The sequence below is a fragment of the Myodes glareolus genome, chromosome 22 (assembly GCF_982192425.1).
Source record: "Myodes glareolus chromosome 22, mMyoGla1.1, whole genome shotgun sequence".
Lineage (NCBI taxonomy): Eukaryota > Metazoa > Chordata > Mammalia > Rodentia > Cricetidae > Myodes > Myodes glareolus.
Genome location: NC_142047.1, coordinates 5,828,243 through 5,944,397, shown reverse-complemented (window position 1 = coordinate 5,944,397; position 116,155 = coordinate 5,828,243). Strand labels below are relative to the sequence as shown.

General features: G+C 45.7%; 1 protein-coding gene and 1 long non-coding RNA gene across 2 annotated transcripts; both read right to left on the bottom strand.

The window, feature by feature from the left end:
- Positions 1–7,237: 7,237 nt before the first annotated feature.
- LOC146890320 (uncharacterized) lies at positions 7,238–15,065 on the bottom strand. Its single transcript, XR_014999185.2, has 3 exons — positions 14,118–15,065; positions 11,508–11,963; positions 7,238–10,510 (listed from the first exon to the last, which is right to left on the bottom strand). It is a non-coding gene; the product is annotated as an uncharacterized LOC146890320 (long non-coding RNA).
- Positions 15,066–31,087: 16,022 nt separating this feature from the next.
- Smad1 (SMAD family member 1) lies at positions 31,088–92,688 on the bottom strand. The gene is made up of 7 exons (XM_048450255.3): positions 92,518–92,688; positions 65,698–66,250; positions 50,193–50,450; positions 47,608–47,724; positions 43,735–43,956; positions 37,890–38,146; positions 31,088–32,457 (listed from the first exon to the last, which is right to left on the bottom strand). Exons 2-7 carry the CDS (start codon positions 66,095–66,097, stop codon positions 32,314–32,316), a joined length of 1,398 nt encoding a protein of 465 aa, XP_048306212.1. The 5' UTR covers positions 66,098–66,250; positions 92,518–92,688; the 3' UTR covers positions 31,088–32,313.
- Positions 92,689–116,155: the final 23,467 nt, after the last annotated feature.

Here is a 116,155-nt window from a genome sequence, read left to right as displayed (position 1 = left end):
AACAAATACAGGTGGAAATTAGCATTTCAAAGCAATAGCAGGGTGGGTATGAGATGTCTCAGTAGGTAGGGGCACTGCCACCCAGCCTGATGATGGAATTCCAGTCCTGGGACTCCAACGGTAGTAGAAAAGGACTAACTCTTAGAATCTGTACTCTGATCTCCATATGCAAATAAATATATGCAACAATAATTAAAATCAATACAAAGACATTGGCGGCATCTTGTTTGTTACTGGTCCTGCTGAGGACAGTTGTGAAGCTTGATTCAGAGTCAAGAAGGAACCAACCCAAGACAAAGACTGAGCATGGGAATTGTGAAAGAACCGATTTCAGGTCCCAGGATACGCCAACACCTTCATCCAGTCCTAACAGCCCGTGTTTCTAAGGGCATTGAAAAAATAGCAAGCAAGCTTTATATCTAAGGATTTTTGAGTAAAAAAACAGAACCTAAATTAGGAGTTTCTGATACTACACAGATATTAGCTGTCAATGCAATATTTGGGACATATCTACACTACAAACGTATTGGATTCTATATGAAATAAACGTACCTAAGCATCTTGTATTTATTGGCGACATAATCTTAAATGCATTTTGAATATCTAGTACTCTGTCGATTACATTGACACAGTTATTTTAGGATAGTGATTTATAACCTTGAAGTAGGGAGAGAGAACATAAAGTAGAAGTGGGTATCAGTATCTTTTTAATTGTTACATTTATGAACATTTGTATCAGGGTTGGGAGGTGAGAGGGCAGCCCCTGGAAGCTACTTGTCTCTGTTTACCATGGGTGGGCCTCAGGGATTCAGCTCAGAGAACACCCAGAGCGGTGTGAGTTTAGATCCTTAGTATCCAAGTAAAAGCTGTGTATGACTGTACATGCCAGACTGGCACTGGGCAACAGATAAGTGGATCCCGGGTACTTGCTGGATGAGCAACCTAGCCAGAACAGTGAGCTCTGGTTCTCAAAAATAGGATGGCAATTGACTGAAGAAGCTAGCCATCACCTGCCCCTGCCTCCTCCAGATGCTGGTGGGCAAAATACCAGCCACAGTCTAACTGGTCGGAACCGGTTTGATCTGGTATGAACCGGTTGGAACCGGTCGAAGCTGGTTTGAACCTGTCTGAGCCAGTTTGAACTGGCCCAAACCAGTCGGAGATGGCTTGATCCGGTATGAACCGGTTTAATCTGGTACCAACCAGTTGGAACTGGTCGAAGCTGGTTTGAACCTGTCTGAGCCGGTTTGAACCAGCTCAAACCGTTTGGAACCGGTTTGATCCGGTACGAACCGGTTGGAACCGGTCGAAGCTGGTTTGAACCTGTCTGAGCAGTTTGAACTGGCCCAAACCGGTCGGAACCGGTTTGATCCGGTACGAACTGGTCGAAGCTGATTTGAACCTGATAAATGCAGGGTCTCGGGGCACACTCAGGCCCTACTGGTAGGCCCAGCTCAGGATATACAACCTCTAGGGAAGAGCCCTGCCAGGCCCAAGGAGAGACTCGTAGGTGTGGTCAGGAATCCCATGCACAGCCATGGTAGTCATTCTACAGGCGCATTACCATTAAGGCCAAATGTCAGGAGAAGAGCAAGGAGGCATGAGTGGCCGGAGTCTCCATCTGTGACACCCACTGACTAGCCTATTCTATATTGCCAATGAAACTTCTCATGACTATAACCGTTTAAGCATGTGATTAAACAGTCAAGTGATATTGGGTAAGGGTATGTTTATTTTTCTAAAGATTCATGTCATTATTTGTGTGTGTGTGTATGCCACATGTGTGTGAGGGCCTAAAAAGGGTAAAATAGGGTGTTGTGATCCAGCTGCCCTCACTCCCCGTGACTGGCAGGGGAACTTCCTTGTGGTCTGTAATTGACAAGGATGTTTGTCTTCTTTCTGGCAGGTGGGTCTCCACAGAAGGAGTAGAGGTATAAAAGGTTACTGGGCAAAATAAAGGTTGCTGTTCTTCCACCTGAGAAGAAGCCTCCGTGTATCAATCCCGGCACCCCCCCGCCAGTCTTGGCTATCCAGGCTGCGCTGGCCGCAGCAATAGGGAAGCAGATCCCCTGGAGCTGGAGTTAAAGTCAGTTGTGAGCCTCCCAATAGTCCTAGGATTCAAACTTGGGTCATCTAGAAAGCCGACAAGTACTCTTTTTTGTTTGTTTGTCTATTTGTTTTTTCAGGACAGGGTAGTCCTGGCTGTCCTGGAACTTGCTCTGTAGACCAGGATGACCTTGAACTTGCTGAGATCCACCTGCCCCCACTCAGAACTATGATGTTCTTTACAAGCGATGTTTAATGATCCAGGGTCTAGTTATATTTTCCTCTCTTGTGTTCTGGGAAAGAAATCTCACCTCCAGAATAAAAACATGGGAACAAAATTCCTGCATGCTTGACTCACCACTGAACACCCAGGGTCTAGAACTTTGTCCGTAACAGAGTAGAAACAAAATACAGACAAAACTTTCAGAGAAGGAGGAGGAGGAGAGGAAGAGGAAGAAGAAAACAAGCTATGCCCAGGTCTTGGGACACTGTCTGCCTATCGTCAGGAGTTCGGGGCAGACCACACCATTCGCCCGCAAGTCTTTGACCTGCAGGTTTAAGTGCGCACTCTTTGTTATCTTCCAAGGCACTTCTTTTCCTTAGCTCTTACTCAGCTGATAACAGTTGGTGACCTGTTGGTGCTTCTGAAGTTCCATCATATGCCCCAGAAGGCAGGAGCTATATCTGGTTTGTATTGACTCTGTATCAGCAGCATCGTCCATATTGTGACCTTCGTAACAAACATTAGCTTGAGGTCTGTGGGTGATGGAGTACTTCAGAAGATAGGCAGCCACTCTGACCCCCCAAGCACTTCCCTCGAGGGTGGGTGTGCATTGCTGTTGCTCCAGGCTGGAGCAGGGTGAAAGGGACAGTTGTGATTCCATACCTCCATACTCTGTACATTTGAAGGTTAAGATGAACTTCTGTTTTGTAAGAACGCAGTCACCTACTTAATAATTAATTACCATGTTCCCAAAAGATGCTCAACTCAGCTAAGAGTTAATGGTGTACTTCGCCTTAACTATTAAATCTTCTGTATTTAAATGCTATTGACATCTAATCTTATGTTTTTGCATTGTGTGGTATGACAGCCAAATCACCCCAATAAATGAGGGACTGAAAAGTTTGCAAGCCATGATGGAACTGAGAGTGTAAATAAGAAAACAGAGTGAATGCGAGCAGAGGACAAAACCTGAGCTAATTTGGAATACCTGGCTGCATTCACTGGAAAGAACACGTGAACACTGAATTGTACCAGATACCGGGCCATCAAAAGGCATTGATGAAACTTAGTTAAAGTGTGGCAAGAAGCCATGGATGTTCTTGTTGTTTCTAGAGCACCCAGGCCTTTCTGACAAGACAACTGATTTTTTTCCTGAACAATCACAAGATAAGGCTTTACACAGGAAATTGACAAGTTGTGTCATTTAAAGGAAGAGAAGGACACAGAGATGAAAGCAAGACGATTCAAAATGGGGCACCCCGAAACGAATGCAGAAGTCACATGTGCCCACTGATGCTGAGGAGAGACACTGATTAGCTCCCGGGTGCTCCTTGATCTAGACAGACTGCTTGCTGTGTGTACCTTCGGCAGTATTGATGGCATGGAGCACAGGGTGCAGGACTGTGCATGGGAAAGAGTCAGAGACGTGCGTTCTCCATCAACCCTGTGCAGAAAGGTACAAAGCATTGTGGAAGATGGTCAATGCCAGTTGTCCCTTCCAAATTCCTCTCCTGCCTCCTCTCTCTTCACACTTCACCCCCAGCCTATGAAAGAGAACACTGACCCGGGGGAGCAATTTCTCCTCCCATCACGATCTTTCTAGTCAAAGGTCTCATCCTTAGAGAAACTGAAATTTTCACATACACATTCCCCACAAAAGGCTAAGAAATGTGTAAAAGAGAAGTGTTCCGGGACCCACTGACTAGTGTGCTACCCCAGCTCCACACAGAGGAGCTTTTCCACGTAGATAGCCACGATGGGGCTTGCGTGGATGCGAGGCACCGACAGCCGCAGTAATGGGGGAAGGAGCAGCTGCCTTTAGCTGAGCAGGAACCAGTTCCCCCGTCATCCATGTTTTTATCCCCAAGGAATAGCTTGAGAAAGAGCCCTGTGCTCTCAAGCTGCCATGGGCAAGGATGCGTCTCTTCTAAGTGCTTGCTGAAGAGAGTGGTAGCAGGCACTTCCTTCCTTCCTTCCTTCCTCCCTCCCTCCCTCCTTCCCTCCCTGCCTCCCCCCTTTCTGCCTTTCTTTCAGAAAGGTGGTTTTATCAAGCAGGACATCACTTGCCTCGCTCTCTCAGGTCGAAGAGGTAGCTTTGTCAATTTTCTGACTGCAGTTATTGGAACTCCATATGACAACAAAAGTGCGGTATAATTATCTTGAGTTTGATTTGTTTGTTTACTGTTTTTCATTCACCAGAGAAATCAATGAAAGATGAGATGCGGGGGTATTCACAGTATAAAAGAGCACACCAGTAAAAGGAAATCCAGACGACGCTCGCTCACACTAGAGAGACACTTTTCAAAGCCACGTCGAGACTGGGGGAAGCAGGACTCTGCTGACCACCATCTCTGAGGAAAACACATAGCATCCCATGTCTTTCCATCTATCTATCTATCTATCTATCTATCTATCTATCTATCTATCTATCTACCTACCTACCTACCTACCTACCTATCTATCATCTATCTATCTATCTATCATCTATCTATCTATCTATCTATCTATCTATCTATCTACCTACCTACCTATTGTGCAGGCATGCACACCTGTACATCACAGAGGTCAGAAGAAAGCATTGCATCTCCCACTCTATCCCTCTCTATCTTACTCCTTGGAGTCAGAGTTTGTCAACCTGAGGCTCTTGTGTTCTTGGTTAGGCTGGAAGCCAGTAAACTCCAACAAACTTCCTGTCCCTTGATGCTGGGGGTGTAAGTGTATACAGGAGCGAGACAGGGGTTCTCATAATAGTGCAACAAGTTCTCTTAACTGCTGTGCCATCTTTCCAGCTAGCCCATAACACTACAGGAAAAAAATCTTACCATATACTCTGAGGTCATGTTGAGACCATGTGAAAGAAAGGACTCATGTGAGAGCTGGGCTGTACCTCAGCCACTTTGACATTGCTACAAAAACACTGGTGAAAGGTTGCATGTCGAATTCTGCTTTTCCTGTAAGAAATCTTAAAACTTAGGACTGTGATCATATTTATTACAATTATTGTGAATAAAAATGTCACATTTTAAATGAACACTGGGGAAACTATGACAAATGAATTAAGCCAGGAACAAAAGGACAAACACATGCTGCCTGACTCATTTTATATGAGGTACTTAAACAGTACATTCATGGAGAAAGAAAGAAAATAGAAGCTACTAGAGTTAGTGGGTCAACGGTATCTTTTGGAATACCGTGAAAGTTACCGATGTGGATGCCGGTGGTGACAATACGAGCCTACACGCCACCGAAGCAGATCCCTAGAAGTGGCTAAAATCCTAAACTTCATTATGCATATTTTGGCACAGTAAAACTGTCTTGTTACTAGTTTAAAATTATAACACAACTGCATTTACTAATGCTCTAAATTGTTCCTCTCAGGAGGGCCACACCACCAGGGCCTAGTCTGTAGAGGCCCGAGGCAGCTCTGGGCAGTCTCTGCTCTAGAAAGCATTATTTCTGCAGAATGGAGGAAGTGGGAGCAGATGAGAGAGAAGGGAGGGACAGATGACCCTGAGGTAGATGCTGAGACTGAAGCTCCTCGATGCTGGCCGGGATGCTTCTGAGATATCTGCTAGCCTCTTTGTGTGCTTGCTTACACTTGGCCTTGCTGCACGCTGCTTCTGTCTGCAAAGCCAGTGACAGCGCCAGACACAGGGCTAGTTCCCTCCTCACTGAGGAGAGTCCCAGGACAGATGTGCCTGTGGAGAGAAGCACATTGGTTGCTGCTCTTTGGGGCATTGCATTTATGTTGCGCTGTACCTCGGTGAGGAACTTGATGTGAGAATCTGGTTGCAGAGTTCCTTGTTTAGGGAAGGTGGCCAAAAAGACGCCTTTGCAACTAATCGCCAAGGTGGAGGGTCTTCGTGGGCCTTACATGAAGATCGCATTCCCTAAGGTTTCGTGAAAATGGGGTCTGTGGTTAAGTAACTGCTGCAACGCAATTCTCCACTACGGAACTTTCCAGAATACATTTTAGATTGGCCAAGGGGTTTAGAATCCTTTCTATCAATGTGTCTGGAAGGAGGATACTAGGGATCAAAACCAGACCTTTGACCATGACAGTAAGACCTCCGCCCAGGCCACCAGGGCCTTGGACAGTAAGACCTCCACTTAGATCACTTCCCAATCTCATTCCATAAGTGTGAACTGTGTAGTTTTCGCTGTGAGCTTGTTTTGGGGGAACACATTTTGAAAAAGATTGACTTGTAAAAACTGACCAGTTATATTGTTACTCACTAGCTTTTCTGTGACCTCTGCATGACCTCTGCAAATGCTGGTGGCTCTGCTACAGTCAGGTGATCTGCCACAGTGAGACGGATACTTTTTGTATTATTCTGAAAGCAATGAGATCTCGAAGAACACAGGCGAGGAAGATCAGCGAGGAGTAGAACAATTTACCCATGAATTACTCCCTACCTAGAGGCAGTTGTTGTTAGCCACAATAGCTACCAATTCATCTCTCCTTTGGCTAAAACATCTGTATACACCAGCATCATCACTCAGCACATAGTGTGTCAGCCTGATCTGTCTCCATAAACTTCTCCTGATATTAACAGTGCAATATGTTTGTTTCCTTTAAGCCAAAGTCTTGCTGGGTAGCCCTGGCTGTGTGGTCTAGAACCGACTGTGCAGCCCAGACTAGCTTTGAACTTGCAACAATCCTATTACCTCCACTTCCCAGGAGCTAGGTTTGTAGGTCTGTGACACCTTGCCTGGCCAGAGTATTTCTAGTGTTACAGTCTGTATCCTTCTAAGAAAACATAATTTTAACATGCAGGTCTGATTGTCTGCTCATATTCACAGGTTCAGGAAATGCAGGAATGTCTATCCACCTTCGTCCATGTTGCTCCTGAATGCATGTTTCATGTGAGAATCTCATCAGCCCTTCCAATCCCTTCACAGCTGTATCTTAGCTAATTAGATGTGGCTGTAGTGAATGGATGCTATATGAGATGAGAACACATTGGCTTGATTTTTCAGTAAGATTTATTTATTTTTATTTTATGCGTATGGGAATTTTGCCTTCATGTATGTCTGTGCATCCCGTATGTGCGTGGGGCATCAGATCCCCTGGAACTGGAACTGGGACTGTATGCTTGTGAGCCACCATGTGGGCGCTGGGAACTGAAACCAGGTCCTCCAGAAGTTATCTCTCTAGTCCCACACTTTGGCGTTACAAAACCACTCTTTGAGAAATATTTGGAAAAGACTCACTTATGAGACACCTCCTAGAAGTTTCATGGCTCCATTCAAGCAGACGGTTGTCTCATTGTGTACTGAGCTGTCGATGGGAATCAGCAGCTGCCTTCGTCAGGGTTTCCATTACTGAGGAGAGGCTCCATGACACCACTTACAGTTTCAGAGGTTCTGTCCATCATTATCAAGTCAGGGAGCACAGCAGCCTGCAGGCAGACGTGGTGCTGGAGGAGCAGCTGAGAGTCCTACATCTTACAGGCAACAGGAAGTCAACTGAGACACTGGGTAGTATCCTTAGCGTAGGAAGTGTCTAAGCCTACCCCTACAGTGGCACAGTCCTCCAACAAGGCCACACCCACTCCAGCAAAGTCACACCTCCTAACTGTGTCACTCCCCATGAGATTATGGGGACTAATTGTACCCAAACTACCATATCAGCTGCTGTGCAAAGTTCAAGACAAGGACTGGGGAAAACCCCAAAGACACACATTACAGTGGTCGGAATAAGAATGCCCCGCATAGGCTCAGACGTTTGAACACTTGGTATCCAGTCGGTGGTGCTGTTTGGGGAGGCTTCAGCGTGCCTCGCTGGAGGAAGTACGTCACCGGATGGACTTTGAGGTGAAAAGCCTGGAGGCATTTCCGGTTTGCTCTCTGGCCAGTGCTTGCGGTGGAGGCTGTAGACTCCAGGTTCCTGCTGTTGCCACCACTCCAAGCCTTGCTTCTCTGTCATGATGGGCTCATCCCTCTAGAACCAGAAGCTCAAATAAACCCTCCCTTCTGTTGCTGCGTGGTCATGGTGCTGGTCACAGCAGCAACGTGACTGAGACACACACCAAGGAACAGGGCCTCTAGGCTGAGACCTGCAGAGAACGCCGTGTTCTGAGAACTGTCTAAATACCTCCATGTACACTTCAAACTCCATTTGCAATTCTGTTCACACGGCAAAAGACCCTGAGAGAGCCAAAGAGATAGAGAACCTCCCACTACTGAGGAGGCCCTTGCTTCCTGGGCAGCAAGGAATGTGGGTCATAAGAGATGGAGCATCTGGACTTTGCTTTCATTCCATAGCTTGTCCCTGCCACCCCTCAGTGGTGTTTCATCTTTGCTCTCTGCTTCGAAGCTGCTCAAAGGAGCCAGCAGAGTCACATCGTCTGTGACGTCAGCTGAAGCACAGCTGGATCCTGACAGGTCAGTCTTCACCACCTTAAGCAGAGGACTCACAGGTCAGTTGGCCTCCCTGCCAGTGAAACAAGGGACTCACTTAAAATTCAGAGCCAAGTGAGTCACTAACTTGAAACTCCTGAAGACAGAGGGTTTAGTCCCGGTAAGGAATTACAATTCTGAAGGACTAGGAGCACAGTGCTGTGGCAGAGTGCTGGCCTTCTATGCAAGAGCCCCGGGCTTGATCCTAGCACCTCAAATAAAATATTAAAAAAGGAACCAAAAGCATGGATATAACTAAAGATATCTTGAGAACAGCTTCAAATACAAAAGCGCATATCTCCACTCAAAAATACATGGACAATTAATCCATTCAGAGCTTTGTCTCCAACCTGCGGAAATTGCTAATGAAGGACAAGGAAAACCCACTGAAGGGCAGAGTACTAAAGATCACACCGGTCAAGAAGCACAGCTGACCCAACTCTAAAAGCAGATTTTAGATGTTGATTTTGCAACCCTAGGGTTCGAACCCAGAGTCTGGTGCACACTAGGCAAGGGTTCTCCCCGAGTCCTTGTTGCAGCCTATTGATCATGTACAAGTTTCTTTCTTCAGTTCCCCAGATTGTGTGGACAGTTACCATTCCTGAGGCCTGAACAGAGAATCGGCTCACAGTGCCCCACGAGTCTCTTGTTCCATAAGCAGCATGTGCAAACAGACTCGTCCTCTGCTCCCATAGACCGTGTTTCCACAGCATCAGCCAGTGCAGAATAAACCCAGGAGCTAAAGTCCTCTGGGAATATTTCATGCCCAAAAACTCATCAAAATGCCTTCCTTTAGTCCACGTGGCTCCCAGAAAGAATGGAACATGTGTTTGCTCATGTCAAGTCGTTCTAAGTGAAAAGGGCAATCGTTTTTATTTTATATGGACATGCTTAACTGTTCTCTTCCCATGTGTGTAAAAGGAAATGCACATACCTATGATTAAATAATGGTCAGAATGCTTTTCAAAGAAGCTATTTCAGAACAGTGTATATGGGTACATAAATATATATAATGCATATTTGACTTTTAATGCACACATACATATTTCAAGAGGTAGCTTTAAATCTAGAAATTACCTAATAGATCGCTCACCCAGCTTCTTTATTTTATAGAATAAAATAAAATAAAATACACCCACTAAGAACCTGAGTGGAGCTGCCTGGGGTCACATGGGCCTGCTGTTCAGACTGAAAAGACCATTAACCTTCCGGCTTCCTGATTGTGCCTCTGGTGTGCTCTTGATCAGGTTTACCTGTACAATAATGGTTGCAAGCGTGGGTGCAGAGAATCTGTCTCACTTTTACTCCCCGTTTCTTCAGCACAGGAATAGTTGGTATAAAGCAGATGTTTAATGTGTATTAAATGAATGACAACCATTGTTCTGAGCAGTTGTAAAAGATTCATGCTTCATTATGAATTCCCATCATTTAAGGGAAAACATCCTTTACCCATATTTTTGGAAATGTGGGTAACTTGCCCTGTGCTGGCTATGGGGTACACCCTCATACTGGGGGTGCTTCCAATAGCTGACTAGAGACTATTCAGATTCCCTCTGTGTGGGTGTCTCTTTCTCTCTTTGGTGCTGAGATTGAAGCAGGGTCCTCAGAACTGCTGAACTCATGTTCTATTCACTGAGCCACTCCCAGGCCTAAACGGAACTAACAATTATTCTATATCTGATGATAAGGGTTTCACGCTTTGCCTGTGGCGGCATGCCCTGTCCTACAAGGCACAGATGTGTTGGGCTTTGTGGATTTCCTGTTGCCCACATCATTGCCTGGTGTCTGGTACATTGAAGTCCACGGTAGCTTTTCCACAAGACAAGGGCGGTGCGTAATCTGTATAGAGAGTGGGGATCCCATTAATATCATAATCTAGAACAATAAACTCCTCCCAACAAAGACTGGTGTCACCTCAAAGGAATGAGAAGTGAAGCAGAGAATCTCAGCCACTGTCTGTGCTTTTGCCTATTTTGGGGGTCACTTGCATTCCTCGCCCCACCCTCCAGTTTCAAAGTCAACAGCCTAGCAGCTCCCTCCCATCTTGCTTTTCTCTCTCCTCTCTGCTTCTGTTATCAGATGTCCTATTCTGACACCAGCTCTGCTTTCTTCTGTTCCCCAAAGACCTCGTGGCTACCCGGGACACCTCTGGATGCTCTCTCCCTCTTCGGGTCTTCAGTGTAGTCAGTGGTGCAAGCCATGCACATCTCCTTTTGCTGATAAGGAGCTGGGGATTCCCAGAACCACCGTAGTTGTGATTCCAGTGTGTGAGACCTAACGCAAGGAGCCGTTAAGTTTTCTGTGTGAAACTGTGCCAGCTGGGGCTGGAAGGACGTTCGGTGCTCAAGAGCAGGTTCTGCTCTTCCAGAGTACTGGAGGTCAGTTCCCAGAACTCACATAAGATGGCTCACAGCTCCAGGGACATCGCATGCCTCAGGCCTCCCAGGCACCTATTCTCACATGCACATACTCTTTGGCCCCACAAATAAATGGATCTTTAAAAATAGGTCATATGCTGAGTTTGGTGCCACACACCTGTGATCCCAGTGTTCGGGAGGCAGAGGCAAGCAGATCTATGTCAGAATGGTTTTACATATGGAGTTCCAGGTCAGTCATGACTGCCTTGGGAGACCATTACTCACACAGAAGAAAAAAAATAGATCACATAAAAGAGACTTGTCACAAGACTAGAACTGGTGTCTCCCCAGCAATCCTGGATAATAAGGAAAAGCTCTGCCGATGCTTTGGAGTCCTCAGAGGGAAGATATTTCCAAAATTCTGCAGCTGTCAATCAAGGAGCGAGCAAAACGTAATAAAACATTGTTTAAAATCTTACCTTCATGTTTGTTGTTGTTGTCTGTTTGCTTTGGAAAATAACATAAGTGGGTTCCAGAGAATATGTCTAGAAGGCCCAAAAGCATCAGGAGGCTGGAAAAACCAAAGGTGCTCTCCGGGGGTAGACGGAAAATGTATCAGTCATGGTCCACAGAGAAAGAAAGGAACCAACAGGAGATGAGGAAAGACTGAGATGGCAGAAGATAAGTAGAGAGATGACTGAGAGACAGACGGATGATAGAGGATAGACACACAGGGTTAGGTAGCAGACCAATGACTGAGAGGTGGTAGACAGACAGATAGACAGGTCTAAGGCAAGGAAGTAGCTAATGTGATGGTGGCCACCCTCAGGCTGGTTGTCAAGAATGGAAACTTATGGCCAGTGAGAAATGATGGCACAAGTCAGAGTTGTTGTTCACAGATGCAATGTCCCCTGTCTCTTAGAGAAGCTTTTATTCTAAAAAAAAAAAAAATTAAGTCAACTTACTTTATTTAGAATCAGCTGACTAGAGACTTTACACCCTTCGTGTCTGAACACCTGAGGACTCTACATTAGCCAAGTTGATAAATCAAAGGAGCTATCATTTGAGAGAGAGAAAGAAAGGGAATGAGAAACTGCATATAGTGATATTCCCTTATAATGCCAGCATTGCAGAAACTGAAGCAGGAGGATTGTGAGTTTGAGGTCAGCCTGGATTACCTAGTAAGACTGTCTGAATCAAATAAAGGAATGAATTTAAAACAGGATCTAGAACTGCATGGGGGAATCCCATCATCACTAAATTACAGTTTATTGCTGTTTCAGTAATTTTACTACATTTATTTGTGTCTGTGTGTGCAAACATGTGCATATGTGCACACATGCATGCTACAGTATACATGTGAAGGTACAGTATACATGTGAAGGTCACAGGGGTCAGTCCCCCCTTTCCACTTTGTGGGTCTTTAGGAATTAGAATCAGGTTGTCAGGCTTGGTAGCAAGCACTCTTACCGGGCCGTCTCGCCAACAGGTTGTGTTTGAGGCTGGGTCTTATGGAGCCCAGGCCAACTTCCAACTCACTGCACAGCCGAAACTGACCTTGAACTCTTGCTCCTCTTGCCTCCACTTCTGAAGTGCTGGGGTTACAGGTGTGTCCCTGTCCATTGTGGTCTGAATACAAACTAAGCTGAAGTGACAATACGTGAAAATGCATTTGAACTTGGCTTTGGAAACATTTTCCATTGAAGGGTTCAGTGGGTGGATCAGCAGGCCAGAGAGGAGAAGGGGGAGTGACGGATGCTCCCTGCGTGGCCCCAGATGGGCCTTTAACGGAGCTAGGATAACAGAATGCCGCATATGGCCTTGGGGTCTTAGCGTCCACCTGTGGACAAATAACTGCAACTTGGCTTAATTAAAGGAAGGTGGGGAAAAGAATGCTGTCAGCCTTGATGCCGCTTAGGTAGGAATCTCTGGTACCCAGGCCAGGGGGATCTCTGCATCTTTGTCTCACAGTGGAGCCAGGTAAAATGAGCCACATGCAGTGGGTGGCAGGAGAAAGGGTGAAGTACAGTTTGAAGACACGCAGGCCAGGAAGGAAATAAGAACCATGACATTGCTATGCTAGGAGAGGCAGGAAGAGGATGTGGGGGCCATGGAAGTCAGCTAAGTCCTCTGCCACAGGCGGAAATCAGTAAGTAAGGTCTGGAGTTAATAAACCAGAAATAGATGGGGAAGCTTGTCATCTAGAGCTGAGGAACTAGCAACCAGAGGAAAACAATAACAAATGCTGGCAATGGCTCACCCCAGGGAAGCAAAATTTAAAGCCGGGCGGGAGGTTGAGGGGAGGCGGGAGGAGAAGGTCGGGATGGGGTTGGACAGGGTTGTACAGAATGATGTCTTTCTGTAATATTTAGTGTCTAATTAGTCAAATAAATTCATTCCAATAAAATTTTAAACAAATGTATTTTAAAAACTAAAAAGTACTAAACAAAGCCAGAGTCACACATGATGCTTAAAAGATGAAATGAGGCATATGAACACATGGAATGGTTATCTGATTAACAAAGGAGTCCATGGTGGTCACCTCACTATGTCCAGTGGAGCAGGTCAGTCCACAGGCAGTCGGGCATGACACAGCAGGTCTGGCCCTGGGAAGGACAGTAGCCAGCTTTCCAGGGACCCGGTGATAACAAAAACATTTGACCCCTTATCAGGGCCCAGTTGTGCCTTTCACCACCACCCTACAGTGGGAAAGATGTGTCAGGAACCCCGAATGAGGCGGATCATTTTACCAGGGACCCCGGCTCTATCTGAATATGGCCGCATGCTGCAGGTGATCAAGGCTCTTCCTGGACTGCTTCCAGTCTTCACTTCCTCCTCGCAATTTCCCGGCAGCCCTGCTCTAACATTAAACGAAATCTTTCCTCTTGGCAGAGGGTCTCCAAATAGCTGCACCAAAGAAACTCTTCTACATCCAAGTGATAACAAGAAATGGCCTCTTCTCCTCCTCATCTGTCCAGGCTTCCCGCATCATCCCTCCCCCACCCCCATCTTCTTTCTCCCTCATTTCTTCTGGATTGGGGTTTTGCCTGGTCACCCCTGGCCAGTCTGCTGCCCTCTTCTGCACTTACAATTTGCATGCATTCGTCCCTTGTGTGTATGAATGAACACGTCTAAAGCTGATGCTTTCCTTTGCCACATCTACAGAATGCTCAGATCCGTCTTTCTTCGGGCTTTTGTTTCTTCATAATCTTTCATGTAAAGAAGTCTTGAGGAAGAGGAATGAATGCCTCTCCCCCCTGCCCCGGCGGCTTTTTCATATTAACAGAACTCTTCAGAAGTTGGGCGCTTTCTCTTCCCTTGCCCCATCCGAGCAAGCTTTCAACAACAGTAAAGCAGCTGTGGGAAGAACTGAGGCAGGCTGAACACGATCACTCAAACACCGAAAGTCAGGCGACCTCGGGCAGCGGGGACCAGCACGCCCCACCAGGATGACTCACAGTGAGATGCTCTCTGCTTCACTGCCATGGCATCTCCACGCTGTCAGCCTCACAGAACTGGCCGTCTCCCTCGTGCTCTGGGGCCGTGACGCCACAAACCCCACACAAGGACAGAAAGAGTTCTGGATAAACTTGACTCTTCCCAGATTTCCTCCCCCTCCCCCAACTTAGCTCATAAATAATGCTCCCGTCATAAAGATTGCCCGTGAGATAGATGGTCCATTTCCTGGTGAGGATGGCAGCTTTCGCCATCAGCAGACAGATGGTTCCATGGTCTCATAGAAGAAGGAATTGAAGAATGGACGCTGAGAGGAACTGAAGGGCTTCCCTGGGGGCTGGGGAGAGAAAACAGCAGCACCGGCCAGCGAGAGATCCCACAGCTGTCTGGATAAGAGAGATGGCAAGAAGAGAAAAAGAAAACTCTCTGAGCTGGAGGTCAATAAAGCTGGCAGCTACGTTAAGGCACGTCTGTGCACGCCATTGCATGGTGAGAGAGCTTTCGGGGAGCGTGAGAATGCCCAGCATGCCAGGAAGCCTCTCAGGCAAGCAGGCACAGGATGTTGGCTAGTATGAGGAGAAGGGAACAAAGAGGAGGAGAAACACTTTCTAAGCTAGAACTCAGAATTTAAAGTTTTCCAGCCAATTTGCATGTAACTGCAAGGGGAGGGGGAGGGGGCGCTTCTGGAGTGTGTAAGCACATATCTTATTTAAGGGGTTAGTTAATGCATCCTGTTTTCTTGTCATGTACGCAGGTGCGTCATGTTTCTTTCCAAATTCTGGCTTTAAGCTGGTCATAGGTTGTAAAACAGGATTTGTTTCTCACCAAAGGTCTGGCCAAGGGAAGCACCTGCTGCCCACATCAAAAGGGTATTCTCGGGCCACTAACCAAGCCATTTGGAAAGGGGTTTTCTGATCGTCCACTTGGCTATTCAGGCCAGAGGATGTTGATATTCCACTATCCCCAAGGGGCCCCACTATGGGAGGCACCTGCTGCCTACATCAGGAAGGATGTTAATAACCATGGTCCACGCTGTTTGTACCAGAGGGAGCTGACGTAGATACTCATGTGCCCCAAGTGGTACTGGGAAACAGCTGCCTGCAAATGGCCCTTCTCGTGCTCTTCCCTGCTGCCTAGCATCCCCTGCTGCACTTCCACTCTGGAATAAAACTTCCTCCCAATTTCCTACTTTGTCTCTGAATTCTTTCTTTGGCAAGAGTCTAAAACACTATGCAGAGATCTTAATCTGAATGCCCCACTATGCGTATTCTTTCCCCAGCTTTCAAAACAGGCCACAGCGTCCCTGTAGAGGTGCATAACCTGGGAGGAGCTTCCTATTCCCCTACAGTGTTATTCAAAAGCCAAGAAAGTAGGGTTGGGGGATGGTTCAGTCAGGAGAGAGCTTGCTGCACAGCCGGAGGACCTGAGTTCAGATCCCTGGACCCACGTAAGAAGTCAGGTGCTACATTCTTGATCGCAGTCCAAGCCCTGAAGAGATGAGCAAGGAAGCCCTGTGGGACTCAGTGGCCAACTGGTCCTACCGAATCAGTAATCAATGAGTGCAGGTTGTGTGAGAAACCCTGCAGTTCGTGGAGGACTCCAAAAGTCAAGGAGTAACTGAGAAAGGCATGCAGTGTCAACCTCTAGGCTCCACACACATGCATGCACACCTTCACACACTCACGCAAGCACACCTCCATACACACATGCGTGCACACCTTCACACACTCACGCAAGCACACCTCCACACACACATGCATGCACACCTTCACACACTCATGCATGCACACCTCCACACACACATGCATGTGCACTTCCACACACACATGCATGTACACACTAGCACATAGACACATAGATAAATGACACGAAGACAGCTAGTGTACCAAGTCATGGCACTAAGGAGACCTTAGTCACGAGCCACAGAAACATACAGTTTCCTCTTCTTCTGTATCATAAAGCACGGGACACTTCTATTCCCAAACATAAACAAGTGGAACTGAAAGAATTCCAAGAACTTTGGATTGTTGCTTCCTACAGAGCAAACCAATAATAAAATGCACAGACCTGTTAGGAGTTAAAATAGCTTGGCTGGCGCATAAATAAAACAAGTCATATTTATTTCAGAAACTAAGAGCCTATGCAACTACGATTTTAAAAGCTCAAACACAGCCCAGTAATTTCATTACACATTTTGCATTTTGACAATGTAAGTGGAATTAGAAAGAATACCCACAGCATTGCGGGGGGAGAAAAATCAAAGTATTATAGCGTACTTACATTATCTGGTGTGAAATGGACATCAAATGTAATAAGCATATTGTTCACCCCTGTTTTAAATATTATATTTAATTTAGGATACATAGAACACTGCCAACAGTTTACAAAGTACTTCTGCTCTGGACGTGAGCTGTCCTCCACAGATTCACGTATTTAATGGCTTCTCTCCAGCTAGTGGCACTGTTTTCAGAAGTTGTGGAATCGTTGGGAGGCAGGGACCTGCCTGAGGAAGTGAGTCTCTGGGGATGGGGTTTTAAGATTCAAAGTCCCACTCTCCCTGTTGAGATAAATAAATGCAGCCAAGCTCCTGCCATCTCAACGCAAGCTGCATCTGCCACCACGGCACTTGCCCCTCCATGATAAATGCACGCTCAGAGCATGAACCAATGGAACCCTTTCTACTGGAAGCACTTCTTGTTTTTTTGTTTGTTTGTTGTTTGTTTGTTTGTTTTTAAGACAGGGTTTTTCTGTCGCTTTGGAGCCTTTCCTGGAACTAGCTCTTGTAGACCAGGCTGGCCTCGAACTCACGGAAATCCACCTGCCTGCCTCCTGAGTGCTGGGATTAAAGGCGTGCTCCACCACCGCCTGGCTAACTTCTTGACGGGTGCTTGGTTGCAATGATAGGAAAGTAGCAAACTCGGACTATTGGTACCAAGAAACAGAGCTGTTTCTATGATATGCTGACCATGTTGGTCTCTAGGAGGAATGTGGAACAGTCAGAGGTGTTGTCTAAAGAAGTCCTACCATGCTGCAAGAACTGAACCGTCAAACAGTGGGAATGTGACAAACCAGACTGCCTACGGAAATGCGGATAGTAAGCAGGGAACCCATGAGGCTCCAGAGTAGACATTAAACCAGCCATTTTGTTACCTCCCAGTCATATCTCACTATTGTCCTGAATTCTAGTGAGGTTGAATCAACAACAACGGACGAATTTGTTTAGCGGAGTAAATTTCCAGCCAGCACAGCAAGCAGGCTATGGCGTGGTTATTCTTCACAGGCTTTAGTCAGTTTTACATATGGATTCCAAGCACAAAGTGGAGCAGGGAAATGGCACAAAAAGATAAACATGCGGTTAGTGAGGCCAGGAGCAGGAGCAGCATAAGGCTGCAGAGAAGGTGCTGCTCTCAGAGCACCTGTGGCTGAAGCTCACCCACTCACCCAAATGCTGAGGCGCTATGGGGCTGGGCAAACACCCTGATTGGCAAGGACTACTGTGAGGATGGGTGTGAGCTTTTGTCAGCCATAGATGGTTTTGAGGATCCAATGAAAGCAATGGGCCTATCTGCCCCACATTTTCTGGGAAAACACACATTGGTACTTACAGGAAGCATTGTATAACCCACATCATCCTTGGAGTCTAACCCTGCCTGTAGACCGTCCAAGGGCACACATGCCTGGTCCCTTGGTCTCCTGTGCCCAAAGCTAGGCTGTCTCCATTTAATAGTGATCCAGATGGGGCTCCGTTCTCCGCTGTTTTGGAAACCCCATTACAATGGTATGTTCACAGTTGTCTTCAACCACGTCTTGCTGTCTCTAAGGTGCATACCCTTCACCTGCCTTCACACTGGCATGGTTTTATCAAACAGCACTCTGAAGAGGTAGAGCCTGATAATCCAAGGGGAGGTTAAAGCTGTATGTTCAAGCTGCACAAGCCCTGCCTGTGGAAGAAGAAGTAAGGTTCGTCTTTAAAACAGACCAGAAGAAGGCTCTGGATCCCTGGGAGCTGGACATGCAAGTGCTAACGAGCTTCCTGGCCTTCGCTGGTGCTGGGACTAAACTTGGTTCCCCTGGAAGAGCAGCGACACACCCTTAGCCCTGAGCCATCTCTGTAGCCATGGCCAACTTCTGAAAGGTAAAAGACCAGACTCAAGGTAGGACCATGCATTTGTCCTAGATAGTTTCTTCAACACTGTGACCAAATTCCAGATAGGGTCAACGTAGAGTCATCTGGGCTCAGGGTTTAGAGGGGCATGCTCACTGTGGCCGGGAAGCAGGGCAGCAGTAGGGAGCAAGGTGGCTGCTCCCCTGCTCACAGTTAGGAGGAAGAGTGATGGATGCTGGTGCCCAGTCCCTCTTTTTGCTTTTTTTTCTTCAGCTGTCTAGGACCCAGGCCATAGTTTGGTGCTATTCATATTCGGGGAAGGACTTCCTTTCTCAGTTGAACCTCTCTAGACCACCCATTCAAACTCATCTAGAGTTGGGTTTTATAGTTGATTCCAAATCCAGGCAAGCTGACACAAAGATTAACCACCATAGTGAGTTCCTCTGTGGAAGTGCTGTCAAGCATTGGCTGGTTCAGTTGTCTGTTTACACACGCATTTATTGAGAGGATTGGTCAACTTCAAGCTCAGGAACCCTGAGGGGAGATATGGTCCTTCATCCAAATTAATGAGTTGAGTTTGGGGCTGGCACTAGGAAATCGCACTGCAGATATTTATTGCCTGAGACAGTGTTATTCTCTGTAATGATTAATTTTGGTTGTGACTTGATTGGATCAACTTAGAGATGCACCTCTTCTCCAGAGAAGCTGATACCTTCCAATGGAGGCACAGATATAAGGAGGTTCAAGGCAAGCGCTATTGGCTTTGCTTGCCTGCCCTTCCTCCTTGCTGGTGGGTGCATCTACTCTGATGCTGTCGCTTCTGCTGTCACCCTTAACTGACATCAAAACCCTAGTTTCTCTGGCCTTCCTACAAGCACTAAAGACCCACAGTTCTCCAGAAATCCCCCTAGGCTTCATCACCAGGTTGAGAATGATAAGCCATCTGGCCTTGGACTGAACACGTAACAAATTCTCCATCTCACTGCAGCATATGATTGGCTACTTAGGGAGCTGCAGTGTGTGTGTGTGTGTGTGTGTGTGTGAGAGAGAGAGAGAGAGAGAGAGAGAGAGAGAGAGAGAGAGAGAGAGAGAGAGACAGTTTGTGGCTTCTGTAAGGGGGAATGATTTCCTGAAACGCTAACTATGTCTACATAAAGTTTGGAACAAAACTGACTTTATCTATTTATACATGGACACAGTAGTTGAATCTCTGAAGATCGTATGCTCCTGGCTTTGCCATAAAACACTGAACAGGGCCCCGGCTTTCCCAGTGATCAGCAGGCAGAATGGAGGATCATCCCACAAGTGTGGAACAACACTCAACATTCTTTGCTCTACCTGCTAAATGCTAGAAGCACACCTATCCCTCCCCATTCCACCCCACCCCATTCCATCCCACCCACCCCAGTCCCCCTATCCCACCTCAGTCCCCACTCCACCCCAATCCCCCCATCACACCAATCATGACCCTACTAGGAAATGCTCCCATAAGATTTCACGTTCTCCTGGGAGTGAGAAGCTCTGAGGGAAGACTCTGTGCACCTTAGGAAAGAGTTTGGAATTTTGTTCTAAGTGCCCTGGAAAGTCACAGGAAGCTTTAATTCTGGGAAGAAAAAAATAAACGATTCACTTCCCTTTTCTTCATTTTCATGTGTGTGCGTGTGTGGTGTATATGGTGTGTATGTGTGTGTGTATGGTGTGTGAGTTTATGAGTGCGTGTGTATGGTGTGTATGTGGTGTGTATGGTGTGTGTATGTGTCTGTGTGTGTTGTGTATGGTGTGTGAGTATATGTGTATGGTATGTGTGTAGTGTATATGGTGTGTATGTGTGTATTGTGTGTGTGTGGTATGTATAGTGTGTGAGTGTGTATGGTATGTGTTTATGTGTCTCTGTGTGTATGTGTGGTACGTATGGTGTGTGAGTATGTGTGTATTGTGTGTGGTGTGTATACTGTGTGAGAGTGTGTGGTGTGTATACTGTGTGAGAGTGTGTGGTGTGTATAGTATATGAGTGTGTGTGTGTTTGTGTGTGGTATGTATGGTGTGTGAGTGTGTGTATAGTGTGTGGGATGTGCCTGTATATATGTGTGTGTTTATGTGTGTATATATGTATGTATGTACCTCAGGCTTTTTCTTTGGGGCCACCAACAATTCCCAAATCATGACATGGAAACTTATTATTTTTTTATACATGCTCAGCCTTAACTTAGGCTTGTTTCTTGCTAGCTCTTACAACTTTACCCGTTTTTCATTACCTACATTTTTTGCCTTGGGGCTTTTTACCTACCTTTCTCTTTTTCTTTCCTTCCTTCTTTCCTTTCTTCCTTCCTTCCTTCCTTCTTTCCTTCATTTCCTTTCCCTTTCTTTCTTTCCTTTCTCTCTCTCTTCTCTCTTTCTTTCTACCTTACTTTCACCATTTCTCATGTCTGGCTAGCAGCTGCCTGGCTTCTGGCCCAAGCATGTCCCTCTTTTTCTCCTTCCTCCTTCTTTATCAAGTCTAGATTGTCTAGATTTCTCCTCCTATTTATTCTCTCTGCCCACCAGCCTGGCCTATCCCTCTCCTGCCTACCTATTGGCCATTCAGCTTATTATTAGACCAATCAGGTGCCTTAGGCAGGTAAGGTGAAACAAATGCAATGCATCTTTATATAATTAAATAAATGCAGCAAAACGAATGTAACACAGCTGTACACAGTTAAATATTCTGCAGTATAAACAAATGTAACACATCTTTGCCTGATTAAAGTAATATTCCACCTGTGTGTGTGTGTGTGTGTGTGTGTGTGTGTGTGTGTATACATGTGTGCGTGCTCAGTGGCCAGAAGTTGACATTCACTCTGAATCACCAAAATGGCTAACCTCACTAGCCAGTTTGTTTTGGGGAGCACTTGTCTCTCCCTTCCTATTCTGAAATTTCTGGCCAGCTGCCACATGCACCAAGCACTGTTGTGGGACTGGAGGGTGAGAACGCCCACCGACACTTTGGAGCTGTAATCACTTTAACTGCTGAGCCTTCCCCAAGCCCTGGAGACCACGTGAGGAGTTTGTTTGTTTGTTTGCTTTTGAGGCAGGGTCTCACTGTGTAGCTCTGGCTGTCCAGGAACTCACTCTGTAGCCCAGGCTGGCCTGCCTCTGCCTCTGGAGTGCTGAATTAGAGGTGTGCACCACACAGTGACTTCCCGTGAAGATTTCAGTGAAGTTGAGGGAAGTGCACAGGGAAGCAGCACAGATTCCAGTGAGGGTTCAGATCAGGGTTTCCACTTTTCTCTTCACATCCTTTGTACCAGAGAAATTTCATGGTCCCCTAGGTAAATAGATATACGAAATAAGGCCGACAAATTAAATATTCACTGAAAAAAGAAATTTGTGTTAAAGCCATTCTTTACTGTGGTATGTTTTTACTGTTTATTAATGACAAAACAAATTTGCATACTGATGAGAAATTTGGTTATTTTTACCTAAAAAATTAAATGTGGCAGAATATTTGATATTGCTGGATGTGGGATATCTCCAAAGGATTTCAAAGTTGATCAATATTTTGCTTTTATAACAGCAAAGTCTGAGGACCATTTTGTATCAATACATAGTACAAGATGGAGGAATATATTTAGAGTATTCTGGAAGTTGTACATCCCATCATAATCTCAGGCCAAAATTTATTAAACAATTATTTATATGGGACTTAGTCAGCATCTCAAACAGCAATTTTAGAATCAAATATTCTTATACAATACATCCCAAAGATACTTAGATTTAATGAAAGAGTAAAATTATTTAGTGTTTGTTTTCTGTAATTAAAGCACTATGTTTCTGTAAGAGCAGGAAGCTGTAGAGTAAAAGCAAGGCAATTAAATACCGCACAGTCGCTTTGACAGGAGCTTAGGTGTTGCAGCACGTGGCCTGTACTATGTAAAGTGTGAATGTTTTGTGGTCTGAACCAAGGATGCGGTGAAGTGAAGTCACGTGATGCCTTGATGCCTTAAGCATTCGACTTTGAATTAATTTTTGATCACTGCACATTTACAAACCCTTTACTGATGCCAATTTCTTGTAACCCGCACATTCGTTGTGTGACCACCTATATATGGTTGATACCTACGATTTAAGAAGCCATGGTGGGGGCAAGAGATGATGCCACCTCAGCTAAGGTGGGAGAAGTAGATCTGAAAGGAAATGGATGTACTGCTGAGGATGGGTGCAGGGTGGAGGCAGAGGGACTTTCGGTGGTTTGGAGGTCGGATTGCAAAGCCCAGCATCTGCTCTATGTGCTATGGTACAGCCGTGAGCCTGAAAAGAGGCCTGGAGATTTAAACACACACACAGACAGAGACACGGGGGACACGGGTCATCCTTGAAACAAGAATGCCAAGAATGCCCACTTTATTGTACTCAGGGGCAGCTCATATAGTGCTCTGGCCACGCCCCAGCTCTCGGGATCTTTCAGCTCCTGTCTCACGCTCAGCGCAGCTGCAAACACAGGAAAACAATTTGTTTTGCTGGGGGCAGTTGCAAGCAAGTTGTTTACAGGAAATTCAGGGTCTGGGAGTCCCCAGCCCCCAACATGGAAAGAGTGTCTTTATCAGTTGGTATATGACACTGGCTTGTAGTGACCAGGAAAGGGAAGATCACGCGGGGGTGAGAGCAAGGTGGGAGTTCAGCTGATGACACAGGTCAGGAGAGAAATGTGAACACGGATCCACAGGTTCCTGAAAGGTGCGGCTGGAGACCCATCCAGGGACCAGCAGTGCACAGGAGGCATTCTGAGCCCTGGGACTGAAGATTGCAGGTCACATTGGAAGGGTGAGAGGATGGAGAGAAGGGCGGGCAGGACAGAGCCTTGGGGACCCTGTCCTATTAAACAAAGCACTTCTCTATTAATTATTCCATTAAGAGGAGCACTGACATTTCACACATTAATTTTAATGGGAATATTTAATGATTGATGACACTAGTTTTGGCTTATGGGTAAAAATTTTGAAACTAATTATACTCATTTATCAAAGCATGAGGATGTATTCCTTTATGTATTTCAAACTATTTCCCAATGCAGAGTATGGATATAATAATAATAGTGTGCTATAAAGTAGTAATTAATGTTTGCATTAAGGACAGCCTCAGACAGAAGGTCTGGGCTCGCGTTCTCATGAAAAGTGGCAGTTGAGGTTCAGTAGTCAACATTTATTTATCACTTACAGCACAAGACTGGGGCTTCTCAGTTTAAAAGACACTTTCATATTTTCTAAGGAATTTGATGAATACCATTTTCTAAGTCAAAGAAAATTCACAAACTTAAACCTAGGCATAACTGCCACGCTGTATGCACAACCTTAATATTTGAACTCGAAAGTGACTACAGGAAATTTTCAGAGGGGCGGAGGGGGAGAGAGAGAGAGAGAGAGAGAGAGAGAGAGATCTCCAGGTATAATAATGTAGCTACTATTAAAGCTATTGAGCATGTAATAGATATGGCCAACAGGATTTAATTATTCCTAATCTTCACAGCATTCACAAAGGAGGGGGTCCTTTTGTTCATATAGAAAACACAGCTGCAATAGTGCAACAGATCTGGAGAACTTTCCAGAAAGCACTCAGGAGGAAGTGCAGGAGCCGGGATCCGATGCAGGACTCAGAACCTTTTCTCCTCCCCTTCCACACTCGGTGCAGTCTCCTAAGAGACAGAAGCTGGAGTCTGGAATAAATATAGAACCCTTCCCCCACTTTGAAGATAGATTAATGTCATAATTCATTGATACTGGAGTCGTGCTGCTTTGAACTTTAAAGCACTTTACTGTCATACACGAATTAGCTTTAAAGAAATGCCTGAGTAATGTTACACTTACTGCTTACACTAAAGCAGAATTACACAGCCTATAAATGTTAAATCCACTTACATTGTCTCCTTCCTCCAGGAAAGCAGGTCCTACGCTGACCGAAGTTTCTAACTCTGTTTAGGCAAGAGCCAAGTTCAGGATGGGCTAAGAGCATTGGTAGGGACAAGTTAATAGATCTCACCAGACACCAGTGGGTTATTTATATACGATGACTGGTGACGGCAGACTGTGGTGTGTATGTAGGCAGTCGCCCATGGCAGAGCAGCTGCTAGATCACCTAGTTACGGGTCACACACTTCCAGAAGCAGAATAGAAGACTTCCATGTCCTGACCAGAGGAGGTCAGATTACACAACCAAAATAAATCCTTGCCTACAGAGGGAGAGTGAGAATTTGGGACGTAGAACTGCAGAGGGGCGAATGGTTTAAGGGATGGGGAAGGCGACACACACACAGGCTGCAGACTGCAAATTCGGTGAGGGGAGAGATGAGCGGAGCCCGAGAGACTGCAGTTCTGGGGGTTTGGCTGGTCGACTCTGAAGCCGACAGTGGCAGCTGCTAGCATGGGGTGTAGTGGAGTGTCTCTGCTCAGGATTGATCCAGGTGTTCTCCCTAGCATCCACAAGGCTGCAGTTTCATCTCCCAAACCATGTAACCAGGGAAAGGTGGCCCACATCTGTAACCCCAGCATTCGGAAGGTGGAGACAGGAGGATCAGAAGTTCAAGGTCATCCTTAGCCACACAGTGAGTTTGTGGCCAGTCTTCTGCAATACATAAATAACTCACTTTAAAAAAAATATTTTAGGAGTTGTTAATACTTAGTCTTCATGTTCAACTTAATGGGATTTGGAATCACCATGGTAATGAATCTCTGGGCATGCCTGTGAAGGTTATCTCCCAATTAGGTTAATTGGGAGACCCACCTTAAAGGTGGACAGCAGCATCCATGGGCTGGGGTCCTCAACTGAATAAAAATGAGAAAGTGAGCCGAGCACCAGAATTCATTGCTCTCTGCTTTCTGCCTCGGGCTCCTGTCACCAGGCCTTTCCCACCATGATGGACTAAGACTTGGAGCTATGAGCCGCAAACCCTCTTCTCTCAAACTGCTTTCTGCAAGTGTTTGACCACAGCAATGAGACTAAGTCAGGCATGGTCGTAGGATGATGAAGACAAGCAATACAGCGACACAGGCATCCTCCCTACGAGGGTCAGGGTTGCCGTTTGCTTGAATTTCCCCAGGACTGCTTTATCAACCTCAACTCTATGGTGCAGAACAATTCTGTTTTCTGTCAATTATGTTTTAAATAAATGCTGATTGGCCAGTAACCAGACAGAAGTATAGGCAGGATAACCAGACAGGAAGTAGAGGTGGGGCAATGAGAACAGGAGAATTCTGGGAAGGAGGAAGCCCATTCCTCCCCAGCCTGTCCTTACACGGAAGAAGGAAGATGTGACCTGCCCTGTTGAAAAAGGTACCGAGCCATGTGGCTAATATAGATAAGAATAATGGGTTAATATAAGTTATAAGAGCTAATATAAAGCCTGAGCTAATGGGCTAATCAGTTTATCATTAATATAGACTCTCTGTGTGAATTTTCTTTGGGGTTTACTGGCTGTGGGAACTGGGCAGGACAGAAACCCCAATGAGCAGCCCCTCACGTTACAGCTCTAGGCACTTGACCACATTCTTATCCTTTGATGCTTGGCTTCAGCTGTGAAAATGGATCAGCAGCAGGCCAAGTGCCCACCTCAGCGATGCACACAACACTTCCCGAGGCTGTGCGGTTTGCTCACTAGTGGGCTCCTTCCTCCTGCAGCAGCTGCTCTGACTTGCCCGCCTTCAGCTCAGCCTTCACCCACTCCTGTGGGTGGCTCGCCAGGGAGACAGATAGTCCACAGCTGTGCTCACAGCACCTGTCCCAGCACAACCTTTCTTCCTGTGCTCATCTTCCAGCCGCCATTTTCTTCCCCATCTTTGTCTCTTCCTCACCAAAAACTTGAACTCAGATATGTGGCTTCCACTCCTTTCAGCTCAGACTCCAAACCTTTACACATAGATTATGTACCACAGCTGCCCTGTCCCCAATGCTTGGTTAATTGTCAGCCTCACAAAATCTAAAATTACCTGGGAGGTGGGCACATGAACATATCTGTGGGGGACTGTGTTCACTGAGGTGGAAAGACATGCCCACTTGTAAGATGAGGCCAACAACCAGCTAAAACCGGTTGTGGCTGCCTGGGAGGAACCCCCTTGGTAACTTCCCCTTGAGTCAATCGGGAGCCTACCTTGGAACCTGGAGACTGATGGCGCCATGACATCAGATGACTGGAGCCAATGAAGGAGAGACAGCACAGCGTTCCAGAAGATTGCGTCTCCTGAGTCCTGGAAGGGCGATCTCCTAACACCTGCAATAACTGCCGAGTCTGCTCTGCCTCGCGCCTGACTCTCCGAGTCTGTGGTAGCAGGAGGCAAGGGACACCTATTGTGGGCAGCTTCACTCCCTGGCTGGGAGCCTGGATTATATGAACAGAGAAAGGGAGCTGAGCTACAGCATTGCCTGCATGGCCTCTGATCCTGGTTGTGGATGCCATGTAACCAGTGGCTACAAGCTATTGCCTTGACTTTCTCGTGATGATGGATTCACTGGACTGTGAGTTGAAATAAGACCTTTCTCCCATAAGATATTTAATCATTGTATTTTATCACAGTGATTGGAAAAGAAGCAAACAGATACCCAAAACTCACAGGTCAGCAATGGCTTTGTAATTCCTGTTTATTCTCAGGCCTTGCCCTTCTGTCTTGTATTGGCCCTTTTGTAAATCAAACCATGTTCACAGAAACCCTGCTTTCTGTGGTTCTTCTCTGTTCCTTTCTGGGGTCCTTCTGTGGAGTTGCATAGTGGGCGCATGTCTGATCCTCAAGTGATCTCGTCAATCTTGGGGCTAGAATCATCGGAGGTAAAAAATTCCTATTGTTTAGTCTAATGTACCCAAGATCATTAGTGGCATGGCTCCTGTCTGCCTACACTACACTTACTGGACCCAGATGCACCTCCATCTCCTACTTGAACTTGGCCATTGTGTGTTTTGTACCCACTCTTTCTCTCACCAATCTTTTGCCTGTATAATCTCTAGCTAGCATGCAGACAGTGCAGCGGCATCTCCAAGAACTAGAGTGCATTTTTAGGGGTCAAACCAAACAATAAGCGCACCACAGGCACTTCTGATCTGACTCTTCTACCTAGACATTTCTCCGATTATCCAAATGTTCAACTTCCTCTGTAAAACCTTTATCTATCTTCAACAAAATTCAACCTGATTTCTTCTCATTTTCTTCTTATTTTGCGGTAAGTTTATGTTTACACCAGGCGACTTTGGACAAGGTAGCTGAGCTTGTCTATATTTTAAAAAAAATGATGTGTAGTTTTGATCTTAAACATCACTGTCGTATGACCTTTTCCGGGGGAGGTGTGCACACACGTCTTCTTACCTCAGCGAGGGAACCAACGACAGGCAGAATGTCTCTAGTCACATCAAGTTTGGGGAAGCAGTGAGTCCAGTGTGCTTATTTACAGGACGTCATGAGAGGTTACTTAGAGGAACACGGGTAACCAGTAAACAGTCACATTCCTGAAGCCTCACCCCATGGTGGAAGACTCCCATGGCTGCGTAGATGGGGTCGCTTGACTTCAGTAGCCTTCCACATTCTATCCCTACTCAAGCAGCAACCAAGACCACGTACAACTTGGGCAGAATTACCTAAAGCTGGGAATGGAGGGTCAGGAAGGAGTGGCTAAAACCTCAGGAGGTCTGAGGACTCTTCACGCTCTAAGAGAGAACATTACAGACCTGACTTTGAGAGTTTCTTGCAGGCAGTCAGGGCTTAAGGTGGTAATGGCTGTTATGCTCGGAGGACAACATTTCAGAACAGCCACTCAGTGGTCTATTGTGTCAAAGACTTAGCTTGCAGAATTGTGCTATCAGGAGATGGGGAAGATTTTGAGAGGTGGGAATTAGTTGGAGGTCTTTGGGCCACTGGGTGGGTGTGCTTTCAAAGGGATAGTGGGCGACACCAATCCCACATCTCCCTTGCTGCTCAGCCACGAGGTGAGCAGTTAGTTCATTTCTGCCCAATGCTCCTGTAATGACACACTGCTTGCTCTCTGTCCCTGACAGAGGTCTGAAGACAATGGGTCTGCCTTATCAAGTCATGAATCACCTCCACACTGAGGTAAGAATAAACTGCTTCTCTTTACACACCGGCCATCGTAATCATTTATTTCAGCAAAGGACAGCAAGAGCTGGGGTGGAGCAGTATCTCCTACGTTGTTGTGAGGAAGAGAACTGAGGTGGGGATGCTCCTGGCCTGGTGCCCACGGCAGAGACCTGGGTATGTGTAACCTGCCAGCATCCTCCCGGTAGTCCATAGGCTCCTGTGGACAGGATCCGATTCTTACTCTTTTAAAGGCAATGCAGCTGAATCAAAGCCCTTTCCCAGGCAGATTTAATCATTTACTGAGGAGTTCTAAGAGCTTAGCATATGTTCAATTCATCTCTGGATGACCCAGTGAGGTGAGTGTTACCATCTCCATCTTACAGACGAGAGAGCATGTGCACGAAGGGCAGGGACTCCGCTGGTGAGGCCAGGGCTGGAGCTCCAATTCTGTCACATGCCGGAGGTGGCAGGGCCAGGGCTCTCACTGCTGTTCATCTCGGCTACCGAGTATCAGAAAACCCTTCACATCCCCTTTGTCATTTTTTTGAGCTTCAACTGTTTTCTTGTAATCTAGACAAACAGTTGCTTTGATTTTTCTCATTCCTTTAACAAAATATTCCCAGACTTGCTCATTAACATCCTATGGCAGATGAGAATGCGTTTTCATTAAGATTTTACTAGAATTGCATATAATTGCCCTTAAGGAAGAAAGGCCTTTTTAGACACCACACGGCACACCCCAGGGTCTTCATCTAGTAGGTCTCAATGGACGGGATGATCTTTGTGTTTTATCCAGCACATTTTCAAGGCACCAATAGTGCAATACCAACTCACTAACTGCCCAACAATCACCCAAGGAACTCAAGAACAGCGAAAGCGACTTTCCACCAGGAAAGGGGAGAACTCTTGAATTGAGCTCTATATTTTCAGACAATCTCCAGTTATAAATCATTCTTAATGGCAACTTTTATTTAATTCCCATTTGCTTTTTTCATGGATAGATGGTGTGTGGATGTGCTATGTGTGTGCACACATCCATGTGGAGGCCCAAGACTGATGGCAGGGATCATTTTTGATGAATCTTCTACCTTATTCTTTGAGGCAGGGTCTCTCAGCCAAACCTAGAGCTCACGGATATGGCTGGTGTCCGTGTCAACTGGCTCAAGAGAGCCTGTCTCTGCCTTCTCAGGTAGGCTTGGGTGATGGGGTAAACTCTGATCCTCACATTTGGCCTCTACCTGCTGGGCCCTCTCCCCAGTCCAGTTTAATAATAATAATAATAATAATAATAATAATAATAATAATAATAATAATAATAATAAAGAAACCAAAGATCTATCTTACTTGTCACCGGATCCTGGTCACTGGCACAAGGAATGATATAGGCTAATGGAAAACACAGACTACAGAAGGTCCAAGAAAAGGCAGCTCCTGTATGTGTGACACATTTTTAGGGTATTCATAACTTTAGCTGAATGATCCCTGGCTCAAGTGTGTGACTTAATCAACAAGCATGGAGAGGCCCACAGAAGCCAAGTGGCCCAGCAAAGACAAACAGGACACAGTCACAGCGTAAGTCTCCTGGCCCAGGCTTTCTCTGCTTGCCACTGATGGTTTCAGAGGCAACGACAAGAAGCAGAAATCTGGTCCCGGTCATTGCTGATGGGGATACGTTTTGTAGTTTCAGTGGGTGGGGAGTAAGACATTCTAAAGTAGACTTCAAGTGGTGAGGGGCAACAGATCCTAAAATTTTGGGGTTGTGTACCAAGTCCAGGAAAGAACGTGAGGTGAAACAGTGGCATTTATGTGACTAGGAAATATAGCAACCTCAAATTGTTGCTTTTTCAAACAAATTTCTAAAAATTTCCTCGGTGGGAGAGAGATCAACACGTTATCCCAGTAAAACTGCACAAAGGCCGCCATGTTCTCCTGTGCAGTCTTGGTTCTCGGCCCACACTGGCTGTATTCTCCCATGGCCACCCTACACGTGTGCCTTCAGTTTGGTAGCCTACACTTCTGGTTAACTAAGGGTGTCCATCAGTAACTGTGCTGCCGAAGTTCCTTACAATAAACAGCTTACCCATCTGTGGGTTGGTGAGATGGCCCAGCCCAGGGACCTGTTTGACCTTGAAACTCCCATCATGGAGGGGGGACCAGCCCCACCAGCTACCTTCTAACCTGAATGGTCACACCATGGTACATACCCCTCTCTCAAAAAAAATGTTTAAGTTTACACATTTAGATTTTACTGTTTTTTTTTTCTTAACCCCCCCCCCCACCAGTTTTATGGTCCCTTTCTCTTCTGATTTTAAATCACTCTGATTTTTTAGGAAGTCAGGTTCCTTGTCTTCACGTTACTATTTGAGCTTTTTGTATCTGGCAGAGAGTACTCAAAAGAGCACCCGGTCTTACTGATCTAAAATTTTAACATGCAAAGAAAGAAAATGACACATTTTTAATCAAAGTAAGCAATAATGACAGGTTTATTTAAATTTTTCCAGTAGAGAAAACCCGCTAGAGCTGGAATAAAAGGTGCTCAATGAATAAGAGCAGAGGAGAATAGAAAAATTAGCAGAAGAAAACAAAACCAAACAGTACAAAAAAACAAAACAAAATAAAAACATTTGAAATGGATTCCAATAGGGACCTTCTTTAAACCTGTGCAGAGTGAAGAGCACTACTAGGTTTGGCAAACAATTTATCTGGAAATTAAAGCCTATGTCTGTATTGTAAACTCCATAAAAAACTGCTCAGTAAGTTCAAGCTTTCCATGTCCTGGATACTGAAACACACAGCCAGCAGATCTGCAAATAAAAGGAATTATTCATTTGCTCTTGCAGTTACAGGAATCAACCAGCTGCTTAACTGCCTTGTGGAGCAGATGAGATAGAAGAAAAGATGAAAGTCAGATAAAACTCTAAAAAAACTGAAACACAGCAAATTCAGACACCAGTTTGTTCATCTGAGGCGACAAACTGAACTCTATGGTGTAGTCTATATTTGCGGCTGTCATTTCCTCCCCCACCCCAACCCTCAAATGCTTTCTAGATCCACTAGCCATTTGATATTCATAACCTCCAAATACTTTGTACACACATGTAGCAAAGAGCCCACACCCGACGACATCCTGGCAGCAGTAGTGAGCATACAGTTTTAGAAAGACTATTATGTATGTCATAGATTAACCGTTACTTTAAAAACAAACACAACCCCATTCATTTCTAAACAAATAGTTTTAAAATATGACGAAAGCCCACGAGAAGATGATTTGGTGTGGGTTCGGAACCTGATGAAAAGCACACTTCAGAAAGGCTGACTATTCACGTAACGTTCTGCCAAACACTCCAAACAAAAGGACTGCGTAGGAGCGCTCTTTTTCTTCTTCTCCTAATAGATATTTGTCCCTGGCTGGGCCATCCCTTTTTTAACTATAGACAAAAGTCCTGCTAAAAGTCAGCATTTCAGCTGATTACACAACAGGGTGTCATGATGTAAACCAAACAGGTTCTTGACGTCAACAGCACTTTACCAAGGTCTGTCACCTTCTCAAGCCAACAGTTGGTCACAGAGATCAAGTATTATCAAGGCTCCTTGTCAGGTCTTCATTCCGTCTGACATATCCATCCTTCAAGTACATGCAAGGCTCAACAGTTTGCAAGACACAGAGCCCGAGGCCCTTTAAGACACCGATGAAATAGGATTGTGAGGCGAACCCATCTGGGTAAGAACTTTATCCAGCCACTGGAGAGGGCCATGCAGGTGTATCTCAATCCAGCAGGGGGTGCTAGTAACATCCTGCCTGTGGTATTCAGCTCCCCAACCCTAGGAAAAGGAAAACACAGAATCATCAACTCCCTTATCTGGGTGGCTCAACCTACTAAGTAAAAAAGATCACACAGTCAGTCATGGAATTCTGTCTGGACTCATGGCTATGGGCCACGAGAAAAACAAACACACCACAAATGAATGGGTAATTTGGTCGGTAATTTTTGGCGATGGACATTGACCACTGAAAGTCCATTCGAGAACCTCAGAATACCCATTTTGTCTAGTGGGGTGGCACACATCTTTAATCCAGCATTTGGGAGGCAGAATCAGGCAGATCTCTGTGAGTTCCAGGCCAGAAAGAGCCTTGTTTCAAATAAATAAATAAATAAATAAATAAATAAATAAATAAATAAATAAATAAATAAATACCTGCTAGTCTTGGGCAATCAAAAAATTTAGCTATATTCAATAGTTGTTTGAATAAAGATATTTTAAATATTTCCCACTACATTTTTATGTTAATACTTTATTTATTTATACTTTTAAAACATGTTCTTACTATGTAGTCCTGGCCGGCCTAAACTCCCAGGCTGCCCTCAAACTCAGAGCTTACCTGTCTGATTCCTTGGCACTGGAATTAAAGGTATGTGCTATCAAACGTGGCTTAATTTTTCTTAATATTTTAAAATTTGTGTATATATGTACATGCTTGAGTATGGCTTTAACTATGAATGTAGTATCTGTGGAGTCCGGAAAGGAGTTGGATCCCCTAAAGCTGAAGTTACAGGCTGTTGTGAGCCACCTCAGCTAGATGCTGGGAACTGAACCCAGAACCCCTGTAAGAGTACTACACCCTTAACTGAGCAATCTCTTGCCCCTTTATCTGTCTGTCATGTCTGGAGAGGACACAGATCAACACCGGCTGTCTTTCTCAATCACACTCCACTGTATTTTCTGAGATGAGGTCTCTCGCTGAGCCTAGGGCTTTTGCCAATCAGGCTAGACTGGCCAGCTGGAAAATCCTACCTGACTCCTACACTGGATTCCATACAGGACTGCACCCAGCTTTCTGTTGTTGCCGCATGTATGTGTGTGCGTGCGTTCTCTCCAGAGAGAGAACCACTCTGGGAAGCTGGGTTTCTCTTCTCCCCTTTATACATGTTGTGTAGCAATTTCTTCAAGGATACAACCTTCTGTCTTAGAGGGAAGCTCCATAAATGCCAAATGTTCTAAGGGAAAGTGAAACATTCCACCCTACTTAGGCAAACTCCTTAAAACTCAGGAAGCAAACAACTCAAAAGCTTGAGGACGTCCCCGAAACTGACCAGATTCACTAGCCCTCTTCCTCCCCAAGCTGATATGAGCAGTAAGGACTGCTGAGACACTCAGGTCAGCTGGGCTGCCTGAAAGACAGGCTGGGCAAACTGTCTAGAAGAGGCGCACACCGACTGAGTTGGGAAAAGACACACTCCAGTCTGCTGAACTGTCTGCATATTACATAGCGACTTAGCTGTCTTTAAGTCATTTCTGTTTCTCTAAGTAATCCCAATACAACTCAATGGCTCACAAGCTGGACTTCAGAGGTATCATCCATACTTTGCTCTCACTGGTCCCCTATCTGGAGCGAGCCGATGTTTGTTCATGGACTTCAGAGGTATCCATCCATACTTTGGTCTGTATTGGTTCCCTATCTGGGGTGAGCAGACGTTTGTTCATGTCGCCCAAAGAACAATGTCATACAACATGCTTCATGGAGACGGAACTCGGGTGGCCAAGCAGTGCAGTGAGTGCCTCTACCCACCAGGTCATCTCACCCTGGCAGTTTTTAATTTTTGAAATGGATGCTGGGGATTCAAATTCAGGTACTTACAGTTGCATGGGAAGCATTTCACTGACTGAACAATCTCCTTGGCCCCCATCTATTTTTCTTTCAGACAGGGCCTGAAATTCACAACATAGTCCCAGCTGGTTGCAAACCTGTGGCTCCTTTGGTCGCAACCTCCCATGTGCTGGGATTACAGATGTGGGCTTCCATGCTTGGTTCCCTTCTAACCATTTCTGTGACACTGGGAATGAAACCCAAGGCCTCTCACAAGCTAAGCAACACACATCACACAGACATCCCCAGCCCTGTTAAAGCTATCATTAAATTCTCCCTTTACAAATATGGTAAAGGTGATGTCAGACAGACTGATGTTTCTTCCCCACTCTGGCAGATTAAATTCTACCTGTCAACAGCACAGACCTGCTCATCTTCCAGTCTCAAGTGAAACAGACAGGAGAACAGTTCTTCCGAGACCTGGTTACTGCCTTGAAGCAATAGGTTGTCCTTCATCTAGCCAAGAAGGTGGCTTTCTCCACAGCTTCAGAATGACTAGTTAGGACAGTAATGCTCCACAGAAGTCACCATGGAAGCCAGGTGGCAGGATGTACCTGTAATCTTAGCACTAGTGGGAAGCTGAGGCAGGAGGATGGCGACTTCAGGGTCAGTCTGGGCTACACTGAGCTTGAGGCTAACTGGAATACACAGTGAGACTCTGTCTTAAGTTGAAAAACAAACAGCGGTGTTGGTGTGAGTGATAAAAAACTCCAAGTTTCCATTTCATCCTTGCTGAAAGCAGTAGCACCTTCTCCAGCAGTTTTAAAGATTACGTCTGACTATGAGAACTCTGAAGACAAAACTGGGGCACATGAATTCCACCCATATATGTATGTGCATGTAGGTCCCTGGGCTTGGAGAGTCAACGGCAACACGGTAATACAGGTCTGTCTTGCAGACACTGGGGTCTCTGAAGGCAGGTGCTTACCATCCGACCTCTGACCAGGACGGCCAACAGTATGAGGCAGAAGCGCTACACTCTCTGAGTCAAACTGATTTGGGTTTTTCAGATAGGGAGGAATTGGTTTTTAACATTCATAAAGTAAAACTTTTTATTAACACCCAAAGTCATCTCAAAAACAACACGAGGTGGCCTATGACGTCAGTAAGCTGCTCTGCAGCGTTCCTCCAGGACGCCAGAGGCCAGGCAGAGCCAGGCTCCCTCACGGCAGCGCAGAGCTACAGAAAGTCTGCCGTCAGCACACACTCTCCTGTTGTGTGAGGACGGCTATGCTACAGCTACCGAGCTTTAAAAACATTTATTATTTATGCGGATGTGTATGCGGGTACCCACGGAGGACAGAAGGTGTCAGAATTTTGGAAATGGAGTTATAGGCAATTACGAGCTGCCTGATGTGGGTGCTGGAAACAGGACTCCGGCCCTCTGTAAGAGCAGCAAATGCTCTTAACTGCTGAGCCGTTTCTCTAGTCCACTGCCACGTTTTTAGTAGGATTTGTCTGTCCTAAACCCCCAGCCATGTCCGTCACAACTTGGACAGTCCTCCATGGAAACACACAGTAAATTCTTTCAGTGCTGTGCTGTTATTAAACCCACTGGGAGCCGTATGCATGCATCTTGAAGCCAGAGACCTTAGATGCGCTTTGTATTTCTTTTTGTATTGTCAAAGATTCCTCTTTGTATTGTCTTTTTGGAATAGTGGTCAAGTACTTGCTGAAAGAATGTTGTCAACAGACTTTCAATCTGTAGCTTTGGGCTGAAGAGATGGTTTGTCAGTTAAAAGTATTTGCTGCTGTTCCAAAGGACCTGAGTTTGATTCCAGGAACCCACAAGTGCTCACAACTGTTGTAACTCCTGCCACAAGAGATGTGACACCCTCTTCTGGTCTCCATGGGTGTACACACACACTGATAAAAGAATAAATCCTGAAATACCTTATACTAAAGGTTGTTTTTAGTTATATAAAAGTAATGTTACCTGTTAGTTATCTAATCAGTAGGAAATGGATGAAGGAGAAAGCTCACTGGAGCACAGGAGCCAAAGCGTCTTCAAAAATTCTATAATCAAAGCCCCATCAAGTGATCGCGAGAATAATTACCAAGGTCCCGATTCCACCCGGCCCTATTTTACAGATGAGGAGCAGGTCTGAGAAAGTCCCTGCACCTCAACCAGTTAAAACAATCGTTCAGGAGTTGTTCTTCCTTCCAAATAAAAAGCACTTTGGCAAGTTGCTGGCCTCATTTTGAAATTTGTCTGAGCCAAAAAGCTAAGTCAAAAATTAAATGGTGCTTGAGAATAATGAACAAGGAGAACTCTGTGGTCACGTCTGCACACAACATGGAGGCCAACTTCTTTACGGGGTAAAGAAAGGTCTCCTTCAGCGTTAAAGAGGTGCCACATTCGGCCAGAAGGAGGGAAGGAACCTTTGATCTGGATGAGGATGAACAAAGCAAGGATCTGGAATCACCCCCAGTGATGAGCACATCACTAAACAGGCCCAACAAGAAGTCCGGGAGCTTTTGAAGGCAGCGCACGGGAGAACTGCCTCACCCCGGGTTGTAATTAGCGCTCTTCCTCAAGGTAATGTGCGATAAAAATTTATCTTTCAGACTTCAGAGACAAGTTGGTTTCTAGACTGTGCTGTCACCAGACACACATTTAGATTATTTTTCAATGGCACCTTAAAAACTTCCATTTCTTAGTGGCAGAAGAGGACAGAGACAAGCAATGACTTGGATGGTCTCCTTTCTTTGAGACTACAGAACACTCAGCGTGAATGGCAAGGACCTTGCTAACTTCTGAATTATATGTAAGATACAAGATTTACTAGAAATACTTTTAGAAAATGATCAATTAAAACTAATTTCCAGTGTGATGAACTTCTTGACTGACTTATTTTGTTACATTTGTTCCTCTCCCTGCCCGTGTGTGTGTGTGTGTGTGTGCGCACACGTGTGTGTGTGTGTGTGCGCGCGCACACGTGGAGGCCAGAGAACAACTCAAGGGAGTTGCTTCTCTCTCTGTATCACACGGGTCCGGGAATCAAAGTGCCACAGGCACCCCAGAGGCCCTAAACGATCAAGCGCTGACTGTTGAACTATGACCAGCTAGTGCTGGCATCCTGGCAGCACCAACAGCAGAGGAGGAGAACAGAGATGCATTTATTCAGTTGGCCTCACAGGATGATCATGTACTTAAGGCATGTGTTTTTCTATGGCGCCATAATAGCTATAGGGTCAGGGACCCAGCACAGCGGGTGTGAGGCTGGCCTAGCATACCAGAGACCCTGCGATGGGGTAGTGATGGACTCAGTCCTAGAATCCGAGCTACTCCCGATGTGGAGCTGACAGATCAGGGTCTCAAACTCATCCACAGCCTCAGCCAGCTAAAGGCCACCAGGTCTACATTAGACCCTCGGTTTGCCCAAGAATAGCAAGATGGTTCAGGAAAGGATAAAGGTGCTTGCCAGCAAGCCAGAAGACCAGAGTTCTATCTCTGGGAGTTGAATGATGGGAGAAGACTCTATGTTTCCATGACAACCTCTTGGGCACTGACACCCTTGTTAGATGTTGTTAGGAATATATACCAGGCAGGCACAGGTTTGTGTACTGTGAGAAAGCAGGAATAAGATGGGTGGGCACCGCTCACCTTCACGAAGCTCATTCGAATAGTGCACATTTTGGTGAGCTCATACACTGTCTCGAAACCATGGTTCACAGACTGTGCCAGCAGCTGAGCAAACTCTTGGTTGTTGAAAATCTTCAAGCTGCACCCACTGGGGATCTTGCAGACAGTGGTGGGATGGAAGCCATGGTGGTAGTTGCAGTTCCGACTCTGCACGAAGATGCTGCTGTCGCTGAGGCATTCGGCATACACTTCTCCGCCAACGTAGTACAGGTGGACCCCTGCGGCAGGGCAAAGCGTGTCAGCCGAGGCAATGCGGCTCTGCACACAGGCATTCTGACACACGTGCACGTGCGCACACACACACACACACACACACACACACTTAGGGAACTACGTTACTCTTGTGTCAACCAGTGTGTTCACGCAATAACAACGTCTCTCAAAAATAATAAAGCATAACACTTTCATTTTGTAAGTATTTACTGTCCCACTTGGCCGGACTTGAAAGTATATTTATTTGCACTCTAAAAATAGGGTGCAATAAAACCTGCAGTTGACTGGGGTATCTTGCCTGTTTAAAATCTTCTGCATTTAGGACAGGGCTAAATTGTTCAGAAAACTTCAGAGAGAGAAGGGATGATTAGTAAACGTGGAGGATTGAAACCCGGGGTGAAGAATTACCACTGGGAGCTGTAAGGCTTGAGGGCTAGTTAAAAACAAAAGCCTTTTAAATAGAAAAAAAAAATGTACTATGTGAAATAAGAGTTTATCAAACTACCTACCAAAAATATTAATTGAAAACTTCTTACAACTTAGAATGCTCGGAGTCTAGGCAACACCCCGCCCTCACAAGAGAAGGGGCAGAGACCTGGATCCCCTCCTAGTGAAGCTGGAAGGGGCCAGGACTCTTCAAGGCTGTCCTCTGACTGCTACATGCTCCGCTACACACACACACACACACACACATGCACACACACACACACACACACACGCACGCACACACACACACACACACACACACGAAATAAACAAAGACAAATCTTTAGAAGGAAGAAGGACCTCTGGCTAAGCCTCATGAGGAGAAAGCAAGCGCCCAGCAAACAGGCAGGTGCTGCAGGTGACCCTGGTGTGGCTTAGTAGCAAAGGCTACTGTGACTGTCTGTGGAACATCACATGGCATTTCTACCGACACATGGGGCTAAGACTGCAGCTTCAGCTCTACTCACTGTGGCAGAAATCCATTTTGTTTAGCACTACAGAGAAATATATTTAAGAGAAAAAATATAGAGAAAACTGCTTAAGAAAAAAACCCACCTCCCCCCATAATAAAGATGACTTTCATTTTAGAAAATTAAGACAATATATGAAAACATAAAGATGTGGAAAGATATTAAGATTCCTTCAGTGACAGGGAAAATGCTTGCTAATTAATAGTCTGCAGCACTGTGTCTGGTTCTGCAGTCACCGAAGCTTCTGGTGTAAATGTTCACATTTCTGTATGGCTTTGTTGCTAGAACTGCTACCAGGCTTCCTCAGCAGACCAATGGTGACACTCATTTTCTATTACGGCAGTCACAACAGATGTCACGGGACAGTTTTTACCAATATCCGTAACAGAGCTTCCTCAAGTTAAAAGCCTGGACAGAAGGCCTTTGGATCACTTTGCCAAACGACTTTCCAGAATGCTTGCGTTGGTTTCCGACGATACCAGCACTGTGTGAGTGCCACGATCATCTGGCCCACACCAGCCCTTCCAGATCCCAAGTTTAAACAAAAGCAAAGTGTTCCTAGCTGGAAAATAATAGAATTATTTTAATTTGCACATGGGGTTGGGCAAACTCTCAGTTTAGTGGCCATCTGGGTGTCTCTTGTGAACTCACTGTCTTGACAACTCACCTATTAAGCCCACTGGGATTGTAGGGTTTTAATCATCTTTTATGAGTTGTGCATTTAGGGCTAGACATAAATAATTTATTTTGCATTTTCCTGTTCTTCCTTTATCTTTCAATTTTAGACATTTTATATATGTGTGTATGTGTAGACAGATAGATTAGATATGTCTATAAATAGATTTAGATATATGTTTCAGCCTAGAGAAGTTTAAAATTCCTTAGTTGAATTTATGATTTTTGCTGAGATAAAAAAACTACTTTTCAGACCAATATATTTTCATCAAGCTTTGGAACTGTTTGTCATTTATCACTCTCATGTGTGTACACACGCAGGACCACGGAGAGGCTACCGGCCTGTGTTGTCACCTAACCTTACCCTCACACGTGTGTACACTCTCAGGACTACGGAGAGGCTACCAGCCCGTGTTGTCACCTAACCTTACCCTCTCCTGTCAATATGAGTCCAACTGTACTTCACTGTTTTGTCTACACACTGATTGGTTTACTTGTAGTTTTACAGTGTTATTTTAGCCCTAATGTCACATTTTTTTGTTGCTGTCCATTACAATTTTTAACTATTCTTATTTACCCTTTCAAGTAATACTGGCATCACACTATGCAGCTTCCACAAAAAATCATATTGTAGCCCAAATTGTTTTAAGTCATAAAATAATACAAAAAGAATTACTATCTGCTTGAAATGTTTTCCCAGTATTAAGCCATCCCTTTAATGAACAGAGGTTGTCTGTATGTGCAGTTTCTCTCTCTGGTACAGCCCTGTGGGAGGCGATGTCACTAGTCGTGAGCCATCTGCGGTTCACTCTCCGCTTTGTACTTGTGGTTCAAATCGTGCGTCCTCTGCTTCTGCCCCGGCCACCATGTCTCCTGTCACCATCCCTGCCAGGATGGAACCATGAGCAGAAATGAGCCTTTCTTCTTTAAGTTGCCTTGTGCATGGTGTGTTGTCATGATGACAGACCAGGGAACGCGGCCATACAACTGTCCAGGTAAACAGAAGGACGCGGACACATGTGAAGTCCTCTCATGCCCTGTCCAGCGTGAAAGGAAACAGCATAGGTCTATGTCTAATGGGAGGTACAAATTAGTAAGAACTTCCTCAAAAGTATGGAGCCAAGAGTTGTTGGCCCATCAGCTTCCTTCTCAGAATCCATCCCAGGAATATTATCATTGGTCAAGATGGCTACATAATGTCTCAGCTTCCCTAATGATAACCTTGGTTTCTTCATCATCTCGAATAGACAGAGTCCACCAATCAGGCATCTGAAGTGACGCTAAGTGCATTCCCAGAACCCTTACTTCTTCCTAATGTCTTAGGAAATTCTACCATTTGGCTTTTTACTACTTTGGGGGAATAGTCACATTAAAATTTAATGAAATATATATTCTTTCATTCTAAATGTGTTGACAGAAAACGTCAGCGGTGTCCAGGCATCTGTGCCACGGACCTAAGTTTTACCACTTCACCTTAGGTTGTCATTTCTGTCTCCACTCCCTTTGGTTCACCGAGTTCAACAATTGTTAGGTTTCCTCTTTGGATCTGAGAATAAATCTTAAAAATCTTCTTAAACGTCTCTTAAGCACCTATTATAATAACGGTTTTACCTGATCCATTGCTGTGGATGCTGATTCTTTCATTTTTCACTTTATTTATTTAGAGACAGGGTCTCACTATGTCACTCTGGCTGGCCTGGAATCAAGACATCTGCCTGCCTCTGCCTCCCCTGCATCAGCTCCCCATACAGCTCTCAGTGTGATGTCAGGAAGGGGGACTGATCAGTTTACTGACTGCAGATTTATCCACTGTAGAAATAATTTTTGCTCTGCAATTGTTTTTATTTGCCTAAAACAGTTTGTGGAGAAACACTTTAAAACATGCAAAGACCTCGAGTCTCATAAAATTTTTCTTCGTATTTTGCTCACATCAATGATCTTTCGTTTTTATTACATTTACTTGTTCTATGTGTATGTATGATTGTGTAAGGGATATGCTATGGGCTATCATGTGTGTGCTGTGTGGAGGTCAGAGGACAACGTGTTGGCTTCTCCTACCATGTGGTCCTGGGGATTGAACTAAGTCTGTCAGGCGTGGTGCAAGCCCCTTTCCCCACTGAGCTACCTCACCAGCTACACAGATGACTCTCACATGATCCTTACTGTAGTAGTTACAAAATGATGATGTTTGTATTCTAGCACTCACTGTCTATTTAGTTATTATTAATTTCTCTATTAGTATGGCTGTATCAATTAGAATTTACTTATTGGACAGAATCTCACAATGTATATGGTCCAACCTGGCTTTGAACTCCCGATTTTCTGCCTTGGGCCTTCTAAGCGATGGAATTCAGGAGTTCAGCTCACGATCACTCCCAGCAGTATCTTAAGATCCACTACTGCAGTTAATTACAGTTGCTCCTCACTATCTCTGGATCTGGAATCCAGTTTCAACTACGCACAGATCAAAAATTACTTAACACGCACAGGCTCTGCCTTCTCGGGAGTCGCTCACCAATGACACAGACTCTGCGGTAGCTGTGACTCAGGGCATTTGACAGGGGAGGTGTGCATGTGACAGGACACACTACACACTACACAGTTTTATATAGGAGGGGGTGTGCACGTGACAGGACACACTACACAGTTTAGGAGGGGGTGTGCATGTGACAGGACACACTACACACTACACAGTTTTATATAAGGAGGGGGTGTGCGCGTGACAGGACACACTACACGGTTTTATATAAGGAGGGGGTGTGCACGTGACAGGACACACTACACAGTTTAGGAGGGGGTGTACATGTGACAGGACACACTACACACTACACAGTTTTATATAAGGAGGGGGTGTGCGCGTGACAGGACACACTACACGGTTTTATATAAGGAGGGAGTGTGCACGTGACAGGACATACTACACTGATTTATATAAGGAAGCTGAGCATCCACAGATTTTATTTCTCAGGGCCCCAGAACAAACCCGCCATGGACAGCTGTATTTTGGTATTTAAACTGTCCAAAGCTGTGTGGTGGGAGTTGAATCCTAAGAGGCACCGCCATTTTTAGAAGCCTTTCTTCACTTTCTGTCACGTGAGATGTGCCAGGCTCACCTGTCCCAGCCTTGGAGGCAGCCACAGTTTCCCTCAGTGGGGAGAAATATCAGCAGCAATGATCTGAACCCCAGACGGTATTGCTACTTTGCCTTTTTGCTTTCTCTATAGACAGGGTAGAAACTACATGCATATTCAGAGGGTATATAGATAGCGTCACATGTAGACATAAGCACAAGAGCATATAAACACATGCCATGTCATTAAATTATGATTTTACATGGACACTTCCAAGGAATGCCACACCCCTTCTTGATTGTATGTTCCCTACTCTGCAGGGAAAGCTTAACCTCTGAGCACTACCCACACATTCAGTCATTGACTTAATCATATAACAAATACATGTAAATGTTAAGAATTGTTTCAATCTGCCACTGATACATAGTTAAGTCGATCAAGAAAGGTTATTTGGGATGGTGAGATGGCGAGATGGACAGAGGTGCTTGCCACCAAGCCTGTTGGCTTGAGTTCGACTCTGAGTATCCACACGGTGGAGGGAGAGAACTGACTCCCACAGCTGTCCTCCGATCAGGGCACTTATGTGCACGTGCGTGTGCATGCAATCAATGTGAAAATTGTTTTAAAAGATATTTCACTTATAACAAAGTGTAAGATAGCATAGTGCCCCACAATAACAAGTCAGTGTCAGCTGATATGTATCAATATCATGAGAACTGGAAAACCACTAAGCTGAAAAACCTCCAATGATTGGAACTATCTCCAGATAATATGAATTTGGAAAATACTTCAAACAGCAGCATCTGGACATTTGGCCTTTGCCACAGGAATGACAGCTGCTTCTAGAAGAAGCAGTGAGGAACAGGCGCAAGGGGGCAAAGCGAAGCTCACCTTTCCCAATGTGTCGCCTGGTGTTCTCAATAGTGGAGTTCCGGTTCACGTTGGAGAGCAGCCCAAGGCAGAAGCGGTTCTTATTGTTGGAAGGATCGGTGAAACCGTCAACCAGCACACTTGTGGAGGACGCGTGGAACGCTTCGCCCACGCGGTTGTTGAGCTCATAGTACACAATAGAGCACCAGTGTTTCGGTTCCTCGTAAGCAACAGCTTGAACGTCTGCAAGAAGGAAAGAAAAGGCTCTATGGCTCACGAGTTGCGCCTGGAGCACCCCCAACCTGAAACTGCACTTTAAAACTGGGTGAGCACCGTGGAATGAAGACAGGGAGGGGCAATGACATTGCTCACGAGGATCATTTTCTATGGGAGCTGAAGAACTTCTGAGTAAGGGTGGCATTCTCCTTTAATTGGGGAGCAGTCTTCTCCAGGGACTGGCAGAAATCCGACATACAAGCTAAGCAAGCCCGGTAACAGCATTTGCTGAATACTAACAACCTATTACTTGCTCATTAACATACAGAAATAATAGAGATTGCTCCTGCTGGCACAGTACCTACAAGAATACAAGTGACCAGTGAAGAAGCCAGTGCCACCAGAACAAGAGGGGCCCGGAGATGTGCCAACGGGGCTGGAGAAGAAAGGAACTGCCTTTCGCAAAGCCTCGGGAGATCTCTGCTTTCCCGAAGCACTGAAAATTAGTGTCTCCCTACCCCGAAGAAGCCGCTTGGCTTCACAAGAGCCAGAGATGGCCGCAGCTCCAGTTTTACGACAGCTCAGGAAGAAACCGTGCCAGCTGGCCATTCCCTCCGAATGAATCATATCTCTCTCATCCAGACTCCATGCTAACTTCCTTCTATTTGCTTCAAGTCATGCCGAGCAGGTGTGTTTGTCTCTCCCTTCCCAGAATGGGCCAACAATGGAAACTACCCAGCTTTACGAACAGGATGCAGCTTGTTAGGCCCAATCTCTTAAGACTGATGAATCTCCAAACAGAAAACGCTTCTAACCGCTTTCCACCAAAAGGCTCGGAAGCGAGGCCTTTCTGCAGCAAGCCTCCTATGCACGCCTTTGAGAGCCCAGGGACACAAAGCACACCACTGCCAACTTCATTATTACTGAGCTGAACCTCACGGGGCCTCAGTGGACACATGTAATAAGTGGAAAGAAAGTCCACCAGGAGTGGGAAAAGGAGGGCTTCCACGTTCTTAACATAACCGGCCCGTTATTTGCTTTATATGCTTACGTAGGTTAGCTGAAAATATCCTAATCCCTTCTTTTCTACATAGCTCTTCCCTGTCACTCTGTTGCCCTTCAAGGAGCAAAGCTTTAGTGATTCACAAGTGCCAACCCCAAAGAAGGTTGTGCCATCGATCACAGAGGAGGCCTGTAGTCAGCTATCCGCATTGTCAAAAATGCTACTCAAGGGGGTTGGAGAGATGGCTCAGAGGTTAAGAGCATTGCCTGCTCTTCCAAAGGTCCTGAGTTCAATTCCCAGCAACCACATGGTGGCTCACAACCATCTGTAATGAGGCCTGGTGCCCTCTTCTGAACTGAAGAAAGAATACTGTATACACAATAAGCAAATAAATATTTAAAAAAAAATGCTACTCAACTAGTGGACATGTGGACACATTTTTTTCCTACAAAAGGTCAGAAGGATTTTGTGGTCTTTCCCAAAACTATTCTACTCTGCCCTTGTAACAACAACAATAAAAAAGAAAAGAAAATCCAGCCATGGATAATACGTTAACAAATGGGCACAGCTGTGTTCTAATAAAGCTTTATTTATAAATAAATAAATAAATAAATAGATAAATAAATAAATAAGTAAATCAGACAGTGGGCTGATTGGTCTGTCTACAGGCTGTAATTTGCTGACCCATGCTCTGGAAAAACCATAATACGTAACAACAGCAGAAAAGTCAAAACCTGGTATTTCCTTTGAAAACACCAGGTGATTTTTAAATTGGCTTACTTTAATTGATGATTTAAATGGGGAACATTTTTAAAGCTTTTCAAAAGGAAAAAGATCTTAAAAGTAAGTCTCTATTTGGGGCCACGAAGCTCATCTCATCAGTACCGTTACAGAGTATCTCACTCCTCAAATAAAAATTCTAAAAGTGGGTCAGAGAGGGGCTGTTCTCAATCAGACTCCTTTACCTGTCGACTCCCCACATCTAACGATGACCAAGACCCACAAAATATAGAGAGCCTATAAAGAAACTCCAAACGAAATCACAACTAAGTTTCCTTCAGATTACCATCATTTTTCAAATTTATTTTTGGAGCAGTTGCGGTCACACAGGACTTCCCACAAAATCCGCCACCAGAGTGACACATTCAGTATCACCCAAGGACCGAGATGACCACATTACCAGCCGAGCAGAGTCGGCATTAGGGCTTGCGCTTGGTGCTCCGGTCACACATGCGCAGGGCATGCCGCCATTGTTACTACACTGGCATGCAGGCAGCATAGCGTTTAAATCCTTATCAAGCATTAGCAGCTCTGGCAATGCCTGAGCTACCTCTCATTCACTAAAAACGGGGTTAAGAACAAAATAGACAAATTCAGCAGGAACACTGCCCTGTAATTTCAGTGTGCTCCACACACTCTGTAGAGGACTCCTTCAGAAGTTACTGACTGGGAGCCGACTTGCCAGAGCAGCACGGCATCTCATGGCAGGAGGTGATGTGTGTTTGGTGTTGGTGATGGGTGACAGTGATTCTAGGATCTCATTCTTTGCTCCCTTAAGCCTACTCAGCTTGCCGTGGTGGCCCAGGGAAGCAGGCTGGGCCGTCCACCATGTCACTCCCGGGCTGACATGGGCCTGACCCAGAGAGGGACCATGAACTTCAGTTCTGCTTGTAAGTGCTTTGAGGGAGGAGGGTAAAATCTTGTCATTCATTCACTCATTCATTCACCTGTTTATTTTTTATTTTTTGTAATGAAGTTAGGCACAAGTACAGAAAGAGGAAACAAATGTCATCACTCGTTTCAGTGGCAGATAAGGGCCATAAAACAGATGAGGCTACGCGTGTCTATTCTGATACACAGACAACTGTTAGGAAACCCAACTGTAGGAATTTCTGCTGTGATCACCCATGGGAGGCTGCTTTGTGCTACTGCGGATGGCCAGTTCCTCTGGGCTCATTACAGACACTTCTGGCAGCATGCATCTCTTTATTAACTACTGAAGACCTGAACACATGACTATCTAAATAACAGACATTTGTTATGTAAAACAGGACTCAATAACTTCCTCCCCCCATCTCTGCATGCCCAAGAGATCTCTGACAACCTCATGTGTATATAAGTATGTGAAACAGCTACACAATCATAGATAAATAGTTTTAGTTATTTGATATATATGTATATATAAATGTATATATGATTATATGTCACATATGTATCTATATATCTCCCTATATCGCTTAACCATTTGCTGAAGGTGAAAAAAAATTAGCATGCTAAGGACAAAGATATGCTTGCTTTCTTTTTTTTACATAAACACAGAATCTTGGCTGCATATTCAACACTGGCGGATATACAGACACCTTCAGTTGTCTTCAGAGCTGACTGACAGTCCAGTTTCCTAACCACTAATGCTGGAAACTCACTTCACCTAACTGCATAAAATGTACAAAACGGCAGGATACTGCCTGAGGCCATTTCAGAGAGCAGTGACGATGGGAGACCGCCACATTCAATCCCGAGATCTCCATGGGTTCCACTGGGCTCCAAACAACAACAGCAAACCTGTTCTCCACGTCTCTCGAATAGCTGCCGTTTTAAGGTCTACATGACTGAAAGTGACATCCGGGCATACAGACAAGAACCTCTAAAAGGGAGTACGCAGCAACTCATGTTACCTCCTCTGCTGACTTCTGAGGGCAGCGAAGGTGCCATCATATTCGTGTCCATTGGCTGAGAGCCATCCTGGGCCATGGGGTCTTCAGGAGGCAGGTAAGCAGGCGGAGGGGTGTCGGCTACAAAGAGGGAAAGAAAAGTACACGCTTCAGGCATATATACTTATCTCTCCGACAGATTTTGTGTGCCTGTTCATGTGCGTGCCTGCTCATACGTGTGGCTGTTCACATGTGTGCCTGCTCATGTGTGTGCACAAGTATGTAGGGGTCAGAGGATGACAGCTTTAGGTAAAATCTTTACTTATTGTGAGGAAAGGAGCATGTCGGGGTCAGAGCATAATTTGGGGAGCTAGGTCTTTCCACCTTGTGGGGTCCAGAGACTGAATTCAGGTTTTCACAATGGCAGCAAATGCCTTTGCCCACTGAGCCATTTGGCCGGCCCTCACTTTTTGGGGGCGTGTGGTGGAGAAGCAAGGTCTCTTGTGACCTGGAGCTCTATGGGCAGGCTAGGCTGCTCAGCCAGTGAGCCCCTGGGATCTACCGGTCTTCCTGTGCTGAGGTCACTAATCACTCAGATTGAATCAACCTCCTTACCGAAAGACTGGCCTACATGGTGGTACATGTCTGCTATCCTAGTAGTTAGGGTGTGGAGGAGGAAATGGAGGGATCAAGGATGACCTTGGTTATATCAGGCCCTGCCTTACCCTTCTCCCCAATCCCCCAGAAAGATTAGATGCTAAAGACACTGGACTGAAAGCAGAGTTTCTGAAAACAATCAGACCCCCAAACTTTGTTTACAGTGACATTTCAGTGAGAACAAAGAAAACAAGTCAGTCCCAGGAGTTCCCTGCCCACCTAGGATCAGTCGAATTAACTCCGCCAAGAAGAGCACTGACGAAGACAGCCAGGCAGCAGACTCTGAGAACCCTCAAGTTTTCACTGGTGTAAAACTGCCAGACAGGGTTTGGTAAGGAACTCTCCCAGGCCCGACAGCAGGGAATTTGTTCTCTGGACTTGCTAGGACCCACTAATTGAGATTTGATTTCCCATGACTTTAGGCAATCTCCTTGGACTACCTTTGCCCCAACCATTTAAGCAATGACAAGCTTAAAAATCCCCAATAACAGAATATGAGGCAATCAATCAGCTCATCTCAGCTGTCTTCTGTTTCAGAATTTACATCGGACTCTTCTGCAGAGTTTCCAGCAAATATGATTACTGAAACCACACGCATGAATGCAAGCCTGGCATTTTCTCACTGTGAAACCCAGGGCATTCGTTTTCCTGCACTTGAAAACCAAGTTCCTCATTGGTCTGTAAGTTTACCCAGCATGCACAGCAGAGCCTTGAGAACAAAATTTACTGGAGGGATCCAGGAATGCTTGGATAAATTCTTAGGGGCAACCGTGGAACCCAAACAACAAACTCCGCTCCTTCAGGGCTCCCTGGCAACTCCTCCCACCCCTGACCCAGGCAGAATCTTAACCCAGGTGCTGAAAAAACGAGCCAGCCAGTCTCCTGGGCTCTTCTCAGACTTCTCTCCTCTCAGTCCAGCCTCTTGCTGCAGCAGGGAGGTTAATCCTGTATCCCTCAACGCAGGGGCGTAGGCATTAATCCTACAGGATTAATTAATGTAGGGATTAATCCTACATTAATCCCTGGCAGTCAAGGACAGGAAGGAATTCTAGCGATTGTCTTTGGCTCTCACTGGGGCTAACCTGGGGTTGCCCCTGCTCGAAGGTCCTCTGAAACGGACCTTTTCACTACTAACTGGTTCACCAGACCCAATGGGCTTGCCAGGAAATGGGTGGATAGGAAGACCGGATATTATAAGTTTGGTTATTAAAATAATCTTTCTCCCATCTTCATCCCAAACAGAAAAAACATAATAAACAGGATGAAAAATAACTCTTTCAAAAGAAAAAAAGAAGCAATAAAGCGTGGGTCACTTCCCAACTTCTGAAGGTTAAACACGGATGTTGAAGTAAAATTTAATCTGGCCCTAATATTTGAGATGCTTGTTTACTAACCTGTAATTTGAAAAATACAATCTTCTAACTAATTACTTGTTTTGATAACTATTACACCATCCGTTATGACTAAAACGGGAAAATAACTGCTTTTTGTCTTTGCTAAGTTAAACAAGCAGATGTCTCCAGCACTTCTGTTGCAATTCCTTGTTGTTAAAAGTACATGTTTCTTGGGATGACATCACCGGCTAAATGAATCTAATTAAATGGGGGGTGTGATCCTTTGGGAAATAGCTTTTCTGCGGCTGCACTGCCAGCAAGCGTTCTTCGGCGTCGGAAACGCTGGCTGAAGCCGCTTCCCGGAGCAGCGCTGTGCTTAGGACATTTTCCCCTTTCTTTATGGAGAGCAGGGACTGGAACAATCGTGCCACTCACTCGGGAGGATGCAGCTGTCTTGGGAAGGGACAGTAGGAATCAAACAGCCATCCTCTTCTGCGGCTGCATGGCTCCTCTTGCTACACGGATATTCTCAAGCACTGGCTCACAGGGTTCCATACCCCCACCGCAGGCCACGCCCACCATCTCCCCAAGGCAGGGGCCCAGAACACCCCTTCCTACCTGGCATCTGGAAAGGGCTGCCCGGGTCTGAGCTGGTGGGCGAGTGAGGGTAGGTGCTGCTGCTGCTGCCTGGAGAGTTGGGGTAGCTGCTGGTGGGCGAGTGGGGAAACGGGTGGCTGCTGGGCTGCTGGAAGGAGTCTGGAAACGTAGCGTTCAGCGGCATGTGAGGCTCATTTTGCCCCAGGTTGCGGAACTGCGCCAGGAGGCTGTGCTGAGGGTTATACTCACTGTGTCTGGGAACCAGCACGGGAGGCAGGACTGGGAACAGAGAGACAAACGAGAAAGGTGAAAATCGGTAATTACCTCACAGTAAGCGAGGTCAGATGACCTGAACTCCATCCTGCTATCAGAGGGATAGTGACTCTCCACTCCAGAGTACAGCCTAGATCACAGGACCCCAGCCTCTGGGCAGCGCCACTGGCCTGTGGACCCAGGGAAGCCTCAAGACACAGTTTCAGATTGAAGTTAATTGCTTTATTCTGTTTTTAATTTTTCTATTCACAAAAAAGCTAAAGCATACTTAACACTATACATCACCAGCTAGCCAGATGGCTTCATGGTTAAAGGGGTTTGTCATACAGCTGGAAGACCTGAGTTTGTCCCTAGGATTCAGCTAAAGGTGATGGGTCAGAGTAGATTCCACAAAGCTGGTCTGACCTCCATATGTGCACCCCTCCAAGCATCTCTCTCTCTCTCTCTCTCTCTCTCAGACACACACACACACACCTGGCACTGTAGCATACACCCACAATTTCAGTACTCAGGAGGGCAGCTAAGACAAAGGGATCCGAGCTTGGAGTCCAGACTGGGCCACTCCGTTTACATGTGTACACATTGCCACCGATACTCTCACCTAACGGTCTGCTAAAATCTGAGTTCATATGTATTAAAAGATATTATTACCAGTAAGTGTTTTAATCGACACATTCACTCCTTTAAAATAAAAAGCAGTGAACTGTGATCCTGTGACATCCGAAGGCCAGCGAAGGAGGTTAGTTACGTGGCCTCTGAGGTTTAGGGATGTCCTGGCAGCCATACTTAGAAGCATCCTTTCTGCAAGGACCTGGATGTATGTACTCACTTCTCCGTGGTACTCAACACCGCACAACAGGGCCAAGGAGGACGCAGAAGTTAGTTACATTTGCCAACTAAAAGCCCCAAGACAGGGGGTCTAAGAGGTCGGTACCCAGACAAAAAGAGTTGCCTGCTGAAAGCCAAGAGCCCGAGGTGATGAAAATCAGCACAGCTAACTCCAGAAAACCCTGGCAGAGCCACCACCATACGGCAACCCGGAAGGAATGGGCTGCCCAACGCTGATTCTAGAACCCTACCCAGGAGAGTGCCATTAGACCCCAGATCTCCTCCAAGGTCACCAGGTGGCTCCCCTTAGTGGCAAAGACCTTCGGAAGCCCTCCTGTCTTGTGGTCTCGAAATGAGAGAAAAGAAACATATATTAAAACTGAGCAAGAGGAGAAAGGTGATTTAAACTGGCTCCTGTGAATGGTGACCAGGACCACGTGCATTTCCCTAAAGAAATGCTCAGTGACACTGGAAACGGAGTTGACTTTGGGAACTCCAGGAACCCTCTTCCTGCTGGGCAGTGAGTGCTTCTACTGGAAGGCATTCGTCGCACATGGATTATCACTGACTTAGCTGCAAACTGTTGGTAAAATAGATTGGGAAGTATTAAAATTCCTCATTCTCTTCCCTTCTCTTGCTCCAAACACTTCCCATCCTACCCCAGGGTTCTCTGAGAGCAGGTGATGGATGCTGTATGCCCCTGAACTCCACAGTGGTCAAGAGTAACTGCTACACAGCAGGACTAACTTCCACACATACATGCGACCATTACAGACCGCCTCTCAACATGGGTTCCTCTGACAGTTCTTTATAATTAAACCCCACAATTCTTGGCTACCACACTATGCAGGTGACATTATGCCCTTCTCGGGGTACAAACCCAGAGGCCAGCAACATATGCCTGCTTCCTTTCAACTGCTTGGTTAGACTACTGCCCAGTTCACCCACCATCCACAGCTAATCCTCCAACTGAGTAAACCTTCCACTTCTCGTCGGACTTCACCAACTCTGAATGTAGATTTTGCTTGAACCAGCGTTTGCTCAGATGGTTCTTTCCTTCTATTGTCCTTACTTTTTGGTCAGAATTCTTTCCTGAGGAGGGGGTCCCCATCTCCCGCCTCCTGCTCGTCTATGACAGCCACTGACATAGGTCTGTGAGTTCCTGATAAATGGGCTGAAACATTCCTACTCTTGTCTATTTTTGTGGCTCACCGTGTCCCACCACTGGCCACTGTTTGCTCTTCATGCCTTTTCAAGCATGCTGCCACTCTTGAGGCATTTCTCTAGTTTTCCTGGCTTCTGCCTCCCTTCTCCCTCTTCATCCCCGGGGCCCTGGCTCTAAGCTGTGTGTGCAGAAACGCTTTGCAATGCTCTCCCTAAGCCCAACCCATGTCCACCACTTTTTATTTGCCTTCCTTCATTATTATATATTTATCTGTATTAATCTTTTGGAATTTTTAAAACAGGATCTCATGTAGACCAGGTTAGCCTCAAATCTGTAGCTGAAGATGACTCTGAACTCCTGTCCTCCTGCCTCCACTTCTTACACACAGCGATTATTATAGATGAGTCAACCTGCCTGTCCCAGTTCCCATATATTCATGAATCCCTTAAATTCACTAATTTTTTTCAAAACTACTATACTCATATCATCTTATGAACTACACCTAGGGATTTATTTTCTTTTTCTTTTTATGTGTAAAACACTTGGACTCCTTTCCATTTGCTCAAAGTTTGTCTGGGTCTGACTCCCACCTTCAGTGTTGAGCTTATTTGCACCGTCTGTGGTCAGCGCTCACTGACTTCCCCGATTCTTTGTAATCCAGGAAACACTAACACGGTTCTGAAGGTCAGAACAATTCCTCTCCCATCCTTTCTGTTCATTTCCCTCATTCTAACCTCCACACAGGGCAGCCACCAGGTTCTTGTTTCTTCATTCTTCTTGTTTGTGTGTGTTATGAATTTGAGGTTATAAAGTCTTGCATGCCCATGCTGAAGGGAAGGGCTCCCCCTGCGCCCTTCTGGGCGTGCAGAGTTTCCCAGTTTATTTACGTTTCTGAGGCACTGGTTTTACTTGTGATATGAGGAATGTATCTAACTGTATCTTGTTCTGAATGGCTGGTTAGCAAGCCACCTCAAACGCCACTGATTAAGAGGCCATCTCTGTCCTGCAGACCGAGCTGCTACCTTTTCTATAATCTCCTGTGTGTGCTGTGTGTTTTCAGACATTTTGTTCTGCTCTAGTCTGCGTCCATGTCACTGCTTTTTTGCTGTTGTTACTGTTTTTTAATTACATTTTGGTAATTGTGTGTGTTTGTTTGTTTAGTTTTTCAAGACGGGGTTTCTCTGTGTAACCCTGGCTGTCCTAGAACTCATTCTGTAGACCAAGTTGGCCTTGAACTCAAAGGGATCGTCTGCCTCTGTCTGCCAAGTGCTGTATTTAACGCGTGCGCCACCACCTCCTGGCCACACCACTGTATTAATGAAAGGGGTTTCCATGTCTGGCAGGCCCAGCTCCTTTCCAGTGTTCAGCTGCATGCTTCTCTTTCCTAATAGCTTTAGCCACCACCCTGTATGCCTTTGAAAACAACCAAGTTCTTGAGTCGTTATTGAGATGCCACCACACTGACAAGTCAGCGTAAAGACCAGTACCTTGGTGCGGAAATGCCCTCTTTAGAATAAGAAGAGTCGGACAAGAGGTGGAGGCAGGGGGATGGGAGTGCAAAGCTAGTCCAGACAAGAGTTGGAGGCAGGGGGATGGGAGTGCAAAGTTAGTCTAAACAAGAGGTGGAGGCAGGAGGATGGGAGTGCAAAGTTAGTCCAGACTACAGAATGAGTGCTAGGCCAGCGTGGACAACTGATTGAAACTCTGCTCAAAAAAAAAAAAAAAAAAAAAAAAGACGGCCCAGTGGTTAAAAGTGCACACTGCTTTTCCAGTTCCTAGCATGGACATTAGACGTGGATAACTCCATCTCCAAGGGCTCCTCTCCTGGACTCCATGGTCTCCTGCATGCATGTGCACAGTTAAAGAGAAAGCCGAGGTACAGCTTAGCATACATGAGGGCCCAGCTTCATCCCCTGGACTGGGAAAACAAAAGTACTAGGAAGGTCTGTTGACGTCTACGGTGGCTCTGTGATTTGTAGAGACACTGTCTGCATTAGTTTCCTAGGGCAGCGGGAATAAACACCTGAGAGTGGTGACTGGAATAACAGAATGCATTTTCCTGTGGTCCTGGAGGGTAAACGTCTGAGATGAAGGTACTGGCTTCAGCTGAGACCTCTGTCCTCGGCTCCCAATGGCCTTCCAGCCCAGTGTTTCTCTGCACAGCCTAACCCTGTCTTGTAAGGATGTTAGCAAACTACATCAGGGCTCCCCACAATGCCCTCATCTCAGTTTATCTTTTCCTTAAAGGCCCTGTCTCTAAAACCCACATTCCGTGGTCCTTGGGGTTAGAGCTTCAACATGAATTTAGGGACACGTGCAACCCAGTCCGTACAGGTGTACACGGCATCTTCCAGGTTCTCCCACCTCCAACTTCACTGAAGGGCAGCATGTGTAGTTTGGAACTGCACTGGAAACACTTCTTGATGTAAGACACCTTTGAGAAGCCAGATTCCAAACTTGCTTCTAAAACATTGTCAGCAACCTCTGCTTTTTGCTTCAGCCCCAAGGCTTATCCTTGGATATGGAACCTCATGGTTTTACTTCGTCTCTGAGCAGATCGGGTCATGTGTTCAGAGAACCCTTCCTGCTTGGGTGAGTGGGCCCTTTCTCCCCACCTTCTCACCTAGCCGAGAATTGCCTTCTCTCTCTCTCTCTCTCTCTCTCTCTCTCTCTCTCTCTCTCTCTCTCTCTCTCTCTCTCTGTGTGTGTGTGTGTGTGTGTGTGTGTGTGTGTGTGTGTGTGTGTGTAGTCAGGGACACATGCATGTGGAGGTCAGAAGTTGATACCCACTGTCTTCCTGAATTGCTTTCCCGTTTTGCCTTTTGAGACAAGATCTCTTACTCAACCGGGACTCACCGGGACTCACCCATCTGGCTGGACTGGCTGGACCTCAAGCTATAGGGTCCTCCTCCTTCTAGCTCCCTGGCGCTGGGATTCCAGGCATGGTGCCTGGGAAGTCTGCTTTGTGTGGGGTGCGGGGGACATAAACACAGGTCTGCAGGCTGGTGCAGGGAGCACTTTGCCAACTAAGGAAGGGGAGACCCCATCTCTCTGCCAAGTCTATTTTAAAAACAAACTTTAATGATTTAATTATGTATATGTCTATGTGTGTATCTGTGAACATCTGTACATGTATGTTAGTGCCAACGCCCTCTAAGGCCAGAGGCATCAGATCCCCTGAAGCGGGAGCTACAAGCAGTTGTAAGCTGCCCAGTGTGGGTGGATTCTCTGTAAGAACAGTGTGTGCTCTTAGCCCCTGAGCCATCTCTTCAGCCTGCTGGCTTAAGTCTTAGGATGTGCTCTCCTCTGGACCTCTGGAAAGACAAAGTCAGAGTCTTCCCTTCCTCGCTGCTGTTCAAACTCTGTATCTCTTCCCATGAAAAATGAAAAGCCCTTTTCTGCCAACAGAAAACCAAACTAAGAATAAAACTGCAGGATGCTCAAGTCTGGGGAGGCATTTGTGATTCTGCCATTGGATTCTGCTTTTCTGTGTTGCCAAGATACATGGGAAAGGAACGACCAAGAACAGCTAAAATTATACATCCGAGCTCAACAGCATTCCTGTACACCCCAGATTGGAGCTTTGTCCAGGGATTCAAGCATGGCTTGAAACTCTACACCGAATGGTCACTGGCAACATATGCTAGTCCAACCTGACCAGTCTTCAGCTGTGCCGGGACCCTCCAAATGTTCTCCAAAAGGCAGCTGGCTTCCGCTTTAACACAAGAGAGTTCTGATGAGATTGCCAGCCTGTTCCCTATGTTTGTCCGCGAAGACAGAATGGCAATCAAGCTACTGAAATGCTTCCCGCCTGGTTCTGCAGGAGTGGAGGAGGCATTTAGCTGGGTGACCTGAGCAGCGTGACTACCTTCGGGACTTGAGCAACTCACCTCACTTCTGGGCTTTCACACTCCTTACCTCCCAGGAAAGAAGCATCGCTTTACTCAGGCACCCCCATTCTAGATTTGTACATCTTGGCCGTGGCTCGTGGACACCTAATTCTAATAGTATGCCATGCAAAGCATACTAATGTATGCTTTACCGCACAAGTAATGTCTCAGGACACAGCGCTGGGGTTGTCTAGGAGCAGAGGTGGCCCACCCTGCAGCAGTTCTTATCAAAAGGATGAGTTGCCGGAGTAGCTGCCTAACAGACATCCCTCATAGGTGACCTCGTGGGCAGAAACCTTCCGTGTAAGGAGGTGGGTGTGAAAGATGGCTTTCAAGTTAACAGTATGTTTATTTATAAAATAAAATTCCTTACTTCAAGATACATCTTGGGAACTAAAGAAATGGTTCTCTGAGTCTTAAACAAGGTTAAATTTTAACGGCAATAAACAACAGCGGAAAAACCCTTTATCTGTCTGTTTGTTCACTGGTGGTGAGCTGAGGGTGGACATGAAATACCTGATAAGGTCCCCTGAGCTGTGACAACAGAAGCCAACAGGAGATCAGGGCTGCACCAGAGTGTTTCACACTGACTTCACACTGCAGTCTGTGCTGCGCAGGGAAGCAGGCTCAGCCTAGCTAAGGAACTCATTCTGGATCTAGGGAAGCAGGCTCAGCCTAGCTAAGGAACTCATTCCGGATCTAGGGCCTGATCCAAGCCTGTTCACAGTCAGGCTTTACTCCTTAGTCTTTCAAAACTGAGAGGGAGTTGCAAAAGCTGTCTCAAAAATTCTCTTTCCAGTTTGTGTGTGTGTGTGTGTGTGTGTGTGTGTGTGTGTGAGAGAGAGAGAGAGAGAGAGAGAGAGAGAGAAAGGGAGAAAGAGAGAGACTGGGTTGTTTTCCTCAATGGTTTCTCTACTTCTCGAAGACAGGCTCACTGTTTTGTCTAGACTAGCTGGGCCAACGAACCCCCATGACAGCCTGTGTCTGCCCCCCCTGCCCCGCCCCGCCGCACTGGGATTACAGCCATAGCATAACTGGAACAAGGGCACTTCTTTCCGCCACACAGCACTTACATGCTAACTGCTGTATCGTGTTAACTCACCAAACCCCCAACAACCCTGCTCTCACACATTCCCGTGTTAACCCATGCTGCACAGAAAAGAAAACCTGAGGGTCTGGAGACCTCGCTCTGCAGTTAAGAGCGTGAACTGTCCTTGCAGAGGACTGTGGAGTTTGGCTCCCAACACCCTGATCTGGTGGCTCACCTAGCAGGGATCCAATGCATTTGGCCTCCGTGGGCAACTGCATTCCTATGCACACATGCAAATGCAGACATACATCGTATAAGTAATTAAAAAGGGTAAAAATAAATCTTAAATGAAAGTGGAATTGGAGGTATATACCTAAGAATACAGAACCAACACCCAATGGGGTTAGGTTACCTATGGTCATACAGCTAATATCCAGTGGATCAGGGTTCAAGCCTGGGCAGTTTGGCTCCACAGTGAAGCTCTGGACCACCTTGGTCTTAAGGAAGTTTCTGAACAGTTGGCTCAGCTACCTAACAATCCACTAACACGTTCACAATGACCCCCAAGCAGCTTTGCTTGATGAACAATCACAGTTCAATTAATTAATTCGCTTATTCTGAGTTCAAATTGGATCCCAGCAATATGCTCTGTGAAGCTGGGACACTGGTTTTCTAATGATGATTACTGCTGCATAGGAAATAAACGTAAACACAACTTCCTCGGCACCCAAGCCGTAGGTGCTGATGCTCCCTACTGTCCGCGTTCGGCCAGTACGCAGGCTGGCTGCCACAGGCATTTTAGGCACATTCTCCAACTCTGGGTGTCTGGCTCCTTTGCTAAAGAGAAGCCAAGTGCTTCCTGGTACTTGCGAAGCAATCCCACGCGGGGCTAAGTGGCGTGGATTTGAACTTGGATTCTAGCTCTCCAGCTTCATGCTGTTCATTACTCCGCCTCTACATCTCAGCAGTCCTTGGCACCTGCTCCCTAGGTCAGAAATCCATGAAAATACATGTGCGGTGGTGAACACGGTAGGGCGGGACGTGAGCAATGAGACTGTCACTATCGTGTTCATTACCGCTAGTCTTCGGAGGACTTGCCTCACAGAGACCTGTTCACATCACAAATTTCATTTTATTCTATGCCGGTGTGGAGATTTCTCCTCATCTTGCAGAGGCTGCATCGTTCTCAAGAATGTCCTGTGCAGAGGGGCCTCATCACGCACTGGGATTAAAAGAATTTCACGCCAACCCTGAAAAGATGGTCAGTCTCAACCCTCACCTTCTCCAACAGGTCAGTAGCCAGAGACCCTCAAGGAAGACATGTGAGTGGTCCTCAAAGACACGTGAGTGGCCCCCGGAAGTCAAGCAAGTGGCCCATGGTCAAACTGCCCAGGCTGAGTGGACACCTAAGCCGGATCCCCTGTCATGTTTTCACATCATTACTAAAGGAAATTGGTATCTTCTTTACATGGCCGTTTTCTGTCCTAATTCCTAAGGGATTCCATGCTATCGGTCTACGTGGGCCGATCCCCTGTCACTGATACTACATGTGAGGTTTCGGGATTTCTGAGCCATCACACCAATGGTTTACAAGGACTTTCTTGATCAAGCGGCTGTCTCTCTTGCTTCTATATATGTAAGCTTCTGACCAACTCTCCTACTTGCCCTTCCTATCTGGTCGCAGTACTCCTGGGATTACAGATGTGGGCTTTTTAAGGGCTTCTTGAAAGAATTTGGCTTTAAAGGAGAAACAAAAGAAAACAAAACACCCCATGGGCTCCAGCTGCGGAAACAGTAAGGAAGACCCTGCCTCAGAAGCAAGGTGGAAGGGGAGAGGCGACTGGTGAGATGTTATCCTCTGACCTCTGCATGGACACCGTAACCTGGGCCACCCCTGCGCTCCTCCCACAAAACAGATGGGATGCCTTCAAATTTTCTTCCCATGCCTTGTTCTGACTGAAGCTTTCAGAGGTGGGCTGGAGCGGGAGGTCTCTGTTCATCTAAGGGTTTATTGGGATTCTTTTGCTAACACAAAATTAACAGAAAATCAGCTGAAAGGGGGAAACAGTTCCATCCATTCATTTGTTCACTTATTTGGCTCCTGAGGTTTCAGCAGTTTCTCGGTGGCTGGCTTGGTTCTATGGACCTGTGACACAGCACTCTACAGTTAGAGCACACAGTGGACCAAAGCTGCATCCTCAGCGGCCTACCTTCCACGAGGCACCACCAGACTGACCCAGTCCTGCTTCTCTGTGACGGCAATGCCATATTTGCTAATTTTTCTTGGTCTTAGCCATTCATCTATTTTTCTTGGTCCGTTTCATTAACAATACTCATTCACTTTATTCTTTCTCTACCTAAAAACTGTTTACAGTCCTTTGTACAGGGCTGCGGGATGGCTTGTGAGCCTGAAGACCTGATTCCATCCCGAGACTCCACAGAACAGGCACGATGACTCGGAACTCTCCCCACACCCTGGGGAGGGAGAAACAGGAGGACCTCTGAAGCTCACAGGCCTGAGCTCACAGAGAATGAAGCCTGGTGATTGTCAACCTTGCTAAGAGACTGCTGCAAAGGAAGTGGACTGTGCTCCTGAGAATGACACCCGAGGCTGTGCTCTGGCCTCCAAAAGCACACACACACATAAAACAACCCCTGGGACGACAGACATGTGAACGTCTCTGCATTGCACCATGGGCCAGCGTTAGGTGGAACACGGTGTCCAGGTGTGTCACAGTTGAGGAAGTCTTGTCAGTGCTATTCTGAGGTTTAGGGGTCAAGTTCATCCTCCACCCACACCTGTCATTCAATTCGGCATACACTATTAAAATTCCGTGCCCGTCTTTTTGGGGGGCATAGTTCCTGTAGAGCCTTGTGTTTATTAAAATGTCAGAAGGAACAGAAATGTATGTGTACTGGAACACAGTGTATGCTGTCTTGTTTTAATTTTTATAGTTAGTATAGTTAATTTACCTCGAATTTTCATAATCTTTGTAATGAACACATCTTGGTATCTGACTTATAACTTAAACTTCAAGCAAGGTCTATACTGCCACCCCCACCCCCCACCGTAGCAAACGTACTGCAACAGGCGCTCTGGGATTTTTTTTTTCAAGACAGGGCTTCTCTGTGTAGCCCTGACTGTCCTGGAACTAGTTCTGTAGACCAGGCTGGCCTCGAACTCACAGAGGTCTGCTTGTTTCTGGATCCCGAGTGCTAGGATTAAAGGAGTGCAGCACCACCACGGCCGCCGCCTGGCTCATGGAATACTTTTTGAGACCATTACAGATTCAGCCCTATGCAACCCCCAGCGTCTGAAGAGATGCTGTCAAATGAAAACAAACGATGCCATCCTCAGGACCACTTAGCTTGCTTCCTTCCTCGGCATCGGTCTCCTCTGCCCAGTCCTGCTTGGCAATAACGGATCTTTCTCCAGTTCTATAACATTTAAAACATTCTCTTCCAGGTAAAATTTACCAAGCCACAAATTACAGGATGAACAGAGAGCTGGAGCTGAAGCCCATATTTAGCCAACAGGTGAGGAGGATTTTCAGTGTATTTCCATTTTCAGCAGCCAGCAGCATTCTCCAACAATTAAAATAGAAATCTCAGACTCCATTTATTTAGGGGAATGGTGTCTTATGAGACGGGCTCTTACTCTGTAGCCCCAAACTCACAACTTTTTGCCTCAGCCTCCCGAGGGCTGGGAAAATAGCTACGTGCTGGCACACCTGACAACAATCTCAGGATTTAAGGATCAGGTTTGATAAGGGCTTTCCTAGTGAAGTTCAAAGTGCAAAAAAAAAAATAATTTTAAAGAACCACATGAGGAAAAAAGAAGAGAGGCCAGCAGCCAGGAAACCCCATTAAGACACTTTGAGAGCAGCGGACAGGAGCCGCATGGTCGTCTCAGTACCACAATTAGGTGACTTACTCAGCCTTGGTCAGCAGATACTTTGGGAAAAGAAAGAGAGGCACTATTTAATCCGACCACTAATAAGCAGCCTCCACCCCGAAGGCTAGTAAAAGTCCGGCAGACAGTGGACAGCCACAGCAGCGGCAGGGCCAGTCTCAGAAGTCTGGGAACTCTGTTTCCTGTGAGTGTCTACACGTGTGAGGGAGAACAATCCAAACATGTCCTTGAGAGATGCATGTTTCAGTGATGGCCAGCGTACAGCCTCTCCACAGAAACAAGGGTCTCCGCTTTGCGCGTGCTCAGTGATGGCCAGCGTACAGCCTCTCCACAGAAACAAGGGTCTCCGCTTTGCGCGTGCCGCCCACCCGCCCGCCCGCCGAAGCTAGAGTGAACAGGAGAGGCATTGTCTCTGAAAGTGTGGCCGTTTCCCAACCATCGTTTTTACACTATTTTATTTGTAACAAAATACAAGCCACGGGTTAAGAAGAAACTGTAGTTACTTAAATTGATGTAATTATTTTGGGGCAAAGAAATAGAAAGCAAAGATACTCAGAGGAACAACGACGAACTCTGCACAAGTCAAACGAAAACAGTCGGTTGTCTTTCTCAACTTCAATGACTACCTGAAGGAAAAATCTAGAAAGAGCCAGCCAATTTCCTATCTGCATCGGAACAAGAAAACCCCCGAATGCTGAACGACTTCGAAGACCAATTCACGGGTACCTTGTGCATGGACAAGCTCTCCGGGACAGTGGGGCAGTGAGTGGCTGTCATGTGATCACACACGGACTCTAAGAGGACACAATACCACTTCGCAGCACGAAAGACCCAAGTCAAGACCCTGGTATATTTACACCAAATACATCTCAGCCTTGCCCTCAAAGGACCTCTAGGGCTGTTTTGTATACGGCTCCTGAGACTCACGGCTGAAGAGGAGAAAGAATAGGAACCTCTGAGTGGCGCTTACTCTCCCCACCTCATCTAACCTTTATGTTAGAGCAAGTTACTAAGTAACAGAACTGCACCAGGAATGGCTTCCTTTTTATCTTACATCAGCAAGGAAACGTCCAGAGAGAGGAAGACGGTTTCCAAAGGCTGAAGACAAGTTGAAAACTCATTCTAGAAAGACAGATGGCTGAATGATTACACTAGTCTGGGCATTTTCAGGGATCCACAATCCCTATTGCTGTGGTAGCTGCCGAGACAGAGAAGTTAGCATGCAGGGGGCCCGCCCTATATACTTTCTTTACTCAGAGAGTAGCTGACCAGCAATGGGCTGGGAAGTATGTTCTGAAGAAGCTGGGGTTGCTATGGGAAAGGCACAATCTCTCTGGGGAGGAAAACGGTGGGATCAAGGATGAGTCCCAGCTACACAGATCTCTACTCCCTTTACACCTGAAGGAGAAAGGGAAGTGGGCAGGACCGAGAGAGGAGGGAGCTGCAGAGGAAAAGTCCTTGAGTGCCTGCGGAGAACTCCAGCAGGGAGCCAGTAGAAAATGGAGAAGGAAGTAGGAAAGGTGGCAGGGCCACATCTTCATAGCTCAGGAGCTGTAAAGGGGACAGGGCTGACCAGGTGGGGCTGCAGCAGGGCAGGACAAGGACACCCCCGCAGTGTTCTCATCAGTGACCTCAGGTGGGGGAGCACTTCCTGTGTTCAGACCCCGCTGCTTTCCAGGTGTCTGGCACCTGAGCCCCTTGACTTGGAGGAGCCACTTTCATTACTTGAGTTACATTAAAATATTCCCCGTGGACAGTGTGAGCCGAGACCCACGGACCCGGAATGCACAGTCCTCATTCTCTGAGACTCCCATCTCCGTCTCAGATTCTACCTGAAGAAAACCATGTGTCTTTATATGTATGAGCTGTTCCTAAAAACAAATAACAATAAAACCTACATCCTATCTGGTGTGACAAACAGTAAAGAGTATTACTGCTAAAGCAATGAGAACCCAGCAAGGTTGCTAGGGAAAGGGGAACATCGAGTCTTAGCCCGGAGCAACTTGTAACAGTGTCATTTTCAAAGGGCCCAGTAAAAAGTCACCCAGAGAGGAAGCTAGAACATGTGTAAGAAGAGTATAGTGAAAACTTATGAATGCTAAATAATATTATGTGTGACGGCCTAATTCTAGCAATCGTTCCCAAACAAAATTCCAACAGCAGAGAGGGTCCTTCACAGCACTGGACAAGGTCATTGTAAAAATGTGCGTTCTAGAATCACACAGCACAATATGGAATGAACATGACAATCAGTCCCAGGAAAATCCAATGTCACTATATAATATTTCAAAATACACAAAGCAATGTGTTCCTATGGGTAAATGTATTGGTATAAAATATACACGGTGATAAATGTCAGATTCAGAATGGTGGTTCCTAACAGAAATATAACAGAAGGAAACACATGATTTTAGTTTATATGCTCTCTTTCTTAAAATAGGCAGTGGACACATAAGCCTTTGTAAATCTTTCCCTAGTCTTTTTACATGACTTAAATGTTCTGCAAAAATACAAAATGCCTTTGGAGACAAGCAGATAATTGCACGACTGAGCTGGAAGTTTGCAGTCACTAAAGCGACACCTCTACCCTGGGGTCGGAAGTTCCTGTGAAAGAAAGATCACCTGGCCATCCTAGGAGCAGAACAGGGAGGGAAGCCACATGAATCTGCCACCATCCATGTTTACGATCCTCAGAAACCACCAGCTAAGTGAACCAGTCCATCAAAATCACCCAGAACGACAATGTGGCATTTCAATGCTCCGATACAGAAGCATTGATCCACCTGTCCGGATGGAGAAACAAACTCAAGGGCAAAACTACATAAATTCAAAATGTAGTGGTCTGTATCTACGGGACAGCAGCCCAGAGCTTCTCTGGATGCTCTCATCAGCAGCCATTCAAGCCCTTATATAACACGGCACCGAATCTGCGTGGAGCATGCACCTGTCTGTCCTACACTTTAAATCAGCTCTGAGCTACTTACGATGCCTAACATGATATAAATGCTGTGAAGATGGTCACCCTATTGTTTAGAGAGTAAGAGGGGCTTCTGTCCTTCCCTAGCTGCTGTCACTGAGTCTAGGCATCTGCAATGGTCAGTCAAGCGGGCTGCCCTGCTCCAGGTTCCCGGTCAAGAGGAACAAGCAGCCATAGAGCGCCTAGCCCAGTCACCTCTCAAGGCCGTGGACTCCTTCCAGCACAATGGGCGGACTCACCGAGACTACGGGAGTGGAGACACTGCCAAGTGAGGGCTGTGTCAGTCACAAGCTGAGACTAGGCCAATGAAAGTCAACCTACATGAGGACCTCCAGCCCTGGTAACCCTCAGCAGCATCAGGTACAAGTCCCGCCCTGATCTCCACGTGGTGGCTAGTCAGAAGCCTGGGGTGTTGAAGAGGAAGCAAACTCACCCACCAAGAGCTCCAGAACCCTGAGCCCCAGAAAAAAATGGAGTCCCTGACTTTTTCAACCACCAAAACCAAAAGAGAAAGTACCTGGAAGGAAGAGTCAGCCTGCTCCACAGAGACAGAGTTCCTTTTCTAAGTATTTGCATCTGCAGCTGACTATGGATGGATGCAGCATCCAAAGAGGTGAGAGGCCAGCTGCAGCCTTTCCCACAGCCCAGAGCCACACATGGAAAGACAGATCTCGTAAAGAAACACGTCAGATCCTCACACAGCAGAACGTCGTCCCACAGGGAACACACGACAGCACACCTCCACACAGATGACAAAAAGCGCTGCCAGGAAACATGGAGTGCCCCACACTGCCTTTCCTTCGGGGCACACGGCAAGAGCCTGTGCTTCAGCTGACCGCTGACATACCGCACAGCTGAACTTGCTAGAAAGACACACAGAACAATGTGAACCATACAAAGCAGATTCAGACACGAAACTCAATTTTCAGAGCCCGATTCTAAGAAATGAAGTCACACAGAGAGAAGGAGGCTGTTAGCATGTATGAAATACTCCGGGGTTGCTGAAATTTGGACCGCAATGCACCCCCAAATGTTCAGACACTCAAGGCTGGCTCATCCCCTGAGCCTAGTGGAAAGTCTCCTAGTCACCAAAGGGGACAGTGAGGCTCCAGCTCTTTCCTCTTTTGGCATGAGCTCTGCTTCACCACCGTTCCACCCCAGGATGCTACAGTAATGCAGGACAGAGAGCCCTGGAGCCAATGGGACCAAGGACCGAAACTTTCCAAATCACCTGCCTCTTTCTAAAGTGATCGTTAGAGGTGCTTGTTACAGTGAGCGAAGGCTGAGTAGCGTACAAGTGTTCCTGTGCTCTTTCTCTTTTGCACACACATGTACGGGTCCACACAACATTTCCCCCACAATATTTTGGATTTACACCCCACAACAGAAAGCTGTTGTTGCTCTGCTCTCAGCAGAACTCACGGGGCACACGAAGTGCAACCCCACTCACCAGGGCTCTCCACTCGCTTGTAGTGGTAAGGGTTGATGCAGACCTCCTTCTGCTTGGAACCGAAAGGAAACTCACAACACTCCAGAGGCTTCAGTTCATGGTGGCTCTGGAGGTCAGGCCAGCGCCACACGCGGCAATAAATGACGTGAGGCAGTCCCTTGCGGTGGGACACCTGCAGCCTGCCATCCAGGGAGCGGGGAATGGTGACACAGCTGCTCGGCTGCCCCGGGCAGCTCAGGGCCTTCTCCAACTCTTCCATGGCCCCTTTCTTTTTCTTCAGTTTTTTCACCAAAGCATCCACGGCTTTCTCCGCCCATTTTTCTTCCTCGTCACCCTGTTTCCACCCTAGAAGCCTCTTCACAGCCGGACTCGTGAATGAAAACAAACTGGTCACGTTCATAGCGACTGGTCTAGCTCTTCACACTCCTCACACCGGGTGAAGTGGGGAGGTCTCCAGAGGGCACCGTCAGAAGAGATTTCAGTTTGTTTACATAGATTCTCTTTAGCTACTCGCTGGGTTCCTCTGTTCCAAGAAGGGACCCAAAGTTAGCACCTGCAAAAGACAGGATAGGAAACTGGCTTTAAAATTAGCTCGAGACACATCACGATTAACTAATTTTTAAGTGTCAGGTACTAATTCCTTAGGTCTTTCCCCGTACAGGTGGCCCCGGCTTATACTGTTCAGCGTCCCCATTTGGTGGCTTTGTTAGAGATGTGACCCCATGCTAAGCTCCTGAGCTTTTGTATTCTATGCCGCCAGAAGCTGAACTGTGTTCTCCTAAAATTCATACATCAAAGCCCAATGCCCACTGTGACCGACAGTACTTGGGCCTGGGGCCGCTAAGGAACTCACTAGGGTTAAATTACATTATAAGGGTGGGACCTTAAGGCAACAGGATTGGCGGTCTGACAAGAGGAAGAGAATAGCCCGCTCACAGCCACACCGTGCCCAGGACAAAGGTCACGGGAGTGGGCGCAGCTAGCCACTCAGGAGATTTGCATATCACCACCTCAAAGGTACAGGCAAGTGACAAGCCTCAGCAGACACCAAGCAGAAGACTGCAAAGAATCAGAACAGCTATTCCAACCCACAGTCCTGTGGGAGACCGACATATTAGCTGCTGAGTAAGAACTGACAGACAGAAGAGGAAAGTGTAAACGTGTGACCCAATTCATATGAAAACCAACATGCAAAGGAGTAAAGCCATGTGGAATATAAGATATGTGGGCCAAGAGCTATCTGTGTGCCTAAAGTGCTTGCCTCATACAGGCCTCACACAGGTACTCAGCCCACGCTGATAGCCAGCAGTGGTGATGCAAACTTTTAACCCCAGCCCCAGGAGGGGACAGGACAGGTCAGGGGTGGGGTTGGGGTTGGGGGTGGAATAGGGGAGGGAGGACTGGGTGTCTCTGAACTTGCTGGCTGCCCTGCTTAGACCAGGGGGCAAGCTCCAGGTCTTGAAAATGAACAAACAACACAATGGAAAACTTCTGACAACCGCAACATGTGAACACAACCACACGCAATAAACAATAACGAATAAGACCTCTCCGTCTCAGTATAACTAAGAAATCACCAATAATATCATTACTGAAAATAACCACATATTAACTGTGAATCAGGAAGAGATTACAGTGGAGATGAAATATTTTAATTAAATGATTATAAAAATATGACATCAAAAATAATAAGATGTAGCTGGGCGGCAGTGGCACATGCCTTTAATCCTGCGCAGAAGTGAGCAAATCTATGAGTTTGAGGCCAGCCTGGTCTACAGAGGATAACCTAGTCTACAAAGGATAGCCAGGTCTATACAGAGAAACCCTGCCTCAAAAAAAAAAATGATGTGACAAGCTGTAATCATATGAAAATTTATAGCTAAAATGCATTTACTGGAGAGGAAAAAAAAGTCTGGGATTGTAGGCAGTGATTTACGCCCAAAGAAAATACAAGGAATTGAGAAATTATTTTTTAAAGCATACTAAAAAAAACCCTATAAAACCAAACCACTAATAAAATTGTATAATCTCTTAGAAAAATCATAAATAAGCAATAGCAGGAATAAATTAGGGACAATCTTCCTGATCCTCAGTCTTAAACCGATACTGATCATGACCAGTAACTGGGGAGAACGGGGAGTGCTCAGTCTCCTTACTAGAGGAAATGACCTGGAGCACAGCATGGTACCTGGCGCAGGGCAGATGCTCAGCAAATGTTGGCTGACCGGGCTCCAGAAGAATTTACACTAAGATGAAGAGATTGCACACTCCCTTAGTTCTCCAAGGGTAAAGGCTCAACCTCCCCCAACAGAGAGCGACTTGTCCTTTCACCAGAGCTTAGCCCTAATTTAGTTATTTTGAAGTTTTCTTTTCACAGGAAATGAAAGAGAAAACAAAGTCAGGCCCTTAGCAGAAGTCACAGGCAGTTAGCAGGCACCTACTGATATGGTAATTCACTCTTCAGTAAAGCATGGGGGGCACCCCGCCCCCAGAACTGGAAGGACCTCCAGAAGCAAGTTAGAGAGACCCTGAATTTCTTCCAGCTCTTTTCTTTTACTCCCCAAAAAGATTTTTTAATATTTTAACCACTGACTTTCAAACAGGAGGGTTTATTTATCTCAAACTCACTTGAGGGTTGTTTCTGATGAGTGTTTACCATACGAAGTGAGTGTGTTGGGGTGAAGGGGGACTGCCTAGGAACCACCATTCTGGATCTTTATTCCCCCCAAACAGTTATCCCAAGTGCCTGGAACTAGGGCAGTAGGGGTGGGTGGTGACCAACACCCTGAAGAAACTCAGGGTGAAGGACGTTTAAGGGAAGAACCAGAATGCAAACTTCTAAGTAACTCCACGGAGGAGATGGCTGATCCAGGGCCAGCCCCATGGGACTGTGCTTTCCTCTTCGGCCACACCAGGCCTCACCCAGAAGGAAGGCCTAGGATAACAGCACCATGTGGTAACAGTTGTCAAACACACAAGCAAGGCTGATACTTGCATGTGTGTCCTAACTCCTTAAAGTATCGGGCATGGCCTCTGGGAGGGGGTTGGGCCACAGGAACAAAGCCTCGGAACTCTCCCAGACAGTCCCCATCTTCCTTTGGAGGGTGCAGCAACAAGATGTTGCATAGGAGGAAATCCTCCAGCTGTCAGTCTTGGTCTGGGGCGTCACAGGCTGTGGTACTGCCTGGTGCAGGGGGGAATAAATGAAGACAAAATCCACTACAGAATAGAAAAGGGAGTGAAGAATTAACTCCAGGAAGTTTTTCCAAAGAGGAAGCCTCAGACAGTCAGTCCGTGAACAATATGTAGACCTTTGCAAAGTACAAGGGATGTCCTGAGCGCTTCCGATCACCAACTCTAATCTTACCAACAAACTCTGAAAAGGCTTCCATTTTCTTCACTTTAGACATGAAGAAGTAAAATTGTGAAAAGTTAAATGTTTTGTTCCATACTCCATGTCTACCTGTGACAGACAAAACCCGAGGTCTGAACTGCACAGGCTGTTAAACGCAGGTCCTAAATCTCCACACTCAGACGTGGGATAGGAACCCTAAGGGGTCAACCCATGCAGAGGTGACAACAGCCGAAGCAGCCGCAGCAAGACTGGGAGGACAGTAGTGCCTGCATCTTCTGCGCCTCAGCCTGCGGACCGCGGGAGGTGACTCAGATTCACGGTGGTCACCCGGCAGTCAAGGTCTGGATGACACAATAATTAAACTAAAAAGATCACAAATCTTGGAATATGAGCTTGATAGCCATAAAAAAATACATACTGACAACTCTGGCTTCTGAGAGTTAAGGCTTTTCCAGGTCCACGTCCAACAGGGAATTCAGCTCACATGAAGAACTCAAAAGTGAGTTCTACAGATGCAGCCACACAACCAGGTTTTTTTTCTGTCCCTTTTTGTACTTCCTGCCTTGGTTTATGTCCGAAGCTAAGTGGCTTATCAATTTAAAGTGTAACATAAAAACATGAGTCAGCATACAGAGGTTTCCTTCCCTCCTGAGCAAACACAAACATTTCACACTGACCAAGAAAACAAAAAAAACCCAAAATCATTCAGGGAGGAACGCTTCCCGCCAGCTGCTCAGCTACCTCATCAGAAGTTTGCATTTACTAGCAGAGAATATTCTAAACTGGAAAGGGAAAAAAAAAACTTCACACCAAGATTTTCATCAGAATTATTTATAACCAGAAAATCATTAACTTTACACACATGCACTGTGTGGACTGTATCAGCTCTGCCCACAGCCCCTGCTGAAAAACAGACAGCACTCTGAGAGCAAACTGGCTGAGTGCGCTGTGCCAGGACCCCAGGCAGTCACGGTGGCCGGGGCTAGAGACAGAAACGTCCCCCACTTCCCAAGCTCTCCAAGCAGTCTTTACTGAAAAATTATAAAACAAAAGGTTTTGAAACTTCATTATGCAAATGTTTGCCAATTAAACAGCAACAGAAACACATGCATACTTCAGGAGCTGAAGCTGCCTGGTGTTATGCACTCAGAAGTTGGATGAGGGGAGGAGCAGGAGACATGCTCAGCAGTTAAGAGCTGGCAGTATTTTTGCACAACCCAGAGTTTGTTTCCAACACCCACATCCAATGGCTCACAACTGACAACTCCAGCTGTAGGGATCTGCGGCTCTGGCCTCAAGCCTCCGTGGGTACCAGCACTCACATGCACTCCCCTCCCACACAACTGGATTGTTAGTGTGACCCAGCTCCAGGAATAACAAAAGGATAACTTACAAACAGTTCTCAATTCAGAACTTCTCTAATTAACTCTCCGTCACAAGAAGGATTTCAACTAGTACCACCGACTGGTACCCAGGTCAGACATTAGAATATTCATTTTTCGATGGCTAACTTTGAAATTTATGGGATATTCTTTATCATTAAAGGGGTGAAATTTAAACTACTCTTGATTGCTGCATAATTTGCTTTGTATTAGAGGAAACAGAATCAGCCAATTGTTCAACGCACAGTTTCCTTATCTCCACCTCATCCAGTAAAGAAACATGTAATTACCCAACTGTGTAAATATCGGCCAGCCGCAGTCTCCGCGTTCAATGCCTTCAACTCCGTCAGAAAGTTCTAAGTCATACTAGCTTGTATCTGGAGACACAGTTGACCCTCCACAGCTCTGAGTTCTGTATCTGTGGCTTCAACCAGCAGCTGATATTTTAAGAAAATGGACCTTGGCAGGCAAGATGGCTCTGTGGGTAGCAGTCCTGGCCTCCAGTCCTGGCAATCTAGTTTAGTCCCTGGAACTCATGTGAAGGCGGAAGAAGAAAACCGACTCCACACAGATGTCCTCTGGCTTCCATGCATGCACTATGGCACGTGTGTCCACATACACACATCACGCACACATTCATTCTTAAACTGCACCGGCATGGAGCATTTCCACTTTCCTTAAACAACCCTTTACCCCGCGGCCCTACTGTGTGAGGTGCTGCCCTACTGTGTGAGGTGCTGGAAGTGACCCACAGTGTGAGCAGCACAGGAAGCCGCGCAGTTGACGCAGATTTCCGGGTTTCCTCCGAGCCCTGGAGTCCGCCTCCACTAGTAGGAAAGCCTGGTGGGCCTTTCGAGAGGAAAGAAATGAGACAAGTAAGGACTCGTGCGCAGGCCTGACCCTGGTGTGGGAACTAGACAAAAGCATGATTCCGTATGTCCTGAGGGAGTAATTAAATATCCTTGTAAGATAGTGCCCAGAAAGTGACTGAGAGAAATAAAACCGAAGGCTCACACTACCTTTAAAAAGTTACTGAGCAGTAAGTGCTCAGCTGCCTGGAGGAGGCCGCCCACTCCTCCCCCTCCTCTCCCCCTCTGATCCCTTCATTCCTTCCTCCTAACTAATGGCACAATATCAGGGCCTAATGATCAGGAGGACTGAGCCAAACAAAAGGCACAGGGTATTAATTAACTTTACTTTGAAACTGCCTAACAGCTGGGTAGATTATTCAAGAAAAAAAAACTTTAAAAAGATTTTTGTTTGATCTACATTTTTAAGGGAAGTATTTTCTAGTAACTCCATAAATAAATCAACTGGGGTCCGTTTCCAGACTACATCATGGCCACCATTTTACACAGATGGACTGAACCCATGGACACACAGAATAACAAGACCTGTGGAGAGGCTTATAGGCCTGTGTCGTTTGTTATTTTTAATATAGAAAATCATCTTGATATAGCTTCTGGACATCACAGCAGCAAACACACCTGAGAGATCCACTGTATAGACCAGTGGCTCTCAGCTTCCTAACGCTGTGACCCTCAGGTTGTGGTGACCCCAGCCATAAAGCTATTTCACTGCTACGTCCTAACTGTAATTCTGCTGCCGTTCTGAGTTGTGATGTGAGTATCTGTGTTTCCTGACAATCTCCTGTGTAAGGGTCATTCGCTCAGGGGTTAGAACCACAGGTTGAGAACCCCAGGTCTAAAGTCCTCAGCGGGGAACCAGCCATCAGAGAAAGGTGCGGCTAACCTACCCTACTATCCAGTCCATGGCCTGAGGAGGGGAATTCTTGCTTCCTCTGAAACTCGTAAACTAGAACAAGGAGACAAAGACGAGCACACCAGGGCCTATAATGAAACCTCCATTATTCTAAAATGGATTTAAAAATATTTAATTCCTCACACTCGCAGAAACAACACGCTAACAAAAGACTAAATGCTGCAGGGTCAGAAGACAAAGGCTGTAAGGATATTTTCCTTTCCACAAGCTTACAGACAGTAATATATTATAAAACATAAAAAGCCCTATAATTCAGTAAAGTACAGTGAGGTTTTTTTGGAAAGAATAAGATGGGGAAGTCAAAAAATATGGTTATAATCATTAGGCCTACATGAAATTAGGCTATTGGATTAACCAGAATTCAGAAGACCAAAGAGCTCAAAACTTTCAATAACGTCAAGTATTTCTTACTTTAGAAGCCTGACAGCAGAGTTCCCATGGAATGGTCCCTCACAAGGACTTCCCAGGAATGGCCACACCCCCATCGCCTGACAAAGAGAGACACTGGTTTTGGTAAATCAATCTTGATTATCAACTTGATTGTGTTAAGAAGTACCTAAATTAGCTATCCACACCTCTGGGCCAACTGTCAGGGAGTTTTCCAGAGGAGATAAATGGAGGGTGGCAGAGGCCCCGCCCTGACTGTGGGCGGCCCTTCAGATTTGGGCTGGGGCCCCAGAGGGATTCACCCCTTTCACCTCAGTGCCCCGGCAGGCCCAAGTATGCGAATCTCTGAGTGCAAACCCAGTCTACAAATTGAGTTTGAAATAAGGCTACATATTATCTCAAAAAAGGGGTGAAGAATATTAAAGTCTGGCATATTTATCCCCCTCCTCCAACAAGCAGACGAAAGCTGTCAGGTGGGGGAAGGTTCATACTCTCATTAAAGAAAATGGTAAGGCAGGCAGGAGAAAAGACAAGTTAAAATTGCTACACAATTCAATGTCATTACACAAACATAAAAATGAAGGCGGGCTTCACTAGTCTCAGAAAACAACTCTTAACTGGAATGCTATGATCTGGCTGCACGTGATCAGAGGGGTCCACTTTGTGGGCAGGAACAGGCGTGCTACCAGCTCATTGCTCCAACTTAAGCTCTCTGCATTCGCCGTCAGAGCGAGGGTCAAACATAGGTAGGGAAGACTTTATGCCAACCAAAATAAGAAAGAAAAATCTCCAGAACAGGAGAAAATTGGGCTGGGCAGTGGTAGTGCACGTGTTTAATCCCAGCACTTGGGAGGCAGAGGCAAGTGGATCTCTGTGAGTTCAAAGTTAGCCTGGCCTACAGAGCAAGTCCCGGGAAAGGCTGCAAAGCTACACAGAGAAACCCTGTCTCAGAAAAACAAAACAACAGCAACACACACACAAAAAAAAAAAACAAAAAGAAAAACAACAACAACAACAACAATAAAATCTTAAAAAGAGGACATTGGAGGTTATACAACCTCTCAGTAGTTCTTCTACTTGTTAAAGCTACATTTATTTATGGTGTGTGCACACGCACGCGCCACTTTGCTCGTGCAGAGGTCAGAGAACAACTTTTAGCTAGGAGCCAGCTCCCTCCTTCCGCCATGGGTTGGGACTCTGGCTGCCAGGCTTGGCAGTGAGCACCTTCACCTACTGAGCCCCTTCTCTGCCCCCGCCCCCACACATGTTTTAAAGACTTTATTTCATTGCCAGAAAGTTAGGCTAAAATGAACTCATAGTCAAGTGCCAGAAAAAAATATTTTACAAAATTCCTACGTAAGAAAACAATATGAAGACGCTCAGAGATCACTGGTGCTAGGTACTCATGGGACTGACCAGGTAGAGTATCTAATTCACTTAGTTTTCATTAAAAAAACAATGTATCTTTCCAGAGTTGGCTTTTCCCCAGTGGGGTAGGGGTGACAGGCAGAGAGCTCAGCTGGACCAGGTGCCTTGAAGGTGTCAGCATTAACAGCCCTTTCCAGTCTGGGCACAGGCTAGGGCCAGCGATGCCATATGGCCTCTGAACAGTGTTGATTAGGAGGAAGACCTAGAATCAGCAGGAGTGTGAACCCCAGCTTACCACTTACAAACCTACCCAGGGCTGTGACACTGCCAATAACTTCAAAAGCAGTGTCCCCTGGGTGAAAAAGAATCAAAGAATCTATGGATGCCACAATAATAGGGCTTCTCGGGATATAAACTGTAGTTTATACATTCAGATGATAAGGTGTGCGTTCTCCGCCTCACGCTCTGCAGACACAAATCCTTTCCAACACATCGTAGCCCAAGCGGGTGCTGGCTCATTTCACTCTGATTCCCTAAGCAGCAGCAAGTTTCAGGATCTTTTCATTTTTAATTTATTTTTTTTAAATCTCCTTAGATGGAGGAAATTGATGCCATTTCAGCTTCCTTACTGCCCCCAACGTCAACCACCACACTTGGTTTTTCTTCTCCTCGACATTTCCCCTAAACCCTACTGGGTGCTTGCTCTTTAATCAGCATGAAGGGACTTTGGGCAGATCCAGGTCCCCACAACTTCCTCTGAAGAAGCTCACCAGGGTCCTCGCTCCTGAAGTGCAGGAGAGCAAGACCCTCAGTCATCTCAACAACAACAACAACAACAACAACAACAACAGACCAAGCTGCTGTTCCCTGTGAATCCTTGTCTCCAACAGCAGTGAAGGCGAAATGGAACAAATCCCCGCTGGTGGCCTGGAATGCCTGACGGCCACTAACAGAAGCAGTGCCCTTAGCTGAGCCTGGGGGACAGGGGCTGAATCTCACAGACCCTTTCACATCTATGACTGTCTTAATTTTACTAACAGTTTGACCTACACCTTAGCCTGCACTGATTGATACAAAAGTCCAGTTAGCAGGCGGGTTTGTGGTGCACAGCTTTAATCCCAATGTGCCAATGTGCGGAAGCAGACAGAGGCAGAATCTGTGAGTTCAAGGCCGGCCTGATCTCCCTGGCAAGTTCCAAGTCAACAAGGGGATACACTGTCTAAAAAAAAAAAAAAAAAAAAAAAAAGAGCAAGCAAGAAAAAATGTTTATGAATCAGGTTTTAAAAAACAAGTCATTCAAACAGCAAGCCCACAGATGCAAAGAGATTTGAGCACAGGAGGAAAAGCGTCCCTTCCCTGCCAGCTCCCGCTGCCTAGTATCTTTCAGAATGTGCTTGTCTGTTTCTCTGAACATGCAGGTGCTGTTTCGAAGAGCGGCCACATCTGTGGGGCGTGCTGCTGTACCCGGAGCAGGACAACGTGAACTCGCTCTCTATATTTAGATCCTTTAGCCCTGCTCTTAATTACTTAATTTAATCAGGACCCTCTAGAAGGGAAACACATCCATGTCCATCACGGGCATCAAAGGAAACATCTTTACGAGTTATATCCTTTTGCAAACCAACATATGGTCTCACGCCTCTCTCCCGATTGTTGAGCCCCTCCTGTGGGAAGAGCATGGAATTCTATTTCTTTTTATCACTTAAAAAAATCACTTCCCTCCTAATTCATTCAAGCTGGGTGGAGGCCACTTCCTCCACAGGTGAGAGAAATAAAACTTGTTGCTTTGACATTGTCAGGGATTTTAACATTAACCATTTACTTTATGTTTTCAAAATGGAAACAAAAGGCGGACTAAAACCAAAATTAGCCAGAGCCTGTTTTTTTCAGGCTTTTAAATAAATTTTTTTTGCATTTTATGATAGTTTTTAAATAAAAAACAAGAACCCTTAATTGAAAAGGCTTCAGCTGCTGCTCCCCACTGAATAGCTGCTGTGACTTCTGATCCTCAGCGACTTTACCACACCATGCTGATGCCACCACTACCCTGACTGGGTTGTTACAAGGATTAAATGTGCATTTATACTAAGATCGGTCTGGAAACAGTACACGCTGAAACATTTGAACATATTCCGTTAACAGAGCAATTTGCCAAGTGATAGATGCTCTTTGGATACTGCTTATATATGTAAAATGAAACTTGTTCATTTTATTTTTGTTTAATTAACTTCTAACATTATTTTTTAATACTTCAAAAAAAAGAAGGTAACTACCACATTTATTTAATTCACTCAACAAACACCAAGGACGTGCCAAGAGTTGCCCTAAGTACTGAGACAAAGGCAGTGCCCTGACACCTATGGACCTGCATCCTGGTGTGCAGGAAACCTCACCGAGAACACGCCCTGAACAGAGACCCAGGAAGCACAGCAAACAGAGGAACAAGAGCAAAGGCCGCTGATCAGAAGTGCCCGCAATGTTCTGGGGAAGCCGGGAGTCCAGTATGGCTGGAGTGGGGCTTGGGCAAGGGGACGGAGGCGAGCAGGGAACCAGTCTGAGCTGGAAACCGCTGAAGACCGGACCTCAATGGAAACACATCTGACTTGCAGTTAACAGGATTACTGCAGCCTGCTGGGCTGTGACAGACTGAAGGGGCCCAAGGAGGGATTCTGAGTGGAAGAGTCTCAAGGGGGAAAGGTGGCAGCCACTAAGACATAGGTGTTAAAGGCCTGGGCCAGCATGGTATGGCAGAGGTGCTCACATTCCAGCTGTATCGTGATAAGACAGCCATGAGGAAATAACCCTACTTGTGCAAACAGAGAAAACGGTTACATAGGATCGAGAAACCTACTTCATTTTCAGAAGTATGAAACCCAGTGTTATGGTGACTGAGACTGAGTATTGGAGGGGTAGTCTCAGATATCAGACAGGAGGGAGGTGACCAGTGTGCAGTGACAGGGGAAGGAGGGAGTAGGAACACAGCCCTCAAAACAGGTGTCTTCCAGGAGACTTGGCTTGGGGCAGCAAAGAACGAGAGGGTGCAGAGAGGGAGCGAGCGATGAGCGAGTAGAGCCAGCTGGAGGAGATAGACAGGAGAGGATGTCCGCTCCTATCCCGCTCTAGAGAACACACACATCTAACAATACCACATACAAACCCACAGGGTAACATGGCTATTACTAAAAATACAACAAGAAGAGATACATTCAAGAATCACATGAAATAAACCTTCGGTCTTCCATTAAAAGATGCTACAAACCAGTGTCTCTCCCATGAACCCTCTTCAAACCTCTGAAAGAAACAAAAGCCTGTCTCTGGGCAGGTTTCTCTACCCTCTATTTAACTGTCAGAGTTCTCTATTTGCACAATAGTGTTATTTACCAGGTGTTTTGCAAACCTCTCAGAACCGAATAAAACTGAAAGTTGGTGGCCAGTCACCTTCAGGAATGAGCTGGGAGCTGGGGATGCTGGAGCCAACTTTTTTTTTTTTAACCAGATTCTTGTTTTCGGGTCTAAAATCCCAATAATAAAAGCTGAAAGTAGGTGCAAGGTTCATTCTGCATAGCTTCAAAAGGCAGCATTTGTGACCAGCAGGTGTTACAATTGACTTTTTGCATACATAAAGGGGAAAGCAGCTAAGGAAGCACTTGTGTAGACTGGTACCACTAACGGGCATCTTCGGGGGCGCACACCGCATCCCTGCACCCATTTTAGAAACAATGACTAGCCTAGAGAAACAGAACACGGGTGCAAATGAATTCTTCTTTTAAGCAATTCGGCTAAATGATCGAAAATTCAATTTTACGGAATGGCATCCTATTATGGAAGGTACGTTTGTTTCCCGTTAAGTCCCCTTTCCATCAGCCACTCATCAACACCAGTATTTCAACATATACAATATTACCAAGGAACGGGGAAAATGTTCTCTATTACCTGAACATCTTCAACAGCAAACTGTCTCTGCCTCTTTTCTGGACTAAAGGTGAGTTGAGAGAACCAATTTGTGGAGATGAACTTTGGAGGACTCCGGAAACCGGTGCTGAGCGAGCCAGACAGAACCCTTCTCCCACAGAACCAATGGCAGCCCACTGGCAACCCTCTGACCATGGACGGACTGACCACTGCACACACAGCTGCTTCGGAGAAATCAGAGTGGTGGCTTTTGTCCCGTCAGTAAGAGTTTCCTCTACCTGAGAGCTGAAAGACACCGTTTTCCACTCTATTTAGAAAAACTAAACAGCAGACAAAGGCAAGCCCAGACCAAAAGGGCTGCCTGTCCCATAACCGAGAGCCTTCTGCCTCGGATCACATCCGGTCCTACCCAGCGACCCCTGTCAAACTTACCCACCAGAAAGACAAGAGTCAAGGCAATGCTCTCCGAAGACTTCAGAACCCATTTCCCCTCGAGGACCTGCTCAATTGCTGGACAGCTTTAGTGTCCATTATTCCAGAACAAATTCCTGAAGGTCTCACCAGCACCCCAAAAGCACAAAGGAAAGAAGCTCGAACGAGAGTTCCCACCACCACAAGAATGTGCGGAGGGAAAGGAAATGTGAGCCACACCGTAGGAGACTAGAGGCGGGCACCGGGCATTGTCTATTTACCTACTAAGGAACACACACGCGCGAGCAGGATGGCCGACACGGTCTTCTTCGTTGCCATACCTCTCCTGTGTATCCTAAGCCATGCGACTCCCTTACAAGGGAAAACCACAAGAAGTCAAGGAACCCTGAACCAGCCACAGGCACCATGCCCTTCACCCCCACGGGAATCCTGTAAGGTCAGCATTACTTCAGAGGCTGTAAAACCAAGACCCAAATGGCCAGTGGGCCGACAGAACTCACTGAGGCTACCCGGCCACCCCGCTTCCTGAACGATACCCCCTCTTTGTTTGAAGCCGAAAGTGTAAGGATTTGTTCAGTATTTTGATTCCTCCACCTCTTTCCCTTCCTAATCTACTTCTGTTGTTTAGTATTTTGATTCCTCCACCTCTTTCCCTTCCTAATCTACTTCTGTTGCTATTGTTTTCTTTCTCGTATGTCCCCACCTTAGAACATGGACAAATCATAAGTTTTATCAGGATGGCTATAACAAAATTCGATTCACTTGACCCTACAGAGCTTTGAATAAAGTGGAGCTGGACGTCACACCAACAGCCCACACGGAGGCTCCACTTTTGGTACCCCTTTCTTAGCTGTCTCTGGAATACTAACGACCCCTTTAGAAATTCATTTTCCGGACTGACAGTATGAGTCGGCAGGTAGAGGCGCTTGCTGCTAACTATGAGGATTTGAGTTCCTCCCTAGGACCCACACGGTAGAAGGAGAAAAAGGACTCCTGAAAGCTGTCCTCTCACTTCCAAATGTGCACCATGGCACAATGCACCCACCTACTGACCCACATATGCATACATAAACGAATAAATGTGATTAAAGATTTTTATTTTCAACGTTTTTATTAAAAATATAAAACAGAGCAAAAACAAACTCCGAGGCTCATTTCCCATTCTTGGGATAATACTTTTCCAACTGAGCAAGCATAGAGGTAATAAAAATGTAGCCAAGAACTTTTCAGACATCTTATTTTAGTAAAGATAAAAATACTACAACAGTAACTGTACGGCCTAGCACACAGCTGCAAGTCCCAGTGCTGTCTGGACTCTGAAGAAGTGGGGGGGGGGGGGGGGTAATGTGGCAGGAAAGACAAAGCAGGTGTGGCAGACACACATCGGTGACATCACTTCCATTATCCTGCTGCTTCCTGATCCTCCCTTCCCCGCCTCAGCCTGACAGCAGCACAGATGCACCCAGGCCTCTGGCTCCCATAAGCCTGCTGTTGTCCCCATGCTCGGCCTCCAGACTGTGACAACTAAGGACACTGCCAGGTGACCATGCTGTTCCACCGTACCTCGCCTCCTTTTCACTTGGCAATCCCATGCTGTTCCACCGTACCTCGCCTCCTTTTCACTTGGCAATCAGCACCTCAGGTCTCAGCGGCTTTGTTTTGCTGCATTGCTAACTCTTCAATGTGAGGAGTGTCTGGTTCCTTCTAGGATAGGAGGAATGATGTCCAAAACACATACCCTTTCTCTCTCTCTCTCTCTCTCTCTCTCTCTCTCTCTCTCTCTCTCTGTGTGTGTGTGTGTGTGTGTGTGTGTGTGTGTGTGTACAATGAGTGCACTCCCTGAACAGGCCAGCAGAGGGCGGGGCACTGGATTCCCCCTGGAGTACAAGTTAGTTCCTAGTACCTGACTGCAGGTGCTAGGAACCAAATGTGAACCCTCTGCAAGAGCAGTAAGTCTCTTAACTGCTGAACCATCTCTCCAGCCCACACCTAGCTCTTCTCTCCTCAAAGAAAAACAGAACAATAGTCCAGTGTGTTTCACTGGTGTGCGTCAACACTTAAAAGGTCCTACACCCTACCACAGACCCCCAAGCATGAAAGCCATTCACGGTCCATACCCACAAGGCACTTACAATATAACATGGCAGATTTCCTAACATGTTTTCAAAAACATCAGCACAGAAAAAAATGCAGTGAGCATACGTGCAGTGTGCCAGGCTGACCCTGATTATCATAGTACTCCCTGGATGGCCAGGTGGGAACCAGTGTGCTTTCACACAGAGATCATGAAGACACCCCGCACACCCTCAAGGAACTCAGTTAACATGATAACTGAAATAAAAGGCATTGCAACAGAAGCCAGACCAGACAAGCAGGTTTACGCTGTTCCGCAGGGTTACAAGCTCCTTAGTCCAAGTCCTATATTTATGATCCTTTATCCCAACTTTATCAAACTGTATAAGATATGCATTAAGTATAAATACACATTTTGGGCATTCAGAAACTTGCTGGAGAATCAGCTAAGGGAGAAAAGTAGGCTGGCTGGAACCACTTTCCCAGATAGGCAAGGGAGCTTGAATGGTTACGTGCTTGCCTCCGCACCAGAAGACCAGAGCCAGACAGTCGAAGGAGAGAACCACTCTTCCGTTCTGTCCTCTGACATAGGCACAGCATGGTATGCATCATGCATGGAAATACACACACACACACACACACACACACACACACTAAATAAATAATAAATCTAGAACGCCTTACTAATTGCATCAAACTTCCATCTCAATCCCTTGATTTTGAAAGACCACCCCAAGCATGTGTGAACTGCCTTTAAACTCAGCTACCTAAGGTTGGCTAACAAGCTCATTACCCAACCTTTCGTACTACTGTTGTGCCAACTAGATTGCCTGCTCAGGTAGAAACAACACACTTTCTTCCCTCTCAAACCACACAGTCCTGTGCAGGATGCCCAGAGTGCTTACTGAGTTGGCTAATACTGACTTCAATCCCCAAACCCCAACAGCAGATGTGCCCTCTGAGGAGGAGGCTTTCCTGAAACCCAAACATCTCGCCTCCTACAATCTGACGCCTCCCTGTTTAAGCATAAATAAATGCCATCAAGTTTTTGTGCCAATCATCTAGATGATAAGCTCAATTTTTTTCAGATAGCAAAAAAAAACACATTAAAAACCTATCAAACATTCTCTCAAGCTTGAACAAACTAAACAGAAACTAAACACAACAGGGAAAACGAGGTTGTTATTAATCACTTGGGACTGCAGAGCCAGCAAGAGCCATCAACAAAACAGGAAGCTCTAACACACGAGAGGGCAAGCACACACCAACTGTCCTGAGCTTTTAAAAGGGGTCATGTCTAATTTCTACAGAGCTATTTTATTTCCCATCAAGAAAAGCCACTGGGCCAGGGAGATGGCTCAGTGGGTAAAAGTGCTTGCCTGGCAGGCTTGATGATTTGAGTCCAATCCCCAGAACCAAGTAAAAAGTCAGATATGGCGGTGTGCACCTATAATCCCAGCACTCAAATGGTGAGCTGAGAGTGAAGACAGAACTGCCTAGAGGCTCACAGGCTATATTAGAGTAAGCAGTGCAAAAACAGAAACATCAATGCCTCAAAGAAGGTGGAGGTGAGGGCTGATTCCCAAAAGCTGTCCACAGACCCTCCCCCAACTCTCCCGACACACACACACACACACACACACACACACACACACACACTTTAAAAAGTCTCTATATTTAATAAAATTAACATCTCGACATTCATTCTTCCTGTCCAACTTAGCTCAGAGTGTCTGAGTGGCACATGTGACCAAGTGCATGCCCACTCAGGGGCCCTCCTCCAGGTTACTCACCATTCAGAGGAAACCTAAAGGATGCCGAGGGATGACTGCAAGTCACCATGGATCCTACAGGTGAGATATGCGATTCCCCTCCACAGGCAACTCAGAGGACAGGCCAGAGTGAGAAAATAGACAAAGTCTGTCCAGCAGCTGTGCAAGAGCCTCGCACCGAATGCTGAGCAAGACGGAATTTGATTCAGCTGGGTCAGAATCTCACCCATCATCAGCAAACCTCCTCTGCGCAATGTATGGAAAGTCTTTTAAAACCCCTGACCACTAACTACTATTCGTAACAGAAAATCAGGGGATTAACACTGAATGCCTTTTTAACTTCAGAAGAGGTTTTACTGCACAGGGCAACTCTTCTCACTTTGATTCTTCGTAAGCCAGTTTGTCTTGATAATCAAAGGCGTATTCCAAGTCATCATCGTATCTCATATACATGAGCAAACACCACTGTGAATCTAATACAACACAGGTGGGAGGTGGGGGAGGGGGGTTTCAGTGTCCTAGGGAAGACCAGTATCTTCAAGGCTCATTAGTCCTGCCAGTTGACGGCAATGTGCATGTGCCAGAGCCCTAACAGGGCCAGAAATACTAAATTCTACTTCGGTGACCCCTGACCCCGAGACCTGTCATGGAGGGAAGCAGGCTACTGTGGAGGAAACACGTGGAGTTTACATGTATCTATCTCACACCCCCTGCAACTCCTGGTTCCCACAGGTTGCTCTGAAATACTGAACCCCTTTCCTTCGTTCCCCGTGTTGCCAGACAGATGCAGTCCAACCCCAGTGAGAAACTCACTAAGGTCCAAGACAAGACACTGTTCCCCTCCCTCCCAGGGAGGAGCCGGTGCAGGACCCCTTCACTGGCCTGTGTTTCATCTGTTTGTGAAGCGCTCGCTCAGTTTTGGGCATTGCTTCCTGCTGCATTGGGAAGGTTCCTGCAGGCCACAGGAACCCTGCCGAGACCTGCTGTCAGGCTGTCTGCATATTTGGTGCACACTATGGACATGGTGTTTGTCATATCTATGAAGTTTTGCTTTTTGTCCCTTGAGCCACACCCAGAGTTCCCCCAGACTGTCACACACTAACCTTTCCATCTAAACATGGTAAGAACCCTTGCTAGCACCTACATATGTGTTGTCAGAGTGGGACAGAAATTAACACTAATGAATGATGCAGAAGACCGAAGATGCGGATATTAATCCCTGTACTGGGGCGGGAGGTCAACGGGAAAGGGCACGGATAAATCCGGAATACTGATTTTTAAAGGCTTTGAACAATTAAAAAACGTACCTAGGTCTTTAAAGGAATTCGGCCGAGTTCAGTGACCGTACTTTCTAAAAAATGCCATCAACAACTGCCCAGGAAGTGCTTTAGGTACAAATTCCCAGACGTGGCTCTCACGGATTCTTTCTTCAAGATTCCTCTGCTCACTATTCTGCAATCACTCAGTCCTTTAGCCCCTCATCCCAGCGGCACCCCTTTATCTGGACGCAACACTGCCCTCATTAACATTTCTCTACTGTAAAACACACTGATTTGTGTGCACAGTCAGCACAGCTGAATAATGCTCATTGGGCAGCTGGTCCTACACAGAACAGCCGAAAGACGCAACTCCTACATTTTAACACCATTCTAAGTATCTCTAAAGCCACATAGAGTGTGATTCCTAGGCCACCGTGTTTAACTGGACAGGTGTTTTTCCTTCAGTAGAACATGAAGTAACACCTTAAACTCGATGAAATACAAAACCATGCCTCTTTCATGTTCATAGCAATCCCTGGCTGTACTATCAGCACCATTTTCCTCCTAGTGAGGAAGAACCACGAGGTCATAGTAGTTTTTCAAAATTTACGGTGTGAGCAAGTTTGGGGCATGATCTTAAACACAGGTAACCAGCTCCCTGCAACGCTGGGAGGGTCAGCACATGCTGGTGTGCACTCTGCCAAGGCACTTGCTTTCCTCTACAACCTGGTTCCCACTCAGATATTACAGAGGTCAGTACTTTGTCATCTGGGCTTCAGATCATAAGAGCACTATCTTTAATTGCTGTCCCTTAGTCTCTTCAACCTTTCCATATAAAGTCTCATATTAAAAAAAACAGAGGAGTAGCAGGAGCATAAGAATCTATTTCTCATTTCTTAATAAACTCATTCTCTCCACAGCTGCACTCACTTAAGTATGGCTTTTCCCTTTAGCCCAAGTGACAGGCACGCCCTCTCTCTGACCCTCTTTGGACTCTCTGCTCACGGAGTCCTGGTTTCTCCACTCCTCCAGTGCTACATCTTTCTTACAGCTGCTTCTTCTGACAGGCCTCGTCGGAATTCCTAGGTGTGAGCTCGGATGGAAAAGTGGGCCTACGTGCTGTGTCTCCTCGTCTTGGTTCTCTCTGGGTGCACAGAGGGTGGCTAGAGAGACGCCACCACTCCCCTCGTCCACACAAAGTTCTGAGTTCTGCATCTCTAACTTACCTACTAAACCCACCTAGGTATCCCAGTGGAAACCCAACACACCACTCCTAACTTGCACAAGCTTTATCCCTCACTACCAGTCATGGCTGCACCAGTTCCCGGCCAGAGGTCTGAAGCTTAAGGTCATGCCTGGTGTCTTTCTTGTAATTCCGCAGCCAAGTAATGGCCGAGTCTTCGTTAGTCTGTCATTGCTGTTCCTTATCCATCTTATCAGAGATTAATCATCATATAAAGGAAAGCTTTAAAAAAAAATGCTGCATCCAGCACCTACTGACCCCAATTCCAAACCTATGCCCAAGTTTATCCAGTGACGACCTGCTGCTTCTGCATTCTCAAAATGCTCACCTCAACGTCTGCAGATCTCCATCCTATCCCTCAGGGTCCAGTGACAATGCCCGCTGAAGCCAGGCAGGTTGGCTCCCTAGTGGGTAAGTCTGTGCTGCTCAATCTGATAGCCGCACAAGCTATCTGACATGAATAAAGGCCGTTCTGCAATCACATCGTCACATCGACTGCTTGACAGCCACCTGTGGCTGTGGCTCTGGGGGCTGGAGAGAGGACACCTGCTCCACGGCAGGATTTCCACCAGCCTGGGCTGCCACAGAATCGCTCGGTCTTGCTCATCCACTGTGTCCGACCAATACAAGCCCCAGGTACTTCCTCTACTCCACAGGAGTCCCCCAGGAGTTGTAAGACTAAGTCCTACACTGCTCAGGAACAATTCTTGCAGTGTTATTCATTTTTTTTTCTTTCACTTTTATGTGTCTTCTCACAAATTACCCATAACTTAAAAAAAAGAAATCATGAATGAATGAAGCATATACTAACTACAATACCACACCAAAAATCATCAAATAAGGGCCTTACTTAAATATCCCTCTTCCACTAAAAAAAGTTTTTTTTCAATCTAAACAAATAAAAGATCTTTCATTTAACTAAATGAATAACTTAATTTAATGCCTAATTGTAGCAGTCGAAGATAATGAGCTATCCGCTTTTTCCTGCGGTGTTTAAAACTGAGAAATAAAATAGCTGTACAGGTCTGAAGCGTTGCTACTCGGTGCAGGCATAAAGAAACCACAGGCAAGCAGAGGAAAAATGAATAGTTTGAAAAACTAGATCATAAAACTATCTGAAACTGTAAGGAAAAATAGCATGGGAGCTCCAAAATTAAGAAAAACTGTAAATAAAACATTCAAATATTCGGCCTAAGAACATGTTTCTAAATCAATAAGTAGCCCTTTTCTTTCTTTCCCAAACATAACCATGAACATTCTTTGACACCTCTGAGCTAAGTAAGAAACGTATAGATGTTACATGTTACATGTGTTATGTGTTCTTTCCTTCAATGCAGGCGTGTCTCTAATAACAAAAATGAGAAGAGGATGAGGAAGAGGAGGAAGAAGAAACCACCACAGATGTGTGTACTTCAAAGAGAAACACAGGCTTCTTTTCAGACACTTTGAACCGTGCAGCGATAGATGCAGGAGAATCAACAGGCAAGGGCTCCGGGAGCCTGAGACGGCTGATGCTTTCTTCTCAGGAGGGAATCCATTCTCAAATTTGCTTCCAGTTTATAATAAAAATTGCAGAGCTGAGCTGCTACACTGTCCAAATATGGCAGTTCCCAGTGTCTCCTCCAAAATGATGTCGCTGAGGGTGAACTGCGCTTCCCAAGGGAGGATAGTATCCCTTATGCAAATGAACAGGGACACCTAAGACATCTGTGCCTTTCTGCACACTCCAGTGAGGACCCCCCGTGCTGTTTGTGGACTAGCTGTGGGCCATCTCAGCACGCGCCTCGATGAATGTTGGATCTGAAGTGGCTACAGAATCATTAAATGAATGGTTTGGATCTGAAGTGTTACACATCGGCCTCTTAGTTCCACCACTTCCCTTAAGAGAAGCAATTGCAGAGTGAAATGCTGAAAATTCTTCATGGATTTTTGCGCCAAATCAGATCACTGACGACCAGATTGGAGTATTTCTACTGCCAGATAATAGCCAAAAAGGAACACAGTGACAAGACCACACTTCAGGAGAGATGTCCTGACCCATTACCAAAACACGTATCCTACGATCTTGGTGCCAAAATTGTAAGACCACACATAGAAACACCAAGACATTTCGCCAATCTCAGGATTATTTTGAATTAAATTTTCTCCATCCTTTTACAGCTAAATTACCCTTTTCTTTCCAGACCTTTCCAACTCTCTCCTTGCTACCCACCTAGCTCCATAAAGATTCCAACTTCAGCTTTTGGTGAGGGGGTGCCAGCCTAGAGAGACTAGGATTTCTTAGTATGTCACAGATGTCTGATTTAATTTGAATTTTAGCCACCCATTTCTAATACAATCTCATTGATTAAATCAGACATGGGGTTTTTCTTTTCAATTTCTTGAATGAAAAAAATCAATTTTAATCTGTAAAAAGCAAACATTTCTCTATGGTTGTCAGATTTAATTGCTTCCTAGCTCAAAAAAAATGTTAGGTATAAAAACAGCAATATCAAACCCCCCTACAAATTTTTCTTTCTTCCCCTCCCCAAATGACACAGGGTGTGCACAGCCCGATGCCTCAGGAACATTGAATGTACCAGGAAAGAACAAACAGATGAACCCTCAATACTCAGAGGAGCCGGGTCTGGCTTTCTGTTTCAATCAGTTAGATAGGAAATAAAACACAAGCCAAGTAACTTCTCTTGGCCTCAGATTGCCCAACCTGGTAGGAACCGATTGGATTAGGAATCTTTTAAAGCAATGTTTAGCACTGAACATCTTCAGTCTCTCTGACGCCCTTGACTGGACAGTCTCAAGAGTGGACTTCGCCTGAGCACACAGTGATGCACACGAACTCACCACTACACATCGCCATTCCTGGAGAGGAAGACGGGAGTTAAAGATGTCAGAACCACGCTTCCATCAGATTTGCAAACAGCTCAGACCCTTCCTCCACAAAGGCTAGGAGCAAGTAAGTTCTGAGGCTTGCTACAAAAGCTGACACCCATCCTTAAAAAAAAAGTCCCCAAAGAATTGGCAATGAACCGTCCTTCACTCAGCTGCTGGGCTGACTGCTCAGGGAAGCAGAGCGGTTCTGTCGAGGCAGGGAGACCAGACAACCTCACCTGTCACCACACCATCAGCTGGGAACTGATCACAGATCCACCAGGGGCAAGCGGTGGAGATTACGCAGAACAGCAGGGTCACAACTCCCTGGACTTGTAAATGTTTTACTGTCAAACTCGTCTTCGAGTCGTGTGCTGCTTAGGGAAGGATGAAATACAGTTTTTCTCTTTTAAAACGGGGAAAAATGCTATCAGAGAAAGCATCCCCCTGCCCCCCAAAAAAGCTTGACGCAGAATGAGTTTGTCTAAAGGCCTGAAAAGTAAAAGCAGAGCCATGTCCACACTGACAAAGCAAGGCCTACCGGGTATTCCAAATCCCAGCTTAACTCAAGTCGTAGCCAAACATTAACTCAAAATCAAAGGCATAACGTGAATCCAAGGTGTTTCTGGCAGGCTCATCCAAGTCGGACTGGAACACACCGCAGCTCTGCCCTGCCCCTACCCTCCCGCCACACAGTGACACTGAGGGCCACACTTCAGTTCAGATCTGACACTGTCATATGCTGTGGATTGCCACGGGTTTTTGGTTTTTGCTATAGACACCAAATTTGCAACTATTACAGAACTGCAACGCCTTGGCACAACAAGAAGGCTCAGTGGGTAACGGTGCCACTGCCAAGCCTGATGGCCTGTTTGGGTCCCGGAACCCATGGAGTGAAGGGGACACTCCAGAGCGTGTCCCTGTCCTTCAGAGGTTGGGCACCCACCACCTACACACACAAACAAATGTTCTTTTGAACGTAACAGTTTGGTTATGGAAAACAAAGACTTTCAATGATTTCCTACAGTGCCACCCCTCAGCATGTATTAAATCAGTATTCTGGGAACGTGTGGTGTTAGAGCGTTTGATTCTAGAAACCGATATTCAAGAGGCTGACTTGAGAGTGGCTAAACATCCAATAACTCTGACTTGGGATTAGGCTAGAATTTCTAATAATTTCTGTGACAGCCCTAAGCACACTTCTGCTATTCTATGCCACGTATGTAGGCTAAAGTGGCATTCTCAGCACTGACGATTTTAAAAGTATCGCTCTACTCTGAAAAATGGCTCCATGTCCCATACTATCAACTACCCAACCAATGTAAAATAAACAAGCACATCCATATGATTAATTAGAATTTAGTTTTCTCTTTAATAAGTGGTAAAAATTGTATGTATACCAAAGGATTATCTTTAAATAAATTTAATTTTTTAATATTTAATTTAAGGAGGGCGGCGGTCAGGCCAGGGGAAACTTACGAGAAGCCAGTTCTCTCCTTCTACCATGGAGGCTCTAGACTCACACTGGGGTCACCAGCCTTGCTGACATGTTGAATCACCCTGTGGTCTCTGGTAATGTACACCTCTTTAGGACTTGGTAGCAGTAAGTATGTGGCTTGTAGACCTAGTTCATATACCCGTATACTCAGGGTCACAGATACATTTCTTGGGCAAGAAGGGAGTTTAAGAAAAAAGAGAGTTTAAGAGGCCCTGTTCTAAACAGAAAACAAACAAAACAGAGTTCAGAATGAAGTTCAGGGCGGAGTCAGGTCGCTTGGTTCATATTCCTGCTTAGTCTATAAATCATAGCATGTTAGTTGTGCGGCCTAAAGCAACATGATCACTCTGCTTCAGTTTCTTTACCTGTAAGATGGGGGTGGAGGGAAGTCCCAGGCTTAAATAATTTAAAACCGCTCACACACAGTTAAAAAAAAAATCAGAAAAAAAACTTACAATAATTTCTATGTACCTAGTACTCTCAATCATGAACACGAATGGCAAATAAGATCTACTGAAAAGCCAATCTCATTTGACCTACTTTCTTCCCGTCACTTCTGAAAGACCTGTCTGAAGAACGGAGGAAGGTCCGGGGTTCACTCTTTAGATTCTAGAGTCTAGAACTTTCTGTGATGATAAAACTGTCCCATACACATTCAATATGGCAGTCACATATGGCTCCTGGAAATGTGGGTGGTGTAGACAACACGGTATCTTAAACTATGATTATTATTTCTATTTCTACCTTATTGGACAGCATATCTAAATTGAATATGTTTTATAAAAACTTAAGCAAAAGAATCCTTTCCCCTGAGTTGCTTTTATGTTTTCAGTGCAAACCTGGTAACTCTGACCTGTTAAAGCAATAACATGTTGACTCACATACCGATACAGTGCAAGCTCAGAGCTAATAAATGATCAGAAACAAAGTAAGTGATCCTCTGAAGGTCAAGTTAAATTCACACTGACATAAGCATGCTCTGACACCCAAATCAGACCTGCAAAGGTCGCCCCACCACCCCAAAAGCATCAACTGCAAAGCAGCTACATCTTCGACGAGACGCAACATCTCTGCCATTTACTTGGTCTCTCTTCTCTCCCTCAGAAATCGCCGTTCAGAATGCTTCTTCGGCTTTTAGAAACACTACGGTCCTCAACCACCTCCCCTCTCCATTATAAACAAAATCTATGTACCACCCATATCTGAAGTAGAACACCAGACTCCTGCTTAGCTGCCCCCTGTAATATGGTTTAATTATGATGGCTGAACTAACAGGCTGACATCATAGACTTTTACAGGCTGACCCCATGTCATCCTGATGTATCATTTTGCACCAGTTCAGTGCTGTAAATCAATTTAAGATCTCAAGCAGGTTGAAAAGGCTGGTAATGACGCTCTCTCCGGCTCTCTGGAGACTCTGCATTATACACGACTTACATTATTTATAAAGTCTCCGCGATGCCTCCATTAGCCTTGTAAGACCACACAAATGAGATCTTTTATACACACACAACTTGGCCATGATTATGTAGGCTACTGCAGCTTAAATATGCTCATCTAATTACATCAGGGTTTATTCTTCTTCCAATCTACCACATTACTGCATTTTATCTTGAGGCCAATATCGCTGTAAATCAGGATTAAAAACCGAAATTTTGTTTTCAACTAGAATGTCTAGCGGGGAACCAAGATTTACTTCCTCTTAATGCTCACCCACGAACTTACCGGAAAAAGAATATAAATTCCAAGATGAACAAAAGGTTAGCATTTTTAATTGCCTATAAAAAAAAAAGCTGTCATTCCTCCAAAATGTAAAGGTCATCATCTCCCCAAGCGTACAAAGCTAGAGGTTACTGTAAAGGAAGAATGTATGTGGTTACTACCTATGGTTGCAAGGGTCAAAACTAAACCAAGGACAAATCCTAGCCTCTGAAGAAACCTGATCTTCCTCGGGAGCCTCTCGAATCCCACCTCCAAATAATTATCTCTCAAGATTCAGGTTTACAGCTTCCTAAAAAAATACAGAATTACACAAACAGCACACCACCTTCACAGAAATATCATACAACTGAAAATGAGAAAAGTGGGGAAGGGGAGGCCAAACCCATTAAATCAGTACAACCTGTTTAGGCCTGGCACCTACATTATAGTAATACTGGTGCAAGAAAAAAAAAATATTTGCACCAATTGAAAACACCAAGGCAGTGAACACTGCCTCTGCCTCGACTCCTTGTGAATTGTTCCAGCACAGCTCATCTGCTTCCGGTACAACTTAAAGTGGTAATTATAAACAAGATGAAAAATGAACCTGTCAGGGAACAGTTTTCTCATTGTGCTGAGGTGTGGGCACGTTATCCACCACAGGCCCTTAGAGTGAGAGAGATGTGAAGGGCAGGCTGTGATTTCGCTCCAGCAACAGGAAGACATTACACAAACCAAGCAACTCCCTTCAGTCCGTGCTCTGAAAACTTCAGATGTCACCCAGGAATCCAAGAGAGGGGGAAGAGAGAGGCCGGGGGTGACAACATACGCTCTATCACGATGCTCTTAGATGGTTGTGGCCCGGGCTGAGGTTTTCAGATGGAAAGCTCTTAGCTGGATTTTCTTGCACCGTGCATTTAGAAAAACTGCAGGCGCCTCCGAATAAACAAAAGCCGCGACTACCATAGTATGGAGATGTGGTCGGCGATGTACCTCCTGGCTCCCCAAAGCACCTCGGGGAGACGCTGTCCCCCGGCAGCCTTCGCAGGCAGTCCGCAGAGCGGCCGCACAGGCCCGCGCTCTCACGCCCACCGCCCCCACCCCGCGACAGAAACACTAACAAAGACGGTCGGGACGAGAACAGTTGTTCCCGGCTCTCGGAACGCAGTGAAGCAATCGAATCCGGTAAAGGGAAAGGAATGAGGCGACACTGGGCGACGCAGGGGGTGTAGGCGGAAGGGGGGGGGAAGACGCGAGGCCGCCAGACCTTTGAATAAATCAGAGGGAACTGTGCCGCGAACTTTCCTTAACCTCGACCCCCAAAACAGGCTGCGTGGGGACCCCGGGGGGCGCGCGCACCCATCCAGGGAGACCAGAGCGGAGCGCGGCGCTGTCCAGGCGAGGGTCTGCAAGCCAGGGCGGGGACACAATGGGGCTGCGGCCCGAGGCGGAACGGGGTCCCCGGAGAGCTGGGCACGCCCGACAAAGACGCGGGGAGACAGGAGAGGAGGTCCGGCGGCAGGTTCGCGGCCGCAAGGCGCCATCATGGGGGGGGGGGGACACACCACGTCCCGGAGCTCGTCCCAGATTCCCCCAGCGCGGGTCCCCGAGTCCGTCCCGGATCCTCCCCGGAACCCGTCCCCGATCGCCCCCTGGAGCCGGTCCCGGATCCCCCCCCCCCCCCCGGTGCCCGTCCCGGATCCCCCTAGAGCCGGTCCCTGTTCCGGTGCACCCACTGCGGCGCAGGACAAGTCCCTCTCGAGTCAGCTCGGGTACACTAGGCTTTACCGGCTCGGCGGCGCGCCCATCAGCGGGGACGCACGAGACCGGGCGCCGGGTCCCGCGCTCCGCTCCGCTCTGTTCCCGGCCGCCGTCCCCGAGCCTTGGCCCTGGCCTCGCCGTGGTGCGCCCGCTCGCTCCCAGAGCCTGGATTGATCTGGTCGCGCTGGCGTCAGGCAGTCGGAACCGCCCAGCCTCCACAGCCCGTCTGCCAATACCCGGCTCACAACCCGCCCGCCGCTCGCCCTCGCTCACACGCGCATCGCGCGCGCCCGCTGCCGCCTAGGGATCCTCTCCAAATTCCCGGCCCGCGCCTGCTTCCGACTCTGTGGTCCCTGCGTAGTTGCCAGTCAAGTTCCAAAGCCTGTGTTTATTTTCGGAAATGTCCTCGAACACGACCACCGACCCCACCCAATCGTCCTACAAACGGCTTTAATTTGCCCTACAATCACTGACCCAATGATTTACAGGCCCTCCAAGTAGCATGTGCCCCAGATTGAGTGACCTGTTGGCTACTGTTGTGGCTTACACCAACACTAGGTAGGTATGGCTTACATCGCACTAGGTAGATGCATTTGTTTCCAGTATGTACTCCAGCTGTGTCAAACGACAGAAGCCATTTGTCTGTTCCATACAAGGGCTCTTTTAGCCCAGAATGGCCTCGAACTCGTTTTGTTGGGGGGAAAAGACCTTGAACTTCTGTGCCTCATCCTTAGTGCTGCGTTACCACTTGTTTTTATTTTTGAGGTCTGGAAATCGGACCCATGGCCTCATGCAGGCTAAGCAAGTACTTCATAGCTGAGCTTCACCCCAGCCCTTAGTTTCTTAGATTGCTTGCCTGCTTTGGCAAAAGGTTTCTCTGTAGAGCCCAGGCTGGCCTTGAACTGGGAAATAGCCTTTCAGTGCTGTAAATTTTTGGTACAGTCTTGTAGATGGCATGGAGAGTCATGCCCCTGCTCCTCCCTAAATAGCAACAACACAAATGAGCTCACATCTTCCTGATCTGTTCAGGCACCAAAAAGACTTTCTTCAAATAATCAACTTTTCTCTTGGTCAGTTTCTGGAAGCTGGCATGAAATCTTGGACAATTATCAAAATGTTGAGTTATGTTCAGAGAACTATGCTAGGAGTAAATGCCTCACAAACCAAAAAGAAAAAGAAAAAAAGAAAAAATCATTACCAGCAATATAAAGAAAATACCAAAGGCCACTACAAATTAATGATTCTCTCCAATTATTCCTGTACCTTTACATGCCTAGTATTCCACTTAAAATTCTTATTAATTATTTAAGTATTATATCTGCATTTCATATTTAATTATTCAAAGGAAATGCAACAAATCCCATAAACCCATAAAATGCCATTTATAAATTATACATAAGAATATTTCTGCTAATTAAGTTTCTTTCTTCATTAAACTATTTGAGCACTTCCTGGTCAATTCTTGGATCTCATCTTATTTTCCTTAAAAGCAGCATTGGACATAGTTGGTTGTTCTCTGGTCCCTTGTGCAACAGCTGAAGTGAGCCTGGTTAAATGCCACTCAGAGCCATTCCCCTGCCTTCTACAGAAGCTCTTTTGACAAAAACAATGAGGTCTATCCATACACAAGAGCATCATTTAGTCCCGGAAAGCGAATGGCGTACTGCTATTTCCTCCGCAGCTGGACCGCAAGCCTGGGTTGGAACTCAAGCACTACATGATCCAGGTGTGACAGTGCTCCCTGATCTCGCAGCAAGGTGACCAACAGCCCAAGGTTGCCCTTGCCTGTAACTTCAAGGCCACCTGGGTCTGCTTGAGACCATCCCAAAAACAAAATAAAAGCAACCAAACAACAAGGCATTCTACCAAATGAATAAGGAAAGACCATATTTTATTTGCTTCATTCATGTGAGCTGTTCATAGTACATAACTCCATAGGGACAGGAAGTTGCCTGGGATTGGGTGTTGGGGTGCAGGATTGAAGGACCTGGGGTGATCACTAAAAGTTACAGGGTGGTAAAGGATTCTAAAATAATAAAATGTGATAGTTATGCAACTGTATAAGCCATAGAATTTTATATTTTGAATGACTGTGTTATATGACCATGAATTTTATCCTGAGGAAGGCAACTAAAGGCAATGCAAGTTCTTGATTAAATTCTAAGGGAAGGTCTGGAAAGATGGTTCAGCAGTTAAGAGCACCAACTACTCTTCCAGAGGACCTGGGTTCAATTCCCAGCACCCACATGGCAGTTGAAAACCGTAACTCCAGTTCCAGGAGATCCAGCACCCTCTTCTGGCCTCCAAGTGTACCAGACATGCACATGACACACAGATACACATGCCTGCAAAACACCCATACACATATAATAAAAATAAATTTTAAAAATCCTAAAAGGGAGATATACAGTGGCATTACATAACTGTTCATTAAAGTAATTTATAAAACTACAGATAGCCTTTCTTAGTGTAGTCCTGGTATCCCTAAATGATAATTATTAATATTATATGCACTATAATTTTTTATTTGACCCTGTACAAGTTATTTTTAAGTGGTAATAAAAATTTGGATACTCTTTCAAAAAAGGGCATTTTTGAGACAGTTGTAAATTCTGGTTAACCTCATATTAAAGTCTTTTCATTTATTTTTTGAACAAAACTTGAATTCCCATTTCAGTCAGGATAAAGTTCATAGCATGAGCAGAGGCCATGTGGTCTGCCCTCCACACCATCCTTTCTACTCCGAACTAGTTTTTACCTCTTGCTCTCCCCCTCCAGTCATCCTGGCCACCTCCATCTCCAGATGGACACAACTCCACCTAAGCTTTAAGGGATTGCCATTGCTTCCCTAGAAGGCCCTCCCCACCAATGCCCATGAAGCTGTCTCCACCGCACTCACTCACAGTGTGTATGTCTCATGAGACCCCCTCTCAGTGCCTGGCTCTCCTGCTTCCCCTCAGCTCCACACTCGCTGGTTCTCTTTCTGTTACCATGGTCTGCATCTGCCAGTCTTCTGTTCTACAATAAATGTCTTAGCTAACCAGAGACGGTGACGTGGGCTCACAGTTTGGTTTGTTTGTTTGCTGTGCTAGCTTCCAGTACTCGAAGCCATCAGAACCTACCAATGTGGACTGAAAACCTCACTTTCCAGGTCTTCAGCAGCACACGGAGACGACTGAGGATTCAGCCGTGAATGCGCAGCTAGTTCCTGGACTCTGTTGTGCTGATAACCATGGTTGGATTACCCAAATCCTTCATGTATGCCAATCTAATAAATTCCTTTCATAATATATATTCACCTTAGTCCTTTCTTCTGGAAAACCTTGACTAAAACAGTTTCCAACCTTCCCAGGCAGAGGAAAGAGCAAGTCTACTTCATAGACTCTTGGAAGTTCAGAAGCCAGAACAGGAGTGCAGGGAGAAACAAGGCCAGGAGAGAGGCAGAGCAGGGGTGCAGGGAGAAACAAGGCCAGGAGGGAGGCAGAGCAGGGGTGCAGGGAGAAACAAGGCCAGGAGGGAGGCAGAAAGAGAGGCTCGGATGCACCCAAGCTGGTGGCTGCAGGGATGTGAGCCCCAGAGAGGTCTCTTGCTGCTTTCTACTCTCTGTGAACTACCCCAGGACTCTGTCCTGAGAATGTGAGAGTGCAGCCAGGAGGCTAGAGGGTAGAAGAGAAAAGTTTTCTAAATGAGAGTCAGGAGGCATAGGCCATACGGCAGTGTGGTGGGAATGCCAGGCCACACTGCTAAGTACCCATTTGAGGTTAGCAATCAAAACTTTGAAGCAAACCCAGTCAGCCAGGTTCACTTGACCAAAGGAGGCTGCACTGGGCTTCACTACAGCTGGGGCTTGGCTGTGTGATGGAGAGAATAAAAGAGCCAGGCACTAGAAGGCACAGGCCAGGGAGCGACCACAGGAGCTGGAGAGATCAGGAGATGTGGAGAAGAAGGTAGGCACTAGAAGGCACAGACCAGGGAGCGACCACAGGAGCTAAAGAGATCAGGAGATGTGGAGACGGTAGGATCAGTGAATTGGCAGTGTCCCGTGGGGTCATGAATTTCCAGATTCGAGGGGCATTCCCAAAGCTGGAGAGCAGTTTGAGAAAGGAGCACTTGAGACTCACAGTGGATAGAGCTTTCTAAGCATGGGGGCACAGGACTGAACCCTGAAAGGCTTGGTCTCAGTCTCAAAGCATCCCCCATGAAGGCAAGCCACTTTAGCATCTTTAGATGACCCCAGAATCTATTTGACTAGGGTTTGTGACAAGGGTGATGAAGACAGCTACTGACTTGGAGCTTGCTGGTTGCCTTCCATTGTTCCGGGCCCTTTACACAGTTATTAACTGCTTAGTCCCTCAAAACAACATAGTAGGGAGCAGGAGAGTTGATCGGCAGTTAAGAGTACATAGTACCCTTGCAGAGGACGTGAGTGTGGCTCCCAGCACCCACCTGAGTAGCTTAGAGCTTCCTGTAACTCCAGCTCTAGCGGATCTGAGATGTCCTCTTCTGGCCTCCACAGGCAGCTACATGCAAGTACTCTCCCACCTACATATACTTACTTAACATAAAAAGAAATCTTTTTTTAGTATGGATGACATTATTTCTGTTTTGCAGATGAGGAGCTAAGGTGCCAACTGCTAAGTGACTCGCTGCTGGTCAAACAAGCATGTTGATGTCTCTCTGGTACTCAATGTGGCCTCTACCTGTAGCAGATATAGGTAGGCCATGTTCTTTTCCCCAAATATTCACAGTGCTGGGCTAAGAACAGTTTCTATCTCCAAGCCAAGAGTTTTAGGCAAACTCACATCAAAGGAACAATGAATTTTTGAAAGTAACAGTATGATTTTTTTTCTTAAATTTCCAATAGTGTTGCTTTCAGTAGCAGCTCCTTTTGGTTTGTTTGTATCCATTGACCCACCAGAAGAATGACTTTGTTTGCTTTTAACACAAAAACTAAATAAGTCATGGCTTAAAGAAGACCCAGGGAGGAATTCAGGGGCGGTACAGTCCTCTGCCATTTTTGTGGCGTTTCCTTCATGGCTAGTTACAAAATGGCTCTGAAAATGAGGTGATCTGAGCCTACAACCGCTTTAAGCAAGACACTGCTAACCCTTGGTGACCTGTCACCACTCCTACAAGCTCTGCTAGCACTCACTGTTGACAGGTCCCCTATCTGCACACAAGGCTGGAGAATGTCCTTTTTAATCTGTCCCTGTGAGGAAAAGGTGAAGGGTGAAGGCAGCAAGCCCAGATGGCCAGCACAGGCTCATGGGCCCTAAAGGACGTGTAGGGAAGGGATGGTGCGTGTGATGGTGCATGTAATGCTCATGCGCGCTTCCTGGAAACTCGCTGCTGATGGCTTTGTCGCTCTTGGCCTTGTGCTTTGAGACAGGTCTCTCACTGAGCCTGGAGCTCAGCATTTCAGCTAGGTAGGCTGGCCAGCGAGCTCTCGGGATCCACCTGGCTCTGCAACCCACCCCCACCCGAGTGCTGTGCTTACTTGCATGTCCAGCCATGTCCTACTTTAAATAGATTGGACTTCAAACTCGCACACTCTTGTTCAACAAGCACCCTTACCCACCAGTACGTATCCACAGGCCCGGTTTTCGAGTTTTTTTGCAAATGTATTTAACACATGAGTGTGAAAGTTGCTTTTGGTGGAGTGTCGGCAACAACGGCAACAAAACTGGGTGAACACCAAGAGCCAAGGCCTTCCCTCTCTCTTCGGAAAGTCAGCTGTTAAACATTTACCAGCTCGCCAGAGTCGGCAAGCAACCAGGACTTCCTGCTGCAAGAGGCCTTTCCCCTTCCTTGCCTTCATCAGTTATTTTTGACTCATGAATCAAATTTATTAATGATTAAGCAGGTAAACTTTGAATCGTTCACCATAATAACTCCGCTTCTTCCTTACATAGTGGTTCTGGGTGCATCCATTTATATCGGCTCCTGTTCTTCCCTGAGAAAGTGTGCAGAGTTCTTTCCTAGTAGGTTGGAAGAGCCATAAAGCTGTTGGCATTTCTGTTCAAATCATTTAAAGGGTTTTATTTTTAAATATCCTGAAATATTAGTCTAGTAAGATTCAGACATGTTCAGCAACGGCCTTGGTTTTATATTGTGGCCGTCACTAAGACAGCTCTAAGTGAAGGATGATCTGACTGAAGCATACCACACGCTTCAAAATAATTTCTGTACTATGCCCTGGGCATAGTGGTGTATGCCTTCATCCTAGCACTCAGGAGGCAGGGGCAGGCAGAGCTCTGTGAGTTCTAGGCGAGCATTTGTCTATATATCAAGTTCAAGACCAACCAGAGCTACATAGTGAGACCCTGTCACAAAGTCAACTGAAAAGCTGTAAAGCGCTGTTGTTTCATCTTGCTAATAAGAAAAACGGATTGTCTTGCTGTTGCTGTTTTGGGGGGATTTTGCTTTCTGGTACCAGGAAAGTCACTCTGCAGGGCTGAGGCACTCAGGGAGTTCCTGCTCAGGGCCTCTGGGCCCTATATCGTAAGGACATGGCATCTTCAGCATGGGGGACGTACTTTCCATCTCTGGGGGTAACCAAGGACAATAGCAATAGCCTATCATGTTTGGGGAGTCTGTTGGACAATTCTGACCAAAAATTCAAAAGGGGACTTCCAGCGCCTGATGTTGGGGTATTTGATTGATGGTCTAATGGCTCTTGGAGAGAACAGTTTCAGCACAGATGGGAAAATTTCATTTAAACTGTACATGTGTGTCTATACACTGATTTACAAGTAGTATCAGTATTTTTAGGTAGACAGTTAATAGTTTGGTTCCTAATGACATTTTTGGGCATCCTTACTGTCATTGTACCCCCTCCACCCGACTCTAGTTAGAGCTCCACTTTGGTGTCCCCGCTTTCCACTTCAGATTATGTGTGCCCTGCTCCCCGTGTCGCCCCCAGCCCTGGCAATGTTTCCCCTACTGCCCCCCCAAGCCCCCACAGTGGCCCATTTTTACTTTCCTGGATTCTGAAGTTATTCCGGGTTGAAAATGTAAAGTTTAACGTGAGGCTTCACAGCTTCCATTCCAAATGCCGGTTCTAATTGGTAATTTTGGTGCGCGGTACTATTATCTGCAAGGTTTTTGTAATAAAATGTATTTTCAAAAAGCAAGTATACATACATTCATTTGCTTTCCTAAGTATAAAGTCAAATCAGAAAGCAAAGGTAGAAGTCTAAGTGAGACCATCACCTACGTGGTGTCCTGGAAGATGTGGTCTTAGTCCTGTGGCCAGTCTGGCCGCTCTCTGGCATACTCCCTGGTTTGCCCTCCGTGCACCTCCAGGCCTAGTCAGCAGAGCTCCATCACCAGCAGGCAGCTAGCTCCCTGGCCATACTGTAGAGGCAGATGGACAGATCACATCCTGTGTGGTTGGACAAGCAGGACCTCCCTCACAGGACACTTTCCTTCTCTTGGCTTCCTCCAGGATTTCCCACTGAGTGCCTCATCTCCCTAGATGAAGACTAGCACAGGCTAGCCCTGGCTAGCATAGGCTACCACTGCACTTTTCCATCTGAGACAAACTTAGCAGGTTAGTTTAGTTGTGTTTTTCCCCCAAGTGAACCGAGGGATGAACTCTCTAAAGTTTGAATTTTAGAAACTTGAATTTTAAATTTATTATAGTTGTATCACCACAATAGCCATCGATATTAAATTAAAGAAAGAATAGATAGGGATGTTATTATATAAGAGAGAGAAAAAGGTTTCTCTAGTGGGCATTTGCTGGATTCCCTGCTGCACGCTGAGCCCAGCTCGTGGCCGTGGACTGTCTGTGATATACAGAAGCTTCTGTTTGGACTACCAGATGTGTCATCACTGGGGACACACGAGCAAAGGACATAGCGTAAAACGTGGTCATTTAAGTGTCGAGAAAAGTCACCTTGAGTAATAGGGATGTCAGAGGCTAGATGGGTCTGTTTTAGCAGGTGGTGGGAAAGGCTTCTCTGAGGCCTCTGAGCTGAGGTGCGGACAAAGCAGGTCCTGAACAAGCTCCGGAGCCTGTCTGGGCCCTCACCAGGACTTCAGACTTATTCTAAGTGTGATGGGACGTTATCACAGCATGGAAGGAAGGGCTGGAGCTACTGCTCCGGGATCCTTAACAGAAAAATAAGAACTACCGAAACATTGGATTGCCCCCCAAAAGCCATGGCTGTTAAATTTGACTGTTTTATGTAAAGCCGCAAGAGAGACCATAGATGGGCAGGCTCCTCCAGAGAGCAGCGGCCGCACTTCCCAGTTCCTTCTGTCATCAGGACGGTCAAATACTGACAGACCTACATAAGGGAGGGAAGGTTGGTGCTGTTCACCATTTGATGGTGCAGTCCATGAAGGTGAGGAAGGCCTGGCAGCCAGAGTGTGAGACAGCTGGTCACGTGACATCTGCCGTGGGTAAGCCCAGAGACATGATGGTGGTGCTCAGCTCCCACGCTCCTGCTCCCTCAGTCACTGGCACCCTGCCGTGGGATGGTGCCACCCACACTCAAGGTGCTCTCTCTTCAGCTAACCCAATCCAGAAACCCTTGGCCGATGAACACTGGAAATTATCTCCCGCGTCCACAATCAGTGTTCGCCATTGCACTCAGGTAGGCCAGTGCAGCAAACGCTTTTGGTGGGGGCTGATGAGACCGGTGGATTCAAACAGCAGGATCCCAGCAGCCGGACACCGTGGGGGAATTAGTGAGAACTTCAGCAGGGCTGGAGTTAGGCGAGGGGAAGTCTTCTCATGGTACCCTGTGAACTTCAGGAAAAAACATTTTTATTATTATTATTTAAGGTGCTCCCGTGCTGTGGCAAGTATGTGAAGGTCAGAGATGGAGGCGCTGGAGTCTGTTCTCTCTGATCACGTAGGTTCTTCCCAAGGTCAAACTCAGGTCATTAGATGCTGCAGTAAACACTTTTATCCACTGAGCCATCTCATTGCCCCGGGAAAGGTAACTTTTGAGAAATGATCATCTCACATTCCCAGCCATTCTTCCCACATCTAAAAATTAGAGAATAAACAATGAACATGGATCCAATATCTTCCATAATAAAACTACAGACAGAAAACATTATAGTAAAATATACTGTGTACCTTGAGACTCCCATTTACTTCCTGTTCTGTCCCCCCCCCCCCCCCGCACACTGTTGTATGATAAAGCTTTTCCTGGGGAGACATAACACACACATCTATTCATCCCAGTCAGGGATTCCACTACAAACCAAAGTACAGATACCACTAAAGTCTGATTTGGTGAGCCAGTGAGTTTTGATAGCGTTACTTATATGAGGAAATAGTTCAATGACAGCTATATGACAAAAGCCCGTCCCAGATGAATGATGACTCACAAAGCTGGGAACCTGGAGCACACTGCACAGCCTGCAGGCACTCAGCCGCTTGGGGAGCATCCTCCCCAGCTCCTCAGTTGGTCTAAACCTCTTTCAGGTAGCTGGCCTGCTTTCTGCTTCTTCCAGGCAGCTGGTCTAGTCTCAGAGTCTTCTTGGCATCTCTGTCTGAGAGTAACAGTAAGCTTTTATTGCTTACTCTGGCAGGAAGGGAGCTAGTGAATCTGGTCAGTTTCTGGGACTTCTTGAAGCTGTTTTGAGTTGTTTGCCTTCCTACTTAAGAAGCTTCCTGCAGGATGGAATGTTTCAGTCTCTGAGGACACTTCCATACCACACATGCAAATGTACAGCCACACACACCACATGCCCATCCCCCACCATGATGAACTGCATCCCTCTTACACTGTGAGTCCAGTCAGACCTTTCCTTCCTCCAGTGGCTTTTTTGTCACGGCGAGGAAACTAAGGACAGCATCCCATTTCCTTCACCAAGCATCTGTCTGTGCCACGCCACTGCACCTCTCTTACTGACCCAGGCGCTGCAGCCTGCTGGGCAGATGCTGTGGGTACAGTTTGTCCTTGGCTAAAATGTCCCAGGTCTTCATATTGCCAAAGCTGAACACATACTTTTCAGTCTTCCTTTTGTTGAATGGCCCAGATTCACTACACATTAATCTTTCTTTCACAGTCAGAAAGTTTGGCTTTTTTAAAACACTGGAATTAACTCATCCGTGCACCCCTAGAGGACTAGCTAACAAATGGAAGAGTAAAGCAATTAAAATTGTTTCTTTATGCTACAGGGCACATGAAGTGAAGAAAGTAAAGTAGAAAAGGAATGTGTGTGTTATGCGGTTGTCTTTAGAAGACGGAGGGTCGGAGTTGATGAGATGGCTCAGTGGCTAGGAGTGCTGGCTGTTCCTTCACAGGCCCCAAGTTCCGCTCTCAGCTCCCATGTTGGATGACTCACAACAGCCTAGAACTCCAGCTCTCTAGGGAGTCTGATTCTGTCTTCTGACCTCTGCTGTTGCACACATGCATGCACACATATGCACACAAGCTTGTGGCCTGTGAGGATATAAATGCTTGCTCCCAACTAAAAGGATAGTGAGAGGATAAATTAAAACATATTTAACAATTGCATAGACTTGAAGAAGAGAGAAATGGAACAGAAACTGGTCTTTTCTGACTATAACATGTTCTGTGAATTTAACACTGAACCATATTCATATTTTCATAACTACAAAGCAAAAGTGTTCTTTTGAAGAAGTAAAAATTCAAAAATGAAACAAGTCAACCTGTGATTGCAGCCTGTGACACTGAGGGGGATTATGTTAAGTGTCTTATGAAAATCCAGTCCCCTTGCTAGACATGCAGCCATACACTCTCGGTCCCACCACTTGGGAGGCAGAGGCCGGAAGATCTCTGTGAATTTGAGGCCAGCCTCATCTACACATAAAGTTCCAGGACAGACAAGGTCATGAGACCATGTCTCACACAACAAAAACAAGCAACAACAAAAAATATAGTCACCTAGTTTAAATCTTTAGCAGGACATAATCTAACCACAAAGAGAACTGAAAAAGAAAGCAAAAGAAAGAAAGCAAGAAAGACTATTTCCCATAGTCATGTCATTAATAATACTTGACATTTTGAATTTTAAATTGTAATAAAATATAAGACAAAACTAATTATTTTAACATTGTTACAAACCACAATTGGAACATTTCCAAGACTCTGGAGCCAGATGAGCCATGGGGGTTTCATCCATAAACTTGTGCTCCTTGCTCATCTGCGGAAGAATTAATGGCCCCCATGTCACAAGCTTCTGAGGAGTTAGGAGATTTACATGTGCCCGGCTGGGTTGCCATGACTGCAAGAGTAGAGACAACACTTAGCAGGTAATGATGTCTACAGTTTGTAAGGCTCTCCTTGTGAGTGAAGGACCATTTGGATGGCTGAAAAGCTCTGTGCCTAAGGAACACGCTGGAAGGGAGACTGTTTTACATAACAGCATGGTTAACATTGAGGAAAGGCAGACAGGTAGAGTATCAATCAATCAAATTATGATATGTATTTAACCTACTCTTGTGTACGTGCAATATGTGTGTATATATATGTATGTGTATATATTACACACATGTATTACATTAACAATAGGTTACATAGTTTGCAACAAAAACTCGAATCCTAATCATTTGAATTTATCAGAAATTAAATCAACAACGAAGACATTGATTCATTCACAAATGTTTCCTGAGCACTGTCTTTTAACTGTCAACTTGACACAGCCTAGAGTCACCTAAGGAGGAGACCCAGTCAGGGGAGTACCCAGATCTGATTGGTCCATTGTGGGCAGCACCATTCCCTGGCTGGTGGGCAGAAGCTGCCTTAGAACGCTGACTACTAGCCAGCTTGCAAGTGAAGCAGCTAGCGCCGTTCCTCCATGGCTTCTGCGTCAGGTTCCTCCTTGACTTCCGGCAATGATGGGCTGTGACCTGTGCGCTCACACAAGCCCTTTCCTCTGCTAGCTTGCTTTTGGTCAGAGTGCCTTATCACAGCAACAGAAAGGAAACCCGCACAGCTCTCACTGTGCACGGCCTTTTGAGCACGTTGCTACCCTCCGGCAGCTCACGGGGAGGAGCCACACACACAGGTTAATTCATACAGATGGGTAACACTGGGAGCTAGCACCAAGCTAAACACGTATGCAATTCCCAGATGCCTCTTGCCATTTTTTTAATTGCCTTTGCATGTCCATCTCCTCCCTATGAGCTACCTGAGTACAGCAATGAATTCAAAACATCATTTTTCTCAGTTTCCCAAATGCCTATGCTTTGAAATCCCTACTTAAAGGCCTCTAGTTGGTTTTGGATTTGCTTTTTTTTTTCTTTTATGAATTAGATATAAATGTTTTTGTCTTTTAAATATGCTCTCCTCTGCAGCCCAGGCTCGCCTCAAGCTTGTGATCCTCCTGCCTTGGGTTCCAAAGTACTGGACACAGGTATGCACCATCTTAAGGCATAAACATTTTAGCCAAGAGAGGCCCTGTGGCTTTTCAGAATTCCATTCTTTTAAAACTCTCCCCACATAGTAAATAGCAAGAGCCACTTCTGGCTACTTTACTTATTTAGGTTTATTTTGTGGTGATGAATGCCAAAATAAGAAGAAAATGTGATAAGGAGCCCCCAAGTCCCCGTCAGTTCATAGTTCCCACAGCACAGCAAGCCTTTTTTAAAAAAAAAATCAAATAAAAACCAGGGGAAATGAGTCAACAGATAGAAGAGGTACTGGCTTCTATACCTGATGACCCGAATTGGACTCCCAGGCGAGACCCACCGTGTGGAAGGCGAGAACTAAAGGTTGCTCCTCTGCATCCACAGATATAGTATGAGCCCTCCTTTCCATCCCCAATAGACACTCTTCCTTCTCAGTATGCAGCGGCAACTCTGCCTCTTGCACTTACTCTTTGGTGAAATAAAGATGCTAGTGTGTTTCCAGTGCAGCAAGCCCCCAGAGGTCAGAAGCACCTTAGTGGCTTCCTTTACCTAGAGCCCGCCCCCAGGTAGACTAACTCAAGTGGCCCTAGAGTTATAGAGAGCTGGACTTACGTTAGTCACACCCGCTGACCCACAGAAGGAGGGCAATGTCGTCCGGAATGAACCTTAGGATGCCTCTCCTGTTGCATGTCATGGTTAATGGGCTAGAATATCTGGCATCAGGCCCAGCAGATCAAAATTGACTTCCTCTCCTTTGGAAGTTTCACTTCCTCTCTATGGGGAAGCTCCTTCGTGGGAGAATGCTCTTCCTCACAGAATGCTCACAGGGACCTGAACAGAAGTCTCTGTGGTACAGGCTTTCTCCCCAGAGATTATGTATCTGTGTTCTCCTGCTTCTCGCTCACCAGGGAGATTCTTAGTGAGCACAGATGAAGTGGCATTCAGCTTCCCTTTGTCCTGCTTGGATATTTTCAAGTCCATTAACTCACTAGATCATTTATTTATCCAGTATATACCTACTGAGCATCTATGAGGCCTGCTATAGGCGAACAAGCCGTGAAGCACCCTTGGTTCCGTGGAAGCGATGTCCTGTGGATCCTGGGAATACCCGGGGAGGTGGCTCCCAAGAGGCAGTCTGCTTGTGTTGGTAAAGGCACCTTGAAGAGACAGATTGCACAAGGCTGCCTCTTCCAAGGACTCCTGCACCTCTCCTCTGGGTCCATTTGTCTCCTAGATGAATGGTGTGCTTGCTTTTCATCACCCCTCCCCATGTGCAGGAAATATGCGCAGAATGAACTGCATGCAGGTGCTGTGAGTACATCTAAGGAAACTCAGCAGAGACCATGAGGGGATGACTCACTCTGCAGAGATTCATGTCACCCATGTGTCTGGAATGATCTTTATTAGCTTGCAGTGCAAACACAGTACTTCACTTTTATGTGTTTGAGCACCCACCTGCTCTTAGTGTCAGGAAGTGCCCTGACATCCTGAGACTCTTCCACCAACGTACAACTTACTGAGTTCAAAGGATCCCAGTCCTGCTACAGAGAGCCAGAAGAGAGAGAAAACGAAAGAGCCTTTGCCACCAGAAGTTAAAGATGAACCGCAAACATTCCAATGCTAAGGGTATTTGCTCACGGCTGCTGGACTCAGTTGTTTCCTCCCAAAGCCTCAGCATCGTCACTTGAGTTCTGAGACCACACCCATTTTAGATTGTACATGCTCAGTCATTGCCCATAATGCTTAGCACTTTACCAGTTGGGCCAAGGCTAGGAAAGAACCAGCCACAGTATGTCTTGCTGGAAAACAAGTTCCCACAAAAACTGTTTTCATTTGGGCTAGCATCTCGATTCACATAGGCACATCCTGCCAGGAGTCATACAAATGCATACGCAAAGGGGAAAGGTCAATATTACTTACCAACCAAGCACACTCATTTGGGAACATGGACACCTACACACGAGTGTTCACAGGGGAGAATTGTCTGCCCTATGCTTGCAGGGCACCAAGGGCTCTTAACTGATTCCCTTCAATGAAACACTATTCTTAAGAGAACTTGTTCTCCCTCCCAAGCCTCCGCTAACAACTGGTCTACTGTTGAGTTCTAGACAAGATTATTCTAGGATTCCATATTGGTGAAATCATGGAGTGCTTGTGCCTTTGTATTTGGCCTATTTCACTTAAGACAGCACCCCCGGTCCATTCAGGCTGTCACAAACTAAAGGATTTCATCCTTTCTTACAGATGAACAGATCTTCATTGTGTTTATTTACTACTAGATCCCATTTACCCCATTCTTCAGGAGGCACTCACGTGGTTTTCACGGGAAGCTTTACATGTTGAAAGATCATGAAAGAAGTTTATGCACATTAAGAAATTCTAGAAAGCTAGAGAATGGTCGGTGGCTAAGAGAGCAGAGTGTCAATGCAGAGGACTCAAGGTGATTTGCCAGCAGCCATGTTGGCTCACAACTAGGGGATCTGAAACCTCTCCTGCCCTCCAGGGGCACTCACATGTGCACATTCCCACACGATACAGATCACTTCAAAATAAAGTAAGTCTTCAATAAAAACCCCAAAGTACAAAGACATAAAGTAATAAATGTATGTGTTGTTGTTTTTCGGTTTTGGTGCTTGGTTTGGTTTTTCAAGATCAGGCTTGTGTAACAGCTCTGGCTGTCCTGGAGCTCACTGTGTAGACCAGGCTGGCCTGGAGCTCACTGTGGAGACCAGGCTGGCCTCGAACTCACAGAGATTCACCTGCCTCTGCCTCCGGAGTGCTAGGATTAAAGGCTTACGCCACACCACCTGGCATTTTTTGTTTGTTTGGTTGGTTGTTTTCTTCTTGGATAAAGTAACAAATGAAAGACACTTTATCATCTTTTTTTTCATCTCATTCTTTAAGGACAGATGTGTCCTTGACAAATAATATTTTAAGGCTCGTGAATGCATTTAACTATAAAAGAAATGTAAGATCACGATATGAAATTTGTAAAACACTCAGTCTTCTTTTGATGGTGTGCATCTGTAGGCCCAGCTACCCTGGAGGCTGATGAGCAAGGGTGGTCCAAGCCTTAGCGATCAAGACCAGCCTGGAAAGCACTCTGAGAACACTCTCAAAAAGCAGAAGAAGGAAAACAAAAACAAAATCAATTGAACCTTTAAATATATAGAGTAACAAAAACAAAACAAAATGCCACTAATTCCCACTCTTCAGAAAAAATACTTGTACAACTTTACATTTATAAAAATCATCATAAATTTTACAAGCATAAACTATTTTCGGGTTTTGTGTGTGTGTAGGTATGAGTGTGTGTACACATGCATGAAAGGAATATGTGTTGGTATCTCTGCAAGTCTCATGTACCCATGAATCCCCACCCAGAAAATCTACTACTATTTGTTGGGGGCAGCATGTATGAAGAGGTCAGAGGACAGCTGACTGGAGTCTGTTCTCTCCTCCCTCCATGTGGTTTCCTGGGATCAAACGCAGGTCTTCAGGCTTAGCAGCAAGCGCCTTACCCACTGTGCCCCAGGGGATCCATTCTATTTTTACAGACACACCCTACCCCCCCACACCAATGCCATTTTCTAGATACCAGCAGATTCCTCTTCTCTTTTTCAAACTGTTTCTTTCTGATTCCAAACCCTGAATTTCTCTGAAATTGATGTTTTTTTTTTTCTTGGAATCTTCTGATCCTAAGAGTTTCTCCATTCTCTAAATTGGTTACCACGTTTCCATTGTACTCACCTGCTGCTAAATGTCCTCTTGGAGTTGGTGAGCCCACGCTCATTCCTTAGCCCTTGGCCTGACTCATCCACCACTAGGATAGAATCCTCTCTGAGGTCCTGAGGCAAACCTTCCACACAGAGGTTCTTTGAGCCTCTCACGCTATAGCCTTCCGGGTACAGTGACCTTTTCTTTTACATTCTTGCTCTCCGGAGCGGAGAGGTCTGTCGCAACATCCTGGGCCTTCCGCTGCCTTCTTGAGTCTGCTTTTTCCCCTCAGGACTGCCCAGGAGGCTTCTGTTCTCCCCTTCTATCTGCTCAGGGATCTCCCTGGACGTCTTCAGCTCCCAGGACTATAAACATGTTGACTTCACCTGTCTGACATGACCGCACCTCTGGAGTTTCGCAGTGGCTGCTAGCTCATCAGAGTTGTGATTTTATTTCAGTGTTAGCATGTCACAACCACAGCCTTCTCCTTACATCAATTTTATTAATGTTTCTACACTTTGCGGGCCAGAGAGGTGATGGCCAGTCATTTTTCCTTCAGTGCCCTGTGGATTCCTTCAAAGATCGACACTCTTATCTTGCCTCTCTGTTCTAAGTTCATTCATCTCCCCGATTCTTGACTGCAGTATTTATGTGTTAAGACAGAAGACAAAGAGTTAGGCTTCACGGTAGCCTTTCAAACAGAGCATTTTTAGGTTTGTTTCTTTCCCTCATCTTTTCACTTCCACACCACGTCCTTTCTCCCTCTCTCTCCTCAGCACTTCCTTTTCCTTCCTCATCACCGTTTTCTAGCTTTCTGGGGTTTTGTTTGTTTTGTTTTTTTGTTTTTGAGCCTTTACCCTCAACTCACATGATCTACATACAAGAACAACAGTCAAGTTTTAAGCTTTCTGGATTTGAATAACTTTGCTTAAGATACAATTTTCCTACAAGTTTCATAATTGTATCTTTATAGTTAAATAAATACAACATTTTCATTATCTCATGGAAAAGTCTGCTGGATACTATGCTCCTGTAGGCTGAATATGGATGCCCCAATGGTACAAGAGAACTTTGGGTGACTGTCCAGGCAGCAAGATGTCTCTGTCATTTCTAGAGTTTTGGAAGTTGCTTACGATGTACTTTCTGTTTACTTAGGTAATGTTATATCCTTCTGGAGTCTTTGATAGAGTTAAAGAATTTATAGTTATAGTATTCCTTAGTTATGGTAAAAGATAAAGTAGATATAAATATTGTAACTGTAATTATATTTTGATACCTGTAATTACCTTGATTACCATGTAATTTTACTATATTAAGCTTAAAACCTTCCTTTTTATTTAAACAGAAAAGGGGAGGTGATATGGGATTCCTCTCTATATGCTGTGATTACCATTAATGAATAAAGAAACTTCTTTGGACCTATAGCACGGCAGAACTTAGTTGGGTGGGGAGTACTAAGCTGAATGCTGGGAGAAGGAGGGGCAGAGTTAGAGAGAAGTCTTGGAGCCATCAGAGATAGACGCTGGGAACTTTACCAGATAAGCCACAGCCACATGGCAATATACAGATTAATAGAAGTGGGTTAAATTAATATAAGAGTTAGTAAATAAGAAGCTAGAGCTAATGGGCCCAGCAGTGTTTTAATTCATACAGTTTCTGTGTGATTATTTTGGGTCTAAGCTAGCCGGGCAGCCGGGAATGAATAAGTGGCCTCCTCCTACATCTATTCATCTATTCACTATTCCATCTTCTGGATACTGTAAATGGAGCAGAAATAGACGTGACTGGCTGAGCAAGTACCTCTGTGGTAGGGTCCAGAGACCTTTGGCTGTCCTGTCAGGAATGGACAACAACATTCGGTTGTTCTAGTTTAAATTTCTGTGGAATCTTCATAATGATTTGTGTTCATATGTGTGCAGGTGTCCACAGAGCTGGAGATGCCCCAGAGCTGGAGCTACATGTTTGTGAGTCACCTGATATGGGTGCTGGGAACTGGACATGGGTCCTCTGGAAGAGCAGGAAGTGTTTTTAACCACTGAGCCATCTCCCCAGCTCAGCACTGGTTTCTGTAATGGGCATTAGTATACAGTACCACCAGCACTGAATAAGTGTTTCAGTTCCCAGACACTCGGCAGGGTTGCTCTTATGATGGAGGAGGGTTATCTGTCTATTGTGTTATTTTCATTGGTCAATAAAGAGACTGCCTTGGCCCCTTGATAGGACAAAAAATTAGGTAGGCGGAGTAAACAGAAAGGAATCAAGATCAGAAATATAAATACATATAACAAAATTGACCTTAAAATCCATACCAATGAAATTATTTATATCTATATCATATCCCCCTTTAAATGTAAAAGAACATTTATAAACAATATTTGGGAATATGGACGTAGTTATTTCTCTCCAAACTAATCCAAGTGACAAATCTTCAGTGTTCAAAAAGATTATTCCATAACATGTATGTGGATGCACCATGTCCATGTGTGGTGATCAGAGGACAGCTCGCAGCAGTCATTTCTCTCCTTCCACCATGGGAGTCCTGGAAATCAAGCTCAGGTCACCGCTTCACAGACCCCCGGCGGCCCTTTCTGTGCTCACCAGCATAAGCACGCACAGATCAGGAATTCCCTGAAGGATATCTCAAACTCTCTCTGAGTGACATCCACCTGGCACTTGAGCTACAGATTCTGGCTGCCTGATCTCTTTACATACTCATCTGTGTCTCCTCAACCCCAGGCGCCACCAGGCTGTGATTCGCTCTTCAAGCACTACAATCTGGCAACTTTCCAAGCACTAAACTGGGGTCCCCCTGGGCCTTACCTTGATAATTTCTCTCTCAGGGGTCGCTGACCCATGTCACCTCATGTTCAATGTCTTGAAGTATAGCTACAAATATTCTCCGTTCCACTGGCCCCCTGGACTGGTTTCTCTCCACCCACCTGGTCCCGCTCACTAGCTCCTGCCGCTGCTTATGCAATAACCACTCTGAGGCCTACTATTAATTACATACTCTTTGGTCTATTATCTCTGGCTTCTTGTTAATTAACTCTTATATCTGAAATTAACCCATTTCTATTATTCTGTGTATCACCATGAGGCTGTGGCCTAATGGTAAGGTTCCAGCATGTCCTTCTCCTTTGGCAGCTACATGGCATCTCTCTGACTCCATCTACTCTCTCTCTGTATATATCTTTTCCAGCCTGGTTATATTTTTCCTGCTAAAGGCCAAAGCAGTTTTATTCATTAGCCAATAAAAGAAACACATATACAGAAGGACATCCCACATCACTGAAGTGTTGTGTTTAACACTGAGTCTTTGGTTGATCCAGAATGTATTTCTTCTTTAATTTGCACACAGTAAGGGTTATTAGCAGGACTGTATCTTCTGTCCCAGTGTGACTGGACTTGGAGACTGGGCCTAAGGAGGTCACTAAGGTTAAATGAGGTCATCAGGGCAGGTCTTTAAGAGGAAAGTGGCACACCACTGGTGGATGTGAGCAGAGGAAGGTGCCGTGAGGACTCCGGAAGCAGTGGCTATCTGTAAGCTGAGGCTGGACCAGTCTTAGGGAGTGGACCCTGCCAGCACCTGGATCTTGCACTTCTAGCTTCCAGAACTGTGAGAAAATAAATTTATAATAACATTTAAGAAATCTGACTTATAATACCGTATTATTGCAGCTCTAAAATATTTATGCAGCAATATTCCAACCTTATTGGATGATAACCAGTATACTAATTGGTCTTGATTTGCTTTGAGACAGGGTCTGAATGTATAGCTCTGGTGGGACTAGAATTCACTTTATGGGGTCAGGCTAGCCTCCAGCTCATAGAGCTTCATTGCCTCTGGCTCCCGAAGGCTGGCACTAATGGCAGGCACCGCCACTTAGGCAGCTGGACTGATGGTCTTATTTTTCTCTCATAGACCTGCAGTACAGCCTCTGCCATGTCCCACTTCTCTGGTTTCTGAGCTGCCTGTTCTACCCGCTGATCAACACGTTGACTTTTACACTAAAACAACACTATCCTAATTGCTATAACTGTCAAAGCTTTAACATCAAATGGGAAATTTATCTGATTTGTTCTTTATCAAGACAACCGGTGACTCTTGGTATGGGAAGATAGCTCAATGGGTAAGTGTTTGCTGCACAAACATTAGGAACTGAGATCAGATCCTCAAAACCCACATAAAACCCAGGTACATCCATCCGTACATGTCTACTACCCCAGCATTGTGGAGGCAGAGACAGGTAGACTCCAGGGCTCACTGGCCAGTCCAATCAGTGATCACTTGGTTCAGTGAGAGACCCTGTCTCAAAATGTACGATGGCCAACAATAGAGGAAGACCCTCAGTGGCAACCTCTGCTATCCACTCCTGTACATATACATGTGCTCATTCATGCCTCCTCAGCATACCTGTACATGCATATGCAACACAGACACACAATACACACACACACACACACACACTACACACACTCGTGCGCGCGCGCGCACACACACACACACACACACACACACACGCACACACACATACACCACACAGGAGAACAGACCATACTGCTGATCCTTCTGAACAGGTGTTAGAATTAGTTGTCAAGAACCACCAAAAGCATCATGGGGGTTTTAATTATGCTGCGTTGAAACTGTCGATCAATTTGGGGAGTGTTAATATATTTAAATATATTTAGAACAATCTTGTCTTGTGTTGTACAGACTTTGTGTCTCTGTAACCCATCTGAAATAAGAGTTTCAGGGAAGAAAGGTTCATTTCAGATCATGTTTGCAGAGAGCTACTTATTGTTTGAGGCAAAGCAGCAGAGTGGTGTAAAACTGCCCACATCGTGGCGATCAGCAAGCATGGTGAGAAAGGACCCCTGTGCTAGTGGGCCTCCCAGCTTACTGGGCAGTGCCCCCCACATTCAGGGCAGCCCCCCATCCCTGGACACACCATCACAGACACACCCAACACTATGCTGTCCTGACCTCCCAGGCCTTTTTCATCTAATCCAGTTGACAGCCAAGATGAATTGTACTTCCTTTTCATGAATGTAGGATCAGTTTCAATACCCCGAAATTTTCTTTAACATTTTTGAATATAATTTTATAGGATAGCCATGAAAGTCTTGCAGTTTGTGAGATTTATTCTTAAATACATTTTAACTGTTGTTATAATTATAAATTGATTTTTAAAAAAAGTTTTCAATGTCAAATTTAATCAAGTTGCCTTCTCATAGTTCATGTATTCTATCCAAATCAATTCAAAGAACAAGCACTAACTATGACTTTGTTTTCTAGGGCTATCATTAGATAATACAGTAAAATTAAAAACCAATCAAAGTAAATAATCATGTGTGATAGCCTGGAACATACAGGTCATGTTTTTTAATCCAAGGTCTTGTTACAGCGCATGCTCATCAACACAAGATGTTCTGTGGTGCCCAAGGAACGCAGACTAACAAAGCCGCTTGAAAATTCTCTGTTCAGATCTGCAGCCCGTTATTTGACTGCGCTGTTTTCTGGATAGGTTGTTGTTTGAGGTTTTGTGTTTTCTAGGTATGCACCCTCTGTGGGGTATACTAGGTATACACCCTCTGTGGGGTATATATCTGGTGAAGATTTTCTCACATTCTGTGACCATCTCTTTGCTTAAGTGACTGATTCCTCTCTGTGCAGCTTTTTAGTTCCATGAGGTCCCATTTGTCAGCTGTTGGCCTTGTTTCCTGGGTGACCAGTCTTATTTAGAAAGACTTATCTATGTCTATATCTTAGGACACTCTCTAACTTCCCATTTAGCGGTAGAGTTTCAGGTTTATGTGGAGTTCTTTGGAGCTGATTGTTTGATAAGCTGGAAGATAAGGATCTAGTTTTGTTCTTTTACGTGTTCACATCCAGTTTTCCCAACACTGTTTGGTGAAGATGTCGTTTGTCCTCTGTATATTTTTGATATCCTTGTTAAATGTAGCTGTAATTTTATGAATGTAAATCTGGGTATTCTGTTCTAGTCCATTATATTTCTGTTTTTATGTCAGTTATTATGGTGTTTTGACTGGGTATAGTGATACCTTTCCATATGAATTTTAAGATTTGTTTCTTTGAAGAATGGCACAGGGACTTTGATTTGGATTATATTAAATCTGCAGGTTGCTTTTGGTGGGATGGTCATTTTCACAATAGTAATTCTAGCAGCCTAAGAGCATGATGGCTTTTCTATATACTTGATTGTTTCTATTGCTTTCTTAAGAGTTTTAAAGTTTTCCTTATAGAGGTCTTTCACCTTCTTGGCTAGATTAACTCCAAGGTATTTTTTAATGCTGTTGTTAATGGGTTTGTTTCCTATTTTCTTTCTCGTTGTGTTTTTGTTGTTGCAGGATGTTTGATTGCTCTGTGAAACCCGGAGACTGTGTTAATAAAATCAGCCTTGAGCCAGCAACTAGTCAACAAGAATTAGCCACACCAAATCCAAGGACCCTGGAAGAAGGATAACGAGATGCACAGGAAGGAGTAGGGAGGGACTTGGAGATTTTTGATCTTTTTGTTTTGGTACAAATGAAGAGAGTCTCTCTTGCTGGGTGTCTGGCCAAAAGGAAGGTCAGCTGGTTGCTTCTTGGCCCTTCTGAGCTGTCACGTTTTCACCCCAACATCTGTTTGCAGAGCAGTAGTTAAAACATCAGTAGATTCAGGTGTAGCCACTAAGTCAACAGAAAAACAACATTTTGTATGTTAATTTTGTATTCTTCTGGTTTGCTAAAAGTTCTAGGAGTTTTTTGATAGAATCTTTAGGGTTTCCAATGATCGTATCATCATTGGCAAAGAAAGATAGTTTGACTTATGTTCCTATGTGTATCCCTGTTAGTTCCTTCTCTTGTCTTATATGGAAAAGAAGTGGGGACAATGTTATGACTGAGTTTTTCTCCATTTAGCATAACTATTTGCCATGAGTTGGTTGTATGTAGCCTTTATTGTGTTGCAGTATGTTTCTTCCAACACTAATCTTTTTAGGGCTTTTATTATGAAAGAATGTTGGGTTTTTGTCAAAGGTTGATCTTTTAAAATTTATTTATTATGTCTATAGTGTTCTGGACACCAGATCTCATTATAGATGGATGTGAACCACCATGTGGTTGCTGGGAATTGAACTCAGGACCTCCGGAACAGCAGTCAGTTCTCTTAACCTCTGAGCCATCTCTCCAGCCCCTCAAAGGTTGATTTTGCATCTATTTAGGTGATCATGTGATTTTTGTCTTCATTTCCATCTATCTTATATTATATAACATAGTATATATGTTATTTAGTCATTTAGGCCAAACCATTCCTTCATCTCTGGAATAAAAGCCAACTTGATTATGGTCAGTGATTTTTTTTAATGTGTTCCTGTATTCAGTTTGCAATTATTTTGTTGAGAATTTTTGCATTTTTGTTTTTGAGGGGTTTTGGTGTATAGTTCTTTCTTGTTTTGCTGTGTCTTTATCTGCGGTTACTGATGCAGTAACAATAGCGTCGCAGGAGTTCGGAAGTCCCTCCTGCGCTTCTGCTTGTAGACCACTTTGAAGCGCTGCTCTAGCTTTTCTCTGAAGGTCTGGTAAAATTCTGCTGTGAATCCACCTGTA

Coding starts and splice junctions, on each gene's coding strand:
- Smad1 (XM_048450255.3), bottom strand. CDS start 66,097: ATGAACGTGACCAGTTTGTTTTCATTCACGAGTCCGGCTGTGAAGAGG. Junction 50,451..65,697: donor CAAGCGAGTGGAGAGCCCTG/GTGAGTGGGGTT, acceptor CTCTGTTCCCAG/TCCTGCCTCCCGTGCTGGTT. Junction 47,725..50,192: donor CAGCCCTTTCCAGATGCCAG/GTAGGAAGGGGT, acceptor CCCTCTTTGTAG/CCGACACCCCTCCGCCTGCT.